Source organism: Coregonus lavaretus (assembly GCF_964263955.1).
Source record: "Coregonus lavaretus genome assembly, chromosome: 32".
Taxonomy (NCBI): domain Eukaryota; kingdom Metazoa; phylum Chordata; class Actinopteri; order Salmoniformes; family Salmonidae; genus Coregonus; species Coregonus lavaretus.
The window spans coordinates 2,629,390-2,773,568 of NC_140019.1; the positions used below are offsets into that span (position 1 = coordinate 2,629,390).

The 144,179-nt window shown below is 43.4% G+C and overlaps 2 protein-coding genes across 3 annotated transcripts; both read left to right on the forward strand.

Moving 5' to 3' along the window:
• The first annotated feature begins 3,100 nt into the window (after positions 1–3,100).
• Positions 3,101–12,449, forward strand: LOC311107852 (interferon regulatory factor 2-like). Of its 2 annotated transcripts, none has more exons than XM_084150417.1 (9): positions 3,101–3,280; positions 4,253–4,345; positions 6,525–6,624; positions 6,776–6,952; positions 7,581–7,615; positions 7,792–7,918; positions 8,147–8,311; positions 9,241–9,284; positions 11,608–12,449. In XM_084150417.1, the coding sequence occupies exons 2-9, from the start codon at positions 4,259–4,261 to the stop codon at positions 11,911–11,913; spliced, it is 1,041 nt and encodes a 346-aa protein (XP_084006543.1). In that variant the 5' UTR covers positions 3,101–3,280; positions 4,253–4,258; the 3' UTR covers positions 11,914–12,449. The 2 variants fall into 2 exon arrangements, with proteins under 2 accessions (XP_084006543.1, XP_084006544.1); XM_084150418.1 differs by having other exon boundaries at positions 7,795–7,918.
• A 3,018-nt stretch (positions 12,450–15,467) lies between these two features.
• LOC311107626 (sorting nexin-25-like) lies at positions 15,468–99,489 on the forward strand. Its single transcript, XM_084150147.1, has 19 exons — positions 15,468–16,524; positions 17,016–17,100; positions 30,240–30,456; positions 37,703–37,875; positions 42,351–42,537; positions 47,713–47,783; positions 65,933–66,123; positions 68,518–68,649; positions 68,864–69,139; positions 69,377–69,541; positions 70,075–70,206; positions 71,336–71,476; positions 82,618–82,731; positions 83,533–83,694; positions 86,358–86,475; positions 88,067–88,133; positions 92,322–92,503; positions 96,997–97,097; positions 98,820–99,489. Exons 1-19 carry the CDS (start codon positions 16,216–16,218, stop codon positions 98,883–98,885), a joined length of 2,889 nt encoding a protein of 962 aa, XP_084006273.1. The 5' UTR covers positions 15,468–16,215; the 3' UTR covers positions 98,886–99,489.
• The last annotated feature ends 44,690 nt before the right edge of the window (positions 99,490–144,179 follow it).

Below are 144,179 nucleotides of genomic sequence, written 5' to 3' on the forward strand. Positions count from 1 at the left end.
TCCCACGGGGGGCCAGTATAAAAAAAAAAAATGTAATCACTAACTGTAAGTCGCTCTGGATAAGAGCGTCTGCTAAATGACTAAAATGTAAAATGTAAATGTATGTCTAGGGCAGGGTTGCCCAACCCTGTTCCTGGAGAGCTACCCTCCTGTACGTTTTTGCTCCATCCCCAGGTGTTACTAACCTGATTCATCTTATCAACCTGCTAATTATTAGAATCAGGTGTGCTAGATTAGGGTTGGAGCAAAAACCTACACGACGGTAGCTCTCCAGAAACAGGGTTGGGTAGTCCTGGTCTAGGGGATCGGGCATAGGCAATGACAAAGGAAAAGGCACAAGATACAGGAACATGGTGCAAACAAAGAGGATTTTATTAACAAAAGGTTAATTAAATCCCAGCTCTCCCGGAATTCTACACGATCAGACTTTAAACTTAGGAAACAAAAGCATGAAGTCGACAAGACTAGCCAAAAGCTTAAACGCTGCAAATCATATCGGACCTAGCCATACCTTACATTTTACATTTACATTTTAGTAATTTAGCAGACGCTCTTATCCAGAGCGACTTACTGTTAGTGAGCGCATACATTTTCATACTGGCCCCCCGTGGCAATCAAACCCACAACCCTGGCGATGCAAGTGCCATGCTCTACCAACTGAGCTACACGGGGGGGCTGCACACCTTTAAGTCTTTAGGCAATCAATTAGAGGGCTGCCACACCCTCATTAAGGGAACCCTGCTCAGCTGCAGCTTGTTCCCCTAGCCAGCGTTCCTCGTGCTGGCTAGACTTGGCCCTGCTGCGCCACAGCAGTCAATTAAAGGGCTGCCACCCTCGTTAAGGGAACAGTGCTCAGCTGAAGCTTGTTCCCCTATCCCTGCTGCACTACAGTACATATTAGCGTTGCCTTGGTTTTCTTTGTATTTAGCACTCATTTGTTTTGGGTTATCCAATATTAAATACTTATCATGTCACCTTCAAGAGCCTCTTTTAGCTGCCCTACAGAATTGCCTGTTAAATAGACAGTGGTATTGTCAGCAAACATGGTTGCCATAGAATTAGAGAATAGGGTGAGTCAACGTGTTTTTTCTACTTGCACATACACAAATCAGTACCATGGACAGCCACATCATATTTATACTGAACAAAAATATGAACACAATAATTTAAAAGATTTTACTGAGTTACAGTTCATATGAGGAAATCAGTCAATTTAAATAAATTCATTAGGCACTAATCTATGGATTTCACATGACTGGGAATACAGATATGCATCTGTTGGTTACAGGTACCTTAATCATGTGAAAGAAATTGGGCCTCACAATGGGCCACAGGATTTCGTCACGGTAATTTTGTGCATTCAAATTGCCATCGATAAAATGCAATTGTGTTCATTGTCCATAGCTTATGCCTGCCCACACCATAACCCCACCATGGGGCACTCTGTCCAATACGTTGACATCAGCCAACTGCTTACCCACACAACGCCATGCACCTGGTCTGCGGTGAGGAGGCCGGTTGGATGTACTGCCAAATTCTCTATGGAAGAGAAATTAACATTACATTCTCTGGAAACAGCTCTGGTGGACATTCCTGCTGTCAGCTGTTGCGTTTATATTTTTGTTCATTATAAATGATGAGGTAACTTCAGAGCCCAATCCTGGAGGGGCAAGTTATACCACAGTAGGGGCAAGTTGTACAGCTAGGGAGAGGTTGGATTCTCTTTCCTTTTGTTGGAGCCTCCCAGTTGCCTCATTGATCCTCAAAGAGGTTAGTGATTTGGAATACTTGGTGTTTCCTTGCCAAGCAGTGTGCTGCCTTTTTATATATCCAGACAAAGGTGTTTGGGTGTATATGGTGGGCATATTGGATTCCTAACATAATTAAAGTAAACAGAAATAGTATTGAGTACAGTCATAAGTACAGTACACAAATCAGAAAAAAATCTAATTTAAAACGTGTACATATACAGTTGATTAAACCACCATTTAGTGGTAATGTGGCAGTCATATTGCCCACGAACAAAATTTGCCCACGAAGGACCGCCGCGCCACCTTCCTGTTCAAGTGAGGACAGCACAACACGGTGAGTCCAAAAATGTATTGTATGCTGCTGCATAAATGATGTAATATGCCAGGGAGATATGTATACTGTAGCTAAGAAAGTAATACTAAGTGTATGTTGTGTAGTAAGCTGTTAGTAGCCCATGTGCCTCACCCTAATAATTTGGTCTATTTACCCCCCTTAATTTCGCCTACTGTTCTGACTTGGTGGTGCACATGTAGCCTTTAACCTGTTTTAGAGAAATGTAATCATCAAATATTGTAAGAGCTTTCATTGTCTGCTTATATGCCCGCTTTATTTATCCTACAGTTCTGACTTGGTGTACAGGGAGAACTGTAAGAACGGCCCATGTTCTGAATTCTGTCGCTGTACATTTCAAAAGTGCTAAACAAAGAGTCATATTGACTAGGTCCGTCCTGGCTCGCTCATTAATGTCTTAATCGAAATTACGGATTGCCTCTTATCCGCTTGTCCTCCCCTTATGCCATAGTTTGTACATCTCAATTGTCATTAGAAACCACATTTGTTTAAGCAAGTCAGCCATATCAGTCATGCTTTTTTTTAAGGAAGTAAATGAGGCTGAATGAACTGTTTCGCTGCCAGACAAGTCTCCGCTGATAGCCAGGTGTAGCAGTGGTAAAATGTTGGGACTGCTGTTGGGCCAACTTTATGTAGGCCCTAACAGTTTGTGGGCACCGTTTGTCACCATTCTAGTGCAATTAATGTATTGTTTAGTGTTGTGTTGTGTAGTGGCTTTGCTGGCATGCATCCCACTTCTGTTGTTTTGTTTGCCCAACCAAGATTTACATGCTCAAATCGCCACTGGTTGTGCTTTGTTATACCTAGGGTAGGGGCATCTCAAAAACTAAAACCCTGTTTGAGGATTGGCCACTAGCCTAGCACGCTGGAATCCAACCAGATGAGGTTTGAGGAAGTGAAAAGGAAATTGAGCTGTCCATTGCAGAGGCTTAGCCGTAGACCAATGAGCACGACTTCCGTGCTCCATAACCCCGTACGTACAGCGCAATCTATGTTCAGGGGACGTGAAACAAACATTTCGGGAGGGGATTTCCACGCAAAGCACTTCCTTTATTTGTTTTGCTTTCGATCTGGACACTGAAATAGGCTAATAGTTTTCATTTTGGTATACAAAATCACAAACTACACGGGGATAACTTTGCGACTGGCAAGAGTTGAATAGAACACTTTATCGCAGGTAACGTTTCCGCATGTTCTTTTTGCTGAAGAGTTATGTATCCATAGACTCATGAAGCGACATTGTAAACCCTAATCGAAAGTAATAGAATGTTGATCCGATCATGGGCAACCGTCAATCTGACATGGAATGAAGTTTATTTTCACTTTTGGGTTGACATTTCAGCCAGCTTTCTGGTTAACTTGAACTTGCACAGCTGTCAGTTTTGGCCACAGCGTGACTAGGCGAGACGGATGAAATGTATATTTGTTGCCAACTGTGGCGTATAACTCACCAGAATGTCGATAAAAACAATTGAAGTAACCATTTACAGGTAGTTCTCTTTTACATTGTGTATGTTATTATCAGGCTCAGAAAGAAATTGGAAGTATAATGGAATTGGAACAAGCTTGGTCCTGGTAAATTACACTACTACTAGGCTACAACTGCAGGGTTAACTAAATGAGTTCGTTATTTTATTGGCTTAATTTTTTTTACAGAATATGTATGAAAAACCCAATATGCATATATTCAAGTAACATTCTCATATCCTGTTACAGTTTATTGGTTTAGGAGTTTGTTACATTTTGTTGGAGTGGACCTTGATCACTAACCTGATTCCTCTACATGCAGCAATAACTAGGGATCATGGTCATCACAAGCCTAATGTGCACCTTTAACCTATTTTCAAATTTCATTAACACCTTATTACACATCAACAGAGTACAGTTTGACATGTTATATAACACCTCTGAACCTATTCTTGTGTGTTGTTGTGGCCCCTCTGTAATAGATGTGGTCTGGCACTGGGTTCTGCTGTGTAGTAAGCAAATGAGATCAGATGTTGCTGATAAGCTCAGAGAGTTGTCAACCCCCAAATGGGCCTATTGGTCTCAGATGTTTTCTGATCTGTTGCTGTCTTCAGGAAGTGAAGGGAAGGGTTCATTCATTCAATTCACAGTTTATCTCCTCCTCCTTGCTCTGTGTCTGCAGGCCACCATGCCCGTGGAGAGGATGCGAATGCGGCCATGGTTGGAGGAACAGATAAACTCTTGCCTAATTCCTGGGCTGAAATGGGTTAATAGAGTAAGTGAAATGTATCTTTATTGAGACACTGAGTTTGCCTCAGTATGGAAGTTCACCACATTCTAAGTTTATACTGTACCTGGTTTTCAAGCTTTGCTGAAGCAACAATTGTTACCAAACCCACCAACATAACCCCTCCATCATATAGGAACACAAACAGGCATGTAAACAGCATGTTACTATATTCTTTGTCAACTTTTTTGAGTAGCACTTTATAATAACTCCATGTAATAAAGCATTTATAATGAATTAGTAAATAGTTTATTCATCATTTATTTATCATTACTCCATGCATAAGATGTTTAATATACTTTAGGTCCTTATAAACCATTGACTAATCATTAGTTATTTCCATCTAAAGTGTGGGCTATTTCTACTTTATAAATACTTTATAAATGTGGACATGTCAATAGTAGGTATTCCAGTAGTACCTGATCTTCCTTAAGGTCTCAAAATAGCCTAGAACCTATCAATGGTAAAATAATAAGCACACAACACAGGATGTTAAAATAAATATATCAAACATTTTATTAACAAAAACTGTTGTGAAGCAACTGTTGCAAGGACTTAAGGAAGAGTTGTAATGTAAATGTTTTGCTAATGTTGTCAACCTCGCAAACGCGAACTAATTATAAAACAGGGAGCTCTAGCCTACATACAACAGCTAGCCAGAACGGACAGTTTTTCTTCAGTGGATTTTTATTCCTTCATTACTACTGATATGTGATTGAGGTAGAAATTATTTGCAGGTAGAAATGTTGCATATACAGTGCATTCGGAAAGTATACAGACCCTCCACTTTTTCAACATTTTGTTATGTTACAGCCTTATTCTAAAATTGATTAAATAAATAAAAATCCTCATCAATCTACACACAATACCCCATAATGACAAACCCTATGAAACTCGAAATTGAGCTCAGGTGCATCCTGTTTCCATTGATCATCCTTGATGTTTCTACAACTTGATTGGAGTCCACCTGTGGTAAATTAAATTGATTGGACATGATTTGGAAAGGCACACACCTATCTATATAAGGTCCCACAGTTGTCAGAGCAAAAATCAAGCCATGAGGTCGAAGGAATTGTTCGTAGAGCTCCGAGAAAGGATTGTGTCAAGGCACAGATCTGGGGAAGGGTACCAAAAAATGTCTGCAGCATTGAAGGTCCCAAAGAACACAGTGGCCTCCATCACTCTTATATGGAAGAAGTTTGGAACCACCAAGACTCTTCATAGAGCTGGCCGCCCGGCCAAACTGTGCAATCGGGGGAGAAGGGCCTTGGTCAGGGAGGTGACCAAGAACCCAATGGTCACTCTGACAGAGCTCCAGAGTTCCTCTTTGGAGATGGGAGAACCTTCCAGAAGAACAACCATCTCTGCAGCACTCCACCAACCAGATGGAAGCCACTCTTCAGTAAAAGGCACATGACAACCTGCTTGGAGTTTGCCAAAAGGCACCTAAAGGACTGTCAGACCATGAGAAACAAGATTCTCTGGTCTGATGAAACCAAGATTGAACTCTTTGGCCTGACAGAGCTTGAGAGGATCTGCAGAGAAGAATGGGAGAAACTCCCTAAATACAGGTGTGCCAAGCTTGTAGCGTCATACCCAAGAAGACTCAAGGCTGATATTTAAGTTATATATTTAAATTTTTTGCAAACATTTCTAAAAACCTGTTTATGCTTTGTCATTATGGGGTATTGTGTGTTGATTGATGAGGGAAAAAAACAATTTTATCAATTTTATAATAAGGCTGTAATGTAACAAAATGTGGAAAAAGTGAAGGGGTCTGAATTCTTTCTGAATGCACTGTATAACCTTGAAATGCTTCCAGTGCTTCAGTCTTTTAAAAACAGACTATTTTCACATATTACTTTATTTGGCAGCACCTTTACCGGGCCTTTAAAGGAAGTAACTCTTTAAACATAATGGGATAGTTCAGCGAAATAATTTATTCAGATATTTGTTTCCTTACCTTGTAAGCAGTCTATGGACTCATCTTAATCTCTTGTGGAATGCGTAGGATAACAAGCAGCAGTAATTCAAGTGTTTGGGTTTTGGTCACTGATTTATTTGGACGTGGGGCGATTAATCACGCAGCTGACCAAATTACGCAAGATGTGTGTAATGTGTTAGCCAAGTCATAAATGTCTGAATCGTTGTTGTAATGAACCTGCAGGAGAAGAGGATCTTCCAGATTCCATGGATGCATGCTGCAAGACATGGCTGGGATTTGGAAAAAGATGCTCCTTTATTCAAGAACTGGGCCATCCATACAGGTACAGTTATGAAAATAAAATGATAAGAAATGGCCAACAATACACGGTATGTTACATTACCAATGCCACTGTTATGTGTTAGGATCAGTGTTATGACTCAAGTTTATGCAGCAGGATGGCCTTCCCCTAATAAGTATTTTTTTCTATTCAGGAAAATACCAACTAGGGATCGACAAACCAGACCCGAAAACATGGAAGGCCAATTTCCGCTGTGCAATGAACTCTCTGCCTGATATTGAGGAGGTGAAAGACAAGAGCATCAAGAAGGGAACCAACGCTTTCAGAGTATACAAGATGCTGTCTGCGTCAGAGCGCCAGACCAAGAAAGGCAAGTGGTTATCTCTCTAGCTCTGAAAGAACAATGATTGAATTAGAAATGGCAGAGACCGAATTACAGATCAGCTTCCAGAGAGGATAACACTTATGGCTTTACGATGTAGCCACTAGCCAGTTTTTCATTCAAGTTAATTTCATATATAATATGGGCTGTAAGCACGGTTTCATATGTTATTAACACTTGATAACGTAGTGAATTGATGCACATTTGTTAATGTTGTCGATATTATCCTATCACTGGGCTCCCGAGTGGCGCAGTGGTCTAAGGCACTGCATCTCAGTGCTTGAGGCGTCACTACAGACCCCCTGGTTCGATTCCAGGCTGTATCACAACCGGCCGTGATTGGGAGTCCCATAGGGCGGCGCATAATTGGCCCAGCGTCCTCCGGGTTTGGCCAGTTTAGGCCGTCATTGTAAATAAGAATTTGTTCTTAACGGACTTGCCTAGTTAAATAAAGGTACAATTTTATTTTTATTTTTTTATATTAGCAATCAACAGTTTGATTAGCTAGTTGTTCTTCTCGCTGAGGCGGTTCCATATGCTTGAAATTGACACACTGAAATATATTAATTTGTGTGCACCTTTTAAAAGTGGAATGTTATGTTGATGTGTTTTCTAGGAAAGAAAATGAGTGAACAAGAGGGAAAGAACAAGGTAATAACTATTGTGTGTTGACACAGAAGACCTCAGTGCATAACTTTTGCACATTCAAACCATTCTTTTAAATTGATAATTTTACTTAGCAAATGTAAAATCGTATTCGCAAGCATGACAGACCTCCAGTGAGGATGGAAAGAGATGCCCACACCTCTCTGCCTCTGTCACCCCAGCAGCAAGTGGAGCCCACATCCTCATCCATGGAGAGCATGAATGGGTTTGTTGAAGACCATGAAGGGCCGGTGGTGAAGGTGGTGGTGAAGGAGGAAGTGAAAGAGGAGTACATTACAGACTGCACAGGTAAGAGCTTTGGCATCAGTGTTTGTGTCCACCTGTAATCAATTGAATTGATGTTGTGCGGTAGACGATTAAGAGAGCACAACAGGAGTAGTGACAAGGAATGTTATTATGAACTTGTATAATAGTTACTCATTTACTAATGTCTTATGCTTATAACTGTGAGTAAATTGCTTAGGCTTTCCACAGGAGGACAAATTTATAACCAGGGATTATCTTGCGCTTCCTCAGAATATCTTCATCTGGGCAGCCGCAGCCCTGGTGACGACCAGCTGATCATCGATGACCTACCATATGTGTGTCAGACCATCGAGGTGACCACGGAGAATGAGGAGCAGTCGGTCAGCTCCAGCCAAACGTACCCACTCCAGATCTCCCCTGTGTCCTCGTATGGAGGTCAGTCCACACCCCCTAAATCCTCCCACTCCATACCCAACCCATGCCTTAACACAACAGACAGGGTTGCTTGGAACTCACATCAGTACCCATCATAGGTGTTAATAATGGTAGAATTCCTGTAGTTCAGAGCAGCGATGAACAAGATTTTAAAGAGATGTGAATGATTAGAATGTCACTACAATCACATTGTAATTCTAACGTACGCCAGGTGAATAAATTGATTGGTGCCACTATATTTTCGAACACCATGGTATGCCTGCGACTTGCAAGGCACACTATCACCTCCATTTGAAATGCCAAGTAAAATTGAAACCTTTGAACCTTTATTCAGTCTAGATAGTATAGTACTGTGGTGTATTGTTTAATGTCTATGAGGGTTTATGGCTTCCCTGTTGCTCAAGGCCAGGCCAGGCCAGTGCTCGTTATCATAAGCTCAAGGCCAGGCCAGTGCTCGTTATCATAAACATGGATACATCACCACTGTCATTCAACCTGCTCATGATATTACTGTAGAATAAGTTAATATGTTGCTTGGGAGTAGCATTAACACAGAAAGTTTAACTCAGAATATGAGCTTGGATTTATGCATATATATACAGTTTTTTTCTGTATGTGTATGCTTAAATTGATACTGTATATGGTTCAGTTGATATTGATCCGCCTGATGTGTAAAGTTACATATAGTATGATATAACTACTCTATTACTGCATGTTTAGTATTTGGTGAAGCATACAATATGATCTCTACAATGATTATGTATAGAAGTTCGCTAGAGTTCATCACTGATGGTAGCAGATAAGCCTATTGTCATTTAACATTTTAAAACTCTGACATTCTTTCCTATGCCCATCCTTCTCCAACCTGTTAGTCTGGAAATCCCTGAGTTATGGGTTTTCATGGTTGTTCTTTCTGTTCTGCTTTACAGAGAGTGACACAGACAGTGTGCACAGTGAAGAGGACTGTAAGGAGGTAAGGACAAAAAAATTGCCTCCTAACCATTATTGTTAGCCTAATAATCATTCAAGACAGCTAGATTATTTTGTAAGATTGGAAAGGTAGTAAAAAGCATGAGCTGACACACAGTAGACACAGAAGCCTTTGATTTTGAGCCTGTGTGCCTTTATGGAGTGCTTGCATCACAAAGTGATAGCTTTGTTTTATGGTGCCATTGTAGCTGGTCTGTTCTCTAAGCCAAGGGAAGGGCACTTAGCTAGCAGAATTAGCTTATTCCAATAGGGCTGAGTGGCATGACTGGGCCTGCCTGGGTACACAGACACATACTGTACAGACAGCTGAATCATTAACCCTGCCCTATCAAAAGATAAACAAACCTTCACTTTTGAGTTCATTACATTAGCCAGTTCTACTGCTTTACAGTAGTAAGAGTATTGTAACTGTAGCATGGTGGTACTGTCCCTTTTACTTCTACCACTAGCCCAGCCCATATTGTCAGTTCCTGTTCTTGAGCGCTCTGACGTAAAGAAAGACAAAAAACAGAAGGCAGCTCTCTGGTGAATACCGGATTCACTTTTGTCCCTGGCTAATGATTAAACCAAATGTAGTGAATTGTCCTCAAAACAAGCCCAATCACAAATCAAGGCACAAACAGTTACAGAATTCAACAGAATGTCATTCTTTATTTCTCAACTGTTGTTGCGTTTTGAATTGTAGTGTTCTCTTGTTTGAATACATAATTACTTGTAGAATATCTTGCATACATTGAGCTGGAAGAGGAAATGTGATGCTGCACACACACACGTGTGTGTGTGTCCATGGGTGAAGAGGGGGGAGATGAGGTTCCTTAGTATAGATGAATCATGCAGAGCTCAACAGCAGGAAGAGCAGTTTACAAGCATGTTAGAAAGTATTAAGACCAAGTTCTACAGTGCTTATAAACATGACAATATTTACATGTGCTTGTCAATGTGTTCAGGTTACAGTAATAGATTTTAATTGGTAAATATGCCACGTGTTTTGCAAAACTTGCTATAGGTAGATTTCCATCCAATTGGTGACCGATTTTCATGCGAATATTCTAAAATCCACAAAAGAAAATGTGCACACAAAATGTAAATTTTCTCTTAAGTTTTCATGTACTGAATGAAAATCTAAAGTTCAATGTGTTTCATTCGCATTTTCAACTTTACCGATAGTTTTGTCACAAAAAGTGTTGTGTTAAATAGCAAATGTACCTACTCTGGCCTTGGCACATGAGCTCTAACCAACAGCTCACAGATACAGTGCGGATAGGCTAGTCGACATGATGAGATTATTATGGATACGAGCGAGAATATTTGTATTTGTCAAACGGCAGTCAAGCATCGATCAACATGTCACCAGAATAAGACCCTCGATATTTATTGGAAAGGCACATCAAATTCATAGCGTGCAATTTCAACACGCTGTGAAGTTCATCATAACATCATTAGCCTCCCGAGTGGCGCAGTGGTCTAAGGCACTGCATCGCAGTGCTAGCTGTACCACTAGAGATCCTGGTTTGAATCCAGGCTCTGTCGTAGCCAGCCGCGACCGGGAGACCCATGGGGCGGCGCACAATTGGCCCAGCGTCGTCCAGGTTAGGGGAGGGAATGGCCGGCAGAGATGTAGCTCAGTTGGTAGAGCATGGCGTTTACAACGCCACGGTTGTGGGTTCGATTCCCACGGGGGGCCAGTATGATATTTTTTTATTTTTTATTATGCACTCACTAACTGTAAGTCGCTCTGGATAAGAGCGTCTGCTAAATGACTAAAACATTTTAAAAAATAACTTAGGTCTACTTCATCATAACTAAGGTCTACTTCATCTGTAGTCTAATAAACTGCATGGTTTCCTGAGTCGTAGTGGGAGGACCACACACCATATCATTGCGTGACTCCAAGTTTGCTTCAATATGATGGTTATTATGTCAGTATTTGCGCATAAAGGTGTTTCCACCGCCATTTCTCGCATAATACATTTTACCGACACAATAAGATCCCACCATGTCGAATGAACAGATTATCTCTCAGCATTTATAAAATTGTATCCAAACTTCCTGTTTCCATCACAGCTGTTGTGATTTTTTTTTTATATGGTATGACTTTACTCGCATGAAAACTGTGGATGGAAACGTGGTTAGTGTCAATGAAATTCCCTCTTCTAATGCTGTCAATGGTTTATGAAGATTCCACAAACAGACTACTATACATGTTAAGAAATATGCTAGTAGCCAAATCTATATTCAGATATATCCTGAAATAAGTGTTTGAATGGTTATGGCTGAATTAAACCGACCTTCACTGTGACTTGCAGCATCTTCATGGTGGGCTGTGGGGATCAAGTTTAGCTTCCTCTGTGCTGAGAGTGCCCTCGTGCTCACTACCCAGCATGGCCACCTTTGTCACTTCTGGAAAGGTAACCACCTTCAAAGTGACCAGCACCAGGGACCCCATGCCCCTCATCAGCTACAGCAACAGCCCCTGGAAAAGGGACATTCCAGCAGCCCAGCACCCTCCCTCAGAGCAGGCTTCCTCCAGCCAGGCCTCTGCTGCAGAGACCCGAGCCAGCGTTATCATGAAGACCTCAGACATCTCTAAGTCCTCTGTCAAGACCTGCTGAAGCCCTGGCAGTGCAGTGACTCAAGATATGGGCCAGTCAGTGGCAGGCTTGGGGTGGAAAAGCATTGATCACTGCTGGCCTTCTTGTTCGACCAGAGTGCCTACTCATAGGAATGACTGGGACATACAGTACAGTATAGGTGTACGGGGCTCTGTGAGCTGTAGAATATGGATTGATGCCCAAACTGAACCTCCCAAGATCTCAGGGAGGGAATGAATCTACAAACTGTGAAAATATTTGTTGGGCATCTCTCCCACTCTTCGTCCACTGTTAATGGTGGTAGACTGAGTTAATCCTGAGTGGCGCAGTGGTCTAAGGCACTGCATCGCAGTGCTAACTGTGCCACTAGAGATCCTGGTTCGAATCCAGGCTCTGTCGCAGCCGGCCGCGACCGGGAGACTCATGGGCGGCGCACAATTGGCCCAGCGTCGTCCAGGGTAGGGGAGGGAATGGCCGGCAGGGATGTAGCTCAGTTGATAGAGCATGGCGTTTGCAACGCCAGGGTTGTGGGTTCGATTCCCACGGGGGGCCAGTATAAAAAAAAAAGATATGTAAGTCGCTCTGGATAAGAGCGTCTGCTAAATGACTAAAATGTAAATGTAAATGTTAATAATGTACATACTAATTTGTCTGCGTAATGGCAAACCGCTTCTGCACCTTATGGAAAGTACTGATGGGATGTGCCTGGCAACTCTGGGTGTGTATGTGTGTACACTGGCAGCAAAGCTGAAGCCATAGTAGAGGCCTTGCTTATCTATGGCTCACTTTGCAACCTTGTCTTTGGCCTTCAAGGAGATGCCATCCATTGGATAAAAGGATGAAGTGAATAAATGCACTTGGTAATTTATCTAGATGCCTTTTAAGCGCATATATATATATATATATATATATATATATATATATATATATATATATATATATATATATATAATTTTTATTTAAAGGTACATTTTAATCTAAGGTGGACAATTACACAATTTGTATATTTTTCCCCCAAAATGAAAGATTTCTGGTTATTTGTTAGATTACATTTTTTTTTATTGTTAATTACATGACACGAGGAAAAAATGTATATTTTCTATCAACATGTCTGCATTTGTGACATCTACTGTATGTGAAACGGTATATGCTTGTAGTTTACAATGTGTGTGTATATATGTAATTGTGTGTTTAAATTAGTTGCTAAATACATTTACACACGTTTGAGTGTGTCACTGCACATTCAGGGGCAACTCTTAATCCTGTGGATAAACATGCAAATCTTAATAAAAATATTGTTTTGTAATCCTGTGGTACTACAGTGTTGTAATATTTCCAATATTACACCATAGACTGTTTTTCAAGTTTCAATACAGTGACACAGATTAACAGAGGTCAGCAATGTCCTATAATTTATGACCACGTGTGTGAAACATTTACGCAGTTGTTTTGTTCAGCTGTTGCACAAGCTAGTGGCTGTAGTAATAACTCAAATGTAATTGAAAGTACTGTAATTCAAAAGTGTGATGTTTGAACTCACAATAAAGCAATTCAAGTAAAATCAAAGTTTATTTCAAAGTTTATTGATCGCAGATTTAAAGATGTTATCGCAGGTGCAGCGAAATGCTTGTGTTTGTAGCTCCAACAGTGCAGTAATACCTAGCAATACAAAACAATCCAAACATAATCCCAAAAGTTAAAAGAAAGAAATTAAGAAATATCAGAATGAGCAATGTCAATTCGTAATATTGAGCTGCACTCCCCTTTGCCCTCAAAAGCCTCAATTCGGTGGGGCATGGACTCTACAAGGTGTCAAAAGCGTTCAACAGAGATGCTGGCCCATGTTGAGTTGGCTGGATGTCCTTTGGGTGGTGGACCATTCTTGATACACATGGGAAACTGTTGAGCGAGAAAACCCCAACAGTGTTGCAGACACACTCAAACCGATGCGCCTGGCACCTACTACCATACCCCATTAAAAGGCACTTAAATATTTTGTCTTGCCCATTCACTCTGAATGGCACACATAAAAATAATTATTTAACCTGTCTCCTCCCCTTCATATACACTGATTTGAATTGGATTTAACAGCTGACATCAATAAGGGATCAAAAGCTTTCACTTGGATTCACTTGGTCAGTTAATGTCATGGAAAGAGCAGATGTTTCTATTGTTTTGTACACTCAGTGTACATATAAATTGGGTTAAACAGTATGTAAACATTAAGTGACCAATGTTCAATGACTCTTTACCTGGTGGTAGACTGCTAGTGACAGTGTCTGAGGTTCAGGGCAGGGTACTGGGCAGGAATGTAGAAGTTATGTGAACAATGTAAAAACAACATAAAGCTCAGATTTTCCTTCTCTTTAGGTCAGTGCCAAGTTCAAGAATAATGTTTGCCATGCATTAGCTGCAGACAGAGCCTTTTAGATCATAGCTAGTTAGCTATCTAAATAAAGAAGCATTATCCACCTTTCGGACTTTGTCGAGCTGTAAAAGCAACGCTAGCTAGGTTATTTAACGTTAATATATGTGCATGCTAGCTGCTTTTTTTGCATTTGGCAGTGAGTTTACAGTAGCCAGTTTAGATATGTTTTACATTGAACACCAGGACCTTGCTTGATTTACAATGCATCATGAAAGCTATCTTTATTCAGTTGGACTATGTGAGCCTGGATATTGGGAAATACCTAGTCAATTGCACAACTGAATACATTCCTCTGAAATGTGTCTTCCGCATTTAACCCAACCCCTCTAAATCAGAGAGGTGCGGGGATTTGCCTGCCTTAATCGACATCCACGTCATCGGGAACAGTTGTTGTTGGGGATTAACTGCCTAGCTAAATGGCAGATTTTTTCACCTTGCCAGCTCAGGGATTCAAACCAGCGACCTTTCAGTTACTGGACCAACGCTCTTAACTGCTAGGCTACCTGCCCCCCTAATGATTACTATGATACTGTATGATAAGCCTTTGTCTGTAGAAATGATTGTCTTGAAGATGAACACATGGTGGCAGTAGAGCACTTCACAAAACTAAAAAAACTAAATTTCTTCATTCATAAATAAGTTGTTGAAAGTATTATTAGAGAAAGGTCTATTTTTTCATGACGCAGATATCAACAGAGTTCAATATACTTATATGTGCATCATTCTTGAAATTAAATGTACTTTACTTGATCAGCCTGTATAATAATCAAAAGACAAAAGTGTATTACCCCCTTATAATATTTTAATGATTATCCCCTTTCCTTTTAGCCTCATCCTGATCTCGCGAGCTTACATTCTGTTTCGCTACACAACATCAGGATGGTTCGTACAAGGCTTCTTTGCCTTTGTAATCTTGTAGAATGTTGAAAGGACACTTCTGACTGATTGTTCGACAGTGACCCCTGTCGGACAATTTACCCTGGGGTGTAATCGTTAGTACAATCAGTTGCCCCAAAAAACTAAAACGAGAGTTTCTATTGGACAAATTCAGATAGGTCCCTCCTCGTTTCTTCCGTTTGCTTCCGGACCCATGGGACGTCCCTACCACTTCAAATTTAAACTACGGGGGGGACGTCCCAAGGATCCCAGATAGCGCGAACCAAAGATAGAGGGCGCTCGATAACAAAGCCCCCTGCCGTCGCCTACAAAGAAATACGCATTTTCCAACCAGAGGCATTTTGATATATATTAATGATTAAATATAGAGATAAAGGTCTGTTTCAGGTAGCAAGCGTAATAGCTAGCTGCTGGCTAATTGCTGATGAGTGTGTTAGCAAGCAAGCTTGCTAACGTTAGCTGCGGACAGAGCCTTTTATATCATAGCTAGCTAGTTAGCTAGCTAAATAAAGAAGCCTTATCCACCTTTCGGACTTTGTCGAGTGTAAAAGCAACGCTAGCTAAGTTATTTAATGTTAATACGTTTGCATGCTAGCTTTTTTTTTTTTTTGCATTTGGTAGCGAGTTTACTAACCCAGCTAGCTAGAATGCTAGCAGGAACAGTAGCCAGTTGACTAGATAGGTTTGAGATTTCGTTTTACATGGAACAACGGGACCTTGTTGATTTACAATGCAAATATGATGGCACGAGCAACAGAACAGACTAGTTAGGTCCATAGAATGACGTCAAAGCCCAGACTTTCAAATGGACCTAACTTTAGAAGGCTAACAGCAAGGGAATGTTTTTTTTTTTCATGTCTAAGCCTGGTCCAATATCCCACGTCAATATCTGGGTGCCTTCTCTCCCTATGGGTCCATGCTTATGAATGAAGATCGAACTGCGAGGAACACAAAGCCTGTCCTCTTGTCGGTGTTGAGGAGATGTCATTGACAGCAGCATGCTTTTTGCTGGCAGGAGCAGCACCGATGCCCCCATGTCTAGCGCTATTTCCATCGGTTCATCTTTTCGTTTCTTGCCCGCCATCTGCATGGGAGTCGCCGCAGCAGTACTTTTTCAGTTTGGATATGGGGGCCTCACCGTAACGTCATTTTTTCTGAACATTTTTATTTATATATCCTTCGCCTTGCTGTGTTTCTTGTTGGGAAGCTTTGGTCTCCTCGTGAAGAAGGGTCCTCCTAAAATCAGCAGATTTGAAACTTCAAAGAGACAGTCTGCATACCTGTTGGACTTGTTTAACAAATTAATGGTAAGTATCCTGAATAGGTTTTAATTCATGTTCATGTCATAAACCAATTGTCCTCCATATCGTCCTTGTTATGAACACTGAGTACTGAGTTTTTGGTCAGAGATATTTATGATGAAGGCAGTAGACAGCTAGGCATTCATTGTGCTCTTCAGTCCTGCATGATGACACATGATACTGTTGTGTTGTAGGCTATAGCTTCAACAGTCAGCCAGACCTTTGAAGCATAGGCAGTGTTTTGTCTTGATTTGGTCTCTCCTGCAGAATACGGTGGGCATTAGCCTAGGCTATATGTTTTGAAACCTTGTTGCTCAATACTGCCTCTGTCTTTTCCCTGTCTAAGTCTGGGTTGGACATCTCATCACTGCCCATTCAGTTAACTATTTAGTTATCTAGGAATTTCTGTTTGAAATTGTTCGATTGTATCCTTCGACTGGGACTCCATTCTTTGTACTTAAGATCGATTTAGAAATAGTTTTGTGTTATGTTTGCAGATACGATTCACTGTGCCCCTTTTGGAGTCTGCACAGACGAGAAGAGTGGTGGTATCACACAATGTGGACAAGGCCCTTAAAGAAGGTGAGTGATTGGTGGTTAAAAAAACAAAATATAATCTGCTGAACCATCAGCATGAACTGTGTGGATTCAGCAGATGCAGTCCCAGAATACCTCAGGAACAGCTTGTGAAGACAGCAGCTGACTTTCACTTCCTGGTGGAAGAAATATGGGCTTCTTTCTCAATTAATCTTTCTTTGATTTCTTGCATCTTCTCTCCTCGCCTCTTTCTCACAAAGGATTGGTGAAGAAACCCTGAAGGGAGAGACCTTGAAATGGCTCAAAGTCTAATTAACAGAGACATGCAGTGCCCTTTCCCTCCTTCCAGCCTGTGACAGAGAATGTGATGTTGTGAAACACATCAAAATACACTGCTCAAAAAAATTAAGAGAACACTAAAATAACACATCCTAGATCTGAATGAATGAAATAATCTTATTAAATACTTTTATCTTTACATAGTTGAATGTGCTGATGACAAAATCACACAAAAATGATCAATGGAAATCAAATTTATCAACCCATGGAGGTCTGGATTTGGAGTCACCCTCAAAATTTAAGTGGAAAACCACACTACAGGCTGATCCAACTTTTATGTAATGTCCTTAAAACAAGTCAAAATGAGGCTTAGTAGTGTGTGTGGCCTCCACGTGCCTGTATGACCTCCCTACAACGCCTGGGCATGCTGCTGATGAGGTGGCGGATGGTCTCCTGAGGGATCTCCTCCCAGACCTGGACTAAAGCATCCGCCAACTCCTGGACAGTCTGTGGTGCAACGTGGCATTGGTGGATGGAGCGAGACATGATGTCCCAGATGTGCTCAATTGGATTCAGGTCTGGGGAACGGGCGGGCCAGTCCATAGCATCAATGCCTTCCTCTTGCAGGAACTGCTGACACACTCCAGCCACATGAGGTCTAGCATTGTCTTGCATTAGGAGGAACCCAGGGCCAACCGCACCAGCATATGGTCTCACAAGGGGTCTAAGGATCTCATCTCGGTACCTAATGGCAGTCAGGCTACCTCTGGCGAGCACATGGAGGGCTGTGCGGCCCCCAAAGAAATGCCACCCCACACCATGACTGACCCACCGCCAAACCGGTCATGCTGGAGGATGTTGCAGGCAGCAGAACGTTCTCCACGGCGTCTCCAGACTCTGTCACGTCTGTCACATGTGCTCAGTGTGAACCTGCTTTCATCTGTGAAGAGCACAGGGCGCCAGTGGCGAATTTGCCAAACTTGGTGTTCTCTGGCAAATGCCAAACGTCCTGCACGGTGTTGGGCTGTAAGCACAACCCCCACCTGTGGACGTCGGGCCCTCATACCACCCTCATGGAGTCTGTTTCTGACCGTTTGAGCAGACACATGCACATTTGTGGCCTGCTGGAGGTCCTTTTGCAGGGCTCTGGCAGTGCTCCTCCTTGCACAAAAGCGGAGGTAGCAGTCCTGCTGCTGGATTGTTGCCCTCCTACGGCCTCCTCCACGTCTCCTGATGTACTGGCCTGTCTCCTGGTAGCGCCACCATGCTCTGGACACTACGCTGACAGACACAGCAAACCTTCTTGCCACAGCTCGCATTGATGTGCCATCCTGGATGAGCTGCACTACCTGAGCCACTAGAGTGAAAGCACCGCCAGCATTCAAAAGTGACCAAAACATCAGCCAGGAGGCATAGGAACTGAGTGGTCTGTGGTCACCACCTGCAAAACCAGTCCTTCATTGGGGGTGTCTTGCTAATTGCCTATAATGTCCACCTGTTGTCTATTCCATTTGCACAATTGCATGTGACATTTATTGTCAATCAGTGTTGCTTCCTAAGTGGACAGTTTGATTTCACAGAAGTGTGATTGACTTGGAGTTACATTGTGTTGTTTAAGTGTTCCCTTTATTTTTTTGAGCAGTGTATATGAACCATGCTCATTTGAGCCACAGATTGGGAGAGGAGACCGATAGGGGCGAGAGAAAACAATTGTGTGATTCAATCTTCTGTCACAACAACATCTTGCGCGGTCATGGCAGTGGATGATGGAGGTGGGGAATGCTGATGGAATGAATGATACGCAGAAAGAAAGAGAAAGCCTTGGTGATTCATGCTGTTTCTATACATGAGTTTTCTTTATCTCCTGACCATAGATGATATTGTAATTCACTACACCTACACTGGTCTGTAGATTGCCAATCCTTCATTGTTTACAGAGTATCGGCTATATTGTGTTTCTACTGCAGTACTCTGGTGAAGCAGGTTTATATTTCTGACAGATGTAGCCTGTGTGTGTGTTGGTTTGGGTGTAATTCCATTACACCACAGACCTCTAGCTGCTTCTCTCATAGTCCTCATGTGTTGTTGCTCAACATCAGGTACTGTGTAATCTCGGAAACCCAGAACTAAAATGTCACGTAATTGCGTCAGATGCTACGGTAACAGTGAAGTTTCGTGCGCCTGTTCATGAGAGATTAGGTACTGTCACTATACAGCTGTGGAAAAAATTAAGAGACCACTGCACATTTTTCTTAAATCCGCATCTCTACATGTGTGACTTCCATTCCAGTGTCTATTGAATTCCAACACAGGCACACCTCATTCTACTGAATTAGGTGATCACATGAACCAAATCTTATTTAACGAGGAAAAGTATAAAAACCACTGCTGTGGTCATCACTATCCGCTTGCATTAGGACCAGCTGGATGGCAAAAACGGTGCTAATAGTACCGTTAAAAGTAATATTAATCAAAAAATCACTATTGACCATGCCAAAAGAGTTGAAAAGGAAAGTTTTGAGTGAGGAAAAGAAGGGTCCAATTATGGCTTTACTGGCAGAGTGATACAGTGAGCGTCAGGTTACTTCCATCCTTAAAATTTCAAAGACGGCAGTTCATAAGAGCAAGGTCAAGCAGCAGACATTGGGGACAACAAAGCTACAGACCGGCAGAGGGCGAAAATGACTCTCTACTGACTGGGATGACCACCAACTCATTCGAATGTCACTCAACAACCGTAGGATGACATCGAGTGACCTACAAAAATAATGGCAAATGGCAGCTGGGATGAAGTGCACGGTGAGGACGGTTCGAAACAGGCTCTTAGGGGCAGGGCTGAAGTCGTGCAAAGCTAGAAAAAAGCCCTTCATCAATGAGAAGCAAAGAATAGCCAGGCTGATGTTTGCAAAAGACCATAAGGATTGGACCGTAGAGGACTGGAGTAAGGTCATCTTCTCTGATGAGTCCAATTTCCAGCTTTGCCCAACACCTGGTCGTCTAATGGTTAGACTGAGACCTGGAGAGGCCTACAAGCCACGGTGTCTCGCACCCACTGTGAAATTTGGTGGAGGATCAGTGATTATCTGGGGGTGCTTCAGCATGAATCAAGCCACGTACAAGGTTGTCCTGGAAGAAAACTTGCTTCCTTTTGCTCTGACATTGTTCCCCAACTCTGAGGATTGGTTTTTCCAGCAGGACAATGCGCCATAACACACAGCCAGGTCAATCAAGGTGTGGATGGAGGACCACCAGATCAAGACCCTGTCATGGCCAGCCCAATCTCCAGACCTGAACCCCATTGAAAACTTCTGGAATGTGATCAAGAGGAAGATGGATGGTCACAAGCCATCAAACAAAGCCGAGCTGCTTGAAATTTTGCGCGAGGAGTGGCATAAAGTCACCCAACATCAATGTGAAAGACTGGTGGAGAGCATACCAAGACGCATGAAAGCTATGATTGAAAATCAGGGTTATTCCATGAAATATTGATTTCTGAACTCTTTCTAAGTTAAAACATTACTATTGTGTTGTTTAAAAATGAACATGAACTTATTTTCTTTTCATTATTCGAGGTCTGACAACACTGCATCTTTTATGTTATTTTGACCAGTTGTCATTTTCTGCAAATAAATTCTCTAAATGACAATATTTTTATTTGGAATTTGGGAGAAATGTTGTCAGTAGTTTATAGAATAAAACAACATTTTTATTTTTACCCAAACACATACCTATAAATAGTAAAACCAGAGAAACGGATAATTTTGCAGTGGTCTCTTAATTTTTTCCACAGCTGTATGTTGCAGTTCCCTGTCAATACTAGCCTAACATGTATTTGTCTGACAATGTTGTCTTTTAAATGGTGCAAGAGTTCACTAAAGCACAACCTCTCTCCTTCCAGTTCTGAAGGTGTACATTGCCTTCAGAAAGTATTCACAACCCTTGACTTTTTCCAAATGTAGTTGTTTTACGGCCTGAATTTAAAATTGATTACATTTAGATTGTGTCACTGGCCTACACACACTACCCCATAATGTCAAAGTATAATTATGTATTTTTTAAAATTTGTACAAACTAAAAATGAAATGTCTAAATGTCGATAAGTATTCAACCCCTTTTCATATGGCAAGCCTAAATAAGTTCAGGAGTGAAAATGTCACATAATAAGTTGCATCGATTCACTGTGTGCAATATTAGTGTTTGACATGATCTTTGAATAGCTACCCCATCTCTTTACCCCACATATACAATTACCTGTAAGTTCCACAGATTCAACCACAAAGACCAGAGAGGTTTTCCAATGCTTCTCAAAAAAGGGCACCCATTGGTAGATGGGTAAAAATAAATACTGCAAAAAATGTGGCTAAGCAATTACATTTTGGTACTGAATACAACGTTTTTTGTTTGTGGCAAATACAACACATTTCTGAGTACCACTCCATATTTTCAAGCATAGTGATGGCTGCGTCAACAGTTATGCTTGTAATCGTTAAGGACTGGGGAGTCTTTCAGGATAAAAAAAGAAACGGAATGGAGCTAAGCACAGGCAAAATCCTATAGGAAAACCTGGTTGAGTCTGCTTTCCACCAGACACTGGGAGTTTAATTCACCTTTCAGCAGGACAATAACCTAAAATACAAGGCCAAATCTACAATCTTACCAAGAAGACAGTGAATGTTTCTGAGTGGCCAAGTTACAGTTTTGACTTAATTCTATTTGAAAATATATGGCAAGACCTGAAAATGGTTGTCTAGCAATGATCAACAACCAATTTGACAGAGCTTGAAGAATTTAGAAGAGCATTGGATAACCTCTCTGGTCTTTGTGGTTGAATCTGTGGAACTTACAGGTAATTGTATATGTGGGGTAAAGAGATGGGGTAGCTATTCAAATGTTGCACAATCCAGGTATGGAAAGCTCTTAGAGACTTACTAAGAAAGACTCACAGCTGTAATCGCTGCCAAAGGTGCTTCAACAAAGTATTGACTCAGGGGTGTGAGTACTTATGTAAATTAGATATTTCTGTATTTCATTTTCAATTAATAAGCACATTTTGTCATGGGGTATTGTGTGTGTGTAGATGGGTGAGGAGAAATTCATTTTAATCAATTTTGAATTCAGGGGAACACTTGGGGAGTTTGTGACCCTACCTTCCCACCTCATTCGGCCTGTGTTGGAGAAGATTACTGAATCTGGTGAAGCAGTGTGATGGAGGTTCTCACATGATTGAAGGGAAATAAAGGCCCAGTGTTGAGGGAATTGAGGTGGGAGAGGGAGGCTGTGTTCCAAATGGCATCCTATTCCCTACATGTACAGTACCAGTCAAAAGTTTGGACTCCCCTACTCATTCCAGGGTTTTTCTTTATTTTTACAATTTTCTACATTGTAGAATAATAGTGAAGACATCAAAACGATGAAATAACACATATGGAATCATGTAGTAACCAAAAAAGTGTTAAACAAATCAAAATATATTTTAGATTCTTCAGACTAGCCACCCTTTGCCTTGATGACAGCTTTGCACACTCTTGGCATTCTCTCAACAAGCTTTGCCTGGAATGCTTTTCCAACAGTCTTGGAGTTCCCACATGCTGAGCACTTGTTGGCTGCTTTTCCTTCACTCTGCGGTCCAACTCATCACAAAACATCTCAATTGGGTTGAGGTCGGGTGATTTGTGTAGGCCAGGTCATCTGGGTCATTGTCCTGTTGAAAAACAAATGATTGTCCCACTAAGCGCAAACCAGATGGCATATCGCTGCAGAATGCTGTGATAGCCATGCTGGTTAAGTATGCTTTGAATTCGAAATAAATCACTGACAGTGTCACCAGAAAAGCACACCCACACATCACACCTCCTCCTCCATGCTTCACAGTGGGAACCACACATTCGGAGATCATCCGTTCACCTACTCTGCGTCTCATAAAGACACGGCGGATGGAACCAAAAATCTCAAATTTGGACTCCAGACCAAAGGACAAATTTCCACCAGTCTAATGTCCATTACTCATGATTCTTGGCCCAAGCAGGTCTCTTCTTATTATTGGTGTCCTTTGGTAGTGGTTTTTGCAGCAATTCAACCATGAAGTCCTGATTCACACAGTCCCCTCTGAACAGTTGATGTTGATGTCTGTTACTTGAACTCTGTGAAGCATTTATTTGGGCTGCAATTTCTGAGGTGCATTTAACTCTAATGAACTTATCGTCTGCAGCAGAGGTAACTCTGGGTCTTTCATTCCTGTGGCGGTCCTCATGAGCGCCAGTTTCATCAGAGCGGTAGATGGTTTTTGCGACTGCAATTTTCCGGATTGACTGACCTTCATGTCTTAAAGTAATGATTGACTGTCGTTTCTTTTTGCTTATTTGAGCTGTTCTTGCCATAATATGGACTTGGTCTTTTACCAAATAGGACTATCTTCTGTATACCTTGTCACAACACAACTGATTGGCTCAAACACATTTAGAAGGAAAGAAATTCCACAAATTCACTTTTAACAAGGCACACCTGTTAATTGAAATGCATTCCAGGTGACTACATCATGAAGCTGGTTGAGAGAATGCCAAGAGTGTGCAAAGCTGTCAAGGCAAAGGGTGGCTATTTTAAGAATCTCAAATACATTTTGATTTGTTTAACAGTTTTATGGTTACTACATGATTCCATATGTGTTATTTCATAGTTTTGATGTCTTCACTATTATTCTACAATTTAAACATAAAAAAATAAATAAAGAATAACCCTTGAATGAGTAGGTATGTCCAATCTTTTGACTGGTAGTGTATATATACTTATTTAGTATTCATGGAAGAAGTTTGGAACTACCAAGACTTCCTAGAGCTGGCCGCCCGGCCAAACTGAGCAATCGTGGGAGAAGGGCCTTGGTCAGGGAGGTGACCAAGAACCCGATGGTCACTCTGAAAGAACTCCAGAGTTCCTCTATGGAGATGGGACAACCTTCCAGAAGGACAACCATCTCTGCAGCACTCCACCAATCAGGCCTTTATGGTAGAGTGGCCAGACGAAAGCCACTCATCAGTAAATGGCACATGACAGCCCGCTTGGAGTTTGCCAAAAAGCATCTAAAGGTCTTTGGTTCGGAGTGCTCCATGTGAGCAATGAGCATGTGTCTGGTTTCTCTGTCCTTATAATGTTGAGGGAGTGCGCGTGCCTGAGCGTGCATAGTCCTGTCCTGCTGCGCGGAAATGTAGGAAAGTATTTTTTTAACATCCATGGCGAATGATAATATATTAAAACTATATTTCCTTAAAGTAAACTTATTGAAAAATCTTTCCAACAATCTCCCCATCGATAATCACCAGTCCTTGGTGTGAAAGAGCAATGGAAGTTATAGGCCTACTGCTGCATTGGCCTATAGGCTATGAGTTCCATGTGTATCAATGTGTCGTTATGGCAGCGACTGGTGATCTGGCATTAGTTGACTTTCAGCGTTGAGATTTTTTTCATTTTAATTCAGGTTTTTATGATTAACCACATGACAATGATTTTGAGGAACAAAAACGTTATTATTGAAATGAAACTCTTCCACAAATGCGCGTGTGCATATCATAACTGGCATGCAGAACGGTATAAATAATAGGATAAATTGTAAGCTTCCCCAAACTTTAAACTCACGTGGCTATTCACTAGGGCCCCCCGTGTGGTTCTGGGATTTTTGCTCACCGTTCTTGTGATCATTTTGACCCCACGGGGTGAGATCTTGCGTGGAGCCCCTGGTCGAGGGAGATTATCAGTGGTCTTGTATGTCTTCCATTTCCTAATAATTGCTCCCACAGTTGATTTCTTCAAACCAAGCTGCTTACCTATTGCAGATTCAGTCTTCCCAGCCTGGTGCAGGTCTACCATTTTGTTTCTGGTGTCCTTTGACAGCTCTTTGGTCTTGGCCATAGTGGAGTTTGGAGTGTGACTGTTTGAGGTTGTGGACACGTGTATTTTATACTGATAAGTTCAAACAGGTGCCATTAATACAGGTAACGAGTGGAGGACAGAGGAGCCTCTTAAAGAAGTTGTTACAGGTCTGTGAGAGCCAGAAATCTTGCTTGTTTGTAGGTGACCAAATACTTATTTTCCACCATAATTTGCAAATAAATTCATAAAAAATCCTACAATGTGATTTTCTGGAAATTTTTTCTCAATTTGTCTGTCATAGTTGACGTGTACCTATGATGAAAATTACAGGCCTCTCTCATCTTTTTAAGTGGGAGAACTTGCACAATTGGTGGCTGACTAAATACTTTTTTTCCCCACTGTAGTAGCTGTTTTTAATAGTGCACCAAAACCTTTTTTAACACGCCATTGCATTTAACACGCCATTGCATTTAGAATTCTTGCACAATGATTGGGCTTATAAAAGTATGTTTTACTCCAACAAAAGCAACCAGCTGAGGAGCTGCAGGATAAATCCAGCTCAAAATAGGCTCTGTATGCTGTGCGCGTGTGATAGTTGTGTTGGATAAATAAAATGCATGATGACTAACGAAAATACACACGGACCAATTTAATAAATATGTAAATTAACCTATAGACCGATAAGCACGATGGTCAAGGGTTTGATGGTATTTTCATAAATAAATAAAAATCATTATTTTGCAAAGGGATTTTTTTTCTCCTGGTCATTTTGGCCGGCAACTATTTTTTTATTTGTCATTTTTTTTAATCGTCCAAAAGCCGGCAATTACCAGCTAACAGAAACCCTGGTCTGTACTGTCTGTGTGGCCTCTGCATCATGCTAATGTCACAGAGAGTCCCACTTAAGAAGTAAAGCGCCCCAACCAGGATAATAAACTGTAGCTTAAGGGGCTAGGACCCAACTGGCCTATTCACGTTCATAAGACACTTCCGCAAAGCCTGGGGACGAGGTTACAACTTACTTAAGGAGTAATCAGAAAGGGCATAGGGTTGGTTTGGCTTAGGCGCCATAAAGGCTATGGATAGGGTAAGACTAAGAGGTGGGCCTGAAGGTCCAACATGATCCAGTCTTAATGTAGCTAGGCATACACAATGAAAGAAAATCAGGGAATGGGGTTAAGAATTCAGAGATATGTACAGTCGTGGTCAAAAGTTTTGAGAATGACACATACTAATTTTCACAAAGTCTCCTGCCTCAGTTTTGATGATGGCAATTTGCAATATACTCCAGAATGTCATGAAGAGTGATCAGATGAATTGCAATTAATCGCAAAGACCCTCTTTGCCATGAAAATGAACTTAATCTCCAAAAAACTTTTCCACTGCATACCCCAACCAGAAGCCATGGATTACAGGCAACATCCGCACTGAGCTAAAGGGTAGAGCTGCCGCTTTCAAGGAGCGGGACTCTAACCCGGACGCTTATAAGAAATCCCGCTATGCCCTCCGACGAACCATCAAACAGGCAAAGAGTCAATACAGGACTAAGATTTAATCGTACTACACCGGCTCTGACGCTCGTCGGATGTGGCAGGAATTGAAAACTATTAAAGACTACAAAGGGAAGCACAGCCGCGAGCTGCCCAGTGACACAAGCCTACCAGACGAGCTAAACCACTTCTATGCTCGCTTCGAGGCAAGCAACACTGAAGCATGCATGAGATCACCAGCTGTTCCGGATGACTATGTGATCACGCTCTCCGTTGCCGATGTGAGTAAGGATACTAAGATAACCTGCCTAAATGACTACTGACCCGTAGCGCTGACGTCTGTAGCCATGAAGTGCTTTGAAAGGCTGGTCATGGCTCACATCAACACCATTATCCCAGAAACCCAACAGTGGTAGGCCTGATCACCGACAATGATGAGACAGCCTATAGGGAGGAGGTCAGAGACCTGGCCGTGTGGTGCCAGGAAAACAACCTCTCCCTCAACGTGACCAAGACAAAGGAGATGATTATGGACTACAGGAAAAAAAAGAGGATTGAGCACGCCCCCATTCTCATCGAAGGGGCTGTAGTGGAACAGGTTGAGAGCTTCAAGTTCCTTGGTGTCCATATCACCAACGAACTATCATGGTCCAAACACACCAAGACAGTCGTGAAGAGGGCACGACAAAGCCTATTCCCCCTCAGGAGACTGAAAAGATTTGGCATGGGTCTTCTGATCCTCAAAAAGTTATACAGCTGCACCATTGAGAGCATCCTGACTGGTTGCATCACGGTCTGGTATGGCAACTGCTCGGCCTCCGACCGCAAGGCACTACAGAGGGTAGTGCGTACGGCCCAGTACATCACTGGGGCCAAGCTTCCTGCCATCCAGGACCTCTATACCAGGCGGTGTCAGAGGAAGGCCCTCAAAATTGTCAAAGACTCCAGCCACCCTAGTCATAGACTGTTCTCTCTGCTACCGCATGGCAAGCGGTACCGGAGCGCCAAGTCTAGGTCCAAAAGGCTTCTAAACAGCTTCTACCCCCAATCCATAAGACTCCTGAACAGCTAATCATGGCTACCCGCACTACTTGCACTGCCCCCCCACCCCCACCCCATCTTTTTACTCTGCTGCTACTCTGTTAATTATTTATGCATAGTTGCTTTAACTCTACCCACATGTACATATTACCTCAACTAGCCAGTACCCCCGCACATTGACTCTGTACCGGTACCCCCCTGTATATAGCCTCCCTACTGTTATTTTATTTTACTTCTGCTCTTTTTTTCTCAACACTTTTTTTGTTGTTTTATTTTACTTTTTTTATAAAAAAATTAATGCATTGTTGGTTAAGGACTGTAAGTAAGCATTTCATGCTAATGTCTACACCTGTTGTAAATCTCTGAAGCTGGAGACACTAATCTCCCTCACTATCTTTAAGCATCAGTTGTCAGAGCAGCTTACCGATCACTGCACCTGTACACAGCCCATCTTTAATTAGCCCACCCAACTACCTCATCCCCATATTGTTATTTACATTATTTATTTTGCTCATTTGCACCCCAGTATCTCTATTTGCACATCATCTTCTGCACATCTATCACTCCTGTGTTAATACTAAATTATAATTGTAATTATTTTGCACTATGGCCTATTTATTGCCTTACCTCCATAACTTACTACATTTGCACACACTGTATATAGATTTTCTATTGTGTTATTGACTGTATGTTTTGTTTATTCCATATGTAACTCTGTGTGGTTGTTTTTACCGCACTGCTTTGCTTTATCTTGGCCAGGCCGCAGTTGTAAATTAGAACTTTTTCTCAACTGGCTTACCTGGTTAAATAAAGGTGAAATCAAAATAACAAATTTGGCGCATGTGGCAAATAACATTTGATTTGATTTGATCATGTCAGTGATTCTCTTAACACAGGTGAGAGTGTTGACGAGGACAAAGCTGGAGATCACTCTGTCATGCTGATTGAGTTAGAATAACAGACTGGAAGCTTTAAAAGGAGGGTGGTGCTTGAAATCATTGTTCTTCCTCTGTTAACCATGGTTACCTGCAAGGAAACACGTGCCGTCATCATTGCTTTGCACGAAAAGGGCATCACAGGCAAAAGGATATTGCTGCTAGTAAGATTGCACCTAAATCAACCATTTATCAGATCATCAAGAACTTCAAGAAGAGAGGTTCAATTGTTGTGAAGAAGGCGTCAGGGCACCCAAGAAAGTCAAGCAAGCACCAGGACCGTCTCCTAAAGTTGATTCAGCTGCGGGATCGGGGCATCACCAGTGCAGAGCTTGCTCAGGAATGGCAGCAGGCAGGTGTGAGTGCATCTGCACGCACAGTGAGGGGAAGACTTTTGGAGGATGGCCTAGTGTCAAGAAGGGCAGCAAAGAAGCCACTTCTCTCCAGGAAAAACATCAGGGACAGAGGTGCTCCCAAGTGGCGCAGCGGTCTAAGCCACTGCATCTCAGTGCTTAAGGCGTCACTACAGACCCCTTGGTTCGATTCCAGGTTGTATCACAACCAGCCGTGATAAGGAGTCCCATAGGGCAGCGCACAATTGGCCCAGCGTCGTCCGGGTTTGGCCAGTGTAGGCCGTCATTGTAAATAAGAATTTGTTCTTAACTGAATTGCCTAGTTAAATAAAGGTTAAATAAAATAAAAATACATATTCTGCAAAAGGTATAGGGATTGGACTGCTGAGGACTGGGGTAAAGTCATTTTCTCTGATGAATCCCCTTTCCGATTGTTTGGGGCATCCGGAAAACACAATGTGAGCGCTACCATCAGTCCTGTGTCATGCCAACAGTAAAGCATCCTGAGACCATTCATGTGTGGGGTTGCTTCTCAGCCAAGGGAGTGGGCTCACTCACAATTTTGCCTAAGAACACAGCCATGAATAAAGAATGGTACCAACATATCCTCCGAGAGCAACTTCTCCCAATCATCCAAGAACAGTTTGGTGACGACCAATGCCTTTTCCAGCATGATGGAGCACCTTGCCATAAGGCAAAAGTGATAACTAATTGGCTCTGGGAACAAAACATCGACATTCTGGGTCCATGGCCAGGAAACTCCCCAGACCTTAATCCCATTTTGAACTTGTGGTCGATCCTCAAGAGGCGGGTGGACAAACAAAAACCCACAAATTCTGACAAACTTCAAGCAATGAAAAAAATGGGCTGCCATTGACAGCATTCCAGGGCGGATTGCAGAGGTCTTGAAAAAGAAGGGTCAACACTGCAAATATTGACGCTTTGCATAAACTTAATGTAATTGTCAATAAAAGCCTTTGACACTTATGGAATGCTTGTAATTATACTTCAGTATACCACAGTAACATCTGCAAAAATATCTGAAGCAGCGAACTTTGTGAAGACCAATTCTTGTGTCATTCTCAAAACTTTTGACCACGACTGTAAATCCCATTTGCTAATTGCTACCCTATAGCAGCAAAGGTTTCTATTGATGTGTTTGCTTAAATCTACCCTGTATTTTGCCAAAGCAATTTACCAACCACATCTTGTTCTCTGTCCTCCAGTGTTTGACTACAGCTACAGGGACTACATCCTGTCGTGGTATGTGCCACTGAGCCGCGACGAGGGACAGCTCTACCAGATGCTGTCAGAGGACTTCTGGGAGATGGCCAAGCAGCTGCGGGGCCGCCTGGCTGACATCGACATGGTCAATGTGGTCTGCAACGACACCGTCAAGAACCTCCATGTACACTTCTGTGACCTCAAGACCGCCAACACCAGGTAGAGGAGGACTGAGATCTGTTTGTGCGTTCTTGCCAACTCACACAGGTTTGATGACTTTAGGAGTTAGGACAACACACACAGATCTGGGAGCAGGCTAGAGAAGAGGGGATCAGGGGCCCTAACATGGGCCTCTCTGGTCTGGTGTGGAGGTAGATGTGGTCATCATCAATCAGCATTACCCAGCTTCCCGCTGGCCTCAGGAGAGGAGAGCAGCCTTGTTTATACATGGCAGAGCAAGGCTCAGGACAAGGTTCTTACTCATACTACTGGACTGGAGAGGATGCTTCTTCACTGTCTGGCTGTTTTAGCCGTCTGATTAATGGCCAGTGTTTACAATGCTGTAAAGTCACTGTTCTCTCTGCCTGCACTGAGCCGAGCTGCTTCCCAGTTCCCCCCGCCATGTAAATCTAGCAGTGGAGCACTCCTTTGAAAGCAAGGACACAGCCAGGGAAATGTACTGTCTGAGCAGCTGAAGTCATAAAACCTCAATTGAGATGATGAATGTAGATGTATATATGCCGGATTTCTAATGCAGGATTAAATGAAGTCACTCGCTGTGCGACTGTTAGTTCATTTAGCTCCCGTACTGCATAGTGTTACTTACAATACAGTGAAGCGACCAATTTAAAGATTGTATTCTATTCTATTAGCATTCCATCAGATATACACTACCGTTCAAAAGTTTAGGGTCACTTAGAAATGTCTATTTTTTTTAAAGAAAAGCAATTTTTTGTCCATTAAAATAACATCAAATTAATCAGAAATACAGTGTAGACATTGTTAATGTTGTAAATGGCTATTGTAGCTGGAAACGGCTGATTTTTAATGGAATATCTACATAGGCGTACAGAGGCCCATTATCAGCGACCATTAGTCCTGTGTTCCAATGGCACGTTGTGTTTGCTAATCCAAGTTTATCATTTTAAAAGGCTAATTGATCATTAGAAAACCCTTTTGCAATTATGTTAGCACAGCTGAAAACTGTTGTGTTGATTTTAAGAAGCAATAAAACTGGCCTTCTTGAGAATAGTTGAGTATCTGGAGCATCAGCAATTGTGGGTTTGATTACAGGCTCAAAATGGCCAGAAACAAATAACTTTCTTCTGAAACTCGTCAGTCTATTCTTGTTCTGAGAAATGAAGGCTATGAAATGAAAAAAATATTTATTCACCCCCTTTGCTATGAAGCCCCTAAATAAGATTGGTGCAACCAATTGCCTTCAGAAGTCACATAATTAGTTAGATTGCACACAGGTGGATTTTATCTAAGTGTCATATGATCTCAGTATATATACACCTGTTCTGAAAGGTCCCAGAGTCTGCAACACCACTAAGCAAGGGGCACCACCAAGCAAGCGGCACCATGAAGACCAAGGTGCTCTTCAAACAGGTCAGGGACAAAGTTGTGGAGAAGTACAGATCAGAGTTGGGTTATAAAGAAACACATCCGAAACTTTGAACATCCCACGGAGCACCATTAAATCCATTATTAAAAAATTGAAAGAATATGGCACCACAACATCTGCCAAGAGATGGCCGCCCACCAAAACTCACGGACCAGGCAAGGAGGGCATTAATCAGAGGCATCAAAGAGACCAAAGATAACCCTGAAGGAGCTGCAAAGCTCCACAGCGGAGATTGGAGTATCTGTCCATAGGACCACTTTCAGCTGGACACTCCAGAGCTGGGCTTTACCGAAGAGTGGCCAGAAAAAAGCCATTGCTTAAAGAAAAAAATAACCAAACACGTTTGGTGTTCGCCAAAAGGTATGTGGGAGACTCCCCAAACATATGGAAGAAGGTACTCTGGTCAGATGAGACTAAAATTGAGCTTTTTGGCCATCAAGGAAAACGCTATGTCTGGCACAAACCCAACACCTCTCATCCCCCCAAGAACACCATCCCCACAGTGAAGCATGGTGGTGGCACCATCATGCTGTGGGGATGTTTTTCATCGGCAGGGACTGGGAAAGTGGTCAGAATTGAAGGAATGATGGATGGAGCTAAATTCTGGGAAATTATTGAGGGAAACCTTTTTTGTCTTCCAGAGATTTGAGACTGGGACGGAGGTTCACCTTCCAGCAGGACAATAACCCTAAGCATACTGCTAATGCAACACTCGAGTGGTTTAAGGGGAAATGTTTAAATGTCTTGGAAATATCCTAGTCAAAGCCCAGACCTCTATCCAATTGAGAATCTTTGGTATAACTTAAAGATTACTGTACACTAGTGGAACCCATCCAAATTGAAGGAGCTGGAGCAGTTTTGCCTTTTAAGAATGGGCAGAAATCCCAGTGGCTAGATGTGCCAAGCTTATAGATACATACCACAAGAGACTTGCAGCTGTAATTGCTGCAAAAGGTGGCTCTGCAAAGTATTGACTTTGGGGGGGTAAATAGTTATGCACGCTCAAGGTCTGTTTTCTTGTCTTATTTCTTGTTTGTTTAAAAAAAAAAATATTTTGCATCTTCAAAGTGGTAGGCATGTTGTGTAAATCAAATGATACAACCCCCCCCCCAAAATCCATTTTAATTCCAGGTTGTAAGGCAACAAAATAGGAAAAATGCCAAGGGGGGGTGAATACTTTCGCAAGCCACTGTATGTAGATATTCCATAAAAAATCAGCTGTTTCCAGCTACAATAGCCATTTACAACATTAACAATGTCTACACTGTATTTCTGATCAATTTGATGTTATTTTAATGGACCATTTTTTTTATTTTCTTTCGAAAACAAGGACATTTCTAAGCGACCCCAAAGTTTTGAAAGGTAGTGTATTTCAACAGTAGGCCAGTTCAAATCAAAGTTGACATTGAAGCAGGAACTCCGCTCTCAGCTAGGTAACCGGTTGACATTTACCTCTGAGAGACTTTGACTGCAGTAGAAGGTCATCACATTGGGCAGGCTGTACCTTACCTTGGTTTCTGCCCTGTGTATAGCTCTTGCTCTGCATCCCACATTGACTTTGAGAGATAGAGGTCAGCCATCAACTGATCGAGGATTTATTGGATGTGTCTCAAATGCCATATTGTGTATATTTTGGGGTATATACACTGAGTGTACAAAACATTAAGAACACTTTCCTAAAATTGAGTTGCTTTCCCATGTTGACTCCAATGGTTCCCACAGTTGTGTCAAGTTGGCTGGATGTCCTTTCGGTGGTGGACCATTCTTGATACAGAGGAAACTGTTGAGCGTGAAAAACTCAGCAGCGTTGCAGTTCTTGACACAAACTGGTGCGCCTGGCACCTACTACAATACCCTGTTCAAAGGCACTTTAAATATTTTGTCTTGCCCATTCTCCCTCTGAATGGCACACGTACACAATCCATGTCTCAATTGTCTCAAGGCTTAAAAATCCTTCTTTAACCCATCTCCTCCCCTTCATCTACACTGATTTGAAGTGGATTTAACCTCTTAAATGTAATCTCAAAATGTAGATTTCTGCCTAAATAGGCATACTCAAAAGTAACTGCTATTCATGTGTAATTACATGATTCTGACATGTAAAAACGTGGTATATTTGGAAATAAGGTAGGAGTTACATAGTTAAGAATACACAAGATCAAACACACACAAAATAACTTTCTTTATTTTGAAAGTAATCTTTCATTGACAAGCTATAAGTGAGTTATTGATGACTAGAGCTGGAAACACATCAGATGGCTTCCACAACATGTGAACAATAACAGAAAAAAAATGGGATTGATAGACCTAACAACTAGAAATGGGGAGATGTTTTAGGAAGTGTTGTCAGGTGTGGTCACGGGACATTTCTAAGTGTCCCTAAACCTCTCCAAAGTGACACATCTGTAAATTAGATAATTCTAGTGCTATTACATATTTGCAATCCCTAAATGCTTTTTGTTCAGTATAAAAACACAATTTCTATCATATCAACCTCACTCGGTGTTATGGGGTATGCAGGGTACCCCATAGTGTCCTTTCAACCTCTCCAAAGTGTCTGAATGTGGTAATTGCACTGTTTTTGCACACTGGATGTGCCTAAAAGTTATTGTTCACTATAAAAATGAAATTTCTACAACACCAACCTCTCTCAAATGTTGTGGTGGTGTCGGGGGACATACAGGGGATATGGATGCCTACAGTGCGTAAGCAGGCAACATCATATTTTTGATGCGCATATTTTTGATGCACAAAGATAGTCACTCAGTGGACATTCAATGTTGCCGTTAAGTCATACATCATCAGAAAACATAGGCTAGATTTGCTCCTACCAACCTAAGGGTTAATTTGATACCCCCATGTAGCTTTAGCTCAAACAGACCAAATCTAAGCTTACCTTGTAAGATGTTTGGTGAAAACGTTGTGTAAAATATACATTTTGACTCTCGGGGCTGGTGATCAATAACGGTAGGTCACAGGGAGACAAATTAGATATCCTCATGATCTGTGGAGGCCCGGCTTTCGGTGTGTGTCAGCGCATTCCGTGTTTATTTCGTTTATGCTTCTCAACGCTAACCGGAATGTAGATAGCAGCCATCTTGAAATTAGGTCATCGGCACGGCCTTACATTATAAATTGGTATGCCCATATATGGTAGTAAGTCATACCAAAGATTCGAACGCACCGATCAATAGCCAAGATACTCAGCTTTCCGCAGAAACCCTGCTTTTGCTGTTAGGGGCTACTGTTCTCATACCAGACTGAATTGAATTTTTGAAATATTAAGGGATCATAGCGTTCACCTGGATTCACCTGGTCAGTCTATGTTATGGAAAGAGTAGGTGTTCTTAATATTTTGTACACTCAGTGTATGTTGCCAGTGCCACATTCTTTCTGCTCAGACAGCTAGCTGTAGCTGTTAGTGATATGTCAGTGGTCCCTCTTAAAACTTGAAAATCAGCCAGTGTCTCCCTCCCTCAGACTGCCAGCTGGAGATGCTGCTCATTATTTAGCACAGTGGAGGAATTTCTATGCCAGCTTGTTTCAGATGCACTGGAACAGACCTGCCTAGCTACCTCTGGTTCAGTCTGCATTGCAATTCAAATTAAACCAAATCGTTTGCACTCATGACTACTGGTTTCAATTACATTTTCTGGCAACTTACAAGCAAATACTTTATGAATGTATTGTTACAAATCAACTTGCAAGGTTGCTAGCCAACTAGCCTGCTAACGTTAGCCTAACTATCCTGCTAACGTTACGTTTGCGCTACATGAGTCAGCCAGTTGCTATCAACACCTAGCTTACAGCTACATTAAAGTTAGCTTCCAAAGCCAGGGGGAGGTGGGCGCTTCACCGGCCAATGGAGAGTCAGGGTAATCCCAAATAGATCTATTCCGGATGTCCGTCAGCTAGCGCGCTATCACTAAGCCAAGGTGGAGAAAGTTACAAAACTCCCATAGCCTATTCACTGCATGAGTCAGCCAGTTGCTATCAACACTTAGTCTACAGCTACATTAAAGTAAACAAATGTTAAGTTGCGTCAATTCAAATCTGGTATTAGGAACAAAAGAGGTCAATACACGTCTTCTAAAATAGACTAGTATTTTAATTAATGCAAAACCTTCAATGGTAAATATGATGTTCGTATATACGGGTCCACTGAAATACCACGCAGGGCACTCAGAGAACTGATCCATTGTTCTAAGTTCTTCTTCAAATACTCTGACAAAGATAGTTCCCGCTCCCTGCTGGCCAATCAGAGTAGTAACCCAGAGAACAACACCAACTAGTCTAGCACAGGCAACTAGCACAGCCAACTAGTCTAGCACAGGCAGGAACCCACAGAACCCACAAAAAAAAAGTAGAGAGGAGACTTACTGATTGACGACTGAGTTAGCTACCATTTTACAAATGGCGATATAGTGAGGTAGATATATTCCAGAGGCAATAATCCAGAGGTGGCATTGGGCACAGGAGACTAGGGGAAGAGTCAACAATAAGGATCTGAGAAAGGCTCTTGGCAGATGGTGGAAAAACTAAGGTAGCCTACTTCACGGAGAACAGGTCGGAAAGCTGACCAAACAAATTGGATGAAGGAAAAAAAAAACAGAACAGATAAGGTACTAAAAGATTACAGCAGGCAGGAATGATTTTCCACTTTCCTTTTGAGCCAGAGGCAAGCCTGCCGATACAGGAGAAGTCAGAGCTGCCTGGAGCAGCCGAGCAGGATCATGCGGCCCCCACGTGTGGGGAATCTGATTGGTGGATTGTAGGTCACCACTGCCAACACTGTCTGCATTGCTAACGTTAGCCAGCTTGAGCTAGCTAACATAGAGTAGGTTCTCCATATGACGTTGAGAAGTTTTGTGGGTAGTTTAGAAGATATCTGGAAATAAGTTAATAAATATGTAAAACCCCCAAAACATAACTATGTTTATAGTTATAGTTAACCAGTTCGTGACTACAACTAAGTTACTAAGTCTTTGACCACACTGTGTTGTTACTTTGGTGAGTAAAAACTCATGCTTCCTACCCTTTTAATAGACCAATAAGAAAGAGGGTTCCAAACTGCTAATAACATTTAGTTTTCCGTTTTCCCCTCCCCACTCAGACCACTCATTTACATTACATTTACATTTTAGTCATTTAGCAGACGCCCTTATCCAGAGCGACTTACAGTTAGTGAATACATTTTTTTTTTATTTTATACTGCCCCCCCGTGGGAATCGAACACACAACCCTGGCGTTGCAAACGCCATGCTCTATCAACTGAGCTACCCACTCCCAGACAGTCCTAGCTAAATTCTTACTTGAGAAATTGTTCTTTGCTAAGAAGCCATTTTTTACCACTTTAATTGAAAACAATCACAGTAAGGTAGTTAATGGTTACCCAGAAATGCTTTGATATTGAGATAAAAACGGCAGCATTGGACCTTTAAAATGAAAGAGCTGTGACTGCAGTTTGTATCAGCTGTCTGCTCTGCAGACCCTCACATAGTGGTTAAGTCCCAAATTGCACCCTATTCCATGCATAATGCACTACTTTTGACCAGCGCCCAGGGATCTGTCATGAGGACAGACGGGGTAATCTAGAGATGAAGCATCTACACTGTGCAAAATCACACATCTGACGACTAGGGCTGTTTTCCTAAACGATTGTTGTGATACTGGTATCGTCCCAGCTCCACTTTTCTTTGTCTAGACACTAGACTGGCTCTGTGATGAGCCCCACCAGCATATTTATCTCCCGTTCTCTCTCTCACTCTCTCTCAGCTGCAAGCTCTCTGTGACTGATTTTGCTCACCCCTTTTCTCCCTTTCCTCCTCATCTCTCCAGGCAGGAGGAGTTGCCCAAGCCCTTCCCCCTGCACCCATGTCTGCAGAGCACCGAGGAGGAGCTGCGGTTCCTGCACTGCTGTGCCCGCCTGCTCATCCTGTGCCTGCTGCCCACACGAGACGCCCGCTCCTACAGCCTGCGTGTGGTGCTAGGGGAGGTCATCACCACCAAAGGTACACAGACAGCCAGGGATACACCATCTGCTCACTAAAGCTCATCCACTGTTCATTCAACACAGGGACTGACTCACAATGTGTCCCAAATGGCACCCTATTCCCTTTATAGCGCACAACTTTTGACCAGGGCCCAAAACCTATTCCCAATGGGAATAGGATGCATTTGGGATGCATACTCAGTGATTTAGAAAACTATTTCTACTGTGACTGTGGACAGACTGTTCCCTCCGAACCTCATTCAGTGTTCATGTAACACTGGCATGATGAGCAATGATGTGGGCTTGGGCGGCAGGTAGCTTAGTGGTTAAGAGCGTTGTACCAGTAACCGAAAGGTCGCTGGTTCTAATCCCCAAGCCGACTAGGTGAAAAATCTGTCGATGTGCCCTTGAGCAAGGCACTTAACCCTAATTGCTCCTGTAAGTCGCTCTGGATAAGAGCGTCTGCTAAATGACCAATTTATATTTTTTATTTATATTTATGATGTGCCATAGCGCAAACTTAATACCTTTTCGGCTGCTGGCGGTATGCTGCAAAAAATGTTTGCCCCGGGGGTCGAATTCGTTCTTCAACGAGGTCCGGGGGGCTGCACTGTAAATGTGTTATATTTCCTCGCCATCAACATTTCGCAAATCATTTTCCTCTATCCATAGTTTTGGGAATAGTCGATGCTCCCTGTCTAGCTTTTATTTCAGTGATTTTATTAGTGAGCTGGACACAGTGAAGAAACTGTATGCATGTAGGTCCATTATAATTTCTACTTTAGTTTTGATTTGGTTTTAGTCATTTTACATTTTATTGCGTTAGTTTCCCCTTATTGTATAAAAATATATATATACACTACCGTTCAAAAGTTTTTGGTCACTTAGAAATTACCTTGTTTTCCATGAAAACATACATGAAATGAGTTTGAATAGGAAATATAGTAAAATGAATAGCAAATGTAGTCATTGACAAGGTTACAAATAATGATTTTTAATTTAAATAATAATTGTGTCCTTCAAACTTTGCTTTCGTCAAATAATCCTCCATTTGCAGCAATTACAACTTTGCAGACCTTTGGCATTCTAGTTGTCAATTTGTTGAGGTAATCTGAAGACATTTCACCCTCCCACAACTTGGATTGGCTTGATGGGCACTTCTTATGTACTATACGGTCAAGCTGCTCCCACAATAGCTCAATAGGGTTGAGATCCGGTGACTGTGCTGGCCACTCCACTATAGACAGAAGCTTCTTCCCTAAATAGTTATTGCATAGTTTGGAGCTGTGCTTTGGGTCATTGTCCTGTTGTAGGAGGAAATTGGCTCCAATCAAGTGCCGTCCACAGGGTATGGCATGGCGTTGCAAAATGGAGTGATAACCTTCCTTCTTGAAGATCCCTTTTACCCTGTACAAATCTCCCACTTTACCACCACCAAAGCACCCCCAGACCATCACATTGCCTCCACCATGCTTGACAGATGGCATCAAGCACTCCTCCAGCATCTTTTCATTTGGTCTGCGTTTCACAAATGTTCATCTTTGTTATCCAAACACCTCAAACTTCGATTCGTCTGTCAATAACACCTTTTTCCAAACGTCCTCTGTCCAGTGTCTGTGTTCTTTTGCCCATCTTAATCTTTTTATTTAACATCAAATTAATCAGAAATACAGTGTAGACATTGTTAATGTTGTAAATGGCTGTTGTAGCTGGAAAAGGCATCCCGGAGTCACCGTTTCACTGTTGACGTTGAGACTGGTGTTTTGTGGGTCCTATTTAATGAAGCTGCCAGTTGAGGACCTGTGAGGCGCCTGTTTCTCAAATTAGACACTAATGTATTTGTCATCTTGCTCAGTTGTGCACCGGGGCCTCCCACTCCTCTTTCTATTCTGGTTAGAGACAGTTTGCGCTGTTCTGTGAAGGGAGTAGTACACAGCGTTGTACGAGATCGTCAGTTTCTTGGCAATTTCTCGCATGGAATAGCCTTCATTTCTCAGAACAAGAATAGACTGACGAGTTTCAGAAGAAAGTTCTTTCTGGCCATTTTGAGCCTGTAATCGAACCCACAATTGCTGATGTTCCAGATACTCAACTAGTCTCAAGAAGGCCAGTTTTATTGCTTCTTTATTCAGCACAACAGTTTTCAGCTGTGCTAACATAATTGCAAAAGGGTTTTCTAATGATCAATTAGCCTTTTAAAATGATAAACTTGGATTAGCAAACACAACGTGCCATTAGAACACAGGACTGATGGTTGCTGATAATGGGCCTCTGTACATCTATGTAGATATTCCATAAAAAATCAGCCGTTTCTAGCTACAATAGCCATTTACAACATTAGCAATGTCTACACTGTATTTCTGATCAATTTGATGTTATTTTAATGGACAAAAAATGTGCTTTTCTTTTGAAAAAATGAAATTTCTAAGTGACCCCAAACTTTTGAACGGTAGTGTATATACTTTTTTTTACTCATACCGCCCGTGGGCCTGATTGGCCGGATCCGGCCCGCAGGCTGTATGTGTGACACCCCTGCTGTGGGAAAAATGCTCTCATGCATGCCTCGCTGTAGTAACAAAAAACCCCAGAAGGAAACAACAACAATATTATTTGCTGGTGTTAAATATTTGTAACTATGGACTGTTTCTGAAGACGTCATGGGGCGCCAACTGAAAAATGAAAGGCAATAACAATCAGAATATCAGAATAAGGGCTTGTGTTTCACAACAGTATTTCACTTCCCTGTGAGCTGAGGTGCAGTGCTATAAGTAGCAAAGCCACATCTATAGACCGCTACCAGTGGCTCCAGTGATGGGAGGGAGGCTGCCTCACTGTGCAGACAGACGGAGGCAGAGCAGAGAAGAATGGGCTCAGTCAGGAAGGTGTGGGGGCGATTTTGTTTCTCTTGCAGGCACAGATGGTTGACAAAAATATACTAACAGCCCCTAATTAGATCTTTATTACCGCCATTACTTAGCAACATCCCTCCTTCAAAGTACTGATCATATTAGATCTGGCGCTCTTATACCTATGCTCGCCGGCCATGTCGTTGGATGAGGATGGAGAGGAGTGCTCAGTCTTAGGCTACCCCTCAGGTTAGAGCATCCGTTGATCTGGATCAAAGAAGCAAGCAGAAATCACTGGACACCATCCAAAATGCTCAATGTAACTGCTCGACATTAGTCAGATATGTTCACAGATTTTGTCATATGTTCACAGATTTCAATGTTATTGTTTTGTATGTTATCAGGTTTTTGGGGGATATTTGCTTAAATTTTGTAAATATTTTTTTTTCTTATTTTTTTTTCTCTCATAGTAATTCGATTTAAGGATAGATTTGACTTCTTGAGCAATGGGACATTGTAATCCTACTGGGTTCTGTCAATGAAAGGCTGATTAGGTGGAGAGAGGGATGTGCGTGGCTCTCTATTTTCCTATATAGTGCACTAGTTTTGGTTGAAACTAGTGCACTATGTAAGGAATACGGTGCCATTTGAGACACTGCCGGAGAGTGAAGTCTGCGGAAATCTACAGACCACTGCCCTCTGTAATAAGGCAGGGGCTGCCTGGAGTGGCCAAAGCCTTTATTATATTGCTGATTCTAATTGCCAGAGATTATCTGTAAAATCACAGTTAAAAGCCATTTTAACAAAGTCTCGCCTAGTGCAGATAATGCCTATACTCAGTATTCATACCCATCAGAGAGCAACACAAAAACTGAGATGTCAGAAAATCATGTAGCTCTCTCAGATCTACAAAAGATACTAGTGACTTGGAGAAAATATGCAGATGAAGGAGAGTTGCAGGAGGAGAGAGGGGGGGGGGGGGGGGGGGGGAGAAATTATGATGCTCGCTCAGGCAGTCAGACAGGCAGATCACGCCTCTCTGCACTTCCTCTCTATGGACGTGTTTGTACTGAACACTGAACAGCGACATGGAGAGAGTCAGTGGAGTGGTTCCTGTACCAGCCCATAGGTCAGCCCCCAAATCCCCCAGCAGAGCTCTGGAGCTGTAGCCATCCAATAAGCTGTCAGACTGATGAAATCCCCTGTTCTGCGTCTCTACATAGAGCAGTACTTTTGACCAGAGCCCACTTTGGTCAAAAGTAGTGCACTGTATAGTGCAAAGAGTGCCATTTGGGACGCTACCCTGTTCTTCTACCTGCCACCCCCAACCTCCGCCTTTACCAGTTGAGCTGTTTGGGGCTACTTTTGTAAGCATGTATGAGTCACCCCTTCCCTTATAACTGTGAAGAAGCCAACTCGGAGAGCCAGTGACATCTGCAGGCAGGCCAGACAAACTGTTGTAATAAAGGAAATCCAGGATAGCGTGTGGATGAATAAGAAAGAGGCTTTTAGATTCAAAGCTGGCTCTTTAGTGTGTGTTTGTGTCAGAGGATGTCACTTTACTATATTAGCTGGTTCTCTTGTGTGTGCCTGAATGAATAAGATGGCACATGCCACTATATAAGCCTGTTTTCTACTGTGTGTGCAGTGCTGAAGCCCCTGGTGGAGGTGCTGAGTGACCCAGACTTCCTGAACCGCATGCTACTGTCTCAGCTGGAGCACCGCGAGCAGCTCAACGAGCACCACAAGAAGGCTTATACTTACGCCCCGTCCTACGAGGAGTTCATCAAGCTCATCAGCTCCTCCTCAGACATCGACTTTCTCAAACAGCTCAGGTACAGAGCAGCCTAACCATCCTCACACTGTTGTGGCAGGGAGGTGTCTGTGTGTGTAGAGGCCCTGTCTGACACAGCAGAGCTCTAGTATTGTCATTATCCATGCCAACACGTGCACCTCACCCACGCTGTCAAGTGCCACCTTGACGTCTTCGCTTGCGTTCGTCATCATAACCACACGTCACACCGTCACTCACCTTAAGCCAACTGTGTGTTTGTGTGCCTCTATTTACCTGCATCCCTGTGTCCCTAAGCCTAGAGAGCTCTCCTGTCTAACAGCCTCATTCGTGATTCTCTACCCCCTCTCCCCTCATCACAGCCCTTCGTTCCTCCGTCATTGATGTACACCGCAGCTTCTCATCAAATATAATTAGGGCAGCCGCCTCTCCTTGGTGATCAGGGTGCTTTACTTCTGTGCTATGTTCAGCTCTCCTGCAGGCTACAGCCATTACCTCCCTCCACCCCCCCTCCTCCCTCCCTACATCCTTACCTCTTCCTCCCTCCTCCGCCCACACTCTTATGAGCCATGTCAGCCTCTAGCCATAACACACCACTAGACTCACTGAGTCAGCCTGCAGGAATCATTACCTGGTTCTTTTTTTAGACTCAAAGCCTTTGACAAGCAACTGGTAAAGCCCTCCATACATACAGTGGCTTGTGAAAGTATTCACCCCACTTTGCATTTTTCGTATTTTGTTGCCTTACAACCTGGAATTAAAATAGATTTTTGGGGGATTTGTATCATTTGATTTACACGACATGCCTACCACTTTGAAGATGCAAAATATTTTTTATTGTGAAACTAACAAGAAATAAGACAAAACAACAGAACTTCAGCGTGCATAACTATTCACCTCCCCAAAGTCAATACTTTGCAGAGCCACCTTTTGCAGCAATTGCAGCTGCAGGTCTCTTGGGGTATGTCTCTATAAGCTTGGCACATCTAGCCACTGAGATTTTTGCCCATTCTTCAAGGCAAAACTGCTCCAGCTCCTTCAAGTTGGATGGGTTCCGCTGGTGTACAGCTATCTTTAAGTCATACCACAGATTCTCAATTGGATTGAGGTCTGGGCTTTGACTAGGCCATTCCAAGACATTTAAATGTTTCCCCTTAAACCACTCAAGTGTTGCTTTAGCAGTATGCTTAGAGTCATTGTCCTGCTGGAAGGTGAACCTCCGTCCCAGTCTCAAATCTCTGGAAGACTGAAACAGGTTTCCCTCAAGAATTTCCCTGTATTTAGCGCCATCCATCATTCCTTCAATTCTGACCAGTTTCCCAGTCCCTGCCGATGAAAAACATCCCCACAGCATGATGCTGCCACCACCATGCTTCACTGTGGGGATGGTGTTCTCGGAGTGATGAGAGGTGTTGGGTTTGCGCCAGACATAGCGTTTTCCTTGATGGACAAAAAGCTCAATTTTAGTCTCACCTGACCAGAGTACCTTCTTCCATATGTTTGGGGAGTCTCCCACATGCCTTTTGGCGAACACCAAACGTGTTTGCTTATTTTTTTCTTTAAGCAGTGGCTTTTTTCTGGCCACTCTTCCGTAAAGCCCAGCTCTGTGGAATGTACGGCTTAAAGTGGTCCTATGGACAGATACTCCTATCTCCGCTGTGGAGCTTTGCAGCTCCTTCAGGATTATCTTTGGTCTCTTTGTTACCTCTCTGATTAATGCCCTCCTTGCCTGGTCCGTGAGTTTTTGTGGGCGGCCCTCTCTTGGCAGGTTTGTTGTGGTGCCATATTCTTTAAATTTTTTTATAATGGATTTAATGGTGCTCTGTGGGATGTTCAAAGTTTCTGATGTTTTTTTAGAACCCAACCCTGATCTGTACTTCTCCTCAACTTTGTCCCTGACCTGTTTAGAGAGCTCCTTGGTCTTCATGGTGCCGATTGCTTGGTGGTGCCTCTTGCTTAGTGGTGTTGCAGACTCTGGGGCCTTTCAGAACAGGTGTATATATACTGAGATCATGTGACAGATCATGTGACACTTAGATTGCACACAGGTGGACTTTATTTAACTAATTATGTGACTTCTGAAGGTAATTGGTTGTACCAGATCTTATTTAGGGGCTTCATAGCAAAGGGGGTGAATACATATGCACGCACCACTTTTCCGTTATTTATTTTTTAGAATTCTTTGAAACAAGTTATTTTTTTCATTTCACTTCACCAATTTGGACTATTGTGTATATCCAGTACATGAAATCCAAATAAAAATCCATTTAAATTACAGGTTGTAATGCAACAAAATAGAAAAAACGGCAAGGGGCATGAATACTTTTGCAAGGCACTTTTGCATACATACATGCATGACCAAAAGAATGTGGACTCCTGCTCGTCAAAACATATCATTCCAAAATTAATACGGAGTTGGTCCCCCATTTGCTGCTATAACAGCCTCCACTGTTCTGGGAAGGCTTTTCACTAGATGTTGGAACATTGCTGCGTGGACTTGCTTCCATTCAGCCACTAAGCATTAGTGAGGTCGTGCACTGATATTGGGCGATTAGACCTGGCTCTGAGTCGGTATTCCAAAAGTGTTGGATGGGGTTGAGGTCAGGGCTCTGTGCAGGACAGTCAAGTTCTTCCACACCAATCTCGACAAATCATTTCTGTATGGACCTCGCTTTGTGCACGGGGGCATTGTCATGCTGAAACAGGAAAGGGCCTTCCCCAAACTGCCACAGAGTTGGAAGCACAGAATCGTCTAGAATGTCATTGTATGCTGTAGCGTTAAGATTTCCCTTCACTGTAACTAAGGGGCCTAGCCCGAACCATGAAAAACAGCCCCAGACCATTATTCCTCCTCCACCAAACTTTACAGTTGTCACTATTTATTGGGGCAGGTAGCGTTCTCCTGGCATCTGCCAAACCCAGATTTGTCCGTTGGACTGCCAGATGGTAAAGCATGATTCATTACTCAAGAACACGTTTCCACTGCTCCAGAGTCCAATGGCGGCGAGCTTTACAACACTCCAGCCGGTGCTAGGCATTGCGCATGGTGATCTTAGGCTTGTTTACGGCTGCTTGGCCATTTCATGAAGCCCATTTCATGAAGCTCCCAACGAACAGTTCTTGTGCTGACGTTGCTTCCAGAGGAAGTTTGGAACTCGGTAGTGAGTGTTGCAACCGAGGACAGACTATTTTTACGCGCTTCAGCACTCGGCAGTCCCGTTCTGTGAGCTTGTGTGGCCTACCACTTAGCGGCTGAGCCGTTGTTGCTCTTAGACGTTTCCACTTCACAATAACAGCACTTACAGTTGACTGGGGCAGCTCTAGCAGGGCAGAAATTTGACAAACTGACTTGTTGGAAAGGTAGCATCCTATGACGGTGCCACGTTGAAAGTCACTGAGCTCTTCAGTGAGGCCATTCTGCTGCCAATGTTTGTCTATGGAGATTGCATAACTGTGTGCTTGATTTTATACACTTGTCAGCAATGGGTGTGGCTGAAATAGCTGAATCAACTAATTTGAAGGACTGTCCACATACTTTTGTTTATACAGTGCATTTGGAAAGTATTCAGACCCCTTGACTTTTTCCCCATTTTGTTACCTTACTGCCTTATTCTAAAATTGATTAAATATAATATTTTTTATGAATCTACACACAATACCCCATAATGACAGTGAAAACAGGTTTTTAGACATTTTAGCAAATAAATAAAAAACATAACTTATTCACGTAAGTATTCAGACCCTTTGCTATGAGACTCGAAATTGAGCTCAGGTGCTTCCTGTTTCCATTGATCATCCTTGAGATGTTTCTACAACTTGATTGTAGTCCACCTGTGGTAAATTCAATTGGTTGGACATTATTTGGAAAGGCAGACACCTTTCTATACAAGCTCCCACAGTTGACAGTGCATGTCAGAGCAAAAACCAAGCAATGAGGTTGAAGGAATTGTTCGTAGAGCTCCGAGACAGGATTGTATCGAGGCACAGATCTGGGGAAGGGTACCAAAAAATGTCTGCAGCATTGAAGGTCCCTAAGAACACAGTGGCCTCCATCATTCTTAAATGGAAGAAGTTTGGAACCACCAAGACTCTTCCTAGAGCTGGCCGCCCGGCCAAACTGTGTAATCAGGGGAGAAGGGCCTTGGTCAGGGAGGTGACCAATAACCTGATGGTCACTCTGACAGAGCTCCAGAGTTCCTCTGTGAAGATGGGAGAACCTTCCAGAAGGACAACCATCTCTGCAGCACTCCACCAATCAGGCCTTTATGATACAGTGGCCAGACGGAAACAACTTCTCAGTAAAAAGAACATGACATCCCGCTTGGAGTTTGCAAAAAGGTACCTAAAGGACTCAGACCATGAGAAACAAGACTCTCTGGTCTGATGAAACCAAGATTGAACTCTTTGGCCTGAATGCCAAGCGTCTGGAGGAAACCTGGCACCATCCCTACAGTGAAGCATGGTGGTAGCAGTTTTTCAGGGGATGTTTTTCAGCAGGGGGCTGGGAGACTAGTCAGGATAGAGGGAAATATGAATTGAGCAAAGTATAGAGAGATCCTTGATGAAAACCTGCTCCAGAGCGCTCAGGACCGAAGACTGGGGTTCACCTTCCAACAAGACAACAACCCTAAGCACACAGCCAAGACAATGCAGAAGTGGCTTCGGGACAAGTCTCTGAATGTCCTTGAGTGGCCCCGATTGAACATCTCTGGAGAGACCTGAAAATAGCTGTGCATCGACGCTCCCCATCCAACCTGACAGAGCTTGAGAGGATCTGCAGAGAAGAATGAGAGAAACTCTCCAGGTGTGCCAAGCTTGTAGCGTCATACCCAAGAAGACTCGAGGCTGTTAACGCTTCCAAAGGTTCTTCAACAAAGTACTGAGTAAACAAACATGTTTTTTCTTTGTCTTTATGGCGTATTGTGTGTAAATTGATGAGGAGAAAAAATTACAATTTAATCAATTTTAGAATAAGGCTGTAACGTAACAAAATGTGGAAAAAGTCAAGGGGTCTGAATACTGTCCGAATTCACTGTATTACTGATATCTATTGTGGAGGGCGGCTCTTTGGGTAGGCCTACAGGTGGATGACATCCTTCAAGATGTTTTCAATTATACTGATGGTAGTCCCGCTCTCGTTAAAAACTGAAACATAACCTCTCTTGTTCTCCTTGTCTCCACTCTCTCCTTTCCTTGCTTCTCGCGCTCCTTTCTGTAGGTACCAGATCGTGGTGGAAATCATTCAGGCAACCACCATCAGCAGCCTCCCCCAGCTGAAGAAACAGAAAGGTAGACCATGAACAACTCAACTGCTTCTTGTGAACAACCTCTATACATACTATCCTCAAGCTACAGTCTGTGTTCAAGACCAGTGCCCATATTCATAAAGAGTCAAGAGTAGGAGTGCTCATGTAGGATCAGGTTCCCAGTGTTCTCTGTAAGTACATGGAGTAGTCAGCCAAATTGACTATTTTGTTTTATTATTTTACCTTTATTTTGACAGGGAATGCATATTGAGACCTAGGCCTCTTTTCTAAATGTACTCTGTATAATACAATATAAAACACACATTAAATAGACACTGCTCAAAAAAATTAAGGGAACACTTAAACAACACAATGTAACTCCAAGTCAATCACACTTCTGTGAAATCAAACTGTCCACTTAGGAAGCAACACTGATTGACAATAAATTTCACATGCTGTTGTGCGAATGGAATAGACAACAGGTGGAAATTATAGGCAATTAGCAAGACACCCCCAATAAAGGACTGGTTTTGCAGGTGGTGACCACAGACCACTTCTCAGTTCCTATGCTTCCTGGCTGATGTTTTGGTCACTTTTGAATGCTGGCGGTGCTTTCACTCTAGAGGTAGCATGAGACGGAGTCTACAACCCACACAAGTGGCTCAGGTAGTGCAGCTCATCCAGGATGGCACGTCAATGTGAGCTGTGGCAAGAAGGTTTGCTGTGTCTGTCAGCGTAGTGTCCAGAGCATGGAGGCGCTACCAGGAGACAGGCCAGTACATCAGGTGACGTGGAGGAGGCCGTAGGAGGGCAACAATCCAGCAGCAGGACTGCTACCTCCGCCTTTGTGCAAGGAGGAGCAGGAGGAGCACTGCCAGAGCCCTGCAAAATGACCTCCAGCAGGCCACAAATGTGCATGTGTCTGCTTGTGCGGTCAGATGGGGGTTGTGCAGGTGGGGGTTGTGCTTACAGCCCAACACCGTGCAGGACGTTTGGCATTTGCCAGAGAACACCAAGATTGGCAAATTTGCCACTAGCGCCCTGTGCTCTTCACAGATGAAAGCAGGTTCACACTGAACACATGTGACAGACGTGACAGAGTCTGGAGATGCCGTGGAGAACGTTCTGCTGCCTGCAGCATCCTCCAGCATGACTGGTTTGGCGGTGGGTCAGTCATAATGTGGGGTGGCATTTCTTTGGGGGGCCGCACAGCCCTCCATGTGCTCGCCAGAGGTAGCCTGACTGCCATTAGGTACCGAGATGAGATCCTCAGACCCCTTGTGAGACCATATGCTGGTGCGGTTGGCCCTGGGTTCCTCCTAATGCAAGACAATGCTAGACCTCATGTGGCTGGAGTGTGTCAGCAGTTCCTGCAAGAGGAAGGCATTGATGCTATGGACTGGCCCGCCCGTTCCCCAGACCTGAATCCAATTGAGCACATCTGGGACATCATGTCTCACTCCATCCACCAACGCCACGTTGCACCACAAACTGTCCAGGAGTTGGCAGATGCTTTAGTCCAGGTCTGGGAGGAGATCCCTCAGGAGACCATCCGCCACCTCATCAGGAGCATGCCCAGGCGTTGTAGGGAGGTCATACAGGCATGTGGAGGCCACACACACTACTGAGCCTCATTTTGACTTGTTTTAAGGACCCTACATAAAAGTTGGATCAGCCTGTAGTGTGGTTTTCCACTTTAATTTTGAGGGTGACTCCAAATCCAGACCTCCATGGGTTGATAAATTTGATTTCCATTGATAATTTTTGTGATTTTGTTGTCAGCACATTCAACTATGTAAAGAAAAAAGTATTTAATAAGATTATTTCATTCATTCAGATCTAGGATGTGTTGTTTTAGTGTTCCCTTAATTTTTTTGTGCAGTGCAGTCGGAAAGTATTCAGACCCCTTTACTTTTTCCACATTATACTAAAATGGATTAAATAAATAAAAACTCTCAGCAATCTACACACAATACCCCATAATGACTTAGTGAAAACAGGTTTTTAGGCATTTAAGCAAATTTATTAAAAATTAAAAACAGAAATAACTTCTTTACATAAGTATTCAGACCCTTTACTCAGTACTTTGTTGCAGCACCTTTGGCAGCGATTACAGCCTCAAGTCTTCTTGGGTATGACACTACAAGCTTGGCACACCTATGTTTCGGGAGTAGGTGTGTCCAAGGTCAAAAGTTTTGACACACCTACTAATTTCAGGGGTTTTCTTTATTTTTACTATTTTCTACATTGTAGAATAATAGTGAAGACATCAAAATGATGTAATAACACATGGAATCATGTAGTAACCAAAAAAGTGTTAAACAAATCAAAATATGTTATATTTTAGATTCTTCAAAGTAGCCACCCTTTGCCTTGATGACAGCTTTGCACACTTGGCATTCTCTCAACCAGCTTCATGAGGAATGCTTTTCCAACAGTCTTCAAGGAGTTCCCACATATGCTGAGCACTTGTTGCCTGCTTTTCCTTCACTCTGCGTTCCAACTCATCCCAAACCATCTCAATTGGGTTGAGGTCGGGTGATTGTGGAGGCCAGGTCATCTGATGCAGCACTCCATCACTCTCCTTCTTGGTCAAATAGCCCTTACACAGCCTGGAGGTGTGTTTTGGGTCATTGTCCTGTTGAAAAACAAATGATAGTCCCACTAAGCGCAAACTAGATGGGTTGGCGTATCGCTGAAGAATGCTGTGGTAGCCATGCTGGTTAGGTGTGCCTTGAATTCTAAATAAATCACAGACAGTGTCACCAGCAAAGCACCATCACAACTCCTCCATGCTTCACGGTGGGAACCACACATGCAGAGATCATCCGTTCACCTACTCTGCGTCTCACACGGCGGTTGGAACCAAAAATCTCCAATTTGGACTCCAGACCAAAGGACAGATTTCCAGCTGTCTAATGTCCATTGCTCGTGTTTCTTGGCCCAAGCAAGTCTCTCTTTCTTATTGGTGTCCTTTAGTAGTGGTTTCTTTGCAGTAATTCGACCATGAAGGCCTAATTTACACAGTCTCCTCTGAACAGTTGATGGTGAGATGTGTGTGTTACTTGAACTCTGAAGTATTTTTTTGGGCTGCAATCTGAGGTGCAGTTAATTGCCTATTTCTGAGGCTGGTAACTCTAATGAACTTATCCTCTGCAGCAGAGGTAACTCTGGGTCTTCCTTTCCTGTGGCGGTCCTCATGAGAGCCAGTTTCATCATAGCTCTTGATGGTTTTTACAGCTTCACTTGAAGAAACGTTCAAATGTCTTGACATTTTCCGTATTGACTGACCTTCATGTCTTAAAGTAGTGATGAACTGTCGTCTCTCTTTGCTTATTTGAGCTGTTCTTGCCATAATATCGACTTGGCTTTTTACCAAATAGGGCAATCTTCTGTATACCAACCCTACCTTGTCACAACACAACTGATTGGCTCAAACGCATTAAGATGGAAAGAATTCCACAAATTAACTTTTAACAAGGCATACCTGTTAATTGAAATGCATTCCAGGTGACTACCTCATGAAGCTACAGTGAGGGAAAAAAGTATTTGATCCCCTGCTGATTTTGTGCGTTTGCCCACTGACAAAGACATGATCAGTCTATCATTTTAATGGTAGGTTTATTGGAACAGTGAGAGACAGAATAACAACAAAAAAATCCAGAAAAACGCATGTCAAAAATGTTATGAATTGATTTGCATTTTAATGAGGGAAATAAGTATTTGACCCCTCTGCAAAACATGACTTAGTACTTGGTGGCAAAACCCTGGTTGGCAATCACAGAGGTCAGACGATTCTTGTAGTTGGCCACCAGGTTTGCACACATCTCAGGAGGGATTTTGTCCCACTCCTCTTTGCAGATCTTCTCCAAGTCATTAAGGTTTCGATGCTGACGTTTGGCACTCGAACCTTCAGCTCCCTCCACAGATTTTCTATGGGATTAAGGTCTGGAGACTGGTTAGGCCACTCCAGGACCTTAATGTGCTTCTTCTTGAGCCACTCCTTTGTTGCCTTGGCCGTGTGTTTTGGGTCATTGTCATGCTGAAATACCCATCCACGACCCATTTTCAATGCCCTGGCTGAGGGAAGGAGGTTCTCACCCAAGATTTGACGGTACATGGCCCCGTCCATCGTCCGTTTGATGCGGTGAAGTTGTCCTGTCCCCTTAGCATAAAAACACCCCCAAAGCATAATATTTCCACCTCCATGTTTGACAGTGGGGATGGTGTTCTTGGGGTCATTCCTTCTCCTCCAAACACGGCAAGTTGAGTTGATGCCAAAGAGCTCGATTTTGGTCTCATCTGACCACAACACTTTCACCCAGTTCTCCTCCGAATCATTCAGATGTTCATTGGCAAACTTCAGACGGGCCTGTATATGTGCTTTCTTGAGCAGGGGGACCTTGAGGGCGATGCAGGATTTCAGTCCTTCACGGCGTAATGTGTTACCAATTGTTTTCTTGGGGACTATGGTCCCAGCTGCCTTGAGATCATTGACAAGATCCTCCCGTGTAGTTTTGGGCTGATTCCTCACCGTTCTCATGATCATTGCAACTCCACGAGGTGAGATCTTGCATGGAGCCCCAGGCCGAGGGAGATTGACAGTTATTTTGTGTTTCTTCCATTTGAGAATAATCGCACCAACTGTTGTCACCTTCTCACCAAGCTGCTTGGCGATGGTCTTGTAGCCCATTCCAGCCTTGTGTAGGTCTACAATCTGGTCCCTGACATCCTTGGAGAGCACTTTGGTCTTGGCCATGGTGGAGAGTTTGGAATCTGATTGATTGATTGCTTCTGTGGACAGGTGTCTTTTATACAGGTACCAAACTGTGATTAGGAGCACTCCCTTTAAGAGTGTGCTCCTAATCTCAGCTCGTTACCTGTATAAAAGACACCTGGGAGCCAGAAATCTTTCTGATTGAGAGGGGGTCAAATACTTATTTCCCTCATTAAAATGCAAATCAATGTGTAACATTTTTTACATGCGTTTTTCTGGATTTTTTTTTTGTTATTCTGTCTCTCACTGTTCAAATAAACCTACCATTAAAATGATTGACTGATCATTTCTTTGTCAGTGGGCAAACGTACAAAATCAGTAGGGGATCAAATACTTTTTTCCCTCACTGTAGTTGAGAGAATGCGAAGAGTGTGCAAAGCTGTCATCAAGGCAAAGTGTGGCTACTTTGAAGAATCAAAAATATATTTTGATTTGTGTACCACTTTTTTGGTTACTACATGATTCCATTTCATAGTTTTGATGTCTTCACTATTATTCTACAATGTAGAAAATAGTAAAGATAAAGAAAAACCCTTGAATGAGTAGGTGTGTCCACAACTTTGACTGGTACTGTGTGTATATATGTGCTCATGCACACACATTAAAATACAAAAACACAGTCGTGGTAAACATAAATAAAACATCACAAATCACCCAGAAAAACAGTTACATTCCACCACAAATGAATCCCCAATTAATACTTTAAATTGCCCGAACGGCACCAGAACATCAAGATTACATTTATTTTGAATTTTGTACCAGCAATACGTTGCATTAAAACTAAAAGCAGATTTACCTAACTCAGTGGAGACCCTAGGAACCTCAAGAGTTAACCAATAATTTGAAGGGGTTAGGCAACAGGTGTCTAAACTTCAACAGCAAAGTATAATAAGACAGACGTTTATGAAGTAGGGCCTTGTAAACAAAAAGGGAGTAATGTAGAGATCTATGGTTCTTTAGCTACGTCCAGCCAACCTTTTCATACAGGATACAGTGATGAGTATCAATACTGTCACTTGTAAGAAAACGAAAGACACTATGGTATATGGCATCCAAAGGTTTAAGAGCAACTGCACTTTGATAAATATCACCGTAATCAAGAACAGACAAAAAGGTTGACTGAATAATCTGCTTCTTACTGCTTAGAGAAAGGCACACTCTGTTTCTGTAGAAAAAGCCAACTTTAAATCTTATTTTCTTAACCAGCTGATCTACAGTGGGGAAAAAAAGTATTTAGTCACCACTATTTGTGCAAGTTCTCCCACTTAAAAAGATGAGAGAGGCCTGTAATTTTCATCATAGGTACACGTCAACTATGAAAGACAAATTGAGAAAAAAAATCCAGAAAATCACATTGTAGGATTTTTTATGAATTTATTTGCAAATTATGGTGGAAAATAAGTATTTGGTCACCTACAAACAAGCAAGATTTCTGGCTCTCACAGACCTGTAACTACTTCTTTAAGAGGCTCCTCTGTCCTCCACTCGTTACCTGTATTAATGGCATCTGTTTGAACTTGTTATCAGTATAAAAGACACCTGTCCACAACCTCAAACAGTCACACTCCAAACTCCACTATGGCCAAGACCAAAGAGCTGACAAAGGACACCAGAAACAAAATTGTAGACCTGCACCAGGCTGGGAAGACTGAATCTGCAATAGGTAAGCAGCTTGGTTTGAAGAAATCAACTGTGGGAGCAATTATTAGGAAATGGAAGACATACAAGACCACTGATAATCTCCCTCGATCTGGGGCTCCACGCAAGATCTCACCCCGTAGGGTCAAAATGATCACAAGAACGGTGAGCAAAAATCCCAGAACCACACGGGGGGACCTAGTGAATGACCTGCAGAGAGCTGGGACCAAAGTAACAAAGCCTACCATCAGTAACACACTACGCCGCCTGGGACTCAAATCCTGCAGTGCCAGACGTGTCCGCCTGCTTAAGCCAGTACATGTCCAGGCCTGTCTGAAGTTTGCTAGAGTGCATTTGGATGATCCAGAAGAGGATTGGGAGAATGTCATATGGTCAGATGAAACCAAAATATACCTTTTTGGTAAAAACTCAACTCGTCGTGTTTGGAGGACAAAGAATGCTGAGTTGCATCCAAAGAACACCATGCCTACTGTGAAGTATGGGGGTGGAAACATCATGCTTTGGGGCTGTTTTTCTGCAAAGGGACCAGGACGACTGATCCGTGTAAAGGAAAGAATGAATGGGGCCATGTATCGTGAGATTTTGAGTGAAAACCTCCTTCCATCAGCAAGGGCATTGAAGATGAAACGTGGCTGGGTCTTTCAGCATGACAATGATCCCAAACACACCAGCCGGGCAATGAAGGAGTGGCTTCGTAAGAAGCATTTCAAGGTCCTGGAGTGGCCTAGCCAGTCTCCTGATCTCAACCCCATAGACAATCTTTGGAGGGAGTTGAAAGTCTGTGTTGCCCAGCGACAGCCCCAAAACATCACTGCTCTAGAGGAGATCTGCATGGAGGAATGGGCCAAAATACCAGCAACAGTGTGTGAAAACCTTGTGAAGACTTACAGAAAACGTTTGACCTGTGTCATTGCCAACAAAGGGTATATAACAAAGTATTGAGAAACTTTTGTTATTGACCAAATACTTATTTTCCACCATAATTTGCAAATAAATTCATTAAAAATCCTACAATGTGATTTTCTGGATTTTTTTTTCTCATTTTGTCTGTCATAGTTGACGTGTACCTATGATGACAATTACAGGCCTCTCATCTTTTTAAGTGGGAGAACTTGCACAATTGGTGGCTGACTAAATACTTTTTTTCCCCACTGTATATGTTTTTTAAAACGTCAAATCCATATAAATCCAAATGCCAAAGTATTTATATGCGGGAACACGTTCGATTGGAGTACCTTCTAATGAGTGAAAATGTAATTCATCTGAAACATTCTTACGAGAGTTTAAAAACAACGTGTTTCGTTTTGCTAGTATTAAGCACAAGTTTTAAATCAGTAAGGGATTCCTGCTTGGCTATAAAATCTGACTCGTTTTGACACAGCCAGAAAACAGTTTGGGCAATAGCATACATAAAAGTATCTTCCGCATACACACTATATATACAAAAGTATGCGGGCACCCCTTCAAATTAGTGGATTCGGCTATTTCAGCCACACCCGTTGCTGGCAAGTGTATAAAATCGAGCATGTCTCCATAGACAAACATTGGCAGTGGAATGGCCATTCTGAAGATCTCAGTGATTTTCAATGTGGCACTGTCATAGGATGCCACCTTTCCAAAAAGTAAGTTAGTCAAATTTCTGCCATGCTAGAGCTGCCCCGGTCAACTGTAAGTGCTGTTATTGTGAAGTGGAAAGGTCAAGGAGCAACAACGGCTCAGCCACGAAGTGGTAGGCCACATAAGCTCACAGAAAGGTACCGGCGAGTGCTGAAGCGTGTAGTTCAAAAAAATGGTCTGTCCTCGGTTGCAACACTCACTACCGAGTTCCAAACTGCCTCTGGAAGAAATGTCAGCACAATAAGTGTTTGTCGGGAGCTTCATGAAATAGGTTTCCAAGGCCGAGCAACCGCACACAAGCGTAAGATCACCATGCGCAATGCAAACATCGACTGGAGTGGTGTAAAGCTCTCCGCCATTGGACTCTGGAGCAGTGGAAACGAGTTCTCTGGAGTAAAGAATCACGCTTCACCATCTGGCAGTCTGACGGACAAATCTGGGTTTGGCGGATGTCAGGAGAACGCTACCTGCCCAAATGCATAGTGACAACTGTAAAGTTTGGTGTAGGAGGAATAATGGTCTTTTTATGGTTTCGGGCTAGGCCCCTTAGTTCCAGTGAAGGGAAGTTTTAACTAGTGTCCACATACTGTCTAAAGCATTGACAAGATCATTAAAAACTAAAGTGGTTAATGTAATAGTGCTATGCTCAGGCCTATACCCAGATTTGTTTACGTTCAAAATACATTTCTCAGATAAAAAGTTGTAAATTTACCAATGATTCGAGAATCTTAGCTAGACAAGGAAGCCTTGAAATGGGACCATCATTATTTAGCTCACTACTTTCCCCGCCCTTATGGAGTGGCTGATTTCCATACGTTTGGAATATTTCCTGATAACAATGTTAAACAAAGAATGTGGGTTAATGAGCCTACAATGATGGTCACTGCACACTTAAATAAAATCAGATAAAATTGTATTGGTCACATACACATATTTAGCAGATGTTATTGCGGGTGTAGTGAAATGCTTGTGTTCCAATAGTGCTGTAGTATCTAATAATTAATAACAATACACACATCTCAAAGTAAAATAATGGCATTTATAAATATTAGGAGTGGCATTGACTAGAATACAGTGTATACAGTGCATTCGGAAAGTATTCAGACCCCTTCACTTTTTCCACATTTTGTTACGCTAAAGCCTTATTCTAAAATTGATTAAATTAATTGTTTTCCTCATCAATCTAAACACAATACCCCATAATGACAAAGCGAAAACAGGTTTTTAGAAATGTTGGTAAATGTATTAAAAATAACAAACAGATACCTTATTTACCTAAGTATTCAGAACATTTGCTATTAGACTCGAAATTGAGCTTTACATTACATTTACATTTACGTCATTTAGCAGACACTCTTATCCAGAGCGACTTACAAATTGGTGCATTCACCCTATAGCCAGTGGGATAACCACTTTACAATTATTTATTTATTTATTTATTTTTTTTGGGGGGGGGGGGGGGGGGGGGGTGTAGAAGGATTACTTTATCCTATCCCAGGTATTCCTTAAAGAGGTGGGGTTTCAAATGTCTCCGGAAGGTGGTGAGTGACTCCGCTGTCCTGGCGTCGTGAGGGAGCTTGTTCCACCATTGGGGTGCCAGAGCAGCGAACAGTTTTAACTGGGCTGAGCGGGAACTATAATTCCGCAGAGGAAGGGGAGCCAGCAGGCCAGAGGTGGATGAACGCAATGCCCTCGTTTGGGTGTAGGGACTGATCAGAGCCTGAAGGTACGGAGGTGCCGTTCCCCTCACAGCTCCATAGGCAAGCACCATGGTCTTGTAACGGATGCGAGCTTCAACTGGAAGCCAGTGGAGTGTGCGGAGGAGGGGGGTGACGTGAGAGAACTTGGGAAGGTTGAACACCAGACGGGCTGCGGCATTCTGGATGAGTTGTAGGGGTTTAATGGCACAGGCAGGGAGCCCAGCCAACAGCGAGTTGCAGTAATCCAGACTGGAGATTACCAGTGCCTGGATTAGGACCTGTGCCTCTTCCTGTGTAAGGCAGGGTCGTACTCTCCGAATGTTGTAGAGCATGAACCTGCAGGATCGGGTCACCGCCTTGATGTTAGCGGAGAACGACAGGGTGTTGTCCAGGGTCACGCCAAGGCTCTTCGCACTCTGGGAGGAGGACACAACGGAGTTGTCAACCGTGATGGCGAGATCATGGAACGGGCAGTCCTTCCCCGGGAGGAAGAGCAGCTCCGTCTTGCCAGGGTTCAGCTTGAGGTGGTGATCCGTCATCCATACTGATATGTCTGCCGGACATGCAGAGATGCGATTCACCACCTGGTTATCAGAAGTGGGAAAGGAGAATATTAGTTGTATATCGTCAGCGTAGCAATGATAGGAGAGGCCATGTGAGGATATGACAGAGCCAAGTGACTTGGTGTATAGGGAGAAAAGGAGAGGGCCTAGAACTGAGCCCTGGGGGACACCAGTGGTGAGAGCACGTGGTGCGGAGACAGCTTCTCGCCACGCCACTTGGTAGGAGCGACCGGTCAGGTAGGACGCAATCCAGGAGTGAGCCGCGCCGGAGATGCCCAGCTCGGAGAGGGTGGAGCGGAGGATCTGATGGTTCACAGTATCAAAGGCAGCAGACAGGTCTAGAAGGACAAGAGCAGAGGAGAGAGAGTTAGCTTTAGCAGTGCGGAGAGCCTCCGTGACACAGAGAAGAGCAGTCTCAGTTGAATGACCAGTCCTGAAACCTGACTGGTTTGGATCAAGAAGGTCATTCTGAGAGAGATAGCAAGAGAGTTGGCCAAAGACGGCACGCTCAATAGTTTTGGAAAGAAAAGAAAGAAGGGATACTGGTCTGTAGTTGTTGACATCAGTGGGATCGAGTGTTGGTTTTTTGAGAAGGGGTGCAACTCTCGCTCTCTTGAAGACGGAAGGGACATAGCCAGCGGTCAAGGATGAGTTGATCAGCGAGGTGAGGTAGGGGAGAAGGTCACCGGAGATGGTCTGGAGAAGAGAGGAGGGGATGGGGTCAAGCGGGCAGGTTGTTGGGCGGCCTGCAGTCACAAGTCGCAAGATTTTATCTGGAGAGAGAGGGGAGAAAGAAGTCAAAGCATAGGGTAGGGCAGTGTGAGCAGGACCAGCAGTGTCATTAGACTTAACAAACGAGGATTGGATGTCGTCAACCTTCTTTTCAAAGTGGTTGACGAAGTCATCCACAGAGAGGGAGGAGGGGTGGGGGTGGGGGGGAGGATTCAGCAGTGAGGAGAATGTGGCAAAGAGCTTCCTAGGGTTAGAGGTAGATGCTTGGAATTTAGAGTGGTAGAAAGTGGCCTTAGCAGCAGAAACAGATGAAGAAAATGTAGAGAGGAGGGAGTGAAAAGATGCCAGGTCGGCAGGGAGTTTAGTTTTCTTCCATTTCCGCTCAGCTGCCCGGAGCTCTGTTCTGTGAGCTCGCAATGAGTCATCAAGCCACGGAGCTGGAGGGGAGGACCGAGCCGGCCGGGAGGATAGGGGACACAGGGAGTCAAAGGATGCAGAAAGGGAGGAGAGGAGGGTTGAGGAGGCAGAATCAGGAGATTGGAGGGAGAAGGATTGAGCAGAGGGAAGAGATGATAGGATGGAAGAGGAGAGAGTAGTGGGAGAGAGAGAGCGAAGGTTGCGGCGGCGCGTTACCATCTGTGTAGGGGCAGAGTGAGTAGTGTTGGAGGAGAGCGAGAGAGAAAAGGATACAAAGTAGTGGTCGGAGACATGGAGGGGAGTTGCAGTGAGATTAGTAGAAGAGCAACATCTAGTAAAGATCAAGTCAAGCGTATTGCCTACCTTGTGAGTAGGGGGGGACGGTGAGAGGGTGAGGTCAAAAGAGGAGAGGAGTGGAAAGAAGGAGGCAGAGAGAAATGAGTCAAATGTAGACGTAGGGAGGTTGAAATCCCCCAAAACTGTGAGGGGTGAGCCATCCTCAGGAAAGGAACTTATCAAGGCGTCAAGCTCATTGATGAACTCTCCAAGGGAACCTGGAGGGCGATAGATGACAAGGATATTAAGCTTAAATGGGCTAGTGACTGTGACAGCGTGGAATTCAAATGAGGAGATAGACAGATGGGTTAGGGGAAAAATTGAGAATGACCACTTGGGAGAGATGAGGATTCCTGTGCCACCACCCCTCTGACCAGATGCTCTCGGGGTATGCGAGAACACATGGTCAGACGAGGAGAGAGCAGTAGGAGTAGCAGTGTTTTCAGTGGTAATCCATGTTTCCGTCAGCGCCAGGAAGTCGAGGGACTGGAGGGTAGCATAGGCTGGGATGAAGTCAGCCTTGTTGGCAGCCTTGTTGGCAGCAGAACGGCAGTTCCAGAGGCTGCCTGAGACCTGGAACTCCAGGTGTGTGGTGCGTGCAGGGACCACCAGGTTAGAGAGGCAGCAGCCTCTGTGCATCCTGTTTCCATTGATTATCCTTGATGTTTCTACAATTTGATTTGAGTCCACCTGTGGTAAATTCAGTTGATATAAAGTACGACTGGAGTTTATATATAAATGCCTGGAGCATTTCAATTTTGGAGAATCTCTATACATAAAATCATGTATAGTAACCCTAGGTGTAAAATAGTAAATAATGGCTATTTCTCAGAAAGTTTTAAACTGTCAAGAGGAGTAAAACAAGGTTGTCCACTATCGGCATACAGTGGGGAGAACAAGTATTTGATACACTGCCGATTTTGTAGGATTTCCTACTTACAAAGCATGTAGAGGTCTGTGATTTTTATCATAGGTACACTTCAACTGCGAGAAACGGAATCTAAAACAAAAATCCAGAAAATCACATTGTATGATTTTTAAGTAATTAATTTGCATTTTATTGCATGACATAAGTATTTGATACATCAGAAAAGCAGAACTTAATATTTGGTACAGAAACCTTTGTTTGCAATTACAGAGATCATACGTTTCCTGTAGGTCTTGACCAGGTTTGCACACACTGCAGCAGGGATTTTGGCCCACTCCTCCATATAGACCTTCTCCAGATCCTTCAGGTTTCAGGGCTGTCGCTGGGCAATACGGACTTTCAGCTCCCTCCAAAGATTTTCTATTGGGTTCAGGTCTGGAGACTGGCTAGGCCACTCCAGGACCTTGAGATGCTTCTTACGAAGCCACTCCTTAGTTGCCCTGGCTGTGTGTTTCGGGTCGTTGTCATGCTGGAAGACCCAGCCACGACCCATCTTCAATGCTCTTACTGAGGGAAGGAGGTTGTTGGCCAAGATCTCGCGATACATGGCCCCATCCATCCTCCCCTCAATACGGTGCAGTCGTCCTGTCCCCTTTGCAGAAAAGCATCCCCAAAGAATGTTTCCACCTCCATGCTTCACGGTTGGGATGGTGTTCTTGGGGTTGTACTCATCCTTCTTCTTCCTCCAAACACGGCGAGTGGAGTTTAGACCAGAATGCTCTATTTTTGTCTCATCAGACCACATGACCTTCTCCCATTCCTCCTCTGGATCATCCAGATGTTCATTGGCAAACTTCAGATGGGCCTAGACATGCGCTGGCTTGAGCTGGGGGACCTTGCGTGCGCTGCAGGATTTTAATCCATGACGGCGTAGTGTGTTACTAATGGTTTTCTTTGAGACTTTGGTCCCAGCTCTCTTCAGGTCATTGACCAGGTCCTGCCGTGTAGTTCTGGGCTGATCCCTCACCTTCCTCATGATCATTGATGCCCCACGAGGTGAGATCTTGCATGGAGCCCCAGACCGAGGGTGATTGACCATCATCTTGAACTTCTTCCATTTTCTAATAATTGCGCCAACAGTTGTTGCCTTCTCACCAAGCTGCTTGCCTATTGTCCTGTAGCCCATCCCAGCCTTGTGCAGGTCTACAATTTTATCCGTGATGTCCTTACACAGCTCTCTGGTCTTGGCCATTGTGGAGAGGTTGGAGTCTGTTTGATTGAGTGTGTGGACAGGTAACTAGTTCAAACAGGTGCAGTTAATACAGGTAATGAGTGGAGAACAGGAGGGCTTCTTAAAGAAAAACTAACAGGTCTGTGAGAGCCGGAATTCTTACTGGTTGGTAGGTGATCAAATACTTATGTCATGCAATAAAATGCAAATTAATTACTTAAAAATCATACAATGTGATTTTCTGGATTTTTGTTTTAGATTCCGTCTCTCACAGTTGAAGTGTACCTATGATAAAAATTACAGACCTCTACATGCTTTGTATGTAGGAAAACCTGCAAAATTGGCAGTGTATCAAATACTTGTTCTCCCCACTGTATAACATATATTTTGATTTGTTTAACACTTTTATTTGGTTACTACATGATTCCATATGTGTGATTTCATAGTTTTGATGTCTTCAGTATTATTCAACAATGTAGAAAATAGTACAAATAAAGAAAAATCCTTGAATGAGTAGGTGTGTCCAAACTTTTGACTGGTACTATACATAAGACAGCAGTCTATTTAGCCGACGGCCGGAGCTTATGGAAATCTTATTCGTATGAAGTAAAATGGAAAACAGATTTTAGATCAGCACTGCTACTCTGAGATGCTTTATGCATACAGGCCCAGGCCTATTACACAGCTCTGACGTCAATGTAGTCTGATGATGCTTCTATGACTGAGAGCTAAAAGGCCCCATCTGTGTCTCTGAATCTGTGGTGCTTCCTCTATCTATGATTGACTGCTAGGCAATTACCAAGGCGTCGGCACTGTGATTACCTAGAGAAATTAACCAGAAATGTCCAATGAGTCAGAGATCCTTTATTAGCCAGTGAATATGTTTTAATATTCTCTCAGCGAGCTGCGATTGGGCTGTGGGCTGGAAACCCTGACAGGCCGGAAGCTTAATGGCAATTAATGTAAATGTCATTCACTGACACATCTCTCACACAGCAACAGTTGTTGTCAGTCTTCACCTTTTCTAAAATGAATGGAGCGATATGAATAGGGGGATGATTTGTATGTGATGAATGAGAAAGACAGTGTGACAACTCCAATGTGAACTAAAAGCTGTTGAGTTGATCCTTTGTCTCTCCCACATCTGCCTCCCAGCAAATATCACATTCATGCATGGGTTCCCCAATTTATTTCGTGAATGACCCCATTTTGATTTCTGAAAATTCTCGCGACCCCAACCATGTGAAAAAATTATGTAATTAACAGCCAATGTTGACTTTTTTATTTGGGGCTATGGCAGTCAATTGCAAAACATTCAAACAGTGTTTCTGATTGTCTTCTCAACTCACGATCACATACATTTAATGTGAGGCTATGACAGTCAATTGCAAATTAGTCTGGCATAATGTTTTAATGCCGCGTTCAAAACAACTGGGAACTGGGAATTCAGAAAATTCCGACTTCCGTGCTTTCAAGGATTTTTTTTTTTTATGGTCATCCAACTCGAAATTCTAAGTCAGGAACTCTGGCCTCTTTCTAAAGCTCTGACTTTCCGACCAGAAGTTCACTGACATCAAGATCAAGATTTGACCTCGTTTTTTTTCGAGTTCCCAGTGTCTTGAAAGCACCATTATCTTACCACCACTAATGGGTGTGCTTGATGCATGTCGCGTCGGAGCTTCTCAAAGTCAGGGGCTGTGGTCAACAGTGCGCATCTCATCTCTGCTGACACATCCAACCTGGATCGATATTTGGTTTTTACGCAGACTAGAGCACTGCTGAATCCAGCTTCACACAGATATGAGCTGGCGAAGGGTACCATGAGGTTTAATGCTCTGAGGGAGACTGCAGGGTATTCCCTTTCAGTCAGGAACCAAAACTCCTCCGTAGTGACCCGTGAATGCGTTTACATTTACATTTTACATTTTAGTCATTTTAGCAGACGCTCTTATCCAGAGCGACTTACAGGAGCAATTAAGGTTAAGTGCCTTGCTCAAGGGCACATCGACAGATTTTTCACCTAGTTGACTCGGGGATTAAAACCAGCGACCTTTCGGTTACTGGCACAATGCTCTTAACCACTAAGCTACCTGCTGCCCCTCCGCGTTGTCTGCAGCATTTGGTCACATCACCTCTCGACAGGCCGTACTTGACTTCATAACAATTGAAGTGCAACGGTCAAGTGTGGCCTTTTCCCACAATCTAAGGGCACTCTCTGGTTGAATTTTACAGCGCATTCGGGAAGTATTCAGACCCCTTCACTTATTCCACATTTTGTTCCGTTACAGCCTTATTCTAAAATGGATTCAATTTGATGTTTCTACAACTTGATTGGAGTCCACCTGTTGTAAATTCAATTGATTGGACATGATTTGGAAAGGCACACACCTGTCTATATAAGGTCCCACAGTTGACAGTACATGTCAGAGCAAAAATCAAGCCATGAGGAATTGTCTGTGCCTAGACAGGATTGTATCGAGGCACAGATCTGGGGAAGGGTACAAAAACATTTATGCGGCATTGAAGGTCCCCAGGAACACAGTGGCCTCCATCATTCTTAAATGGAAGAAGTTTGGAACCACCAAGAGTCTTACTAGAGCTGGCCAATCTGAGTAATCGGGGGAGAAGGGCCTTGGTCAGGGATGTGACCAAGAACCCAATGGTCACTCTGACAGAGCGCCAGAGTTCCCCTGTGGAGATGGGAGAACCTTCCAGAAGGACAACTATCTCTGCAGCACTCCACCAATCAGGCCTTTATGGTAGAGTGGCCAGACGGAAGCAACTCCTCAGTAAATGGCACATGACAGCCCACTTGGAGTTTGCAAAAAGGCACCTGAAGGACTCTCAGACCATGAGAAACAAGATTATCTGGTCTGATTAAACCAAGATTTAACTCTTTGGCCTGAATGCCAAGCGTCACGTCTGGAGGAAACCAGGCACCGCTCATCACCTGGCCAATACCATCCATACAATGAAGCCTGGTGCTGGCAGCATCATGCAGTGGGGATGTTTTTCAGGGGCAGAGACTTGGAGACTAGTCAGGATCGAGGGAAAGATTAACAGTGGAAAGTACAGAGAGATCCTTGATGAAAACCTTCTCTGAACCTCAGACTGGAGCGAAGGTTCACCTTCCAACAGGACAACGACCCTAAGCACACAGCCAAGACAACGCAGGAGTTGCATTGGGACAAGTCTCAATGTCCTTGAGTTGCCCAGTCAGAGCCCAGACTTGAACCCGATCGAACATCTCTGGAAAGAACTGAAAATAGCTGTGCAGCGAAGCTCCCCATCCAACCTGACAGAGCTTAAGAGGATCTGCAGATGAGAATGGGAGAAACTCCCTAAATACAGGTGTGCCAAGCTTGTAGCGTCATACCCAAGAAGACTCAAGGTTGTAATCGCTGCCAAAGGTGGTTCGACAATGTACTGAGGAAAGGGTCTAAATACTTAAGTAAATTTGACATTTCGTTTTTATTTTTAATAAATGTACAAACATGATGGGGTATTATGTGTAGATTGATGAGGGGGAAAAACCAATTACATCCATTTTAGAATAAGGCTGTAACGTAACAAAATGTGGAAAAAGTTAAGGGGTCTGAATAATTTCCAAATGCACTGTATATTTCAATAATTTTCATTTCGATTTCTAAGATGAACCACATAATGATTTTGAGAGACAGACTATATTTTTATAGATATATTTGTGTTTAAAAAAAATGGGGATTTGGGAAATTCTCCCGCGACCCAATTTTTATATCGTCGCGAGCCCTAGTTTGGGAACCGCTACATTGTTGGTTCTATAGAGTGGGGAAATTAAGTTGTGTGGAGAGAGGTAGATGACGTTTCCTCCAAAACGTAATGCGACATATTCTCGTCCGCCCTCCTCTAGTCCATCCAGAGACCTCATGGTGAGAGTAGAAGGTTCATGAGTTGTCTGTGGAACTTGAAAGATTGCTGGAGTGTCGATTTGTCTGAAGGATTAATGTCCCATCATCCCCCATCTGTCTGAGACCTGAGGGTTCTCTTGTTCTCTCTGTCTTCTGAGGTAGCTAGTTTTATTGTTCTAATTTCAAGGTTGAGAAAGAAACTCGTCTTGTCTCTCCATCACTATCTGAAGCAGCTTTGCCTTTGATTTCTCTGGTGATTGCCGAAGGCGCTAGCCAGTCTTTGGTGACTTGATTTGACTTATAAAATCTTTGGATTAAAGTATCTGTGGCATCGGTGGTGGTATTTAAATGATCCACTATATATATTTTTGATATACTAAGTTGTACTCCAACTTGTCCCTACAGACAGTAAAGGGAAGGAGACTGCAGCCATGAAGGCTGACCTGCTCAGAGCACGCAACATGAAGCGCTACATCAACCAGCTGACCGTGGCCAAGAAGCAGTGTGAGAAACGCATCCGCCTCCTGGGGGGCCCCAACTACGAACAGCAGGAGGAGGGGGCCACGGACGAGGGAGAGGGGCCCCAGAGCCAGAGGGTAACGTTACACACACTCGCACGCATGCACATGCACACGCACAGGCACGCAAATCCGTCGATTTAAGCTAGAGAGATCTGTTTGCATTGGATGAGTCTCAATCCACCGCATCCGCCTCTGTCGCACTTCCGCATCTGCGGTGAAAGGTGACAGATCTAGAGCTGTGTTTGTCAGACCATGAGAATCCCAAAAATCTTCTCACAAAATAGTCTGTAGCGTCCGAACGATTTGGCCTACAAACTATTATTACCACTCTATTGAAAGATGAGACTCACGAACACGATGGTGTTCTGCGTTTTGCTCTATGACACCTACAAGCGTTTTGGGACTCGTATGAAGTCGGTACAGCCGATCTGCCTACTTCTGTCTGTAGTGTCCGAACAGTTTGGGCTACACACTAATATGTACCCTCTGTGGAAAGGTGAGACTCTCACTACCACGTACATGTCGATTTGCTCTAGGACGCCCACAGGCCTCACAACACTCGTCTGAAGGTCCCCCTGTACCAGTTGAAAAAATTACCAGTTGAAAAAATGAATGGCATTCGGAAAGTATTCAGATTCCCTTTTTCCACATTTTGTTACGTTAGACTTATTCTAAAATATATATATTTTTAAACATTTCCTCAATCTACACAGAATACCCCATAATGACAAATCGAAAACAGGTTTTTAGAATTTTTTGCAAATTTATTAAAAACAATAAACCGATACCTTATTTACATAATGATTCAGACCCTTGGCTATGACACTTGAATTTGAGCCCCAGTGCATCCTCTTTCCATTGATCATCCTTAAGATGTTTCTACAACTTGATTGGAGTCCACCTATGGTCAATTCAATTTATTGGACATGATTTGGGAAGGCACACACCTGTCTACACTACCGGTCAAAGGTTTTAGAACACCTACTCATTCAAGGGTTTTTCTTTATTTTTACTATTTTCTACATTGTAGAATAATAGTGAAGACATCAAAACGATGAAATAACACATATGGAATCATGTAGTAACCAAAAAAGTGTTAAACAAATCAAAATGTATTTTATATTTGAGATTCTTAAAAATAAATAGCCACCCTTTCTGGAGAGACCTGAAAATAGTTGTGCAGCGATGCTCCCCATCCGACAGAACTTGAGAGGATCTGCAGAGAAGAAATGGAGAATGTCCCCAAATACAGGTGTGCCAAGCTTGTAGCGTCATACCCAAGAAGACTCGAGGCTGTAATCGCTGCCAAAGGTGCTTCAACAAAGTACTGAGTAAAGGGTCTGAATACTTATGTAAATGTGATATTTCAGTTTTTTATTTGTAATACATTTGCAAACATTAACTGTTTTTGCTTTGTCAGTATGGGGTATTGTGTGTAGATTGATGAGGATTATTTTTTTAAACATCTATTTTAGAACAATTTATATAGAGAACTGTTTAGTGCCAAAAATAAGGGGTATGTAAAAAAATTAATGTTTCCTGATCTTTCTTATATCTCACAGCTATAGGACAGACACTTAGGAACAAACTTCCTTTTGATTTTTTGGGGGGGATTATCTGTTGTTCCATGTAGTGAATCTGTTATTCAGTACGTTTGTATCGGCTAATAACAGTTGGGCCCAAGAAAGTGTTCAGCAAATATTTTTTTAAATAATTTTTTATACTTCAAGGGGTCTTAAAATTCTAAATCAAATAGCAAAATTATCCTTGGTATGACCTTCTTAAAAGATTTCCATATATCTTAGTAGAACCCCCCCCCCCCTCCCCCTCCCCCAGCTTAGACAGGGCTTAGACTCTTATGGGTTAAACATTACATTGACTCCTCTGCAGTGAGACTGGGCTTTAATGGATGTGGGCCTGGCACTCCCTATTCATCTGGAGTTCAGTATGGATGTTTGTCAAATGGCACCCTATTCCCTACATAGTGCACAAAATTAGTGCACTATATAGGGAATAGGGTGCAATTTGGGATGAGCCCTGTGTCACCCGCCCTGACCATCCTGTTGGAACATTGGCCCATTTGTCCCACGATGGCTGAGCTCGCAATGTTTTTGACAATCACAGGGTTTGTGTCTGGCTGTGATGAACAACCCCAGGTCTCCTCACCGCACTGAGCCGCGCTCCACTCTGTTAGTTTTTGTTGTCACCTTTAAATTGGCTAGCTGTCCTTCAAATCAATGGCATTAATTGCCTGGCAGGGTGCTTATTCACAGCCCAACCCCAGCCCCAACAGACACTTAATGCATCTCAAATGCCACCCTATTCCCTAAATAGTGTACTATTTTTGACCATTGGCCTATTAGCCCTGGTGTAAAGGTTGTGTACTATAAAGGGAATAGGGTGCTGTCCACTGGGACCAGTATAGGTACATTTATCTAAATCCCCAGTGGTGGGTTCTGTCCCCTGTAGATCCTACAGTTTGAGGAGATCATGTCCAACCCGGGGTTCCGGGAGCACTTCCGTGTCTACATGGAGCGAGTGGACAAGAGGGCTCTCATCAGCTTCTGGGAGCTAGTGGAGATGCTCAAGACTGCCAACAAGGTAACGTTGTCACATTCTCCAAAAGCAAACGTTAAACCAGTGTTACTGACTAGAATTGACATCCTTTGTAAAATATCTCTGACTGGTAGTTTTACTCTTTGAGACCAGTGCCATTTTTGACTAAATTGAACATTTGGGTGAAACACATCGGAGTCTGTCACATCTATTAAAGCTGAAAACCCAGAGCCCATTCTGACTCCTGTTGTTTTCCCAGAATGAGGTTCCCCAGCTGGTGGGTGAGATCTACCAGAACTTCTTTGTGGAGAGCAGGGAGATCCCGGTGGAGAAGGCCCTGTACAAGGAGATCCAGCAGACCCTTGTGGGGAACAAGGGCACTGACGTGTTCCACCGGATCCAGTGGGATGTGTATGACACCATGAAGGAGCGCTACTACCCCTCGTTCCTGGTCTCTGACCTCTACGAGAGGCTCATCAGGAGAGAGGAGCAGCGCAGCAGCTCCCAGTCCAGCAGTGAGGACAAGGACGAAGGGGTGAGCTGGGGAGGGGACACACACACTGAAGCAGACATGCACAGACACACACACCAGCCAGCCGGCATACGCTCCTGCGTATATATTTGTACAGACAGGATGCACATTTACTATGCGAGTCATCAGACTTATTGCAAGTATAAAAAAGATGGTTAAAGTGTTGACCATTAGCATTGTGTCAAGCTCTTCACACAGTTGTATTATTATCATCTTATAAACCTCCACCCCTCTGCACAGCTCCAGGTTATGGATGGAGGAGAAGAGGCGCTGGACGAAGGCACTAAAGGCATCAATGAGCAGGCCAGCTACGCTGCCAACAAGCTGCGTCAGCTCTACGACAAGCTGGAGTACAAACGCCAGGCCCTGGGCTCCATCCAAAACGCCCCCAAGCCAGACAAAAAGGTACCCCACCACACCTCTCAGCTGCTATTGTTTCAGTGCATGGTGATTGTGTTTTTGATTTTCTATGGAGTGAATAGTGTTAATGTTGCATGCTGTCTGCTTTGCAGAGGGTGTGACAGTGTGTTTTATAAGGTGTTTTTATGTACTCTGATATCGAGTATACCCTCAAGGTTGCATCCTCTCTATTTATGGCTACTTGACGATCTAATAGAACGTGAGACACATACAAAAGCACGTCATCGACTGTGCTGCTATCATTCACCTGCAAGCCAAGCACACTCTTTACCTCTCTCTCTGTCTTTGTGCTGGCATTAATAAAGAACCCATTAAATGTTCCCTGAAAGGATGTCTGCGCCTGCCTTTAATACAAGTAGCCCTTGACAAATTACATTGACTGAACAGCCACTTTCTTGAATGAGACACAGGCCAGCTGTCTCTTTTTTTCTAGCAGGTTGGTACTGTGTCTGGGGGAGATGGATTTTTTGACTGTGTGTGTGTGTCTGCGCGGTGCCATGTGTGCTTTCTTCTCTCAGATTGTGTGTAAGCTGAAGGAGGAGATCAGGGCCATGGAGAAAGAGCACAGCGACCTGCAGCTGCACATCTCCCGCACAGACTGGTGGTGTGAAAACCTGGGTTCCTGGAGGGCCCTCATCACCACAGCTGAGGTGAGTGGGACACACACAAACTAAACACAAAACAAACACGCACACCTGATCGACAACAACCACCAGGCAGCAGCGTCCTGTCAAACACACACATGGTGTAGTTGGCCGATTCCGTGCGGTCTCTATTTGGCAAAGTTGCCCTCCCGAAGTTGAACAGTAAGAACTGCAATTGAATCTGAAATGCACAGTCAGAGGACAATTATTCTGTTTCTAACGAAATAGAGGCATACTACGACAAAATAAACGTGACACAGTGTGTAAATTATAACAAAATAGTGCAGGAAATGAAGAAATTGATAAAAATGCTGGAATTGAACAAATAACTATGCAAATAAAACCATTGGTCAAGTACCAGAGTTAGAGGCTACAAAAATGTTGATTCCTATGCAATGTTCTACAAAATAGGACTACTTCACTGTCAGTTTTGTCCTGCTATTATTTTTGGTTGAAAAGTATAAAGCAATCAGAATGGAGAAAGCCCACATTAAAACCACTTAAAATTAATTTGTTGCAATCCTAGGGTCATGCACTACCCATAAAGCATGTTTCTGAATAATAATAATAATTCTAAACATCAAATACCGTCAAAAATGAGAAAAATACAGTGGGACAGTATGATATACCATGATATTCGCAGTTCAAGCAGGCAGAAATACAGGCATCATGCAAAGCTGTATTTCTGCCTGCTTAAATGGCGAATAGCTCAGATACACATGAAAACATGAAATGACCCCAGGAATCGATAGAACATCATCGCTCAGAGATGCACAACTACGATATAACGTTCAAAATGGGTGAATCTTTCCTTTAAGGCAATGAGCAAATCAGCCACCCTTCCACAAATGGCCTTTAATCTGAGTTAATTAATTGTCTTCATTGGAATGTTTTCTTACCATGCTCTCATTGATACGGTGTCTGTACTCTATGACTATAAACTCAAACATTGCTCTCACCTTACTGTCACCATTGACCATTAACTCTAACCATGCATGAACAAATACTCTCTGGCATTGTTGTGTCTCTGATTGTGTAGAAAAAATCAAGGAAAATATTTGTTTGGGAAAAAAAGAGGGCTTTGCAGTGAAATAAAGGAAGATGATACCCACTGTGCCCCTCTATCCCCCACCAGGCAGTGGAGGAGAACGGGGAACAGATGCCGTGCTACTGCGTCTCAGTGAGCCTGCTGGAGGGGGACGACTCTAAGAACAGCCGATGGAGCGTCACCAGGAAGCTGATAGAGTTCCAGGCCCTGCACCGGAAACTGACTGAGGTAAAGGTTCCTCCATGCCAATGCTGCTGCCTAACCCGTCTCTCTGGTCGAGTCCCAAATAGCACCCTATTCCGTTTATAGTGCACTACTTTAGACCAGGGCCCATAGGGTGCGCTATGAAGGGATTACAGGGAATAGGTTTCCATTTGGGATACAGCCTCTGTTTGCCCCCCAACAACAGCCATTTAAATACAGCAGTCCGGCGCTGTTACGTCACAGCCGTGTGTTTCAAATATCACTGCCTGCCATCTGATAATCACCCCTAACAATGCTGCCACTGGCCGGTTGCCATGGAGATCGACGAGACATGGAGACTGAAACGTAACCCCTCTTGTTTTCTCTATTCTCTCTCTCTCTTTCTTTCTCCGTCTCTCTCTCTCTTCTATGTCTTTCTGGCTCTCTCTGTCACTCTCTGACGCTCGCTGTCGCTCATTTTTTCTCTCTGTGTCTGTCTCACTGTATCTGTCTCTGTCTCAATTCAGTTAAATGCTTTATTGGCATGGAAAGTGTTACCGCATACATTGCCAAAGCAAACATATAGACACACATTCAATCAATGATGACGCAGATAGATAATAATACGAAAAATAATACTCTGAGTAATAACAATTAAAAGGACAGTACAGTAAGAAATGAATGAGCACAGTAATGAAGTAGTGAGAAAGACACAGGTAGCAATGTTTTTGCTCTGGTTGGTCGTTCCACTGGCTGTCCCTACGGGTGTGGCAGGAACCTACATATGTTGCTGCTAATATGGCACAAAGGGGTTTTTCTCCCAATTGATATTGGATTTTCTCCTTTTCTGTTTTGGTTTCAAACTCGTTGTATTTGTTTTACATTTTGGGGAAGAAAGTTGCCTGTATTATTATGGCAGTGTAGGAGAAAATCTAGCTCTGTCTCGACTAGGGTTGAATGGCGGGAACCCGGTTAGCAAGATTTACTGGGATTTGCCGCCCAAAACCACTCCCTTTTCCCGGGATAAACTGTGAGAAACTGGTAAATTATAATACATTATTTGCAGTGCATTCTGAAAGTATTCAGACCCCTTCACTTTTTCCACATTTTGTTACGTTACAGCCTTACTCTAAAATGGATTCAATAATTTTTTTCCCTCATCAATCCACACACAATACCCCATAATGACGAAGCGAAAACAGGTTTTTAGATTTTTTTGCAAATGTATTACAAATAAAATACAGATACCTTATTTTACATAAGCCAATATTCAGTAAAAGGCACATGACAGCCTGCTTGGAGTTTGCATAAAGGCACCTAAAGGCCCAGCATCGTCCGGGTTAGGGGAGGGTTTGGCCTGCCGGGATGCCCTTGTCCCATCACGCTCTAGCGACTCCTGTGGCGTGTACATTGTTTCCTCCGACACATTGGTGCGGCTTGGCAGGGTCATGTTTCGGAGGACGCATGGCTCTCGACCTTCATCTCTCCCGAGTCCGTACAGGAGTTGCAGCGATGGGACAAGACTGTAACTACCAATTTGTATATCACGAAATTGGGGAGAAAAAGGGGTCAAAAGTACAACAAAATAGAATTAAAATAAAGACTTCAGCATGGGAGAAGTCAGAGCTCAGACTGATAGACGAGTTTCCCGCTAGTATTACCAGTTGGAGGGACATTGAAATGGATTTTTCCCAGTCGCATGCTGGTATTTACGAATTTACGAGAAGTTATGACCGCAGCATTAGACTGATCCTTACAGTAAGTTGCTATTTTAGGCAAATGGGTCAACCAGAATGTATGTGTGTGTGTGTGTTTTTGTGCCCACCTTAGTGAAGTATTGCCGGACCTTCTCCTTGCTCTGAGGAACTAGCATATAGCTAGCTACTGTATATCTATGGGCTTTTATGTTTTTCTGTCGTGTGTAATGTGCAGTAGCCTACATCATATATTTTTGGGCTTGGGCTCATTAAATGTTGTTTATTTATTTAATATACAGTGGGGAAAGAAAGTATTTAGTCAGCCACCAATTGTGCAAGTTCTCCCACTTAAAAAGATGAGAGAGGCCTGTAATTTTCATCATAGGTACACGTCAACTATGACAGACAAATTGAGAGAAAAAAAATCCAGAAAATCACATTGTAGGATTTTTTATGAATTTATTAGCAAATTATGGTGGAAAATAAGTATTTGGTCACCTACAAACAAGCAAGATTTCTGGCTCTCACAGACCTGTAACTTCTTCTTTAAGAGGCTCCTCTGTCCTCCACTCGTTACCTGTATTAATGGCACCTGTTTGAACTTGTTATCAGTATAAAAGACACCTGTCCACAACCTCAAACAGTCACACTCCAAACTCTACTATGGCCAAGACCAAAGAGCTGTCAAAGGACACCAGAAACAAAATTGTAGACCTGCACCAGGCTGGGAAGACTGAATCTGCAATAGGTAAGCAGCTTGGTTTGAAGAAATCAACTGTGGGAGCAATTATTAGGAAATGGAAGACATACAAGACCACTGATAATCTCCCTCGATCTGGGGCGCCACGCAAGATCTCACCCGTGGGGTCAAAATGATCACAAGAACGGTGAGCAAACATCCCAGAACCACACGGGGGGACCTAGTGAATGACCTGCAGAGAGCTGGGACCAAAGTAACAAAGCCTACCAACAGTAACACACTACGCCGCCAGGGACTCAAATCCTGCAGTGCAAGACGTGTCCCCCTGCTTAAGCCAGTACATGTCCAGGCCCGTCTGAAGTTTGCTAGAGTGCATTTGGATGATCCAGAAGAGGATTGGGAGAATGTCATATGGTCAGATGAAACCAAAATAGAACTTTTTGGTAAAAACTCAACTCGTCGTGTTTGGAGGACAAAGAATGCTGAGTTGCATCCAAAGAACACCATACCTACTGTGAAGCATGGGGGTGGAAACATCATGCTTTGGGGCTGTTTTTCTGCAAAGGGACCAGGATGACTGATCCGTGTAAAGGAAAGAATGAATGGGGCCATGTCTCGTGAGATTTTGAGTGAAAACCTCCTTCCATCAGCAAGGGCATTGAAGATGAATTGTGGCTGGGTCTTTCAGCATGACAATGATCCCAAACACACCGCCCGGGCAACGAAGGAGTGGCTTCGTAAGAAGCATTTCAAGGTCCTGGAGTGGCCTAGCCAGTCTCCAGATCTCAACCCCATAGAAAATCTTTGGAGGGAGTTGAAAGTCTGTGTTGCCCAGCGACAGCCCCAAAACATCACTGCTCTAGAGGAGATCTGCATGGAGGAATGGGCCAAAATACCAGCAACAGTGTGTGAAAACCTTGTGAAGACTTACAGAAAACGTTTGACCTGTGTCATTGCCAACAAAGGGTATATAAAAAAGTATTGAGAAACTTTTGTTGTTGACCAAATACTTATTTTCCACCATAATTTGCAAATAAATAATAAAAAATCCTACAATTTGATTATCTGGATTTTTTTCCCACATTCTGTCTGTCATAGTTGACGTGAACCTATGATGAAAATTACTGGCCTCTCTCATCTTTTTAAGTGGGAGAACTTGCACAATTGGTGGCTGACTAAATACTTTTTTTCCCCACTGTATGTAGCATCAGGTTTGAATTGAAGCTCCAATCAAATCCAGACATTTATATGCTTTTTAATGCTTTTGAATGACACACCCGGTTTTGGCGGGAAATACCGGGTTACCCAGGAGAAAAGTGATTTATTCTCGTGATGGAACATTTGCAAAATACCGGGAAAAAATTCAACCCTAGTCTCGAGTTCTCTCTGAGGGCAGAGTGAGCACAACCTGTCCTCTCTGGGTAGCCAGATCTGTCTGTGACGGCCGGTTTCTATGGCCAGGCTGTGCTCACTGAGTCTGTACATAGTCAGTGTTTTTCTCAGCTTTCTATCAGTCTCAGTGGTCACATAGTCTGCTGTCATGTACTGTCTGTTTAGAGCCAAATATCACTGAAGTTTACTTAGATTTTGTGTGGTGTCTTTCCAGTAGGTGATATACTGTATTTTTAGTTTTGCTTTTTGCTTCAGGCAAGATTTTCTGAGTGCTGTCCTGAGGTTTTGTTTGGTTGGTAATGGTTAGTGAACTTAGCCTCAGGACCAGTTGACTGAGGGAACTCTTCTCTATGGTCACCTCTTGGCATTTGAGGGCTTTCTAATGGTAGGAGTTGGGGGTCACTTGTTTTTAAATGATTATACAATTTAGTGGCTCTTTTTTGGATATGAATCAGAAGAGGGAATTGGCCTAATTCTGCTCTGCATGCGTTGTTTGGAGTTTTTCTCTGTACTCAGGTCTCCTGTAGCTCAGTTGGTAGAGCATGGCCCTTCCAACGCCAGAGTTATGGGTTCGATTCCCACGGGGGCCAGTATGAAAAAATGTATGCACTCACTTAACTGTAAGTCACTCTGGATAAGAGCGTCTGCTAAATGACTAAAATGTAAAAAAATGTACTCTGAGCATGCTCTTACAGAATTCCACATACTGGGTTTCAATTGGGTGTTTGTCCCATTTGTCAAATTCTTGCTTTGTAAGCGGACCCCACACTTCACTGCCATATAGTACAATTGGTTCTATTATTGATTTGAATAATTTTGAGCCAGATCCTAATTGGTATGTCTAATTTAATAGATAGTTCAATGGCATAGAAATCCCTCGTTGCTTTGTCTTTCAGTTCATTCACGGCCAGGTTGAAGTTCATATTTTGTCCCAAATATGTGTAGGTGTGTGTGTTCTATATGAGTAGAGTCCTCAGCCCAGTAAAAAAGTATATTGGTTTAACTGACATCTGGACCTTTTCTGGAATGTCATGTTGCTTGTCATTTTGAGATTGGCTGTCAGTGCCCAGGTCTGACAGATTTGTAATTGTTGCTATAGTCCCTCTTTTGTGTGATGCAGCAGAACCAGGTCATCTGCATACAGGAGGCATTTTATTTCTGTGTCGTTAAGAGTGAGACCGGGCCCCGGGCTGTTGATTGCTCAAGCTTTTTGGCCAATTCATTTATATAGATTTTAAATATACTTGAGCTCAAGTTGCTCCCCTGTTTTACTCCACGCCCTTGGGAAAATAAATCTGTATGTTTATCTCCAACACCACTTTAAATTAATTTGAGGAAAATGCCAAATTGAATCCAATGCTTTTTGGAAACCTACAAAGTAGGAGAACATTTTAGTTTTGTTTTGATTGACATGTTTATCAATTAGGGTGTGTAATGTATAAATATGGTCTGATGTTCGATAATTTGGTAGGAATCCATTTTGGCTTTTGCTTAGAACATTGGGGTCACTGAGAAAGTGCAGTAATCTGCTGTTCATGATGGTACATAATATTTTCACTAAGTTGCTGTTGACACAAATACCACGATAATTGTTTGGGTCCAATTTGTCTCCATAAAAAAATATGTTATTAGTCCCAGGTTCCAGATGTCAAGGAAATAGCCTACACTCAAAACTTTGTTAAAAAGTTTCACTATGTGTATTTTATTATTTCGTTTAATATTCCATCAGGACCACAAGCCTTTTTGGGTGACATGGCCTGTATTTCTGTTATTGGGGAATCCGGAGGGTTCTTGCAGTTTTTAATGGCTGATTTGAGGTTTTTCATATATTCTTTTTTGTTTCAAATTCATAGTAATATTTCTATATAGTTCTTCAAAATGATTTCTCCATAGGTCACCATTTTGGATAGCCAATTCTTCTCTGTGTGGTTTGTTTAGAGTTCAAATTTTCCCAGAAGTTCCCTCAATTTCAGTAAGTTGTCTGTGTTCTTTTTATGTTCTGAGAGTCTGTTTGTATTCTTTTAGGGTTCCCCAATACTGAAGGCGCGTATCCTGGTTGTCTGGTTCTCTTATGTTTTAGTTTTTTTCCTTATAGATTTGCAGTCATAATCTTTTTTCATTATTTGTCTTTTTTGTCTTCTTTAAATTGGATAAGGGATGGCAATTTGTCAAAACATTTTGTAACGTCAGCACAAGCAACGTCAGCACAAGAACTGTTCGTTGGGAGCTTCATGAAATGGGTTTACGTGGCCAAGCAGCCGCACACCAGCCTAAGATCACCATGCGCAATGCCAAGCGTTGGATGGAGTGGTGTAAAGCATGCCACCATTGGACTCTGGAGCAGTGGAAACACGTTCGCTGGAGTGATGAATCACACTTCACCATCTGGCAGTCCGACGGACGAATCTGGCTTTGGCGGTTGCCAGGAGAACGCTACCTGGCCCAATGCGTAGTGCCAACTGTAAAGTTTAGTAAATGAGGAATAATGGTCTGGGGCTGTTTTTCATGGTTCGGGCTAGGCCCCTTAGTTCCAGTGAAGGGAAATCTTAACGCTACAGCATACAATGACATTCTAGACGATTCTGTGCTTCGAACTTTGTGGCAACAATTTGGGGAAGGCCCTTTCTGGTTTCAGCATAACAATGCCCCTGTGCACAAAGCAAGGTCCATAAAGAAATGGTTTGTCGAGATCGGTGTGGAAGAACTTAACTGGCCTGCACAGAGCCCTGACCTCAACCCCATCGAACACATTTGGGATGAATTGGAACGCTGACTGCCAGCCAGGCCTAATCCACCAACATCAGTGCCCGACCTCACCAATGCTCTTGTGGTCCCCGCAGCAGTGTTCTAACATCTAGTGCAAAACCTTCCCAGAAGAGTGGAGGCTGTTATAGCACCAAAGGGGGGACAATATTAATGCCCATGACTCCATATTAATGCCCATGATTTTGGAATGAGATGTTTCGAAGAGCAGGTGTCCACATACTTTTGGTCATGTAGTGTATGTAGCACTCACAAAGAAATTTGGGTCAGTGGAGATGGCCTCCTTTTAGATTTCCAGCCAAATGAAGAATTCTCCTGTTTTGATTAGTTCTATTAGCTGTGTTTTGAACCAAATCAGCATTCCCCTTGATTCCCTCCCCTGGGTGACTCCTCTCAAGTTGGTGGATGGGACCACCATTACCCTGTATCCTAGTGGACAACCAGTGGATCCATCTACTCCTCGTCTCCTGTAAAACAATTACACTACCGGTCAAGAGTTTTAAAACACCTACTCATTCAAGGGTTTTTCTTTATTTTTACTATTGTCTGCATTGTATAATAATAGTGAAGACAGCAAAACTATGAAATAACACATATGGAATCATGTAGTAAGCAAAAAAGAAAATCAAAATATATTTTATGTTTGAGATTCTTCAAATAGCCACCCTTTGCCTTGATGACAGCTTTGCACACTCTTGGTATTCTCTCAACCAGCTTCATGAGGTAGTCACCTGGAATGCATTTCAATTAACAGGTGTGCCTGTTCATTTGTGGAATTTATTTTCTTCTTAATGCGTTTGAGCCAATCAGTTATGTTGTGACAAGGTACGGGTGGTATACAGAAGATAGCCCTATTTGGTAAAAGACCAAGTCCATATTATGGGAAGAACAGCTCAAATAAGCAAAGAGAAACGACAGTCCATCATTACTTTAAGACATGAAGGTCAGTCAATAAGGAACATTTCAAGAACTTTGAAAGTTTCTTCAAGTGCAGTCGCAAAACCATCAAGCGCTATTATGAAACGGGCTCTCATGAGGACCGCCACAGGAATGGAAGACCCGGTTACCTCTGCTGCAGAGGATGATTTCATTAGAGTTACCAGCCTCAGAAATTGCAGCCCAAATAAATGCTTCACAGAGTTCAAGTAACAGACACATCTCAACATCAACTGTCCAGAGGAGGCAGTGTGAATCAGGCCTTCATGGTTGATTGCTGCAAAGAAACCACTACTAAAGGACACCAATAATAAGAAGAGACTTCCTTGGGCCAAGAAACATGAGCGATGGACATTTGACCAAATTGGTGATTTTTGGTTCCAACTGCCTTGTCTTTGTGAGACGCGGTGTGGGTGAACGGATGCTATCCGCATGTGCATTTCTCACCGTAAAGCATGGAGGAGGTGATGTTATGGTGTGCTTTGCTGGTGACACTGTCTGTGATTTATTTAGAATTCAAGGCACACTTAACCAGCATGGCTACCACAGCATTCTGCAGCGATACGCCATCCCATCTGGTTTGGGCTTAGTGGGACTATCATTTAGTTTTTCAACAGGACAATGACCCAACACACCTCCAGGCTGTGTAAGGGCTATTTTACCTAGAAGGAGAGTGATGGAGTGCTGCATCAGATGACCTGGCCTCCACAATCCCCCGACCTCAACCCAACTGAGATGGTTTACGATGAGTCGGACCGCAGAGTGAAGGAAAAGCAGCCAACAAGTGCTCAGCATATGTGGGAACTCCTTCAAGACTGTTGGAAATGCATTCCAGGTGAAGCTGGTTGAGAGAATGCCAAGAGTGTGCAAAGCTGTCATCAAGGCAAAGGGTGGCTATTTGAAGAATCTCAAATATAAAATACATTTGACTTTTGACCGGTAGTATATGTCTGAATATCATATTTTTGTAATACAATCTGGGTTCCTGCTCTTAAGACCAGGGACCTTAGGCCTGTTGCTCTTCCAACCGCCTCTGCGTAGCTCTGTCTGCCTGGGTGAGGCTCCTGTTGCATGAGTGAAGGTGCTGAGGGGGCAGGAGTGGCTCACGCCTGGCCTGGTGAAGCCCATGGGGGGGTATCTGTAGCTGGTTTGGGGGGGGATTTCAGGTGGGCGGCTGTTTGAGGGAGGTGGTGTGGTCGGCGGTACTCCTCGGCGGGAGGTCTCTGGGTGCAGGTCTGCTGGGGTGTGGGAATGGTCTCTGCGGGGTGGGGGCTGGTCTGCCGTTGCTGTTGATGTCGTGGGCGAGTGTCCTAGGGCCACGTCCTTCAGCGTTCTGGTGAAGGTGGAGACTACCTCTTTGTACATATGTACATGTTTGTAGAGGCAGACCAGGTGGAGGGTAGGATGGTGGGCCATGTGTACATTTGGTTGCAGGGCACAGTCCCGGGGGAGGCAGTGCGTTTATGCGTTGTATAGTGGCGGGGTGAAAGTCTGTTCTCTGGAGAAGAGTGGACACCACAATCTTGGTGTTGGGGAATGTGGTGGTGGCCCTTTCTATTACCCTCCTCAGTGATGTGGCCACCCTCTCCTGCTGGGCCCGCAGGTCGTTGCTCCCTGTGTGTATTATGATGTGGCCACCCTCTCCTGCTGGGCCCACAGGTCGTTGCTCCCTGTGTGTATTATGATGTGGCCACCCTCTCCTGCTGGGCCCGCAGGTCGTTGCTCCCTGTGTGTATTATGATGTGGCCACCCTCTCCTGCTGGGCCCGCAGGTCGTTGCTCCCTGTGTGTATTATGATGTGGCCACCCTCTCCTGCTGGGCCCGCAGGTCGTTGCTCCCTGTGTGTATTATGATGTGGCCACCCTCTCCTGCTGGGCCCACAGGTCGTTGCTCCCTGTGTGTATTATGATGTGGCCACCCTCTCCTGCTGGGCCCGCAGGTCGTTGCTCCCTGTGTGTATTATGATGTGGCCACCCTCTCCTGCTGGGCCCACAGGTCGTTGCTCCCTGTGTGTATTATGATGTGGCCACCCTCTCCTGCTGGGCCCACAGGTCGTTGCTCCCTGTGTGTATTATGATGTGGCCACCCTCTCCTGCTGGGCCCGCAGGTCGTTGCTCCCTGTGTGTATTATGATGTGGCCACCCTCTCCTGCTGGGCCCACAGGTCGTTGCTCCCTGTGTGTATTATGATGTGGCCACCCTCTCCTGCTGGGCCCACAGTTCGTTGCTCCCTGTGTGTATTATGATGTGGCTTGGTGACCCGAGCTGGGCCTTGACGACCAGCTCCGTTGCACTTTTTGTTGTGGGGCACCACACCTTCTTTTTTGTTTTATGATTATGGGAAGTTTATTCTCATGAACAAACTTCCCGTTCAAGTCAATCAACAGGATGATGTCAGCCAGTCTATCCTCGAGGCTGGAGGGAGTAGAGTGGGGGCTGGTGGTTTTGGTGTTGGAGCTGGGGTGGTTGGGGGAGAGGGAGAGCTGGGCTGTGCTGGTGTTGATGTGTCTGAGATGCTGTCCTGTGAATTGTGGGTGCAGGGTGGGCTTTAACGATCTGGCTGCTTAGAGTGGACTCCTCTGCTGTTTTGGGACAGAGCTCAAGGTGGGTGTCCAACTTCGTATTTAGGGGACACAGTTCTCTCTTTCTGTCCTGCAGCTGCTGTCAATGTATAGCCACCTCAGCTTTAGAGTTCTCTCTGTCTCTCTGCAGCTCTCACCTCTGCTGTATGATCAGCCAGTTCTCTCTTGAGTTTCTCCCTTTGCATGTCCCTCAGCTGTGCTGTGAGGCTGCTGTCGTCTCTGTGCCGGCTGTGGGCCCCTATAAGGTGTCTGTGTCTGGCTGTTGTTTGTTCAGATTTTCCCTGTGCAGCACCTGCTCTACCTCCATCAGGGCAAACTTCTTTGTCAGGTTGTTGATGATGCTGCGTAGAGATGGCTCTGCCTGTTCTGAGCTGGGGGTTGTCTCTCTCCTCTGGGGACTGCTCATCTGTGGAGCAGCCTGGAGTGGACTTCTCCTGCTGGGCTCTCTCCTGCACCCAGATGATCCCATTTTTGTACATGTTGATGGTTGCCTCTCAGATTTTTTATTTCCATCCACTACACATTCCTTCTCTTTTACCTGAGGGGTAGTAGGCCTTTACTGCACAGTGTCATGCACTTGGCTGCTCTGTGAAGATAATTAGGTTGCTGACGTCTCTGTTCTTGTATAGGTCTGCAAACAGAGTCTCTGGTCTCTCCCTCAAATGTTTATGCTTGTGCTGTTTGCATGTATTATTGATTATTGTTTTTGGCCTCTGCGGGTTAGTATTATATTGGAATGGCCTCAGTGTAGAGGGGGTATGATCTCACAGGGCTAATGCTGCTGCAGCTATGCTGGGGAGGGGATGCTGTTCTGCTTCTGCAGTTTGGCGTGGGAAGGGTGGAGGCTGCTGCTGCACTCATCAGAAAAGGGGAGAAATTCAAACTGCCCAGTGTTCTTTCTAGTTTCTAGCCTAGTTCAGGGGTTGCTCTCCTAAATTTAGTGAAAGACCAAGAAAATAGCTGACTGTTCTCTTTCCCTTTTTTTCTCCTTGGCTACTCACTTTAAAAATGACGACATTTCAGGAGCTCATAATGCTATGCTGCTGTTCATGCGCTCTCTGTCTCTTTCTGTGTCTGTCACTCATCTCATCTCTTTCATTCTTTATTCTTCCTGCAGTGTTTCCCAACCTTGAAAAAAGTCCAGCTTCCCTCCGCCAGTAAACTGCCATTCAAATCAATCGACCAAAAATTCATTGAGAAGTCCAAAATCCAGCTCAATACCTTTTTACAAGTAAGTCACTATCTGCCAACACTGGTCAACCACAAATTATAGTGAAACTATCACACAAATCAGTGTTTTGGTTAATGTGGAATGCATTTCTCAGTATCAATCTCCTGAGGGCATAATTTTTCAGAACAGGATGGATTGGGTCCCAAATGACACCCTATTTCCTATGTAGTGCACTACTTTTGAGCAGGTCCCTGGTCAAAAGTAGTGTACAATATAGGGAATAGGGTGCCATTTGGGATGCACCCGAGATGTCGTCAGAGTTGATGAGATGTCACGTATAGCTACTAGTGGGAGCTCAGGTAGTTTGTTTACTCCTTTCAGCCGTAGGACATCAGAATAGTTTGGTCTGCTAGGAGATGAAAATGCGTTATTGGAGTGGCTCGTCCCTGCTGTTCTCACTGCATGTCAATTGGCCATCAGGATTTCAAGCTAAGCTATTTCACTGTCTGGAGACTGAAAAATTAGACAAAAGAAAAATGTACTGTACTCAGTTTGGAGATGAGAAGATTGAGCACATACTTTAGATGTCTTAACAACAATGATAGTTATGATGGTGATGATAAAAATGAAAGGCATTACAATGATGATAATTATTTTTGTTTGTCTGATTGATTTGCAGTAGTCGGCTTCCGATGTCATTAGAATTGACTGTCTCAAATGGCACCCTATTCCAAATATAGTGCACTACTTTTGACCAGAGCCCTATGGGCCCTTGTCAAAATTAGTGCACTATATAGGGAAAGGGGTGCCATTTCAGACATAGACAGTCTAACGTGGAGCTGTTTTCTTCACCCTGTGTAGAAAATGCTGACAGACGAGTGGATGTGTCAGAGCGAGGCGCTCTATGCCTTCCTCAGCCCCTCCCCAGAGCACCTGAAAGTCATGGACATCCAGAAGAAATCCTCCTTCTCCCTGGCCTCCTTCCTGGAGAGACTGCCTGGAGACTTCTTCTCACACACAGAGGTTAGTTAGCACCATCACATCAGGAGACCTGCCCGACTGGCTGGAAGGGTGGAGGGACTAACATAGATACATACATACATACATACATACATACATACATACATACATACATACATACATACATACATACATACAGTGCCTTCAGAAAGCATTCACACCCCTTGACTTTTTCCACATTCTGTTGTGTTACAGCCTGAATTTAAAATTGATTAAATTGAGATTTTGTGTCACTGGCCTACATACAATACCCCATAATGTCAAAGTGGGATTATGTTTTTTGACATTTTTACAAATTAATGAAAAGCTGAAATGTCTTGAGTCAATGGGTATTCAAACCCTTTGTTATTGCAAGCCTAAATAAGATCAGAAGTAAAAATTAACATAATAAGTTGCATGGACTCGCTCTGTGTGCAGTAATGGTGTTTTTGAATGACTACCTTATCTCTGTACCCCACACCTACAATTATCTGTAAGGTCACTGTCGAGCATTGAATTTCAAACACCGATTCAACCACAAAGACCAGGGAGGTTTTCCAATGTCTCGCAAAGAAGGGCACCTATTGGTAGATGGGAAAGCAAAAAAAGCAGACATTGAATATCCCTTTGATCATGGTGAATTTAAAATTACACTTTGGATGGTGTATCAATACACCCGGTCACTACAAAGATGTAGGCGTCCTTCCTAACTCCGTTGCCAGAGAGGAAGGAAACCGGTCAGGGATTTCACCATGAGGCCAGTGGTGATGTTAAAACAGTTACAGCGTTTAATGACTGTGATAGAAGAAAACTGAGGATGGATCAACCATAATTGTAGTCACTCCACAATACTAACCTAAATGATTTACAGAAATGAAGGAAGCCTGTACAGAATATGCATCCTGTTTGCAATAAGACACTAAAGTCAAACTGCAAAAAAATGTGGCAAAGAAATGAACATCATGATCTGAATACAAAGCATTATGTTTTGAGCGGCAATCAAATTAATTAGCATAATGAAAACATTCCCATTAAAATCTGTCAGTTTAAGATAGATATCCAATCCACCGCAACCACCTATGTCGCACTTCCGCATCTGCGGTGACAGAGCTAGAGCGGTGTTTGTCAGACCATGAGACGTCCCGAAAATCGGTCTTCTCACAAAATCGTCTGTAGCATCCGACCGGTTTGGCCTACAAACTATTATGGAAAGATGAGACTCTAACGAACACAATGGTGTTCTCCGATTTGCTCAATGTTCCCCACAAGCGTCTTGGTACTCGTCTGAAGTCGGTACAGCCGATCTGCCAACTTCTGTCTGTAGAGTCCGAACAGTTTAGGCTACACACGAATATGACCCCTCTGTAGAAAGGTGAGGCTCACGAACACGTACATGTCGGTTGTTTCGCAAGACTCGTCTGAAGGTCCTCCAGTCCCAGTTGCAAAAACAGGTTTTTATAAATGTTTGCAAAAATAAACTGAAATATCACATTTACATAAGTATTCAGACCCTTTACTCAGTACTTTGTTGAAGAACCTTTGGCAGCAATTACAACCTTAAGTCTTCTTGGGTATGACGCTACATTCTTCTCTGCAGATCCTCTCAACCTCTGTCAGGTTGGATGGGGAGCGTCGCTGCACAGCTATTTTCAGGTCTCTCCAGAGAGGTTCGATCAGGTTCAAGTCCGGGCTCTGTCTGGGCCACTCAAGGACATTCAGAGTCTTGTTCCCAAAGCCACTCCGGCGTTGTCTTGGCTGTGTGCTTAGGGTCGTTGTCCTGTTGGAAGGTGAACCTTCGCCCCAGTCTGAGGACCTGAGTGCTCTGGAAGAGGTTTTCATCATAGATCTCTCTGTACTGGTAGAGTGGCTTCAGTCTGGCCACTCTACCATAAAGGCCTGATTAGTGGAGTGCTGCAGAGATGGTTGTCCTTCTGGAAGGTTCTCCCATCTCCACAGAGGAAAATCTGGAGCTCTGTCAGAGTGATCATCAGGCTCTTGGTCACCTCCCTGACCAAGGCTCTTCTCCCCCGGTTGCTCAGTTTGTCTGGGCGGCCAGCTCAAGGAAGTGTCTTGGTGATTCCAAACTTATTCCATTTAAGAATGATGAAGGCCACTGTGTTCCTAGGGACCTTCAATGCTGCAGAAAATTTTTTGTACCCTTCCCCAGATCTGTGCCTCAACACAATCCTGTTTCAGAGCTCTACGGACAATTCCTTCAACCTCATGGCTTGGTTTTTGCTCTGACATACACTGTCAACCGTGGGACCTTATATAGACGGGTCTGTGCCTTTCCAAATCATGTCCAATCAATTGAATTTACCACAGGTGGACTCCAAACAAGTTGTAGAAACATCTCAAGGATGATCAATGGAAACAGGATTCACCTGAGCTCAATTTTGAGTCTCATAGCAAAAGTGTCTGAATACTTACGTAAATATAGTAATTCCGTTTTTTTTATTGGGTATTGTGTTTAGATTGATGAGGGAAACAAATATTTGATCCATTTTTTAATAAGGCTTTAATGTAACAAAATGTGGAGAGGTCAAGGGGTCTGAATACTTTCAGAATGCACTGTACACACCGTATTTACATGCATGCATACAAGCGTTCACAAACATGTACTCTGAAGTGCATACCAATTTACAGTCTCTCTCTCTCACACACACAAACTCCTTTTTCCCCACCAGGAGGAGGCGGAGGATGACAGTGACCTATCTGACTATGGAGACGAGGCGGATGGGAAGAAAGATGCCCTGGCTGAACCCTGTTTCATGCTCATAGGAGAGATCTTTGAGCTCCGAGGGAGTGAGTTGAGCCTCCTCACTATACTATGTTTGCGTCCCAAATGGCACCCTATTCCCTCTATAGTGCACTACCTTTGACCAGGGCCCTACACTATCATTTTCACCTCAGTAGAGTGTGTGGTTTGTGTATTTTGTGAGGGGTAACATCTGTGTTCTTTAAAACCAGGGATGAAAATTCAAAGTAATTGCTCAAAGCGACTTTGAAATAAATAGATTATATCCTTGTTTGTAGTTATTGGAAACCAAATCAGATGTTTAATCGAGTCACGTCTTGCTGTCAGTCTGGCATAGGGATGCAAAGGGAGGGTAGATCACTGGAAACTTTCGAACTTTACTAGTAAACTACCAGAATTTTGGTATCTTTCAAGGATTTTATGGAATATATCACAAGACATGTAGTGGCCCTTTTGGGTACTTCAGATTATCACAGGTTGTCTAATTATCTCTGGCACTCTGTGGGGCCTTATCACATGTAAATTATATTACATAATTAAAGAAGATGATTTTAAAGTACAAAACTGGTGGCAGTTGTGAAGAAAAGTGAATAGTTGGAAGAGTTGCAGAGTTAATTGAAAATAATGCCATTGTTGATTACATGCTTTTTTCATTAATTAGCCTATTTTCTCTTGAACCATATGGTCTATCTACTAGAAACTCATGGACAACATGGACACAGATATAAAAAATGAATAGTATGTATTAGGGGTGTGCCGACCTGGCCATACTCATATTCATAATTGTATCCGTAAATTGACTTGATAGTTGGATCGGATGATACTCCTGATTGGAATAAAACAGAAGTGTTTTAATATGCCTAAATAGCTGTTGGCAAAATACTTCCCTGCACGTTCTCACTGCAAAAAAGCAGCAGATTAGGAGCAGCGCGCAGAGGGGTGTCTGTCTGTGTGTCCTCAACTTGCAGCAGGCAGCCAAGTTTGCTGTCACACAGTCAGAATGCGCATTAGTGTTTCATATTTTCTCCCTACCCTTGTTTCACTTGTTAGATATTGTGCACATTGATAGCTTGATAGCAAACTTCCTCACCATGTGATAGTAATAGCAACATCAGCAATCTAAATGATCAGACCGAAAACAAGCAAGGAAAAGTTATTGGGTGAAATGATGAAGCGAGTGGACAGAGAAATACAGCTTCACTCTATCCAATCAGAGCAGCAGGATCAATGTACAGCCTGCCCTTCTCTTTACAGTCAGGCAAACTAGCCAGTTGAGCTATTTGGAACACGCATATGACTGGCTCAAAGACAGTACAGTATGGTTTAGAAACTTTGTGACTGACTGACATGAGAAAGATGCTTGCTGGCACCCGAAAAAACTATTTCCCCAATCACGGATAATTACAGCAAATAATCTGATCATAATTGTATCCAGCATATTGCCCATATCCGTTACGATACTCGTTTTGTCCGACTACTCGGCGCAGCGCTACTATGTATGAATAAACATTTTTACGATAGATTGCCATAGATTTTCTGTTAATTACTAAAGATTCCGGTAACTAGTAAATTACCAGTAGCTTTGCAACACTGATCTCGCTCTCTAATCTGATATTGTTTGTCTTCCTTTATTCTCAGTGTTCAAATGGGTACGAAAAACTCTAATTGCACTAGTTCAAGTCACGTTTGGAAGGACCATAAACAAGTAAGCATCATTATCTCTTTAGACATTTTTCATCAGATCTCTGCTCTCATCGCCTGCTAGTGTGTGAAGCAAAGTCGATCAATTGAAGCTAAAAGGAACCCAGTTGCTAAAGAAAATGCATTTTCAGTAGGTTTGTTGTAGCCTGTGTGCCAGTCTGTGTACTATCATGCCAACTCCTTGTAACTAATTGTCATGCCAATGTTTGGCTTGACAATAACAGCAATGGAGTTCACAAGAGCACAAACAGATCTGGGTGCAGGTTAGGTGTCTTGAGGTCTATATAACAGCGAGTGGTGTTGTATCAAAACATGTCACCCCAGCTATCTGTGTCCCTGTGGAGACAGAGGGAGAGGACTCTTTAGTTAGTGAGTGACTGTTATGTCATTTCACAGTGTGGTGGGAACCAGGTTAAATGTAGTAGATAAGTGATTCTGGGTGCCGAACAGTCTGAATACCAAGAATTCCATTATGTCGAGGGAGATTACTGAGGTTTATCTTAAAATGATTGATGGACATGATATACTGACTTGGGGTACAAGGTAATAACATCAAAGAAGGGAGTGGCCACTGAGGGTTAACAGATGTTGTTGAAGAAAGGTATATAAACTGAGATATTTTCTTTGTTCAGTAGTTGGGATGGCAAGAGGCAGAGCACGCTCCTTTTGCCTTCATGACTCGTGACCGCCGGTGTGGCGGTAATACAGTCACCGCAACAGCCCTAGTCACAACCTGCCGTTTGTCACTGTTATGATGAGTTTCTAGGGTATCAATTAATTACGGATGCAAGAATATACTTAGACAACTACAGTGGGGAGAACAAGTATTTGATACACTGCCGATTTTGCAGGTTTTCCTACTTACAAAGTATTTTTATCATAGGTACACTTCAACTGTGAGAAATGGAATCTAAAACAAAAATCCAGAAAATCACATTGTATGATTTTTAAGTAATTAATTTGCATTTTATTGCATGACATAAGTATTTGATACATCAGAAAAGCAGAACTTAATATTTGGTACAGAAACCTTTGTTTGCAATTACAGAGATCATACGTTTCCTGTAGGTCTTGACCAGGTTTGCACACACTGCAGCAGGGATTTTGGCCCACTCCTCCATACAGACCTTCTCCAGATCCTTCAGGTTTCGGGGCTGTCGCTGGGCAATATGGACTTTCAGCTCCCTCCAAAGATTTTCTATTATGTTCAGGTCTGGAGACTGGCTAGGCCACTCCAGGACCTTGAGATGCTTCTTACGGAGACACTCCTTAGTTGCCCTGGCTGTGTGTTTCGGGTCGTTGTCATGCTGGAAGACCCAGCCACGACCCATCTTCAATGCTCTTACTGAGGGAAGGAGGTTGTTGGCCAAGATCTCGCGATACATTGCCCTATCCATCCTCCCCTCAATACGGTGCAGTCGTCCTGTCCCCTTTGCAGAAAAGCATCCCCAAAGAATGATTTTTCCATCTCCATGCTTCACGGTTGGGATGGTGTTCTTGGGGTTGTACTGATCCTTCTTCTTCCTCCAAACACGGCGAGTGGAGTTCAGACCAAAAAGCTCTATTTTTGTCTCATCAGACCACATGACCTTCTCCCATTCCTCCTCTGGATCATCCAGATGGTCATTCGCAAACTTCAGACGGGCCTGGACATGCGCTGGCTTGAGCAGGGGGACCTTGCGTGCGCTGCAGGATTTTAATCCATGACGGCGTAGTGTGTTACTAATGGTTTTCTTTGAGACTGTGGTCCCAGCTCTCTTCAGGTCATTGACCAGGTCCTGCCATGTAGTTCTGGGCTGATCCCTCACCTTCCTCACGATCATTGATGCCCCACGAGGTGAGATCTTGCATGGAGCCCCAGACCGAGGGTGATTGACCGTCATCTTGAACTTCTTCCATTTTCTAATAATTGCGCCAACAGTTGTTGCCTTCTCACCAAGCTGCTTGCCTATTGTCCTGTAGCCCATCCCAGCCTTGTGCAGGTCTACAATTTTATCCCTGATGTCCTTACACAGCTCTCTGGTCTTGGCCATTGTGGAGAGGTTGGAGTCTGTTTGATTGAGTGTGTGGACAGCTGTCTTTTATACAGGTAACAAGTTCAAACAGGTGCAGTTAATACAGGTAATGAGTGGAGAACAGGAGGGCTTCTTAAAGAAAAACTAACAGGTCTGTGAGAGCCGGAATTCTTACTGGTTGGTAGGTGATCAAATACTTATGTCATGCAATAAAATGCAAATGAATTACTTAAAAACCATACAATGTGATTTTCTGGATTTTTGTTTTAGATTCCGTCTCTCACAGTTGAAGTGTGCCTATGATAAAAATTACAGACCTCTACATGCTTTGTAAGTAGCAAAACCTGCAAAATCGGCAGTGTATCAAATACTTGTTCTCCCCACTGTATGTGGAAAGTTAATACAAATATTTAATATTCGGTACCAGGTTCGTTAACAAAAGGAGCGTGCTCTGCCACCTGTTTCAAGACAGGTGCATGATAATGGTCCATTCTAAATCAAAACTAATTTCACATATATTATTTACTATATGTAAAGACAAGATTAAATCAAGAATAGTCTGATGGGTGACAATATTACTTGTGAATGATGCCCAGCATAAGAAACAGCCAAATTTTTTTGACTATTTCGAATCATAGTCGCACACCTCATGTAGCCTAGCCCATAGATCTATATGTTTTGATAAGGTTTGTATCACAACTAAATTGGCCAAATAACTTCTTAGAATTAAGCACATTAATCTGCTTTACAAGGGGTTAAGAGCCTAACTGGCATACATAAGCAGCGAGTGAGTTTCAAGTTTGGGGTAGATCATTTTCACCAATACAATGCACCTTTATAATTAAAGCCAAGGATATGCATATTCGTGATCGCATTTGAAAGGAAACACTTTGAAGTTTGTGGAAATGTGAAATTAATGTAGGAGAATATAACACATTAGATCTGGTAAAAGATAATACAAATAAAACAACATGGGTTTTCTATTATTTTTTCTTTGAAATGCAAGAGAAAAGCCACAATATAATATTGCAGTTTAGGCACGTGTGTGTGTGCAAAGTTTCAGATTGATCCAGTGAAGCATTGCAATTCTGGACTATTTTCTATCGAGTCTGCCCAAATGTGCTGAATTGGTCAATTGATAGATTTTCAAGTACGTAACTATAGAGAACATACAAAAATGATATGGTAATAAAAAATGTAAGTTTACACACTCCCAGGAATGTCACACATGATGGATCATTAGCTTATACACTTTCACACATCTAGATGGCCGGACGGGATGGGTGTGGAGCCAGTTCCTACATTTGAATATATAAATGGATTTTATCAAACAAACCTATGCTACGTTTTATCTCTGGGACCCTTAGGATGACAAATCAGAGCAAGATTACTGAATGTAAGTACGTTATTTACCTTCAGAGGTGAATGTGTCAAACCAATTGCCGTGATACGTTTTTTGTTGTTGTGCACTCTCCTCAAACAATAGCATGGTATTTTTTCACTGTAATAGCTACTGTAAATTGGACAGTGCAGTTAGATTAACAAGAATGTAAGCTTTCTGCCCATATAAGACATGTCAATGTCCTGGAAGGTTTGCTGTTACTTACAACAGTCATGCTAATCACATTGGTGCACGTTAGCTCAACCATCCCGATCCTGTAGAGGTTAAGATTATTTTTTTTTTACCTCCTGCTTTGGGCTGGATGTGTCTATGTGGTTCATACATGTATAATCTATGAGCACAATTACTATCTTACCTCCAATTAGCTACTAAATCCTTCATTTGAACTGTTTTCTTGAAGCTGTGCCATACCGTTTCCCCTACATTTCCCCCCACGTGGGCCAGCCGCCTAGCAATTCGGGTTCTTGCCAATGAACTTCAGCCCCTCGCATTTGAGTGACAGCTAGCAAGATTTCTGCCCAGCGTTATCCAATGAGGTTGCAGGGCGGGCCCAACGGCTCAGTGGACACAGCAGAGAGAGAGAAAGAGAGCAATGACGTGGTGCACATATCTGCACATATGTGACATAGTACACAATTTTCAGGGACCACTTTTGGCTTGTGAGTGCTATTTTCAGAACTACTGGCTAAAAAGTATACAAAAGTACCAGAGAATCTCTAATGTAGTGCAGACTAGACCATCATAATTACCCTCCCTCCCTCTCCTACCCTCTCAGGCAAATTCGAGACACTGTCAACTGGATCTTCAGTGAGCAGATGCTTGTTTGCTACATTAACATTTTCCGGGACACTTTCTGGCCCAACGGAAAACTGGCCCCCCATATCAAGGCACGGTCCAACTCAGAACGTCGGGAGACCAAGGAGAGAGCACAACAGAAGCTCCTAGACAATATCCCAGGTAGGTCCTCCCTCTTGTCATAATCTTGCTATCTCTGCACATGTATTATCAATGTTTCGGTCAGACCTTTGTCTTGAAATAAATGTGATAATACATTTACAGAGGTAAAATCGTGTGTGCAGGAGTTATTTAAAAAACATTCTACAATGTTGATTTTGGGGGTGTAACTCCCTGCACCACAAGTGAGAAAATCATGATGGTGTGTGTTAACCCTTCACTTCTCGAGACTGTATCTATCTCTGTCATGGATCAGTCCTCAAGGAGGGGGGGGTGTAGAGTCTGCCATTGGTCTTAAACAACAGTCGCTGGTTCAATTCCCCAATACTACGCAAATAGATGCACTTAAAATCGGGAGTAGACCTGTAACACTTACCAACATTGCCTGAGCATGGCAAGCACAGTTATTGAAATCATGTTTGTTGTTTTAAATTTGGTTGTCTTTTTCTGATGAAGCTTGTTTTGACTCTTGTATAAGGAGCAAGTTAAGTGTTTACGTTAAAGACATCTAATGTTGTCTCTTGTCTGTAATTCTCCCAGGCTTGAATTAAAACATGATCACTAAACAAATGTACACTGAAGACTCTGGAGCAGTCTGTCCATGGGTCTTATGAGCTGGAGAGGGCAATTACACACATCTGCCTTCAACACAGCCTCAGTTAATTGTTTCCATAAGATATCACTCTCCAGACGTCAAGCTGGCTCAGTTCACCCTCCTTGCATGGAACAAAACTGACATGGAATGATGCGTCTGAGTCTCAAATTTGGGGCCCTAGTCAAAAGCAGTGCATTATATTGGTAATAGGGTGTCATTTGGGATGTAGACATTGTACTGCATGTTCTAGCGTAAGGAGAAGCAGTAATAAACCTAACCTCCTGCTAATCAAGTCGACTGATGCATAGAGCACACCAGACGTGGCTGTAGTAATTGCATGCTTGATTAGCATCACTTGTTCATCACAGCGCCGGAGAAGATGGCTGCCGTTTTACAGCCCTCTAACCAATTTCACTATTATGTGTGTTTTTCCGCGTTATTTGTAATTTATTTTGTACATAATGTTTCTGTAACCAAAAAGAGCTTCTGGATATCAGGACAGCGATTACTCACCTCGTATTGGACAAAGATTTTTTCTTCAACGAGGCGGCCGCGAAGGATATCATACAGACACCCGACAAGGCCCAAATCCCCATCATTCGCATGAGGAAGAGACGGAGATATCATGGACGTAGGTCGGGGTGCCTTGTAAGGATCCGACGGCGAGCGAGTAAACTGCCATCAATCCTATTAGCCAATCTTCAATCATTGGAGAACAAATTGGATGACCTAAGATTACGGTTATCCTACCAACGGGACATTAAAAACTATAATATCTTATGTTTCACTGAGTCGTGGCTGAACGACGACATGGATAACATACAGCTAGCGGGCTATACGCTACATCGACAGGATAGAACGGCTGACTCCGGTAAGATAAGGGGTGGCGGTCTGTGTATATTTGTAAACAATAGCTGGTGCACAAAATCAAATACTAAGGAAGTCTCGAGGTTTTGCTCGCCTGAGGTAGAGTATCTTATGATAAACTGTAGACCACACTATTTACCAAGAGAGTTTTCATCTATATGTTTCATAGCGGTCTATTTACCACCACAAACCAATGCTGGCATTAAGATTGCACTGAATGAGCTGTATAAGGCCATAAATCAACAGGAAAACGCTCATCCAGATGCAGCGCTCCTAGTGGCCGGGGACTTTAATGCAGGGAAACTTAAATCCGTTCTACCTAATTTCTACCAGCATGTTAAATGTGCAACCAGAGGGAAAAAAACTCTAGACCACCTTTACTCCACACACAGAGACGCATACAAAGCTCTCCCTCGCCCTCCATTTGGCAAATCTGACCATAACTCTATCCTCCTGATTCCTGCTTATAAGTAAAAACTAAAGCAGGAAGCACCAGTAACTCGGTTAATAAAAAAGTGGTCAGATGACGCAGATGCTAAGCTACAGGACTGTTTTGCTAGCACAGACTGGAACATGTTCCGGGATTCTTCAGATAGCATTGAGGAGTACACCACATCAGTCACTGGCTTCATCAATAAGTGCATCGATGATGTCGTCCCCACAGTGACCGTACGTACATACCCCAACCAGAAGCCATGGATTACAGGAAACATCCGCACTGAGCTAAAGGGTAGAGCTGCCGCTTTCAAGGAGCGGGACTCTAACCCGGACGCTTATAAGAAATCCCGCTATGCCCTCCGACGAACCATCAAACAGGCAAAGAGTCAATACAGGACTAAGATTGAATCGTACTACACTGGCTCTGACGCTCGTCGGGTGTGGCAGGGCTTGAAAACTATTACAGACTACAAAGGGAAGCACAGCCACGAGCTGCCCAGTGACACAAGCCTACCAGACGAGCTAAACCACTTCTATGCTCGCTTCGAGGCAAGCAACACTGAAGCATGCATGAGAGCACCAGCTGTTCCGGATGACTATGTGATCACGCTCTCCGTAGCCGATGTGAGTAAGACTTTTAAGCAGGTCAACATTCACAAGGCCGCAGGGCCAGACGGATTACCAGGACGTGTACTCCGAGCATGTGCTGACCAACTGGCAAGTGTCTTCACTGATATTTTCAACATGTCCCTGACTGAGTCTGTAATAACAACATGTTTCAAGCAGACCACCATAGTCCCCGTGCCCAAGGACTCTAAGATAACCTGCCTAAATGACTACCGACCCGTAGCACTGACGTCTGTAGCCATGAAGTGCTTTGAAAGGCTGGTCATGGCTCACATCAACACCATTATCCCAGAAACCCTAGACCCACTCCAATTTGCATACCGCCCCAACAGATCCACAGATGATGCAATCTCTATTGCACTCCACACTGCCCTTTCCCACCTGGACAAGAGGAACACCTACGTGAGAATGCTATTCATAGACTACAGCTCTGCAGTCAACACCATAGTGCCCTCAAAGCTCATCACTAAGCTAAGGATCCTGGGACTAAACACCTCCCTCTGCAACTGGATCCTGGACTTCCTGACGGGCCGCCCCCAGGTGGTAAGGGTAGGTAACAACACATCTGCCACACTGATCCTCAACACTGGGGACCCTCAGGGGTGCGTGCTCAGTCCCCTCCTGTACTCCCTGTTCACCCATGACTGCATGGCCAGGCATGACTCCAACACCATCATTAAGTTTGCAGATGACACAACAGTGGTAGGCCTGATCACCGACAACGATGAGACAGCCTATAGGGAGGAGTTCAGAGACCTGGCCGTGTGGTGCCAGGACAACAACCTCTCCCTCAACGTGACCAAGACAAGGGAGATGATTGTGGACTACAGGAAAAAAAAGAAAGAGGACTGAGCACGCCCCCATTCTCATCGACGGGGCTGTAGTGGAACAGGTTGAGAGCTTCAAGTTCCTTGGTGTCCACATCACCAACGAACTACCATGGTCCAAACACACCAAGACAGTCGTGAAGAGGGCACGACAAAACCTATTCCCCCTCAGGAGACTGAAAAGATTTGGCATGGGTCCTCAGATCCTCAAAAGATTATAAAGCTGCACCATCGAGAGCATCCTGACTGGTTGCATCACCGCCTGGTATGGCAACTGCTTGGCCTCCGACCACAAGGCACTACAGAGGGTAGTGCGTACGGCCCAGTACATCACTGGGGCCAAGCTTCCTGCCATCCAGGACCTCTATACCAGGCGGTGTCAGAGGAAGGCCCTCAAAATTGTCAAAGACTCCAGCCACCCTAGTCATAGACTGTTCTCTCTGCTACCGCACGGCAAGCGGTACCGGAGTGCCAAGTCTAGGTCCAAAATACTTCTCAACAGCTTCTACCCCCAAGCCATAAGTCTCATGAACAGCTAATCATGGCTACCCAGACTATTTGCACTGCCCCCCCACCCCATCCTTTTACGCTGCTGCTACTCTGATAATTATTTATGCATAGTCACTTTAACTCTATCCACATGTACATATTACTTCAACTACCTCAACTAGCCGGTGCCCCCGCACATTGACTCTGCACCGGTACCCCGCTGTATATATAGCCTCCCTACTGTTATTTTATTTTACTTCTGCTCTTTTTTTCTCAACACTTTTTTTGTTGTTGTTTTATTTTTACTTTTTTGTTAAAAATAAATGCAATGTTGGTTAAGGGCTGTAAGTAAGCATTTCACTGTAATGTCTGCACCTGTTGTATTCGGCGCATGTGGCCAATAAAATTTGATTTGATTTAGTACAGCGTTAATGTGTATGTACATGAGTTAACTGTCTGGCTTAATAGGAGCCCTAGTCCTAGTGCAGATGTGTTTATCCTAGGCATGACTGGTATCTGTGAATAGTTCTCTGAATGTGGACATTTTTATGTTTACATTTTGGTCATTTAGCAGATGCTCTTATCCATAGCGCGTTACAGTCAGCTAAGGTAGGTAAGATAACCACATAACGTGTGTTAATTGTGTCTTCCAGATGCACTACAGAACCTGGTGGGACAGCAGAACGCCAGGTATGGAATCATCAAGATCTTCAACGCACTTCAGGAGGCCAATGCTAACAAGCATCTACTTTATGTAAGTTCACCTCACCATCTCTGAAATGGTCAAGTATGCTGAAACATGCTGTTGTTGTGGTGGTGGTTGAAAGAGACACCTCTTATTCTGTTGGGAATTTCACAAATGCATCCACCTAGTGGCTCAATTCAGAACAGCATCACATTACTGCTGGTAGGTCAGACCACTCAAAGGGAGGGAGAATGGGTTTGAAAGGGTATTTGTACTGTACATTCCAGAACCATTCCCATTTGTGCTATACCAATGAAGTTATAGGTGGAATACTCTGTGAGCGAGAGAGTGACTATTTAATGCTATGGTTGCCTCACTGACACCTCCCCCTCTAATAGGGGAAGGTGTCAGTGAGTCACAGACCAGCTTCATAGGAGGATCTCCCTCACTGTATTAGTCAGTCTCATACACTATATATACAAAGGTATGTGGACACCCCTTCAAATTAATGGATTTGGCTATTTCAGCCACACCTGTTGCTGACAGGTGCATAAAATCGAGCACACAGCCATGCAGTCACCATAGACAAACATTGGCAGTAGAATGGCCTTACTGAAGAGCTCAGTGACTTTCAACGTGGCACCGTCATAGGATGCCACCTTTCCAACAAGTCAGTTCGTCAAATTTCTGCCCTGCTAGAGCTGCCCCGGTCAAATGTAAGTGCTGTTATTGTGAAGTGGAAACGTCTAGGAGCAACAAAGGCTCAGCCGTGAAGTGGTAGGCCACACAACCTGACAGAACATGACCGCCGAGTGCTGAAGCGCGTAAAAATAGTCTGTCCTCGGTTGCAACACTCACTACCGAGGTCCAAACTGCCTCTGGAAGCAACGTCAGCACAAGAACTGTTCGTCGGGAGCTTCATGAAATGGGTTTCCATGGCCGAGCAGCCATACACAAGCCTAAGTTCACCATGCGCAATGCCAAGCGTCGGCTAGAGTGGTGTAAAGCTCGCCGCCATTGGACTCTGGAGCATTGGAAACGTGTTCTCTGGCGTGATGAATCACGCTTCACCATCTGGCAGTCCGACGGACAAATCTGGATTTTGGCGGATGCCAGGAGAACGCTACCTGCCGCAATGCATAGTGACAACTGTAAAGTTTGGTGGAGGAGCAATAATGGTCTGGGGCTGTTTTTCATTGTTCGGACTAGGCCCATTAGTTTCAGTGAAGGGAAATCTTAACGCTACAGTATACAATGACATTTTAGATGATTCTGTGCTTCGAACTTTGTGGCAACAGTTTGGGAAGGCCCTTTCCTGTTTCAGCATGACAATGCCCCCGTGCACAAAGCGAGGTCCATACAGAAAGGGTTTGTCGAGATCGGTGTGAACTTGACTGGCCTGCACAGAGCCCTGACCTCAACCCCATCAAACACATTTGGAATAAATAGGAACGCCGACTGCGAGCCAGGCCTAATCACCCAATATCAGTGCCCGACCTCACTAATGTGCTTGTGGCTGAATGGAAGCAAGTCCCCGCAGCAATGTTCCAACATCTAGTGGAAAGCCTTCCCAGAAGAGTGGAGGCTGTTATAGCAACAAAGGGGGGACCAACTCCATATTAATGCCCATGATTTTGGAATGAGATGTTCATTTGTCTACATACTTTTGGTCATGTAGTGTACATGCAAGCGTAGAAACAAAATGCACAGAACATACTCTCCTCCACTTCCTGGCTGAAGTGATATATTGTTTAATGTCCTCCTGACATGCTTCCTCTGCCCCTGTTTCAGGTTCTGATGGAGATGATCCTCAAAGAGCTGTGTCCAGAACTCAACGTGGAGACGGACCAGATCTGATGGTGCGAGCCCATATATACACAACACTGGATTTTGTAGGGTTAATGTGAATCAGAACCCTAATTTTAAGGCTGTCCATCCCAAATGGCACTTTTGACCAGGATTATGTGTTTTATTTTGTTATTTTCACTCAACAGATAGATCATGAATACAAACATAACATCAACACAGATGTACTATGATGTTCCAGCAGGGTACAGTTAAAAATGAGATTAAACTGAATCAAAATGGATAATGTATTTTGATTCTGAGGTACCTTTATCTGAAAGCACTTTATTATTTAGAGCTCAAACTAGGGAGACAAGCTACGGTTCGTGTTACTACGTAAAAAAAAAAAAAGGGTGGGGGGGGGTTGGGGGGTGTTCAGTAGCTGAATTGTGACAAAAATGACAAATCAGTTCCACTGCCAAGATATATTGCAGAAAGCCAGGCTGTTTGATTGATTACTTTGTTTGGTTTGGATCCAAGTAGGATTTACAAAATGTGAATAGTTGTGAAATGAAGAGTGTCGTGCCCATTCCTGACCAATATGTTACATGTGTATGTTCTTTGTAAAACGGCTTCATTGTGCAATATGTCATGTAAAGTAATTGTGACTATTTTATTTGTGATTGATTGATACATTTTATTTTTACCAAAAATAGTTTAGAGCATTTAAAAGCAATAAAGTGCTAAAAACAAATGTATGACTTGTTATATCCTTTTAGATTTATCTGCTTTAGGCAAAGAAAAATTGCATCTTAATTTAAAGGAACCCAGTTTCATGCAGAGTAGTACAGGTAACAGTTCTAACTTGTGGAGTCGATAGCTTAAACAACAATTCTTACTGTTAAGCATTTACACTGAGCACACAATCACCATAATCTTATCCATAACACAGACTCACACTGAATATAAGGCATTTAGGTCTGATGTTATTTACTCAGGTAGTTCATCTCAAAGGGACAGAGGAGACTGCTTGTACATATGTGGACTCCTTAGCCAGGGTTATGATAGTGGTTCTCTACATTTTGCCGAAGGTGGTGTCCATCTGGAGGTCCTTGCACACTTCTGGGTTTACCTGAGCAGCCTAGCCAAAAATAATCCAGTAGTTAGCCTGAGATTAATGTAGTTAAAATCTTACTAAAATACTACAATCTTTAATTGGCCTTCACCAATGCTGTGTTCATAACAAATGGAAAACTCGTAGAATACTACTTGTAAACTTGGAGCAACGAGTTGGGTGTGTTCATATGCTTTGAACTCGTTGAGAACGCTGATTGGCTAATGGCAAACAAGGTGTGTCAACCATAAACTAAAAGTACAGCTATCAAGCTTGCAAACAAGTGATAGTGTTTATAAACCATATTAATACATTGTTTTTCATAAGAATGTTTTGTTGTGCATTTAACTGCCAAAAATGCTGTTGTCGAGGTCATTTCCTTGGTAAGTGACGTATTTGTATTTATTAGGGATCCCAATTAGCTGCTGCCAAGGCAGCAGCTACTCTTTCTGGGGTGGCACCTGACCACACTACTGAACAGTAGTCTAGGTGAGACAAAACTAGGGCCTTGTGTTGTTAAGAAGGCAGAGCAGCGCTTTATTATGGACAGACTTCTCCCCATCTTAGCTACTGTTGTATCAATATGTTTTGACCATGACAGTTTACAATCCAAGGTTACTCCAAGCAGTTTAGTCACCTCAACCTGCTCAATTTCCACATGATTCATTATGAGATTTAGTTGAGGTTTAGGGTTTAGTGAATGATTTGTCCCAAATACAATGCTTTCAGTTTTTGAAATATTTAGGACTAACTTATTCCTTGCCACCCATTCTGAAACTAACTGCAGCTCTTTGTTAAGTGTTGCAGTCATTTCAGTTGCTGTAGTAGCTGACATGTATATTGTTGAGTCGTCCGCATACATAGACACACTGGCTTTACTCAAGGCCAGTGGCATGTCGTTAGTAAAGGTTGAAAAAAGTAAGGGGCTTAAACAGCTACCCTGGGGAATTCCTGATTCTACCTGGATTATGTTGGAGAGGCTTCCATTAAAGAACACCCTCTATGTTCTGTTAGACAAGTAACTCTTTATCCACAATACAGCAGGGGGTGTAAAGCCATAGCACATACGTTTTTCCATCAGCAGACTATGTTAGATAATGTCAAAAGCTGCACTGAAGTCTAACAAAACAGCCCATCTCCAAAAGGAGAGAGACTGTAGATTCTTCAAACAGCAACTTTATTATAAGATTTGCAAAGATGGAGCAATTCAACAATCACTCAAATAGTTCAGAGTTGAAAAGCCCAATGAACAGAGTTGTCTCTCTCCTTTTATAGAAAGTACATCCTCTTATCTGTGTGACAGTTAGCATATGTGCAGAAACAGGCCAGAGTAAGTAATTTAGCTCATCTGTGCAGATCAAGATAGCTGATATCGCCACCATTCTCTGTTCCTCCCTGCAAATCCCACATAGCTAAATAACCCCCCCAATTGTAAACACAGGAGGTCACATACTGCGGTCGCACCCAAACGGCTCATAAACCTGTACGCTCAGATTTATGACTAAGTCACACAGGACAAGTTTGTATCAGTAAAAAATGCTAGCATAAAACAATGGATAATTAGTTAAGTAAAAAACAGCATAGTATATTTCTAAGTCTCAACCTAATAGGAAATTACTTACAAGCATTTTCATCAAACAAGCATTAACATGAGGGAAAATGTAAGACTTTCTTACACTTATTACATTACAATCGTAAATGACTTCCGTTCTCATTGAATTTCAAACCTTCACATAGTGCAATTCATTGTCAGAAGGGGGAAAGGAACATATGAATTAAACATCTATGCATGCTTCATCACCACACACAAAGCAATCGCTTCATTTGGTGTTTTTTTGCGAGATCACTACTGAGCTCTTTGATGTTCCACTACAATTGTCAAGTTACCCTCACCCTGGGGTATGAATATACAGCAATGCTCACCTATCATTTGGCACACTGCAGGAGATGTGATGCTACTACTACAGCTAACTTCCCTTCCGGTGAAGTGGCCTCCTGTATACAGGGATCTGTGGCTCTTCTTTCAAGAGTTGTACTTTCTTTAACAAACCTCTCACTGAAAGTTGACAATAGTGTCTGAAATGACAACACTATCTCTGCTAGAATCTGAAACTAACACCCTTATGCAAACATTCTGTCTCAAATACAGTGAGGGGAAAAAGTATTTGATCCCCTGCTGATTTTGTACGTTTGCCCACTGACAAAGAAATAATCAGTCTATATTTTTAATGGTAGGTTTATTTGAACAGTGAGAGACAGAATAACAACAAAAAAATCCAGAAAAACGCATGTCAAAAATGTTATAAATTGATTTGCAATTTAATGAGGGAAGTAAGTATTTGACCCCCTCTCAATCAGAAAGATTTCTGTCTCCCAGGTGTCTTTTATACAGGTAACGTGCTGAGATTAGGAGCACACTCTTAAAGGGCGTGCTCCTAATCTCAGTTTGTTACCTATATAAAATACACTTGTCCACAGAAGCAATCAATCAATCAGATTCCAAACTCTTCACCATGGCCAAGATTGTAGACCTACACAAGGCTGGAATGGGCTACAAGACCATCGCCAAGCAGCTTGGTGAGAAGGTGACAACAGTTGGTGCGACTATTCGCAAATGGAAGAAACACAAAATAACTGTCAATCTCCCTCGGCCTGGGGCTCCATGCAAGATCTCACCTCGTGGAGTTGCAATGATCATGAGAACGGTGAGGAATCAGCCCAGAACTACACGGGAGGATCTTGTCAATGATCTCAAGGCAGCTGGGACCATAGCACCAAGAAAACAATTGGTAACACACTATGCCGTGAAGGACTGAAATTCTGCAGTGCCCACAAGGTCCCCCTGCTCAAGAAAGCACATATACAGGGCCGTCTGAAGTTTGCCAATGAACATCTGAATGATTCAGAGGAGAACTGGGTGAAAGTGTTGTGGTCAGATGAGACCAAAATCGAGCTCTTTGGCATCAACTCAACTCGCCGTGTTTGGAGGAGGAGGAATGCTGCCTGTGACTCCAAGAACACCATCCCCACCATCAAACATGGAGGTGGAAACATTATGCTTTGGAGGTGTTTTTCTGCTAAGGGGACAGAACAACTTCACTGCATCAAAGGGACGATGGACGGGGCCATGTACCGTCAAATCTTGGGTGAGAACCTCCTTCCCTCAGCCAGGGCATTGAAAATGGGTCGTGGATGGGTATTCCAGCATGACAATGACCCAAAACACACGGCCAAGGCAACAAAGGAGTGGCTCAAGACGAAGCACATTAAGGTCCTGGAGTGGCCTAGCCAGTCTCCAGACCTTAATCCCATAGAAAATCTGTGGAGGGAGCTGAAGGTTCCAGTTGCCAAACGTCAGCCTCGAAACCTTATTGACTTGGAGAAGATCTGCAAAGAGGAGTGGGACAAAATCCCTCCTGAGATGTGTGCAAACCTGGTGGCCAACTACAAGAAACGTCTGACCTCTGTGATTGTCAACAAGAGTTTTGCCACCAAATACTAAGTCATGTTTTGCAGAGGGGTCAAATACTTATTTCTCTCATTAAAATGCAAATTTATTTATAACATTTTTGACATGCGTTTTTCTGGATTTCTTTGTTGTTATTCTGTCTCTCACTGTTCAAATAAACCTACCATTAAAATTATAGACTGATCATGTCTTTGTCAGTCGGCAAACATACAAAATCAGCAGGGGATCAAATACTTTTTTCCCTCACTGTACATTGTCAAGCATTTCACACATATTATGCAGATACTGACTGTTAGCACTTGGTGGTCTATAGCAGCTTCTCACAAGAATGGGCTTTAGGTGAGGCAGATGAACCTGTAGCCATATTACTTCAACAGTATTTAACATGAGATCCTCTCTAAGCTTTACAGGAATGTGGTTTTGAATATAGACCTCAACACCACCCCCGTTGGCATTTCTGTCTTTTCGGTAGATGTTATAGCCATGAATTGCAACCACTGTATCATCAAAAGGTATTATCTAAGTGATTTTCAGAATATGAATGTCATCTGTTACAAGAAAGTTATTGACTTCATGAACCTTGTTTCTTAGGCTACATATGTTCATATGGGTTATTTTTAGTACTTTTCTGGGTTGCTTTATTGTTTTTAATGCTTTACTGGGAAGCTTATCAGAAGTAGACTTGCTTATGTTATTTATATTGGAGCTACACACAGTGGACTTCTTATTAGGGCACACCGCCTCAGTGCTAACAGTGTAACTCTGGTTCATAGGCACATTATTACAGCATACAATAGCTGTAGGATCAGCAGAGGTATTCAGGGCAGTTAGGGGGACATAAATTAAGTTACTGGGAAAATGTACATTTGATGCAGCATTATGACAACTCATTGTCACAATGGTAGGGATTAAAATTGTATTGTCACATGCTCCGAATACAACAGGTGTAGACCTTACAGTGAAATGCTAACTTACAAGCCCTTAACCAACAATGCAGTTTTAAGAAAAATAAGTGTTAATTTAAAAAAAAGATAAGTAAAAATGAATAAAAATAACAAATAATTAAAGTGCAGCAGTAAAATAACAGTAGCGAGGTTATATACAGGGGGAACCGGTACAGAGAATGGCGCTGAATGGTGCCGGAGAAGATGGCTGCCGTTTTACAGCCCTCTAACCAATTGTACTATTATGTGTGTTTTTCCGCGTTATTTGTAATTTATTTTGTACATAATGTTTCTGCCATCGTCTCTTATAACCAAAAAGAGCTTGTGGATATCAGGACAGCGATTACTCAACTCGTATTGGACGAATATTTTTTCTTCAACGAGGCGGCCGCGAAGGATATCCTACAGACACCCGACAAGGCCCAAATCCCCGTCATTCGCATGAGAGCACCAGCTGTTCCGGATGACTATGTGATCACACTCTCCGTAGCCGGAGAGCAGGTCAACATTCACAAGGCCGCAGGGCCAGACGGATTACCAGGACGTGTACTCCGAGCATGTGCTGACCAACTGGCAAGTGTCTTCACTGACATTTTCAACCTGTCCCTGACTGAGTCTGTAATACCAACATGTTTCAAGCAGACCACCATAGTCCCCGTGCCCAAGGACACTAAGATAACCCGCCTAAATGACTACCGACCCATAGTACTGACGTCTGTAGCCATGAAGTGCTTTGAAAGGCTGGTCATGGCTCACATCAACACCATTATCCCAGAAACCCTAGACCCACTCCAATTTGCATACCGCCCCAACAGATCCACAGATGATGCAATCTCTATTGCACTCCACACTGCCCTTTCCCACCTGGACAAGAGGAACACCTACGTGAGAATGCTATTCATTGACTAAAGCTCAGCATTCAATACCATAGTGCCCTAAAAGCTCATCACTAAGCTAAGGATCCTGGGACTAAACACCTCCCTCTGCAACTGGATCCTGGACTTCCTGACGGGCCGCCCTCAGGTGGTAAGGGTAGGTAACAACACATCTGCCACACTGATCCTCAACACGGGGGCCCCTCAGGGGTGCGTGCTCAGTCCCCTCCTGTACTCCCTGTTCACCCATGACTGCATGGCCAGGCATGACTCCAACACCATCATTAAGTTTGCCGACGACACAACAGTGGTAGGCCTGATCACCGACAACGATGAGACAGCCTATAGGGAGGAGGTCAGAGACCTGGCCGTGTGGTGCCAGGATAACAACCTCTCCCTCAACGTGACCAAGACAAAGGAGATGATTGTGGACTACAGGAAAAAAAAGAGGACTGAGCACGCCCCCATTCTCATCGATGGGGCTGTAGTGGATCAGGTTGAGAGCTTCAAGTTCCTTGGTGTCCACATCACCAACGAACTATCATGGTCCAAACACACCAAGACAGTCGTGAAGAGGGCACGACAAAGCCTATTCCCCCTCAGGAGACTGAAAAGATTTGGCATGGGTCCTCAGATCCTCAAAAAATTCTACAGCTGCACCATCGAGAGCATCCTGACTGGTTGCATCACGCCTGGTGTGGCAACTGCTTGGCCTCCGACCGCAAGGCACTACAGAGGGTAGTGCGTACGGCCCAGTACATCACTGGGGCCAAGCTTCCTGCCATCCAGGACCTCTATACCAGGCGGTGTCAGAGGAAGGCCTTCAAAATTGTCAAAGACTCCAGCCACCATAGTCATAGACTGTTCTCTCTGCTACCGCACGGCAAGTCTAGGACCAAAAGACTTCTCAACAGCTTCTACCCCCAAGCCATAAGACTCCTGAACAGCTAATGATGGCTACCCGGACTATTTGCACTGCCCCCCCCCACCCCCCACCCCATCTTTTTACGCTGCTGCTACTCTGTTAATTATTTATGCATAGTCACTTTAACTCTACCAACATGTACATATTACTTCAACTACCTCAACTAGCCGGTGCCCCCGCACATTGACTCTGCACCGGTACCCCCCTGTATATATAGCCTCCCTACTGTTATTTTATTTTTTTATTCTGCTCTTTTTTTCTCAACACTTTTTTGTTGTTGTTTTATTTTACTTTTTTATTAAAAATAAATGCACTGTTGTTTAAGGGCTGTAAGTAAGCATTTCACTGTAATGTCTGCACCTGTTGTAATGGGCGCAAGTGGCCAATAAAATTTTATTTTATTTTATTTGAATGTGCGGGGGCACAGGTTAGTTGAGGTAATTGAGGTAATATATACATGTGGGTAGAGGTAAAGTGACTATGTATAGATAATAAACAGAGAGTAGCAGCAGCGTAAAAAACTTATGGATTGGGGGTAGAAGCTGTTAAGAACCCTTTTGGACCTAGACTTGGCACTCCGGTACCACTTGCTGTGCGGTAGCAGAGAGAACAGTCTATGACTAGGGTGTCTGGAGTATTTGGCAATTTTTAGGCCCTCCTCTGACACCGCCTGGTATAGAGGTCCTGGATGGCAGGAAGCTTGGCCCCAGTGATGTACTGGGCTGTATGCACTACCCTCTGTAGTGCCTTGCGGTCGGAGGCCAAGCAGTCAATGAATAGCATTCTCACGTAGGTGTTCCTTTTGTCCAGGTAGGAAAGGGCAGTGTGTAGTGCAATAGGGATTGCATCATCTGTGGATCTGTTGGGGCGGTATGCAAATTGGAGTGGGTCTAGGGTTTCTGGGATAATGCTGTTGATGTGAGCCATGACCAGCCTTTCAAAGCACTTCATGGCTACAGACGTGAGTGCTATGGGTTGGTAGTCATTTAGGCAGGTTACCTTAGTGTTCTTGGGCACATGGACTATGGTGGTCTGCTTGAAACATGTTGGTATTACAGACAGTCAGGGACAGGTTGAAAATGTCAGTGAAGACACTTGCCAGTTGGTCAGCGCATCCTCGGAGTACACGTCCTGGTAATCCGTCTGGCCCTGCTGCCTTGTGAATGTTGACCTGTTTAAAGGTCTTACTCACATCGGCTACGGAGAGCATGATCACACAGTAGTCCGGAACAGCTGATGCTCTCATGCATGCTTCAGTGTTGCTTGCCTCAAAGCGAGCATAGAAGTAATTTAGCTCATCTGGTAGGCTCATGTCATTGGGCAGCTCGCGGCTGTGCTTCCCTTTGTAATCCGTAATAGGTTGCAAGCCCTGCCACATCTGACGAGTCATTCCTGTAGAGTATCTTCTGTTTCCAGAAGGTGTCAAAGTTATCTATGAAAGTGATTCCAACAGAGCTACAGTAAACCTTTAGCCATATGTGTAATGCCAGTAGCCTGCTGAATATTTCACACCCGTGGCCCAACGACGGTACTGGACCTGAAATGATAGGCCGCTTTTTTGGAATCTTTCAATGCTAGAATCTGTTTAAATAAATGTTCTGAGCTAGCCCTCCTGATGTCTTTTGACCCCACATGGACTACGACAGCATCAGCTCCCGGCATCTGTCGTAGAATGGTCAGAAGCAGCCTTGTAATGTCCTGTAGTCATGCTCCTGGGTAGCACAGGGTTTTTGCACCAGGAGCCTAAATGTTTCTCACAATAGAACTGCCGATGATGACAGCTGGTGAAACAGCCGGGTAGGTCCGGCCGTTCTTTTGCCTCAAGTGGTTTAAAAGACCCCTCGACGACTGAAGGGCGGTGGGGCCCGATGAACCAGAGCCGGCTGTGGTATATATGGTAGAGACCCCCTGGACTGGAGACAGGGTAGAGGATGAAGGAGCAGGAATCTCTGGAAGCAGGTGGGTGAAACTGTTGGTCAGCAGGATGGGATCCCCCAAAGCCATTTCAGCCCCATTCACCAAATACCGCTGCCTTGCTCTGGGCTTACGGTGTGTGATGTGCCTCCACTGGGATGCAGGATCAATAACCATGGCACGTCAGACTTCAGCATAGGATGTCTCCTGACTGGCACAGCGGTCTAAGGCACCGCATCGCAGTGCTTGAAGTGTCACTACAGATCCGGGTTCGATCCCGGGCTGTGTCGCAGCTGGCCACGACCGGGATACCCATGAGGCAACGCACAATTTGCCCAGCGTCATCTGGGTTAAGGGAGGGTTTGGCCGGCCGGGATGTCCTTGTCCCATCGCGCTCTAGTGACTCCTGTAGCGGGCTGGGCGCATGCACGCTGACACAGTCACCAGTTGTACGGTGTTTCCTCCGACACATTGGTGTGGCTGGCTTCCGGATTAAGCGAGCAGTGTGTCAAGAAGCAGTGTGGCTTGGCAGGGTCGTGTTTCCGAGGACACATGGCTCTCGACCTTCGCCTCTCCCGAGTCCATACAGGAGTTGCAGCGATTGGACAAGACTGTAACTACCAATTGGATATCACGAAATTGGGGAGAAAAAGGGGTAAAAAGTACAAAACAATTCAATAATAATGAAGACTTCAGCATGGGAGAAGTCAGAGCTCAGACTGATAGACTAGTATTACCAGTTGGGGGGGGGGGGTTCAAGTGGATTTTTCCCAGTCGCATGCTGGTATTTACGAATTTACGAGATGTTATGACCGCAGCATTAGACTGATCCTTACAGTAAGTTGCTATTTTAGGCAAATGTGTCAGCCAGAACAAGTGTGTGTGTGCCCACCTTAGTGAAGTATTGCTGGACCTTCTCCTTGCTCTGAGGAACAACATTCCCAGATGCAGACAGCAGGCGTAGTAGAACAGAGCAATGGCCACGCCATTAGTGACGTATTCAGGCAGGCAGTCTGTGACCCTGGCAATAGCAGCGACATCATCGTAGGTCTAACAAACACAGCTGTAGCTCGGCCACCTTCCACCGCAGATGCAGAAGGTTGACATAGGCGGATACGGTGGATCGAGACGCAGCCCATGCAAACTGATATCGCTAGTTTAAACTGACATAGTTTGATGAGGATTATTTTATGTTACTTATATTGATGCACATGATTAAGTGGCCCACATAAAATATATAAAATACTTAGGATGCTTAATAAGTAACAACAAATATATAGAGAGAACTTTATCCCATTACTCAACAACATGAAAGCAGATCTAAAGAAATTGAACAATCTCCCCATACATCTTTCAGGTAGGCCTAGAATAAACGTCTTTAGAATGGCATGGCTCCCAATATTTTTATATTTATTTTCAGTAATACCAATTACCTCACCGAATACATAAAAAAATATATTTTTAAGTATACTCGGCCATACCAGACTTCATATGGGCAAATAATACTCATAGAATAAATAAGGACGTTTTACATGTCCCTAAATTTGAGGGTGGTTTTAACCTTCCAGATTTGGAATTGTATCAACCCGCCACCCAAGTCTTTTACTTGAGACATATTGTTAAATGCACTAAAGAGGAACAATCTCTACATATTGAAGATGCACATGCTCATCCCCAGAATCTTTTCCCGTGTCTGTTTTCAAAGGATGGAGCTAAGAACATTAACATCTTCATAGTTCAGAACGCTGTAACAACATGGAAAAAAATCTAACGGATTCTACAAGAACCAATATCACTCCCTACAAACACACCCCCATGGAACAATCCTTGGATAGCTTTTTGGAATTCACCAATAAATTGGCCCACATGGAAAACTAAAGGCATAGAAACCGTGAATAAGTGGTAATAGGAAACACAATTATTTCCGTGACAGAATTAAAAAGCAATTTTGGACTGGCCAATGTAGACATTTTCAAATATCTCACAACACCTCCATATGCCATGTCTTGAAATATACAGATAGACAAATTAAAAATAAATGTACAGTGCATTCGGAAAGTATTCAGACCTATTGACTTTTTCCACATTTTGTTAAGTTACAGCCTTAATCTAAAATTGATTTTAAAAAAAATTCACTCATCAATCTACACACAATACCCCATAATGACGAAGCAGAAAAATGTTTTTTTTTGACATTTTTGCTAATTGATATAAATAAATACAAATTAAATACCTTATTTACATAAGTATTCAGACCCTTTGCTCTGAGCCTCGAAATTGAGCTCAGGTGCATCCTGTTTCCATTGATCATCCTTGAGATGTTTCTACAACTTGATTGGAGTCCACCTGTGGTAAATTCAATTGATTGGACATGATTTGGAAAGGCACACGCCTGTCTATATAAGGTCCCACAGTTGAGAGTACAAAAACCAAGCCATGAGGTCGTAGGAATTGTCTGTATAGCTCCGAGACAGGATTGCGTTGAGGCACAGATCTGGGAAAGGGTACCTAAACATTTCTGCTGCATTGAAGGTCCCCAAGAACACAGTGGCCTCCATCATTCTTAAATGGGAGAAGTTTGGAACCACCAAGACTCTTCCTGAGCTGGCCGCCCAGCCAAACTGAGCAATGGGGGGAGAAGGGCCTTGGTCAGGGAGGTGACCAAGAACCTGATGGTCACTCTGACAGAGCTCCAGAGTTCCTCTGTGGAGATGGGAGAACCTTCCAGAAGGACAGCCATCTCTGCAGCACTCCATCAATAAGGCCTTTATGGTAGAGTGGCCAGACGGAAGCCACTCCTCAGTAAAAGGCACGACAGCCCGCTTGGAGTTTGCCAAAAAGCATCTAAAGGACTCAGACCATGAGAAACAAGATTCTCTTTTCTGATGAAACCAAGATTGAATTCTTTGACCTGAAGGCCAGTGTCACATCTGGAGGAAACCTGGCACCACCATCCCTACGGTGAAGCATGGTGGTGGCAGCCTCATGCTGTGGGGATCTTTTCCAGCGGCAGGGACTGGGAAACTAGTCAGGATCAAGGGAATAATGAGCGGAGCAAAGTACAGAGAGATCCTAGATGAAAACCTGCTCCACAACGCTCAGGACTTCAGACTGGGGCGAAGGTTCACCTTCCAACAGAACAACGACCCTAAACACACAGCCAAGATAATGCAGGAGTGGCTTTGGGACAAGTCTCTGAATGTCCTTGAGTGGCCCAGCCAGAGCCCGGACTTGAACCCGATCGAACATATCTGGAGAGACCTGAATATAGCTGTGCATTATTGCTCCCCATCCAACCTGACAGAGCATGTGAGGATCTGCAGAGAAGAGTGGGAGAAACTCCCCAAATACAGGTGTGCCAAGCTTGTAGCGTCATACCCAAGAAGACTCGAGGCTGTAATCGCTGCCAAAGGTGCGATTAGTACTGAGTAAGTACTGAGTAAAGTCTGAATACTTATGTAAATTTAAATTGCATTTAAAAATGTGTATTACATTTGCAAACTTTTCTAAAAATCTGTTTTTGCTTTGTCATTATGGGGTATTGTGTGTAGATTGATGAGGAAATAAACAATTTAATCAATTTTAGAATAAGCCTGTAACGTAACAAAATGTGGAAAAAGACAAGGGGTCTGAATACTTTCTGAATGCACTGTATATATAAACTTATTACATTTACATTTTAGTCTTTTAGCAGACGCTCTTATCCAGAGCGACTTACAGTTAGTGAATACTTTTTTTTTTAATACTGGCCCCCCGTGGGAATCGAACCCATAACCCTGGCGTTGCAAACGCCATGCTCTATCAACTGAGCTACATCCCTGCCGGCCATTCCCTCCCCTACCCTGGACGACGCTGGGCCAGTTGTGCGCCGCCCATGAGTCTCCCGGTCGCGGCCGGCTGCGACAGAGCCTGGATTCGAACCAGGATCTCTAGTGGCACAGTTAGCACTGCGATGCAGTGCCTTAGACCACTGCGCCACTCAGGAGACTGCAATGCGTTAAGCACTTCTGTATAACACGTGTTGTTTTTCCTATGGGAAAATAATCCTAAAGTTTTATATTCTGTTCCATATGTTGGTGTGGATGTTTTGGATCAGATGGCACGGCTGTACTCTGTGAAAGGAGGCACCCGCCGCTGGCCTGTTGCTGTGTTCTACAACATGCTTGACTTGGCTGCTATCAATGCACACGTGTTGTTCAAGCAGTGCATTAACAACACCATGCCCAGGAGAGACTTCATGATGAGTCTGTCATATGGGCTGAGCGAGAGACATATGAGGGCCAAGGCAGCAGCAAAGATTCCACTCGAGCCTTTGCGCCAGCCAAATTGCTTACAGCTCTCGGGGAGGAGACAGAGCCAGATGCACAAAGCACAGAACCCAAGACACCTGTGTCACCTGCAAGCGACGTGTTTGTGGGAAGTGTGTCAAACAAGTGAAAGTAGCGAAGTTTTGTGTCGACTGTTAGGACAAGGATTAACTGCTAAATTAAATCCAACTGATGCCATTTCGTGAAATAATATATATATTTTTTACTCCTGTCATATCAGCACTTATATTAATTATAATGGCATTATTGCTTTTGTGCTGATTTTCGCTATTTGTGAAGCACACTTGGCGCTTATAATGATGTTTAGGCTACTGTTTTCATCGTTTGACCGCGCTTTTGCTGACAGTGGGTCTTTGTGGTTGGGGTATTTTGAAGAAAAAAAATTTTTATAAAAACAAACTGTTACGATGTTCCAACACATATGGTTTCTGTTTCATAGTTGTAACAAAGGCACTCCACAAATAAAATCGATTGAACAATTGCATTTTAGTAGTTTTAGTTTTTACAGATAGCCTACAGTAATAAAAACTAATGAAAATGCTATATTGTTATTTGAAAAAAATAATTATATAGTATTCTAATGTTACCTAACACCTTCATAAACACAACCAAATTATTATTTTAGCGATAGCATATATGAAATGTATTAATTACACTGTTAGAAAGTTGCAGTCAGAATGACAACCAGCAGACCATTCTGAGTCGTAATAGGATGTTGGGGAAGAACAGTTTGTCTTGTGATAGGCTTGCCAGGGGCGCTGTCAATTACAGGATCTGTAATTCTTGATATGGAATGTCATGAGTTATCCACTCCTGGGCTCAATGACACAACAGTCCCCCCTTGTAGATCCAGCTCGGATGGTTTCCCGAGCTGTGAACCACAATGAAGGAGTGGGAACGAGGTGTCCTTTTGGTGCTGTGTTTCTTTACCACGTCTTTCGGTCAGCCATCCTGTTTAACCTAGGCAGTAACTTGGCAATAAGGTTCATGGCACATGACATTCAAGCAATACACCATTACATTTCCTTTCCCATGAGTGGACACCGTGGCACTTAATTCGTGGTGGTATGGCAGACTGTTCATGACAGTTTAATAACAAATAAAAAATTTGAAGATTACAACAATAGGTAAATAAACACAGTCATTCTGGTTACCACACATTAACTATCTAAGCACATTCTTAGTCCTGAACTTATGCAGGCTTGCCGTAACAAAGGGGTTGAATACTTATTGACTCAAGTCACATTTCAGCTTTTCCTTTTTAATTAATGAAAACCATAATTCCACTTTGACCTTATGGGGTATTGTGTGTAGGTAAGTGACCAAACAAATCTAAATGTAATCCTTTTTCAATTCAGGATGTAACAACAAAATGTGGAAAAAGTCAAGGGATGTGAATACGTTCTGAAGGCACTGTACAGTATGTCTGGAGATGATGGTATGCAGCATCCTATTGGCACCCTATTTCCTATGTAGTGCCCTACTTTTGACCAGAGCCCTGGTCAAAAGTAGTGCACTATATAGGGAAAAGGGGGGGCATTGTGACACAACCATGGTGTTTTTTCACTATACCTAGTACAGTATTAGGTTTTCGTGCATGGATAGTGATGGATCCTTCTGTCCCATAGCTATCCGAATGTCACCCTATCCAAAGTTGACCTTTATTCCTACGACCACTATGACAGAGCAAATTAGATGTTGAAGGTGAGAGGCCTGGAGAATAGTAGTGTTGAAACCACAGAGGTCCTATTAAATTAAGTTCTATATGTAATTACACGGTTGAAACAGTGTCTGAGATCATCATTTCTATCCAGAGGTACAGTACATGACGTCTCTAACTGTACAGGGGAATGTTTGTTTCCAGAAAGAGACAGTAAGCCATAAAGCTATGCTGAAAGGGGGTGCTTTCCACTTGAACCTCCACCCAAAGGAATGTTTAGAAAACAACCCGTACAAACTGGACAAACCTCTGCCACCTCTGAAGAGATTGGTAGGTTAGCGTTTTCCATCATGAATCTTAAACAAGCAGGAAACCATGCACCTGGAGGCTGCTTTCCTTGTTGCCGGTGATTTTAATTCCGCGTCATTAAGACACGTAATGCCCAACTTCCATCAACACGTTTCCTTCGCCACTAGGGGCGATAAAGTCCTAGATCACTGTTACTCTACCCACAAGCAGCATAGAAGGCCCTCCCTCGTCCCCCCTTCGGCAAATCAGATCATGACTCTATACTCCTGCTTCCTGTTTACAAGCAGAATCTCAAACAGGAAGTACCATTGATGTGCTCTGTTGAGAAATGTTCCTCTGTATTGGAGGCTATGCTAAAAGACTGCTTTGCTAGTGCCGATAGCATCGAGCTAACCACCTCTGTCACCGGCTTCATTAGGAAATGCATAGCCAACGTTATTCCCACAGTGACGGTTCACTGCTTCCCCAATCAAAAGGCCAGGATTGACACAGAGGTTGGCGCTAAGCTAAAGGACAGGGCTACCGCACACGGGCTATCACAGCCAACTCTGAGCCCACGGCTGAGGACACAAACAAGTACAAGAAGTCCCGCTATGACCTCCGCAGAGCCATCAAACAAGTAAAAGGACAATATAGGAACAAGTTGGAATCCTGTTACACAGCCTCCGACGCCCAACGCATGTGGCAAGCTCGTCACCAAGCTTGGGAGCCTGGGACTGAACACCTCCCTCTGCAACTAGATCCTGGACTTCCTGACGGGCTGACCCCAGGTGGTGAGGGTAGTCAACATTACCACCACCACGCTGACCCTCAGGGCTAGCAAGCAGCTAGCTAGCATCAGTCAGCGAGGAAGCTACAAACACAAGATAGTTAGCTTAACAGCTAATGTTAACTAGCTTAACAGTTAACGTTAACTACCTTAACAGCCAGTCAATTCACACTGCTCATTGGTTGGCGAATGCCCCTGCTACCTGTCTCTCCCTAACTTGCTGACCGAAGTTTTGGCTCACTGCCCCACAATTTACTGCTTGTTTCTACAGCACCAACTTGTGAGTTGGTCATCTCCCGCTCGTATAGTGTATGTGCTGCCAGGATCCATACAGTGAGCAAGTCCTCCGCTTTCTCTCTGTTTGCTGTACTGGTGTGTGACTCAGGTGTGTGTTGCTTGTGTGTTTGCCATTTCACTGGCTGTGCTTGTTTCGGGAGGCAGGATGCGGGCTGTATTTGCTAACCCACTGTAGCTCATTGCAATCCTTTTAATAAATTCCTGTCAAGAAGAGAGACACAGAAGCCCAGCTATCCTAGCTAGCCTGTAGTTTCAAATCATAGCCTGTAGTTTTATATGGTGAGAAACATCTCCGTTCCCGTGGCAAAAACCCTGTGCTATCCTGGAGCATGAGCACCGGACATAACAAGGCTGCTTCCTATCATTCTACAACAGCTGCCAGGGGCTGACGCTGTTGTAGTCCATGTGGGGTCAAACGAGATTAGGAGGGCTAGCTCGGAACTACTGAAAATGAATTTTAAATAACTGATTCTAGCTCTGAAAGACTCCAAAAAGAAGCCAACTATTTCAGGCCTGGTACCATCGCTGTGAAATATTCTGCAGGCTACTGGCATTACACACTTCGCTAAAAGACTACTTTGACACCTTTTGGAAACAGAAGATGCTCTACAGGAATGACGGAGTCCATACAAATCATCTTGGCTCCTGGTACCTGTCTGCGTATTTCAAGGCTGCGTTGAGACAATGACTTATCAGTGACCCAAGCCCTGCTCAGATAATCCCTACCATTGTGTTGCTGAGTTGTTGTAGTGCTGCTGCAAATGTACATTGTCCCAGGGGCGTTGGCAGTCATTATGTAAGTAACTTAATTTATGTCCCTCTAACTCCCCTAAATGCCTCTGTCAATCCTACAGCTATTGTATGCAGTAATCATGCGTCTATGAAGTAATCATGCGTCTATGAACCTGAGTTATTCTGTTAGCACTGAGGCGGTTTGACCTAGTAGGAAGTCCACTGTGTGCAGCTCACCCTGCACTATCAGCTCAAACATAAATGTCACTGTCATGTCTACCTCTGATGAGCCTCCCAGTAAAGCAATAAAAACAATAAAGTATCCCAGAAAAGTGCTAAAAATAGTTAATATATTAATATATGTGGCCTAAGAAACAAGGTTCATGAAATCGATAACTTGCTAGTAACAGATAACATTCATATACTGACTATCTCTGAAACTTAATTAGATAATTTCTTTGATGATACAGTGGTAGAAATTCATGCTTTCAACATCTTCAGAAGAGACAGGAATACCAATGGTGGAGTTGTTGCCGTGTATGTTCAGAGTCATATTCCTGTAAAGCTTAGAGAAGATCTCATGTCAAATGCTATTGAAGTAATATGGCTACAGGTTCACCTGCCTCACCCATTCTTGTGGGAAGCTGCTATAGACCACCAAGTGCTAACAGTCAGTATCTGGATAATATGTGTGAAATGCTTGATAATGTATGTGATATCAAAAGAGAGGTATATTTTCTGGGTGACCTAAATATTGAGTGGCTTTCATCAAGCTTCCCACTCAAGAAAAAGCTTCAGAAAGCAACCAGTGCCCGCAATCTGGTTCAGGTTATCAGTTAACCTACCAGGGTATTTACAAACATCACAGGAATGAAATTATAAACATGTATTGATCACATCTTTACTAATGCTGCGGAAATCTGCTCTAAAGCAGAATCCATTGGATGTGGTGATCATAATATAGTAGCCATATCTATGAAAACCAAAGTTCCAAAGGCTGAGCCTAATATAGTGTATAAGAGGTCATACAATAAGTTGTGTAGTGATTCCTATGTTGAAGATGTAAAGAATATTTGCTGGTCTGTGGTGTGTAATGAGGATACACCAGACTCTGCACTTGACACATTTACGAAATGTCTTATTCCATTTACTAATAGGCATGCAGCCATTAAGAAAATGACTGTAAAAATTGTTAAATCCCCATGGATTGATGAGGAATTGAAAAAGTGTATGGTTGAGAGGGATGAGGCAAAAGGAATGGCAAATACAGTGCCTTCGAAAAGTATTCAAACCCCTTGACATTTTCCACATTTTGCTACGTTACAGCCTTATTCTAAAATTGATTAAATAAAAACATTTCCTCAGCAATCTACACACAATACCCCATAATGACAAAGAGAAAAGCACCTTAAATTAAATTTTGGGCAAAAAGGAAAAGTTCATTGAATCAGATGGCTCATTTATCACAAAACCCACTGATAATACCAACTACTTACATAATTTTTTCATTGGCAAGACTTAGGCATGACATGCAAACAACAAATTATGAAAGACAAGCTTTGTGATTTTGAATTCCGTAAAGTGAGTGTGGAAGAGATGAAAAAATTATTGTTGTCTATCAACAATGACAATCCACCTGGGTCTGACAACTTGGATGGAAAATTACTGAGGATGATTGTGAACGATATTGCCACTCCTATTTGCCATCTCTTCGATCTAAGCCTACAGAAAGTGTGTGCCCTCAGGCCTGGGGGGAAGCAAAAGTCATTCCGCTACCCAAGAATAGCAAAGCTTGCAAACAATCATTATATACGGTGCTACTCTGTTTATACACTGAATATACAAATATACAAAACATTCCATGACATAGACTGACCAGGTGAAACAAGGTGAAAGCCATGATCCTTTATTGATGTCACTTGTTAAATCCACTTCAATCAGTGTAGATGAAGGGGAGGAGGGGAGGAGACCGGTTAACGAAGGATTTTTAAGCCTTGAGACAACTGAGACATGGATTGTGTGTGTGCCATTCAGAGGGTGAATGAGCAAGCCAAAAGATTGAAGTGCCTTTGAATGGGTTTTGGTAGTAGGTGCCAGGCACACACTGGTTTGTGTCAAGAACTGCAACGTTGCTGGGTTTTTCACATTGAACAGTTTCCCTTGTATCAAGAATAGTCCACCACCCAAAGGACATCCAGCCAACTTGACACAACTGTGAGAAGCATTGGAGTCAACATGGGCCAGCATCCCTGTGTAATGCTTCCGACACCTTGTAGAGTCCATGCCTCGACGAATTGAGGCTGTTCTGAGGGCAAAAGGGGGGTGCAACTCAATATTAGGAAGGTGTTCCTAATGTTTGGTATACTCAGTGTATATATCCTGATTCCTAGTCACCTTACCCCTATACAGATCTAACCAAATTGTAAATATGGTATTGGTACTGACCCTGGAACTGACCCTGTATGTAGCTTACTTACTTTCTCGTGCTCTTCTTATTTATATTTTTCGTGTGATTTTGTTCTACTTATAAATGTTTTATAGTACAACTGATATTGATTATAGCATTGTTGGGAAAGAGCAAGCAAGAAAGGCATTTCACTGTACTAGTGCACGTGACAATATAACTTAAAACCTGATCTTGTTCTAGCGGCAGCTCTGCATAGTAGTCACTATCTGGCACAGCCACAAAGTCATAAAATCTGATTTTAAACCTAACTTTAACCTTAACCACACTGCTAACCTTAAATTAAGACCAAAAGCACATTTTTGTTTCCATGAATTTGTAAAATATAGACAATTTTGACTTTTCAGCTGGCCTATCTAAGGGGAAATCGCTCAGTTCTGCTTATAGGACAAGACTCATGATAATAAACGTCAACCTGCATGGGATTGCAGGAGAGGAAGAGATTTGTGATCCCCTTCAAACCCATCTCACTAAACAAAAGGGTGAGGGTGCACAGAGGAGACAGACAACTGACCTTATGCTTGTTTATTACAAGTTTTGTCTGTTTTAGATCGGAGGCATGAAAGCAGGTACATTTGACATTTACCACTCTCACGCTGCTGACCATTACATCACACAGAGATCAAAATCTGTGACCATGAAAAAGGAGGGAAAGGTATTCCACTCATCTCCTGGACTGAAGAGCACCGCTGTGAAGAGCATCATCAGTGTTAATGTGAACAGGTGACACTCCATTTTGGACATGCATATCCTCTCAGACATAGAATAATAATTTTCTAATTGTAGTATTAGGCTACTATTTTTGACTGTTTTTGTCTTTTGTTTTTCTGGTCAGTGCACTCTGCAAACTACAGTATGAATATACCATCTGTGATGACATACTAATGTGGAAACTTGCTATCTGAGTACAGTATGTTGTTCAATGTTATGTTGTTCAAATATCAATATATATTTCACATTTACCTTGACATTTTAAGGGCTCTATTCAATCTGTAAAGCTGAAGTGTTACATATTCCGCAATTAAAGGTAATTTCCGTAACATGCTGACTAGACCGCGCATGTTGATTTTGTCCACCCACACCAGACACGATCAGGACACGCAGGTTGACATATCAAAATGAACTCTGAACCAACTATATTAATTTGGGGACAGGTCGAAAAGCATTTGTAGTATCTAGACAATTTATGACTTTGCTGACGTTTGCAAATGGTGTGTTAGAGGAAGTTGACTCAGCTTGTGGAAGCATCTGGAGAGCATTTCTATAGGGGCATGTCACGATCGTCATATGGAACAGACCAAGGCGCAGCGTGATGAACAAACATACTTTAATTAGTTAAAGTTTAAACACAATACAAAACAAGAAACGACTCGTGACGTCCAACGGTATCAATGACCGAACACGGAACAAAAACCCACAAACACAAAGGGAAAACAGACAGTTTAAATATGGCTCCCAATCAGAGACAACCAGCCAACAGCTGACACTCGTTGCCTCTGATTGGGAGTCACTCAGGCAAACATAGAAATCAACAAACTAGAACCCCCAACATAGAAATAAACACATAGAATAAACACACCCTGGCTCAACAAATAGAGTCCCAGAGCCAGGGTGTGACAGTATCAAATCAAATCAAATCAAATTTTATTGGTCACATGCGCCGAATACAACAGGTGCAGACATTACAGTGAAATGCTTACTTACAGCCCTTAACCAACAGTGCATTTATTTTAAACAAAAAAGTAAGAATAAAACAACAACAAAAAAGTGTTGAGAAAAAAAGAGCAGAAGTAAAATAAAGTGACAGTAGGGAGGCTATATATACAGTAAAATAAAGTGACAGTAGGGAGGCTATATATACAGGGGGGTACCGTACCGTTGCATAGTCAATGTGCGGGGGCACCGGCTAGTTGAGGTAGTTGAGGTAATTTGTACATGTGGGTAGAGTTAAAGTGACTATGCATAAATACTTAACAGAGTAGCAGCAGCGTAAAAAGGATGGGGTGGGGGGGCAGTGCAAATAGTCCGGGTAGCCATGATTAGCTGTTCAGGAGTCTTATGGCTTGGGGGTAGAAGCTGTTGAGAAGTCTTTTGTACCTAGACTTGGCACTCCGGTACCGCTTGCCGTGCGGTAGCAGAGAGAACAGTCTATGACTAGGGTGGCTGGAGTCTTTGACAATTTTGAGGGCCTTCCTCTGACACCGCCTGGTATAGAGGTCCTGGATGGCAGGGAGCTTTGCCCCAGTGATGTACTGGGCCGTACGCACTACCCTCTGTAGTGCCTTGCGGTCAGAGGCCAAGCAGTTGCCATACCAGGCGGTGATGCAACCAGTCAGGATGCTCTCGATGGTGCAGCTGTAGAATTTTTTGAGGATCTGAGGACCCATGCCAAATCTTTTTAGTCTCCTGAGGGGGAATAGGCTTTGTCGTGCCCTCTTCACGACTGTCTTGGTGTGTTTGGACCATGATAGTTCGTTGGTGATGTGGACACCAAGGAACTTGAAGCTCTCAACCTGTTCCACTACAGCCCCGTCGATGAGAATGGGGGCGTGCTCAGTCCTCTTTTTTTTCCTGTAGTCCACAATCATCTCCTTTGTCTTGGTCACGTTGAGGGAGAGGTTGTTGTCCTGGCACCACACGGCCAGATCTCTGACCTCCTCCCTATAGGCTGTCTCATCGTTGTCGGTGAACAGGCCTACCACTGTTGTGTCGTCGGCAAACTTAATGATGGTGTTGGAGTTGTGCCTGGCCATGCAGTCATGGGTGAACAGAGAGTACAGGAGGGGACTGAGCACGCACCCCTGAGGGGCCCCCGTGTTGAGGATCAGTGTGGCAGATGTGTTGTTACCTACCCTAAAGGCGCGGACTGCGACCGCGCCTCAACTAAACAAAACAGGGGAGGGCTGGGCGGGCATACTTCCTCGGCGGTGGTTCTGGCTCCGTCCTTGACCACCACCCTCCAATACACCCCCCATAGCGCCCCTGGTCCAGTCTGGCCCCGCCGGCTGGAGCCGAACTGGACTTAGCAGGAGCGGTTAGCTTCAGCTCCATCGTGGAGCAGTTGACCGGTACCTTACCAGGCACCGGTGACCCAGGCACAGGTTGTGCTGGACTGACGACGCGCACCCCTGGCTTGGTGCGTGGAGGAGGAACGGGCCTTACCAGGCTGACGACGCGCACCCCTGGCTTGGTGCGTGGAGGAGGGACGGGCCTTACCAGGCTGACGACTCGCACCCCTGGCTTGGTGCTTGGAGGAGGGACGGGCCTTACCTGGCTGACGACTCGCACCCCTGGCATGGTGCGAGTGGCAGGAACAGGCCGGGCCGGGCTGGCGACGCGCACCGTATACTTGGTGCGAGTGGCAGGAACAGGCCGGGCCGGGCTGGCGACGCGCACCGTATACTTGGTGCGAGTGGCAGGAACAGGCCGGGCCGGGCTGGCGACGCGCACCGTATACTTGGTGCGAGTGGCAGGAACAGGCCGGGCTGGCGACGCGCACCGTATACTTGGTGCGAGTGGCAGGAACAAGCCGGGCCGGGCTGGCGACGCGCACCGTATACTTGGTGCGAGTGGCAGAAACAGGCCGGGCCGGGCTGGCGACGCGCACCGTATACTTGGTGCGTGGAGCAGGGACAGGCCGGGCTGGGCTGTCGACGCACACCGTAGGCTTGGTGCGTGGAGCAGGGACTGGCCGGACTGGGCTGGCGACGCACACCGTAGGCTTGGTGCGTGGAGCAGGGACAGGCCGGACCGGGCTGGCGACGCACACCGTAGGCTTGGTGCATGGAGCAGGGACTGGCCGGACTGGGCTGGCGACGCACACCGTAGGCTTGGTGCGTGGAGCAGGGACAGGCCGAACCGGGCTGTGGAGACAGATAGGAGCCCTGGAGTGAAGAGCGGCCACAACCCGTCCTGGCTGAATGCCTACCCTCACACACTCTGTGTGAGCCATCCGCACAGGACGTACAGGGCGGTGTATCCGTAACCTGGTGGCCTCCAGAATCCGCCCCTTTTTTGCCTCCGTCAGCCCCGTCGTCCATGCCGTGTGCCCCCCCCTAAAAATGTTCTGGGGTTGCCTCTCGACCGCCCGACGACGACCCTGATCACGCCGTTGCTCCTCTCTACGGCGCGCCTCCACCGTCTCTTCTCCCGGCGCTTCCTCCCATGTCCAGCCTAAGAGCTGCCCCTGGACACGCTGCTTGGTCGTTGCATGGTGGGTTTTTCTGTCACGATTGTCATATGGAACAGACCAAGGCGCAGCGTGATGAACAAACATACTTTAATTAGTTAAAGTTTAAACACAATACAAAACAAGAAACGACTCGTGACGTCCAACGGTATCAATGACCGAACACGGAACAAAAACCCACAAACACAAAGGGAAAACAGACTGTTTAAATATGGCTCCCAATCAGAGACAACCAGCCAACAGCTGACACTCGTTGCCTCTGATTGGGAGTCACTCAGGCAAACATAGAAATCAACAAACTAGAACCCCCAACATAGAAATAAACACATAGAATAAACACACCCTGGCTCAACAAATAGAGTCCCAGAGCCAGGGTGTGACAGGGCACCCTAAAACAGAGGAAGTCTGTTATGTGGCGTCCTGGGAATGGAGACGAGGAACTTTGGGACGTGTTGCGTCTCTCCAGCGTTCCATTCATGAGCTGCGAAGTGACTCCCGCTCAAGACGCCGGCACATAAGGTGAGATTTCTCACAAGTTTGTGCGCTGGTCGGTTCGTTTGCTTATGTGGGTGTGTGCGCTGGGGAGATGTACCATTTGAAAGACTTATGTGTGCACTTTGCTGTTATTTGCTGTGGGATAAGAGTCCGTTCTAAATTTCTAAATTTGTTTGCGCTGGTAACAACGCAAACAGGGGGGAGTGTCTATAGGTATTGATAATACTGGACACAGGGATATTTGGAAAATTGAAAAAGAATAGAATGAAGGAATGAGGCCAGGAACTAAGGGAAATGTATACAAATTAGGATGTAGTTGATCTATGGCAAGCCCTCAAACGAGGCGATCATTAGGATGGGCCGAAAATCCTGAAAACTCACTAGGTAGATTTTTGAGGTCAGTTCCGGGGACTGGTGTTTGTGGTAGATGCATTCGGTTGCTAGTTACCCCTCGACTTATAGTTGACGAGGTATATGTTCGATGTAACCTCTCATTTGAATATCTGCAAACTCGAGGTAGCAGAAATTTAGGAAGGAATAATGAAAAATAAGGAACGACGGTAGCATGCTTTAGAGGTCCGTAGGAACGGATACAAGCCTCTTGAATTGTGTGTGTGTGAGTGTGTGTGTGTGTGGAAGAGAGCCTGAGTGTGTGTGGGAAGAAAAAATAAAAATAAAATAAAAAATAAAGACGTCTCTGTTGTGTTTAAACTGTGTGTCGACTCATGTTAGGATAAGATTTATGTTAGAGATATATACATATACATGTTTTGGTTGAGAACAGGGTTTTTTGTTTTTTGTAAAGAAATATGTAAGTTAAGGTTAAAATCTTATGAGTCTCCGTTGGTGAGAACGTTAATAATTGTTAACTATATATGAACCCCCTGGAAGGACATTAAGGTTAAAATATTATGAGTCTCTCTAAAAAAAGAGAATTTTTTATAACTGTTAGAAGATTATGTGCCTAAAGGGAGGAGTTTCAAGAGTGTATAGATATTTTTGTAATGGATAAGAAAATAACTATACATCTGCAGATTAGGATAAGTGAAGTTAAGAAACTTCAAAGTAGGATTTGTGTTCTATGTTTTGTGTTGGTTTATGAGTTCTGTTAAATGTTACTGTTTGTCTGTGTTGGGGAAATAACGGAGGGACAGCTGGTCTGTCTACTTTCTGTTTAGCTTGGAGAGAGTTACTTGGGAGCTCCTTTCACTCTGAAATCGCACTGGTGAATGAACTGCGCATGTGTGGGATTTTATGAGTTTAGAGTTACCTAGAGCAAATATGCCACTCCCCTGCCTGCACTGAGCTGCTGTGACATGCAGACAGAGAAGAAGGGGGAGACTTACACACAAATAAAGTATTCTGTTTGTTAAATCGGCTTTTGCTTAACGATGAAACTATTTGATTGAGATCTATCGAATTGATAAATGAGAGATATGTTGACGGATTAAAAATAAATAAAATAAAATGTTATTGAGCTATTTATAATATTCCTGAGTTAAGCTGTTTGCTTATTTCTTAGCGCGAATGTGAACAAAGGGTATTGCATGGTTGAAATAACTAAATTCTTGTCTGTTCCTTTGTTCCTCTGTCATATGAGAGACGAGAAGGAGGAGACAGAGAGGGTGCTGACGAGTGCGTCACGCGATAGTGTGGGCTGCAATGGATCCAGTCAAATTAAGGCCAGTACTGTTCTGTTTACAAAACTTACCTTCCCATACAGGATATTTTGTGTGCCTAGCATATTTCATGTTGTGACAATTTGACAGGGACTTGGCAACAGACTGATCAATTGATGTAATTGAGAATTGCATATTGGAGTTTTTTGTGAATGAGTTGGTTTGATTAGAGTTGTGTTGGAAATCCAGCACTGACATTATTCTGTAAAATTAAGGTAATTGGGTGCTTATTAAGCAATTGGTTTGTGAGTGCTGTAGTGTTGCTGGATTACAGGTCTTTCTTTTCTTGGATTGCTCTGAAGTTGACTACTTTCCTTTACTTTTCCTGATCGGATGTGGTAAGATTGCCACTAATTAATAATTTGGTAAAATAAATAAATAAATAAATATATTGATTGATTAATTACTTAATTAATTAATTAACAAATAATAATAATGGAGGGAATCATAAGCTACATAGTCTAAAATAAAAAAAATATTCACAATAAAGGAATATAAAAGAGTTGTTACAATGGGGAAAAAGGACATAAAAACTATGAAAGTAATTACTCCTGTTGATGTAGTAGAAAATAGTAATCCTCTAGTTAATGGTATTGCAAGGTTATCTGGAAAATGGAATAAACGTTGGCCTGACATTGAACAACCATGGCCAGTGGAAGGGACTCTTAACCCTGACATCATCAACATAATGAAAGTCCTTGTGTCAATTTATAAGGCAGGTCAAAAGAAGGGAAAAAAAGGGAACAACGTAAAGAAACGAGACAAAGAGAGCTGGGTGTTCTTAAGCTGTTTGAAAAGGAAGGACAAAACTGATGAAAGATACCAACGATAAAAGAAACAGAGGTATAGAGAAAATTGTAAAAGAGGTGAAGGTGAAAGAAAGAAGTAGAGTTTAAGGACGTCTATCCTCAGCTTCCAATGATCATTCAGGAGGGTGATTATTGCATCAGAGATGAAGATGAACGAATAATAGAGAGAGGACAAGCAGAAACAACCATAAAGATGAATCCAAACTCCAAAAGTAAGAAGAAAACGAGATGTCTGGAAACTAAGGGTGGAGTGAGGTTCAGGAGGATGGAACTTGAAGATGATGATGATGATGATGATCAGAGTGATTCAGAAGAGATCATGGGTGGATATGACCCTGTGATCAGACGGAAGTCGGCCAGAGCGGAAAGAAGGGGAAATTGGATGTTTGAAGGAGAAGGATACAAGATATTCGAGTTCTGATGAAAGTAAAGATGAAGACAGCGATAAAGATTTGGAGATTAAAGGTGCTTCATATTCAAGAGGATTTTATCCTACAATGATTAGCACAAAATAAATAGAAAGAGATATAGACCGATGCGTATCATGCCTGGATAAGGTGAATAATTTAGAAGAAGTAAGAGAACTGGAAGAACAACTCAAGAAGCTGAAGATACAGAAGAAAAAACTGCTGAGAAAAGGATCCCAAGAATTGGAGAAGAAGTATACATTGAGGCCAAGGAAAGAGAGCACAAGTAAGAAGATGATGCCAGTGTTAATTCGAGGACAGAACCTAGAGTATAAGCCTTTGCAGAATACCGATATGTCAGATATATTTGAGAAGCTGCCTACTCTTCAAGATGGAGCATATCCTTGGATTTCAAAATAGGAAGAAATTACGCTGGGAACACAGTCTGCCATAGGAGACATTAAGATACCTTTGGCTAATCTCCTTGGGATTCCAGATATGGAAGACATTTTTCAGAGATCTGGACTTGATAGATATGTGAGGACTGCGGTGAATGACCCTGAATTGTTGGCTGCAAGTAGAAATCGGCTGTGGAGAGCACTGAAAGATACGTTTCCAACAAATGTGCATCCTGACAACATTCTGATTGACCCACTAGGACAACAAGAAAATCCGAGAGCCTATGTGTCAAGAGTTCATCAAGTGTGGAGAAATATTACCGGAAATGATCCAGATGTGAGTCAAATTGAGCAGTCAATTTTGAGAGTTAAACTGCAGATGGGACTGCCCTCATCAGTAAGGAGCAAACTGGCAGAGGTGGTTGGACTTGGAAGCATGACAAAAGGCGTCTATAGAGATCATATAGCCCATCAAGTGGATCTGTACTGGAAAAAGGAACACAACCAGAAAGAACAGGACCAAGAAACTCTCAGAAAACTCAATCAAACACTACTGGTGGAGAATAAGAAGGAGAATAAACAAGCTTTGGTTATGCAGAATCAGTGTGCACCAAATCAACAGTCACTGCCACAGCTTCAACCGGACCAGTTCCAACCGCAATTGTACCAGCCACCAATAGCGGTACCAGTTGTTTCATATCCACAGCCAGTCTCTGGACAGACATAGAATTGGAGAGGAAGAGGACGAGAAGACTTAGGAAGAGGAAGAGGAGGAAGATTTAAGCCATACTTCCAGCAATCTTCAGAAGTGTGTTATAGTTGTGGACAGATTGGTCACTTTGCTGTGAGTGTAATGGGCAAGGAGGAAACATCAGAGGGAATTTCAGAGGAAGATATAGGGGCCAGTCAAGATCATCTGGAGGACCGGTGAACCCTTATAGGGGCCCGGAGCAAGGATTCTAGGGGTGCCCAGAAGATCCGAAAGGGGGGTGTCAGCTGGTAGCACCAGTTAGGGGAAAAATATCCTACAATTGAGGTGAAAATAAACAACTGACCATTGGAAGTGATGGCGGATAGTGGAGCTGCTTTTACCTGTGTTCGGCCTGAAGATGCTACACATCTCCCTATGTCCAATTAACTAATTAGGACAATCGGATTTGAGGGAGTGAAACAGCTGATTCCTCTTACGGAACCAATTGAGCTCTGCTATAAAAATCAGAAAATTACAATACCCATACTGGTATCCGAACATACACCTATTGCATTGTTGGGAAGAGATGCATTGTGTAAGTTGAACTGTACAATAAAATGTACACCAGACGGCTGTCTGGTAGAAGTGCCAAAGGAAAAGGTTTACCAATTGTTGATGATGACAGAAATGGATTCGTCTTTAGTATTCTGGATTGGAAATCTCAGTGAAGATTTTTTGAAGCAGGCTAAGACATGGGAGACATTTATTGTGGCAAATATGCCAGATGCGAGGCTTCTGGAATATCCATTTCATTGTACGCTCAAGTATTTCAAGAATGCTGCCCAATCGAACTCAGAGGAATGGTTGAGTCATCAACCAAAGAAAGTTCAACTCAGCTCATGTTGCATAATTTTAGGACCACAAGGAGCAGCTATGAAGATAAACACAGATGATTATCTGGATAAAGAATTGGAGATTGAGAAGAGTGTGCCACATGTGACCTTGTTGGTTTCTAACAGCGATTCCTGAAGCATTGGAGGTGAAACCCGTGAGGACTAAAAGCTGTTTTTGTTCAAATAAAACATATGATGGAAAGGGTATGTTTATGGGAATATCAGATTGTGATGATTATATGATGACTTTGGGTAAGCATGAACGTAAGGTTAGCAATGAGAAATATAATGTAACTTTTTATGTTCCAGTTAGTAAGAAGAGCAGTACTTTGATGGTGAAAGATCAGCTTTTGCCAGGTAATGTGACTATTGGGAATTTTAGAGATATTTGGTGGGTTTGTGGTGATAAAGCATATATATTACCCTATGGATGGACAGGATGTTGTTACATGTCGACGTTGAAGCTTCCATATGAGGTTTTTACCATTAAAAGAGGGGAAGCACCGGACACAGATAAATCTGATTCTAGGTTTGGAAATAGGGTGAAAAGAGACATGGCAAAATTTCATAGTCTGGAAGCCTAAAATTGGAGGATAAGTCTAGGAGAGAAGTGGGGACTTGGACTTTTTCCATTGTATGGTGTAACATTTTTGGCAGATCACATTGATAATATTACCTATACTTTGCAGGGTTTTGCAAATGAAACGATAAGAGGGTTTAACCTTCTGTCAAATACTCAAAGAAGTCACAGACTGATGCTGTTGAAACATGACATGGCTCTTGACTATATTTTAGCAAAACAAGGTGGTTTATGTTTGGCTATGAACTTGACGGGGGATGATTGTTATACGTTGATTCCCGATAGTATCACTAGTGTTATAGATGCATTGAAGAATGGGATGCGTTTGGTAGATCTGAAGGAGCTGGATGGTCAGCGAAGGCTTGGTTGCAAGATCAGTTAGGCCCAGTGGGAGCAGTGATAGTTCAGATTTTAGTAGCAGCTCTTATAGCGCTGTGTGTGATGTTTTGCTTTTGTACTTTGTTATTGACTTTTGTGAAGGCTATGATATTGAGATGGGTTAGAGTTGTGATGCCTGGAGAAAATACTCAGATGCAGTTGTTAACTGTTACTGATCTAGATGGAGATGAACAAGTGGGACTGGATGGAATATTGATGGATAAATATCCATTTTGAATATCCGATCATTTTTCACATGTTTTTACATATTATTGTGATATTTAGTATTTTGTTATGAATTAAAGGGGGTAAATGGAATGTGATTCATTTTATATATCATTTTTATATTATTGTTGATATTGATGTTTTAATTTGCATATGTTGTTTTGCAAAAGATACTGGTTGGTGTTTTCTTTTCTTCCAGAAGCATATGGGGGAATGTGTAGAGGGGATTCAAATACTCAAACATGGACAATATGAATGGACTGGAGGAAGTGGAACAAGGAAGGTGTGGAAATGTTCAGATTCCATCATCGACGTTGCATTGAAAGTCGACACTGCTGAGGAGATGCAGTGTAGTGGACTACATTCCAGTGTCTGCAATGATATATAGACATATTTGCATGTGTAATACATAAATTGTGTCATATTCTTTCTGTATAAATTTTTGAAGAATTATATTTGCTGTTGTTGGGTACATGTGGGGATCTCAGATGTTTTTGTTTATTTCGTGGATGCTTAGGGATATTGGGTCTAGGCAGAGACAGAGAGAATCCACAGGAGGGTCTGATGGGTCGACCAGCTTGAATGTGGACATTTTTTGATTGTATTTTGTTTTCTGAGCCTTTCATGTGTATTCAATTGTATCATAGTTTAAAATGCATTGATAAAGATTTATGAATTGATCTGGAGTACTTAAGTGGTTGCCTGGGGCAGAGGGGCCGTGAGAGAATTTTACTGTCTTTATTGATTGATGGATATTTGGAAAGAAAGCTGCCAGACAGGTTTTTCGCTCTCACACTCCATAAAGATTTGTTCATATTTCATAGAAATGTATTTACACTCCATAGAAAAATGTGTTTACTCTCCATACATTTTGATTTATTGTTAAAGTTACTCAATAAGAAAAATTGTTACTTGTCATAATCCTATTCTTTTTGTTTTCTAGACTTAATTAGTCTCGAAGGGGGGAAATATGTAGTATCGAGACAATTTAAGACTTTACTGACGTTTGCAAATGGTGTGCTAGAGGAAGTTGACTCAGATTGTGGAAGCATCTGGAGAGCATTTCTATAGGGGCACCGTAAAACAGAGGAAGTCTGTTATGTGGCGTCCTGGGATTGGTCTGTAGGGGATACCACCCATATCATGTCACAGATTATAAATACTATGGTTGGGACATAGGAGGGTAGTGACAACATATTAAAAGATTGGGCCGGTTGTTCTCCAGATGTCTGCAGAAGTCTGTAAATTGGCGCTGAAATCTTCAATGTAAATAAACTATTATAATCGAGGCTGTGTCAGCGGATTCCTTGTTCTCACAGCATAATTAGCATCATTATTTAGGTACCACACATTGAACATTTATGTCAATTTAGCTAGCTAGCTTACTTTTGCTTGCTAATTTGTCCTGGGATATAAACATTGGGTTGTTATTTTACCTGAAATGCACAAGGTCCTCTACTCCCACAATTAATCCACAGATAAAAGTTTGTTTCTAGTATTCTCTCCTCCTTCAGGCTTCTTCTTCTTTGGACTTTATATGGCGGTTGGCAACCAACTTTAAAGTGCATTACCACCACCAACTGGACTGGAGTGTGGACCTCAGTTCATCTTTCAATCACCCACGAAGGTATATGCTCCTAAAAACCAATGAGGAGATGGGAGAGGCGGGACTTGCAGCGCGTCAAGTGTCACAAATAAAACCAAGCTCTATTTTAGCGCCTGGCTACGCAGACGGTCGCGAGCAGTGTGGGTGCAATGATTGAATAACATGTATGTGTACATTTATTTTGCAATGCTCGTGCATGCGACGCGAGCGGTGTGGTCAGCATGTAATGCTTGACCAGCACTGAATAATTGACGAGTCTCCATGGAAACTCCTAACACATAGACAACCTGCTCCTATTGAACCTCATGCAATGTCCGCATTATTGACGGCTAAAAGGCAAGCTTTGAAATTCTGATTTGCTTTTTGTTGACTCCTTCAACTTTTACAGTGTAGTTTAATGCCTACTAATTAAATGCAGACTATCTTCAGCATCAATACCATGTGGCGGCAATGATAGATAAAATGACACCAATTGTAAAATAAAATTGAGAATGATAGCATATTCAGAAAACCTGCCTTTAAATCACAAGACACAGTTGGTTTTCACAAGGCATAACAAAAATGTTCCTTTAAAAAAATATAAATTGTTGTATTTTGGGCAGCGGCTTGGCAAATTCCCAATCACATCTTAATGTCCACAGGTATTGATATGTCCTGTTCAGTTCTGGGGGGTACTGTTAAGTTGATAAATGCCACTGTAGTATGACTTACCCACTGTGCAGCTTGTGGAACCATATTGTATATCATGTATTTTGTCCTGAAATATTCTGTATAAGAAGGGAAGTGGTAAGTTACAGTTCTTGTTCCAGTTGGACAGGTCTGTATATGTCATTGTCCATGGGTCTCAAACGGTGATGACATCATGGCCCTACGGAGGTATCGTACGGGCGCAGGCGTGGGTCCCGCAGTACAGCTGCCCCTCCACAAAGAAGTAGCCCCTCTGCTTCAGGTGCACGTTGCAGTCGGAGCACACAAAGCATCTGGGGTGGCAAAACTTATCTCTGGCCTTCACCACTGTGCCTCTGCAGGGGAGAAGAGAGAGAAGACTGTCTTACTTTGCCTAATCTCGTTTACCAGACACTTCCTCCCAATGCTCTGAATTATTGTTATTATGTGTCTTACACAATTAGCCTAGGGAGGAGGATATATGAGGTTGTAGATCTAACCATACCCCACTTAGACCTTGGTCTTATGCAACAGCAGATGTGCTCCACCACATCAAAAGTATCTAAGAGGCAGGTATATCCTCTTACTCAACTCTTTCATGTACAAAAGAGGAGAGGACAGATCTGTCATCTTGTGTTTCCTCACCGCAAAAACGTACCTTCCATGGTTTCGCATTACCTCCCTGTTCACATGTGTATAATTTAGTGGAGGTACTTAGTGGTTTATGAATACATTCTTCATGGTTTAGTCATTATTGGATCATGAAGAGGTTAGGATCAGACGGGTCATTGGGAGAGGGCAGCCCCATGGCACTCCAGTACCTTATTTTCTATCAGTCAGGCTGGGTAGTGGGTACTCATACTATGCCGTTTCCACTCTTGTCACAGAGGGGTAGTTTCTGTAGCGATCCCGCCGGAAGAGGAAGCTTTGTCACTGGAGCTCTTACACTCCTAGTAATCAGCGGCTTTACTCATATTAATGCACAAAACATTGGTTTACTGCTGTGTGAAAGGCTCCATCCCTGTTACATATAATCTGTTACTACCCAACCCTGCTCATTCTTTCATAAATAAATAATTACTTAAACGTGTACATTGTCATTAAGTCCCCCTCAATTCGTCGGGGCATGGACTCTATAAGGTGTCGAAAGCGTTCCACAGGGATACTGGCCCATGTTGACTCCAATTCTTCCCACAGTTGTCAAGTTGGCTGGATGTCCTTTGGGTGTTGAACAATTATCGATACACATGGGAAAAACCCAGCAGCACTGCAGTTATTGACACAAACCGGTGTGCCTGGCACATACTACCATACCCTGTTCAAAGGCACTTACATTTGTTGGCTTGCTCATTCACCCTCCGAATGGCACACATACACAATCCATGTCTCAATTGTCTCAAGGCTTAAAAATCCTTCCTTAACCTGTCTCCTCCCCTTCATCTACACTGATTGAAGTGGATTTAACAAGTGACATCAATAAGGGATCATAGCTTTCACCTGGATACACCTGGTCTGTCATGGAAAGAGCAGGTGTTTTTAATGTTTTGTACACTCAGTGTATACTGTATGCTTGGATTTTGCTCACCACCAGTCTCCACGTGTTCCTGCAGAGCCTTAAAGGAGACTGACTGACGTGGTTCATATGGCCTCTCTTGGTCATCCTGGAGCATCCGGTACACATGAGACTCCTCGATGGAGGACAGTGTTTTAACACTAGGGAGGGAGAGGAGACAGGACTTTTACCATATGGTACCTTTTTCTGGATATCCTCTGGCATTCACCGTAATGTTATTTGCTTGAAATGTGAGCAGAGGTGGTTCCATTTGTAACTAAGTGATAGTAAACACACACACACACACACACACACACACTGACAAACAAACACTCACAGAAAAGGACATAGCAGGGGATTACCAGGCAACAACTGGGGAACCAAATCTGGCATCAAAGTTGAGACTATTTCTATTATATTACAGTTGAAGTCAGAAGTTTACATACACTTAGGTTGGAGTCATTAAAACTCATTTTTCAAACACTCGACAAATTTCTTGTTAACAAACTATAGTAATTTTTCCAACAATTGTTTATTTCACTTATAATTGACTGTATCACAATTCCAGTGGGTCAGAAGTTTACATACACTAAGTTGACTCTGCCTTTAAACAGCTTGGAAAATTCCAGAAAATTATGTAATGGCTTTAGAAGCTTATGATATGCTAATTGACATCATTTGAGTCAATTGAAGGTGTACCTGTGGATGAATTTCAAGACCTACGTTCAAACTCAGTGCCTCTTTGCTTGACATCATGGGAAAATCAAAAGAAATCATCCAAGACGTCAGAAAAACAATTGTAGACCTCCACAAGTCTGGTTCATCTTTGGGAGCAATTTCCAAACGCCTGAAGGTACCACTTTCATCTGTACAATCAATAGTATGCAAGTATAAACACCCTGGGACCACGCAGCCGTCATACCGCTCAGGAAGGAGACGCGTTCTGTCTCTTAGAGATGAACGTAATTTGGTGCGAAAAGTGCAAATCAATCCCAGAACAACAGCAAAGGACCTTGTGAAGATGCTGGAGGAAACAGGTACAAAGTATCTACAGTGGGGAAAAAAAGTATTTAGTCAGCCACCAATTGTGCAAGTTCTCCCACTTAAAAAGATGAGAGAGGCCTGTAATTTTCATCATAGGTACACGTCAACTATGACAGACAAATTGAGGAAAAAAAATCCAGAAAATCACATTGTAGGATTTTTAATGAATTTAATTGCAGATGATGGTGGAAAATAAGTATTTGGTCACCTATAAACAAGCAAGATTTCTGGCTATCACAGACCTGTAACTTCTTCTTTAAGAGGCTCCTCTGTCCTCCACTCGTTACCTGTATTAATGGCACCTGTTTGAACTTGTTATCAGTATAAAAGACACCTGTCCACAACCTCAAACAGTCACACTACAAACTCCACTATGGCCAAGACCAAAGAGCTGTCAAAGGACACCAGAAACAAAATTGTAGACCTGCACCAGGCTGGGAAGACTGAATCTGCAATAGGTAAGCAGCTTGGTTTGAATAAATCAACTGTGGGAGCAATTATTAGGAAATGGAAGACATACAAGACCACTGATAATCTCCCTCGATCTGGGGCGCCACGCAAGATCTCACCCCGTGGGGTCAAAATGATCACAAGAACGGTGAGCAAAAATCCCAGAACCACACGGGGGGACCTAGTGAATGACCTGCAGAGAGCTGGGACCAAAATAACAAAGCCTACCATCAGTAACACACTACGCCGCCAGGGACTCAAATCCTGCAGTGCAGACGTGTCCCCCTGCTTAAGCCAGGACATGTCCAGGCCCATCTGAAGTTTGCTAGAGTGCATTTTGATGATCCAGAAGATGATTGGGAGAATGTCATATGGTCAGATGAAACCAAAATATAACTTTTTGGTAAAAACTCAACTCGTCGTGTTTGGAGGACAAAGAATGCTGAGTTGCATCCATACCTACTGTGATGCATGGGGGTGGAAACATCATGCTTTGGGGCTGTTTTTCTGCAAAGGGACCAGGACGACTGATCCGTGTAAATGAAAGAATGAATGGGGCCATGTATCGTGAGATTTTGAGTGAAAACCTCCTTCCATCAGCAAGGGCATTGAAGATGAAACGTGGCTGGGTCTTTCAGCATGACAATGATCCCAAACACACCGCCCGGGCAACGAATGAGTGGCTTCGTAAGAAACATTTCAAGGTCCTGGAGTGGCCTCCAGATCTCAACCCCATAAAAAACTTTGGAGGGAGTTGAAAGTCTGTGTTGCCCAGCGACAGCCCCAAAACATCACTGCTCTAGAGGAGATCTGCATGGAGGAATGGGCCAAAATACCAGCAACAGTGTGTGAAAACCTTGTGAAGACTTACAGAAAACGTTTGACCTGTGTCATTGCCAACAAAGGGTATATAACAAAGTATTGAGAAACTTTTGTTATTGACCAAATACTTATTTTCCACCATAATTTGCAAATAAATTCATTAAAAATCCTACAATGTGATTTTCTGGATTTTTTTTCTCATTTTGTCTGTCATAGTTGACGTGTACCTATGAGGAAAATTACAGGCCTTTCTCATCTTTTTAAGTGGGAGAACTTGCACAATTGGTGGCTGACTAAATACTTTTTTTCCCCACTGTATATCCACAGTCAAGCGAGTCCTATATCGACATAAGTGGCGCAGTGGTCTAAGGCACTGCATCGCAGTGCTAACTGTACCACTAGAGATCCTGGTTCGAATCCAGGCTCTGTCGCAGCCGGCCGCGACCGGGAGACTCATGGGCGGCGCACAATTGGCCCAGCGTCGTCCAGGGTAGGGGAGGGAATGGCCGGCAGGGATGTAGCTCAGTTGATAGAGCATGGCGTTTGCAACGCCAGGGTTCTGGGTTCGATTCCCATGGGGGGCCAGTATAAAAAAATATATATATATATGTATTCACTAACTGTAAGTCGCTCTGGATAAGAGCGTCTGCTAAATGACTAAAATGTAAAAAATTTAATAACCTGAAAGGCTGCTCAGCAAGGAAGAAGCCACTGCTCCAAAACCGCCATAAAAAAAGCCAGACTACGGTTTGCAACTGCACATGGGCACAAAGATCGTACTTTTTGGAGAAATGCCTTCTGGTCTGATGAAACAAAAATAGAACTGTTTGGCCATAATGACCATCATTATGTTTGGAGGAAAAAGGGGACTCTTGCAAGCCGACGAACACCATCCCAACCGTGAAGCACGGGGTGGCAGCAGCATGCTGTGAGGGTGCTTTGCTGCAGGAGGGACTGGTGCATTTCACAAAATAGATGGCATCATGAGGAAGGAAAAGTATGTGGATATATTGAAGCAACATCTCAAGACATCAGTCAGGAAGTTAAAGCTTGGTCGCAAATGGGTCTTCCAAATGGACAATGACCCCAAGCATACTTCCAAAGTTGTGGAAAAATGGCTTAAGGACAACAATGTCATGGTATTGGAGTGGCCATCACAAAGCCCTGACCTCAATCCTATAGAAAAAGCGTGTGTGAGCAAGGAGGCCTACAAACCTGACTCCGTTACACCAGCTCTGTCAGGAGGAATGGGCCAAAATTCACCCAACTTATTGTGGGAAGCTTGTGGAAGGCTACCCGAAACATTTGACCCAAGTTAAACAATTTAAAGGCAATGCTACCAAATACTAATTGAGTGTATGTAAACTTCTGACCCACTGGGAATGTGATGAAAGAAATAAAACCTGAAATAAATCATTCTCTCTACTATTATTCTGACATTTCACATTCTTATAATAAGGTGGTGATCCTAACTGACCTAAAACAGGGAAATCTTACTAGGATTAAATGTCAGGAATTGTAAAAATCTGAGTTTAAATGTAATTGGCTAAGGTGTATGTAAACTTCCGACTTCAACTGTATATTGGGTGTTAAAGCAGATCACATCTATCTTACTGTGTAACTGATACGTTTTAAATGTAATCATCTACAGTATATTTGGTGTTCTCTGTCTCCCAGCTCTGAGTAAAGCAGCAGTATGTTTAGGCCGTCTGCCAGGGCTGAGACAGGAAAGCTTATAAATGTCATTTAGGGACAGTAAGAGTCAAATCTCTGCTAGGAGGAAACTGGCATGAGACCAGGAGACGAGTGTAAATAACAGAGTCCAAGTATACGAGGATCTCTGGGAGCCATGTTACTTATCAAGACTAACATTTTATAGGACTACATCTGATTAATGATCTGTTTTCAAACATACAGTGATTCATTTATCTAGACTAAGCACATTACAATAGTACTGTAGCATATTACTGTATCTACGAACCAACCAATAGCAGTACTGACAAAAGAAGACAGTGTGAAGTAAAGTGAACTAAAACCTAAAGACAGTAACAGGTTAGTCCACAGAAAATAGGGTAAAGTAAGGTTTAAAGGAGTAGTCAGTAGTTATAACAGTCTGTTATTGTTAAAGAGGATAATTGGGGGAAGGGGAGGGGTTAGTTGTCACAACATGATGTCACACAGGCACCTTTCCACTGGGCAGAAACTGAATCTCAACCCCCACAAACAATGTGATGATGTTGAATCAACGTTGAAAATTAATTGGATTTGCAAAAAGTCATCAAGGGCATTTCGTCTTTTTTTCAGGCAACTTTTAACCTAAATCTAAAGACATTGTGAAATGTTTTGTTAATATTACGTTGAATTCACGTTAGTTGATAACTCAACCAAATGTAAATCAAAACTAGACTTTGAACTGACATCTGTGCCCAGTGGGTTGTCTTTACCTTGACCTTGGGGGACCTAGGCTCCAGGCGGGGGTATTGTTTGTTGTAGGGAGGGGGAGAGTGTGCCATCCACAGCAGTGGAGGGGTGGTGCAGGGGGAGACGAGGGGAGACAAGGGTTTGGGCGAGGTGGACGACGTGGGGAGGGTGGAGGTGGTGAACTGCTGGGGGTGACGGGAGGAGAGGTGCACAGAGGCCCCATGAGAAACATCGGCCTGGTGACAGAGACCAAAAGAAAAAGTGTGTTACAGGCTACGCAGACACACAGAAGACACACACACAAACACCATCTTATTTGTTATTTGCTGTCCCGCTGTTTGAAGTCAAACCTTTAAAAAAGAAGAAATGCAGAACAAAGCACACCTACTTGAAATAAAGCTTTGAATAAATAATCTGAGGAAAACAAACCAGACATAATAATCTGGATAACCAGACAAACAATAATCTGTTTGTTGTAACAAATGTGGCTACACTAGGGCTCTTTGGAAAAAAGTTCAAATTTAAAATAATTAATGTAGGGTTAGTGGAAGCAAGCACGTTTTACCAGCAGAGTTAGCTTAGGACACACGGGTCACACCAGACATACGGTACATCACACTGGGAGGGCTTTACCTTGCCCTGTTCTGCCCAGTCTCTACACAGGGGTAAAATTATTATAAGGTGGGGCCATCTTCCTGCTCTCAACAGGCTCCTCCTCTATGAAGGGCTTGGGTAGCTCCTCCTCTGGCGCTTGTCTGTAAAACACCTCCCCCTGGGAAGAAAAGTCCCCCTTAGATTGGTCGCCCCCCGGAATGATGGACACCAGCTCCTCACAGAGGTCATCTTCCTGTTCCTGGTCCATTTCCTGGTCTTTAGTGGAGTCCTCCATAAACGGATTCATCTCTTTAGTGGAGAGGCTGTCCTCCATAGAGATAAACTGATTAAGCTCTACTTTGTTTTTGCGTTGAGAAAGGTAGTCGGTGTGAGCAGGGTGGTCACTTTGAGACAGGGGGTAGCTTTGAGATGGGTGGTCACTGTGAGAGGTGCAGTCGCTGGGCTCGTACACCAACTGATTGATGGGACTGCAGATCTTTGGGGAGTAGGGCGACAGGGCCATTGGGTTTGGGTCTGAGAGTCAACAAAACTGTTTCTCCACTGGATTGTCTGAGAGGGGGTACAACTGTTTCTCCTGTTGTGAGTCTATAATGGGCTTGATACTGGTGTTGTTCTGAATCTGAGACAAGTCGACCACGCTGCCATACTTGGGACTTCCAAACATGGGAGAGGTGCCATTGGGTTTGGGTGTCCTCCTCAATGAGTTGAAGGAGATGCTGCCAGATGTGGTGTGGCGGGAGGGCAGCAGGGATGGGCTGGGTTCTGGGGAGCAGGGGTAGGTGGGAGTCTTGGGAGAGATGATGGGGATGAAGTGGCCCTCTCTGTGGAAAGGGGTGAGGTTGCGTGATGTTGAGGGGACGGTCCCCAGGGTGGGTGCTGGGGAGGTGGATACCAGGTGGAGGCTGGGGGCTGGAGAGGGGGAGGAGGACACAATGGTGCTGAGGGCCTCCAGGTCAGCTAGCAGGCTGCTGTTAGGGTAAGGGGGAGGAGTGGGGGCCGGAGTGATGGAAGGAGGCAGGCCCAGGGTCAGGTTGATCCAATCATTGGTGATGGCCTGCAGGTGGGTGCTGGGGGAGGGGGATGGGGACAGGGAGGAGCGAGGTTTCCTGAAGGAGGGGGAGGGCGAAGGAGAACTGAAGCGAAGGTGAGTGGATGAAGGCTTGGGAGAGAAAGAGAGAGACAGTACAGAAACATATGGCTGAAGCGAAACTGAGGGGAATGGCCAGGTGAGAAATGTATAGGATAGAGACTATTGTCGTTTCTTAAATTGACACATAAAGAGATGGGTGCTAAAGATACAACGGTGTTACAGCCAGAGGCTTTACCTGGTATACAGTGTGACTAAACTAACACAGCCAAAACAAGTGCTAGCTAGCCTGCCCTGTTGTCGCCAAGTCTGTGGATGAAGTGTGAAATGTGAACTGGGCCTGGCACATCTCATTAGAGCAGCAGCAGCTGGTAGCTTGCCCACCCACAGAGGTCTCTATTAGGCACGTTAATGGAAACCAAGGCTTCCACAATGAATGTCATAGAACATTTTAGAACTATGCTTGTTCTTCTTGCTTGCCATCCCAAATACCCCCGCTCAACATATGGCCTGCCCTTGCAAACACACAGTACCAGTCAAAAGTTTGGACACACCTACTCTTTCAAGGGTTTTCATTTATTTGTACTATTTTCTACATTGTAGAATAATAGTGAAGACATCTCAACCAGCTTCACGTGGAATGCTTTTCCAAAAGTCTTGAAGGAGTTCCCACATATGCTGAGCACTTGTTGGCTGCTTTTCCTTCACTCTGCCGTCCAACTCATCCCAAACCATCTCAATTGGGTTGAGGTAGGGGGATTGTGGAGGCCAGGTCATCTGATGCAGCACTCCATCTCTCTCCTTCTTGGTAAAATAGCCCTTACACAAATGGGCTGGCATATCGCAGCAGAATGCTGTGGTAGCCATGCTGGTTAAGTGTGCCTTGAATTCTAAATAAATCACAGATAGTGTCACCAGCAAAGCACCCCCACACCATAACACCTCCTCCTTCATGCTTTACAGTGGGAAATACACATGCGGAGATCATCCGTTCACCCACACCGTGTCTCACAAAGACACGGCGGTTGGAACCAAAAATCTTCCAATTTGGACTCCAGGCCAAAGGACACATTTCCACCGGTCTAATGTCCATTGCTCGTGTTTCTTGGCCCAAGCAGGTCTCTTCTTCTTATTGGTGTCCTTTAGTAGTGGTTTCTTTGCAGGAAAATCAACCATGAAGGCCTGATTCACACAGTCCCCTCTGAACAGTTGATGTTGAGATGTGTCTGTGAGTTGAACTCTGTGAAGCATTTATTTGGGCTGCATTTTCTCAGGCTGGTAACTCTAATGAACTTATCCTCTGCAGCAGAGGTAACTCTGGGTCTTCCATTCCTGTGGCGGTCCTCATGAGAGCCAGTTTCATCATAGCGCTGGATGGTTTTTGCGACTGCACTTGAAGAAACGTTCAAAATTCTTGAAATGTTCCGTATTGACTGACCTTCATGTCTTAAAGTGATGATGGACTGTCATTTCTCTTTGCTTATTTGAGCTGTTCTTGCCATAATATGGACTTGGTCTTTTGCCAAATAGGGCTATCTTCTGTATACCACCCCTACCTTGTCACAACACAACTGATTGGCTCAGACGCATTAAGAAGGAAAGAAATTCCACAAATTAACTTTTAAGAAGGAACACCTGTTAATTGAAATGCATTCCAGGTGACTACCTTATGAAGCTTGTTGAGAGAATGCCAAGAGTGTGCAAAGCTGTCATCAAGGCAAAGGGTGGCTATCTCAAATATAAAATAAATGTTGATTTGTTTAACACTTTTTTGCTTACTACATGATTCCATATGTGTTATTTCATAGTTTTGATGTCTTCACTATTATTCTACAATGTAAAAAATAGTAAAAATAAAGAAAAACCCTGGAATGAGTAGGTGTGTCCAACATTTTGACTGTTAGTGTAGATAAACTCTTAGGAAGTCACTGTGTGTGTACTGTGTATGTAATGTGTGTGTAGTGTGTACTGTGTGGGTTTGTCCAGGCTTGAGTTAGACTAAACCATACCGATTGGTGGCTGGTGTAAGAAACCCGATTTAACCAAAGCCCATGGTTTACCCATGCTCATGTGAGAGAGGGATCAGGCCTTAAAATGGAATTACATCTCAAGGGCAATTCAGTTTATCTCCCTGGCAGGCAAAGCTGTACCTGTGGCTAATCTAGAGAAGACATGAGCTTGAGGGCCTATTGTTGTCTCTGGCACAGATTCAACAGAGATAGGGCTAATCCCATAGACAGACCAATTCTGTCCTAAGCGTTTCCTATTGTCACGCTAGGAGAGCTCCCCAATGCAATATAAGCATAACTGGACAGCCGAGAAGAACAACCATAGTTCAAAAAAGTTCTAACTTTGACAAAGTACTCTACTACACTTCTTCAAAGCCAATCACTTCCTAAAAGACATATACAGTATATTAATTCATAAAACGGTAGATTGTAAATGCCAGGTGGACATATTGTGTGCCTCCCAAATGGCACTACTGGGAAAAAGTAGTGCACTATACAGTGAATAGAGTGCTATTTGGGGTGCAGCATGGTCTAGTAGTCAGGGGGTCATGTTATTTGGGGTCATCTTACCTTGGCCAAGCCCACAGGGTTTATCCTGTCAGCGGATAGGCTCTGAGGTAAAGAGGAAGGTTCTGGGTAGTGATGGGTAGGGTTCTTGGCGGCGGGGGACTTCTCGACGTAGGACATGGGGAAGATGCCCTGCTTGTTGCTCTCTGGGATCTTCCCCTCATACCAGTTCTGGTCCACCTGCCTCAGCAGAATCACCCTCTCACCCTGTCATACACACACAGGCAGACACACAAAGGTAGAAATCAGTTTAATTCTAGACACTGAGGGGATGGGAATTATATACAACCCACTAGGCACACACTGGTTGAATCAACATTGTTCCCACGTCATTTCATTGAAATTACGCTGAACCAACGTAGGTAGAATAGACATTTAATTGATGTCTGTGCCCAGTGGCAAAGTCTCACTATTTGACAGTCAAAGTTATGCAGCGACAACGGAGAGACTCTTGCCTTTTTCAGTGAGAGCTCCACATTGGTGTCAGCATTGAAGTTGTAGCGAGCCACTGCTTCACCAATCTCTCTGACCTGGGCTGGCGTGGGAAGTCTGGCTGGCTGGTGCTTCTTAAAGACAGGGATTTTCTAAAGAAAAAGAGAGAAAGATGGGCTGTGGGATTAGGATAAGGGACAAATATAAACTCAAAGTTCTTCAATACTGTGCATTGAAAACTCACATTGAGACAGCCAGTAGAAGCGAGAGGAGAGAGAAGAGGAAGAGATGAGAATGAAAGAGGAGAGATGAGAGGGCCGACATTAACCTCCACATAGGAGATGGGGAAGATCCCAACCAGTCCATGGTGCTCTCCTTCATACCAGTTGTTGTCGATCGGTCTGATGATGTACACCATCTCCCCCTTCATGAATGTCAGCTCCCTGCACAACACATCGACCATTAGCATCATGTCTGAGGAATGTGTCATTGTTGTATTCATCTGAAATATTCATTTTGTATTGCAATTGATCTATACTTACTTCACCGTCTGTGCCTTGAAGTCATATACGGCTCTGGCTGACTGTTCCTGTTGAGGGCATGGAAAGGAACAATCAATCATGACATCTATCAGTGGTTCAGCGCAATTGTACAGTACAAGTGTTGAATATAATCAGAGACCACATACACATGTTGTTGGCTCTCTGACATCAGGGGTGTGGCGGCTCCCATCAGTGTAGGAGTGACTCCTGGAGGGTTCCTGGTCTGTGAGAGGGAGAGAGGGCCACAGTGAGTAACAGAGAGGAACAGTCCTTACAGACACTAAACGTGCAAAGGAGGAGTCCGTGGCAAGGGGATGAGAGGAACAACAGGAGGTCTCATAGCAAAATAATTTATACTGAACAAAAATATAAACGCAACATGTAAAGTGTTGGTCCCTTTTTTCATGAGCTGAAATTTTCCATATGCACAAAAAGCTTATTTCTCTCAAATGTTGTGCACAAATGTGTTTACCTCCCTTGTTAGTGAGCATTACTCCTTTGCCAAGATAATCCATCCACCTGACAGGTGTGACATATCAAGAAGCTGATTAAACAGCATGATCATTACACTGGTGCACCTTGTGCTGGGGACAATAAAAGGCCACTCTAAAATGTGCAGTTTTGTCACACAACACAATGCCACAGATGTCTCAAATTTTGAGGGAGCGTGCAATTGGCATGCTGACTGCAGGAATGTCCACCAGAGCTGTTGCCAGAGAATTGAATGTTAATTTCTCTACCATAAGCCGCCTCCAATGTTGTTTTAGAGAATTTGGCAGTACGTCCAACCGGCCTCACAACCACAGACCACGTGTAACCATGCGAGCCCAGGACCTCCACATCTGGCTTCTTCACCTGAGACCAGCCACCCGGACAGCTGATGAAACTGAAGAGTATTTCTGTCTGTAATAAAGCCCTTTTGTGGGGAAAAACTAATTCTGATTGGCTGGGCCTGCTCCCCAGTGGGTGGGCCTGGCTCCCAAGTGGGTGGGCCTATGCCCTCCAGGCC

Bases quoted from the DNA above. Each gene is read 5' to 3' on its own strand.
- LOC311107852 (XM_084150417.1), top strand. From the start codon at position 4,259: ATGCCCGTGGAGAGGATGCGAATGCGGCCATGGTTGGAGGAACAGATA. The intron at 8,312-9,240 runs GTCAGTCCACAC...TCTGCTTTACAG, and splicing joins CCCTGTGTCCTCGTATGGAG to AGAGTGACACAGACAGTGTG. The intron at 9,285-11,607 runs GTAAGGACAAAA...TGTGACTTGCAG, and splicing joins GTGAAGAGGACTGTAAGGAG to CATCTTCATGGTGGGCTGTG.
- LOC311107626 (XM_084150147.1), top strand. From the start codon at position 16,216: ATGCTTTTTGCTGGCAGGAGCAGCACCGATGCCCCCATGTCTAGCGCT. The intron at 37,876-42,350 runs GTACACAGACAG...CTGTGTGTGCAG, and splicing joins GGAGGTCATCACCACCAAAG to TGCTGAAGCCCCTGGTGGAG. The intron at 92,504-96,996 runs GTAGGTCCTCCC...TGTGTCTTCCAG, and splicing joins GCTCCTAGACAATATCCCAG to ATGCACTACAGAACCTGGTG.